Source organism: Hypanus sabinus, chromosome 23 (assembly GCF_030144855.1).
Source record: "Hypanus sabinus isolate sHypSab1 chromosome 23, sHypSab1.hap1, whole genome shotgun sequence".
Classification (NCBI taxonomy): domain Eukaryota; kingdom Metazoa; phylum Chordata; class Chondrichthyes; order Myliobatiformes; family Dasyatidae; genus Hypanus; species Hypanus sabinus.
In genome coordinates, this window is record NC_082728.1 from 35,278,220 (window position 1) to 35,422,398 (window position 144,179).

Consider the following 144,179-nt stretch of genomic DNA (forward strand, 5'->3'; position numbering starts at 1 on the left):
TGACAATTGATGGATGTGGGGAGGTGGGGGTTAAGGGGGTGAGTACAGTTATACTGTTGGAAAGTTATTCAGATTGTATAAATAATGTGGGGGGTGGGTGATAATGTTGACTGAGCTAACCTTGCTGTTGATCAGTAAATGTTAGGAAGTTAAAGGCCTCGTGCGCAGGAGAGAGAGGGACTTAAACTTTGAATAGCCAACACCAACATGAGATGCTGGAGCTTCTGGAAATCTTGAGCAACACACAAAATACTGGAGGAACTCTTCAAGTCAGGCAGCATCATTGGAGGGGAATGAACAGTCAATGCTTCAGACCAAGACTGTTCATCGGGACTGGAGAGGAAGGGAGCAGAAGGTAGAATGAAAAGGCGGGGAAGGGAAGAAGTACGAGCTGGCAGGTAATAGGTGGGCAACACACACAAAATGCTGGAGGAACTCAGCAGGCTAAGAGCATCTACGGAAAAGAGTAAAGAGTCGACTCAGTCACGATGGAGGGTCTTGGTCTGAAATGTCTACTGTTTACTCTTTTTCATGGATACCTCCAGCATTTGTGTGTGTTGCTTTGGATTTCCAGCATCGTCGGATTTTCTCGTGTTTTAGGTGAAACCAGCTGGGGTGAGACGAAGTAAAAAGTTGAGAATTGATTGGTAGCTAAAAAGATCCATGATGGGCAGAAGGCCAACACCAAAGTGTGCTCGTCCCTCAGGATAAGATTTGTCTCAGCATTCTTACAGGTTGAGAAAGTGTGGGAGAAAATCACTAGTGTTTTGTATTCTACACAATATAGCCAGCAACAATCCTTATTTGCTGCCTTCTGCCTAGTTCCGAAATTGGCCTTCCATATCTGAAATTTTGGGCATCCCAGATTAAAAGTATTAGTCACATTTATGCTTTTTTTCAGAAGATGTAAATAAAGGCAATGTATTTCTTTATGAAAGGACCCAGAAGCAATGGCAGAGTTGAATTGACTATAATTACGTTTTCAATGGGATCAAAGGGTGAAATGATTTTTGGTCTGGGTGCTTTTATCTTGGTGTGTACAGTACTGTGTACACACAGGAAGCTGCATTTTAGGGAAGTCCATTCTAAACAGCACATCAACAAAACAAAAGCAGCTCCACATCTGTAAAATGAAAAAGAAATCTGTAACAGAAGACAAAAGTCTAATTTTATGGGTCACTCTTCTTTACATGTCCACTATCCACTTATGCGTGGGTTTGTTTATTTTTAACCGGTCCTAATTGTGAATGTACGCCTACATTAAGTAATTAAAATAGTGCCAATAGAATCCAAGGGGCTTGCAAGTTTAACAAACCGGAAAACAGAAATCAAAATCAGGTTTATTATCACTGATGTACTATATGTGGTGAAATTTGTTTTGTGGCAACAGTACAGTGTAAAACATGAACATTTAAGTTACGAAAAATAAATAAATAGTGCAACAGAAGAATAGCGTGAGTGTTCGCTGGCGTGTCTATTAACATCAGAAAAGATAAATTCAAATCGTTACCCCTAATTCTCTTTCCACTTTACTAAAATTTGAAATGCTTTTAAGATATTTGTAATCGGCGAAAAAATCTTTACCAAGAAACAAAAGATCCACCATAAGAGACAATTCCTATAGAAGACACCAGGTGTCTCTGCAACTCACCTCTGTGGTAAAACCTGCGCCCACCGCCGTGGTCAATTTCAGATTTGAGACCAGGGAAGCATCCAGCTCCCACCCTAAGTGCTGCTGCTGTTGCTGCTGTCTCCTGCTAATTTACTGAATTGTTGCACGCGTTGAAATAATGATGTAAATCATGCCATGGTATCGTAGGAATCTACTTTAGAAGATCACTGAACAAAAAAAAACTGAGGCGTGGGGAGGGGTTTGGGGCACGGCGGAAAGTACATGTGTGTTTTTATCATTGAATTTAGAAATGATGGAGAATGAAAAAGCATGCGCAAAACATTATGGATCTCTTGAATCAACTACGTGGAGTGCAGACGTTGAAAAAGGTAAAAATAAAATATCAAATCCAGACATGGTAGTTTTATTATACACTGTCGTTCCAGAGGTTGGAACGATGTGAAGAACACAGCAAATCGATGTTAAAATAATTTCTTAACCACGTCACTGATACAGGGTTTAGAGTGTTTCGTTTGCTTTGATGGCAAAGTTAACATTAGATTACCGAGTTGCCTTGCACGTCATTACTACTTACTATTTATTTAAGAATTCTATTTGTTGCTGGTGGATAAATCTTTCGAACCGTATCTCTTGATTCGTGCAAAACAGATCTTAAATGCTGTTGTGCGGGTTATTTAAATACTTGAGTATGCGAAATATCAGGAATGGTCATAGTTGTGCTGGTATTAAAGCCTCTTCAAAAACCGAAGTTCGGCATGCGGGTGCGTGCTGGAAGGTTCTTCTATCCTTTCATTGCAAGGACCGAGTTGAAATGCTTGCGAGACCGAAGGACGGAACATTTCATGCTCGCACGCCGATGGAGGATCTTCGATCTTGCGGGGGGCTGAGTGGACAGACTAAACAGCACGAATCTAACTCCAGAATTTAGATTCCTGTTGCTCTACCACAGTCCAAATTAGCTGCTAGATTTCAAAGAATAAGTATGACTAATTATGTCTGTATGATGTTGCATCACGCTTTGCCGGTATCATTGTCTTTATAAATATAGCAATTTGTGATCTAGTTACAGGCAGAATGATAATTAGTTACCTGCGTTAAGAGTTTTCATCCGGAAGCATTGCTATACTTAGTACCAAACCTAACTTTTTTGTAGTCAAATATTTGTTTGGCAGGAACTAGATTAGAATCTAGTTTGGGTTTTAGAAGATCTTTTGCATGCCAATATCTGTTAGTTGGGGTCACCCATGACCCATGAATCACTTTTATAAGGATAAGACCCATTCTAAAAGCTTTATTCAATGACCAGCCACCTCTTTCTAATTTGTAGGAACTTGATATTCATTGCCCCTAAAATAAGTATGTTTCATGACCCCTCAGTACAATCCTGAATCTTGAAAATACAAGAATGATTTCTTTGTAAACTTGCTGCATCCTGGCATATGGGAAAAAACAATTTTAGAACATGTTTGTTGTATATAAATATTTGATTTGATTGTTAGTTGCTCCTGTTCTCATTTGCATAACAATCATTTGCATCTTGTCCAGTACAAGTGACAAAATTATCAATAGCAATTTACCCAGCAAGATGAACTTTTAAGAACTAATCATCAGACTTCCATTTACTGAGAAAATGTTCAAACAGCTGTTTTAATTAGCTTTTAAATTCTTTACTGAAGGAGTGAAAGTCCATTTCATCATAGCTAATGCACTGACATACATTAGAAAGCCCTTTGCACCTTTATACTGTGAATAGCTTAATGTTAATTTTCTCTTTGAATAAACCAAGCTCTCATTTGCAATATGAGTATTTATTAAAATACAAGCTTTCACAGATCGTACTTTTCAAAAATAGTAATATTTATTACTGTGATAAGTTGCTATTATTTGATAAATGTTTCACAATTTATAAGTAAATGGGAAAAATTGTTATAATTGTAATGATCCTCTGGGCAATATGAGTTACCCTTGTCAACAGTTGAGGATCCTGAAGGAAAGATCAATAGCTACCTTGGAGGGTGGCTGGGCCTCCCACATACTGTCTTTGGGAAGAGGAATAAACTGCAGCCTCCCTTCAGTAGCCAAAGAAGTTTATGGTTTTCTGTACAAGAGAATTGCTGTTGTACAGAGATTCCAGCGACAGTAGGTATTGAGGTTCAGACAAGAGGGAAGTGGAAGGCCCAGGACGCCAAGTGGAGATGGTTGAGTCATGTCTGAGGTACAGGGACCTGGCAGGAACAGTGGCATCTGGTCAGGTGGGGCCTGGCAGCTTCCCTTAAATTTGCTTCAAGAGGGCCTAGGGCAGGGAGAGACACAATCTGGTCCAGGGAGAAATATGAGCAGATTTTGAGGAAATGCGTAACAGCAGGATGGAGGGAACAGGGTAGCAGGGAGCTTGGAGAAGGTGGGAGGGTGCACAAGCAGAAGATCTCCTGGTCCAACATCAGGCAGGCAGAATCCCAGTGCATCAAGTTCATGATCTGGCTGGCAACAGAAAGTTGATCTTGGCAAGTATTTAAAGTTCCCTGACTTCACTGCATCGTCATCACTGAGGTCTGATGTGGTCATTCTGTTAGAAACTTTGAAGGAGGTAGCCATGGTAGAACTGGCAGTGCCTTAGGAAGACCAGATTGAGGAGGCATTCAAGGGTAAAAAGGCCAAATACCAGGAACTGGTAGAGCAGTGCCAAGTGGAGGGCAAGTTGAAAGCCCGTCGAGAAGGGGTGTGGAAGTTTTGCTAGCTGCACACTCTTACTGTCTCTCGGGATTTCTTGGGTGAGAGTGTCTGATGTTGAAAGATCCACAGCACTCAATGACTCCAGATTACATCGCCAACACCTCCTAGGACATATCTCGGTTTCACTTCTGGTCTTTCACAAGGAATTTATGTTCCATAAAATCATCTTATAATATGCTGTGAGTCAGTCAATAAATATTAGTGTGATCTCTATTTCAACTCAATAATATAAAATTTAATAAAACTGTACAGTTACAGTCTGAGTTATCTCCCAGGACCACATGAAGTAGCATGAGATTAGTTCCTAAATTAACCTACAGTCTATGAGAGATGGAAAGGAAGATTATAAACTAATGGATGGGTTTGACTGACTTATTTACAAGTACTTGAATTTCAGAGAGTATTGATAGACTGGATTGTTACAACTGGGTAAATAGAGTGATTATTTTTCTGTCTGTGTAAGCCAGTCATGCCACACATCTGCAGAATATACTTTTATTTCTTGTAGCCTTTTGTGGAAGTTCCTGGCCAGGCCACAGAATTTCTAACTGATCTGAGAGAATATTATCTGGCTGAAGAAAACATACAAATTACCTTTTCACTTTCTTTCTCATGAATGGTGCAGACCAGGGAAAAACTATTTAGCAGATAGTTTAAAATAAAATATTTTTCATGAACTGCTTAAAAAGAATAACAGAAATAAAAGCCATTTGGCCCCTTCATCCCGGCTTCCTTCTGAATCTTTTACCCCCAGTTCTGCATTCCTGTATTAATCTAATGGTGCATGATTGCCGGAGTATCTAGAAGTACATTTTTCTGCATTTTGTACATGTTCAGCAGCTTAGTCTTCACAGTCCTTTTGGTAGCGAATTACAAAGGTTCACCACCTACATGATGTAGAAAATTCACCTCATTGTCATGAAGGGACAGTTTCTCATTTTGAGAAAATGACAACTGGTTCTAAAAATGCCAACAGAGAGAAACATCAACTTTGCTTCAACCTTTCGAACATTTTTAATAAAGGTATTCATAGTTTTCAATGAGAGAATCTCTCATTCATCAAAAGACTAGAGAGTACATGTCGAACCTGCTTAATCTCTTTTTATACAACAAACTTGTCAACATTGGAACTAACCAATGCTGCTCTCCATCTATTGCATGTATACGTTTTCTAGGTAGGAAACTATACCTACACAGATGAAGTTTCCTGAGGAGTCCTTGTAATAGGCCCAATATATCTTACAAATCTTTGTACTTAGAAAGTTTTTGTGTTTGCTGCCTTGCTTGCTAAACCTGTTTATAAACTTTAAGTGATATACATACAGGGCACTTTAACTGCCAATGCCTTTCACTCTCTCACCATATACTCTGCCATTCTATTTTTATGCCAAAATGATTCTTACTATTTTCTGTGTTAGATTCTATCTGCCATCCTTCTCCATCAATTACCCAAACTATATTCCCTGTGGCCTCTCACAATCTACCTTGGAGCCCACACTGCCACTGAGTTTAATCTCATCAGCAATCCTGAATATGTTGCACATGATCCCATCATCCAGATTACACAACTGTGACCTTAGTGCTGATCCCTGAAACATCTTGAATCTTGTAGCCTACAGCCTCTCGGCCTTAAGATGACCTCGCCATTCCTACACAAAAGAAGTTCTGCAGATGCTGAAAATCACAACCAACGCATTCAAAATGCTGAAGGAACTTGACTAATCTGTTGGAGTTTTTTGAGGGTGTAACAGCTTGACTAATCTGTTGGAGTTTTTTGAGAGTGTAACAAGGATGTTAGACGAGGGTAAGCCAGTAGATGTTGTGTACCTAGATTTTCAGAAGGCATTCGATAAGGTGCCACATAGGAGATTGGTGAGTAAAATCAGAGCTCATGGCATTGGGGGCAGGGTTTCAACATGGATAGAAAACTGGTTGGCAGATAGAAAGCAAAGGGTAGCAGTGAATGGGTGTTTCTCAGACTGGCTGGAGGTGACTAGTGGGGTACCACAGGGCTCTGTATTGGGACCACAGCTCTTTACGATTTATGTCAACGATTTAGATGAGGGCATTGAAAACTATATCAGCAAGTTTGCTGACGATACTAAACTGGGTGGCAGTGTGACATGCGAAGAGGACGTTAGGAGAATACAGGGAGACTTGGATAGGCTGAGTGAGTGGGCAGATACTTGGCAGATGTCATTCAATGTGAATAAATGTGAAGTTATCCACTTTGGAAGCTGGAACAAGAGGGCAGAGTATTGTCTGAACGGTGTCGAGTTAGGTAAGGGAGAAATACAAAGAGACCTAGGAGTCCTAGTTCACCAGTCAATGAAGGTGAATGAGCAAGTGCAACAGGCAGTGAAGAGGGCAAATGGAATGTTGGCCTTTGTTACAAGGGGAATTGAATACAAGAGCAAGGATGTTCTTTTGCATTTGTACAGGGCCCTGGTGAGACCACACCTGGAATATTGTGTACAGTTTTGGTCTCCAGGTTTAAGGAAGGACATTCTGGCAATTGAGGAAGTGCAGCGTAGATTCACTAGGTTGATTCCTGGGATGGCAGGGCTGTCTTACGCAGAGAGATTGGAGAGATTGGGCTTGTACACGCTGGAATTGAGGAGATTGAGAGGGGATCTGATTGAAACGTTTAAGATAATTAAAGGATTTGATAGGATTGAGTCAGGAAATATGTTCCAGATGTTGGGAGAGTCCAGTACCAGAGGGCATGGATTGAGAATAAGAGGTCAGTTATTTAAAACAGAGTTGAGGAAGAGCTTCTTCTCCCAGAGAGTTGTGGAGGTGTGGAATGCACTGCCTCGGAAGACGGTGGAGGCCAATTCTCTGGATGCTTTCAAGAAGGAGCTGGATAGATATCTGATGGATAGGGGAATCAAGGGATATGGGGACAAGGCAGGGACTGGGTATTGATAGTGAATGATCAGCCATGATCTCAGAATGGCGGTGCAGACTCGAGGGGCCGAATGGTCTACTTCTGCACCTATAGTCTATTGTCTATTGTCTATTAACTCAGGAGCTCAGGCGGCATCTATAGAGAGGAATAAACAGTCGACGTTTAGAGACCCTTTATTAGTACGGCTGTAGTTATTCCTACTCTCTGGTTTCTTTCTCTGTCAAGATATTACCCCCATATTACCCAGGATATGCCCTCTTCTCATTGTTACTGCCAGGAAGGAGGTACAAAAGCCTGAAGGTGCACTCTCAGCAATTCAGGAACAGCCTCTTCCCCTCTGCCATCCAATATCTAAATGGACATTGAACCCACGAGCACTAACTCGTTTTTAAAATATTATTTCTGTTTTTGCACTATTTTTAATTTATTTAATATATGCATATATACTTACTGTAATTGATTTACTTATTTTAATTTTTTTTCTATATTATCATGTATTACATTGTACTGGTGCCGCTAAGTTAACAAATTTCCCGGCATGTGCTGATGATGATAAACCTGATTCTGTTGTGTGTTCAAATTATATTTAGTAATCTTACGTGGCACCTTAGCAAAGTCCTTCTGAAATTCTGAATCCACCACATCATCGATTCACTCTTGTCTCTCCTAACAGGTTCGACCTCCAAAGTATTCCCAAAAATTTGTCACATATGATTTTCACTTGCATTAAATCCACACCCCTCTCCCCAGTGCCACATTCATCCTCCAATTGCCATGATGCCATTTCCTTGGTCAAAGATTCAATCACTTTCTCCAGCACTGATGTCAAAAAAGTCAGATTTAATATCAATTGTTATTGCATCTATTAATTCATTGTTATTTGTTCTAAGGATGTTACTGCTGGTAGTAATTCTACATATATTGCTAGTCCTAGTTTTCCCGAGACGGTGTTAATAGTGAACATTCATAGGATATAGTCATTGCATTTGGATGAAGTGAAGACATTTAATTTTATGACTTATTTAGAACATAGAACATAAAAATAGAATGTTTTCACATAGTAACCAGTCCACTGGCCCAGAATCACAAACAAGAGAAAATCTCCAGATGCTGGAAGTCCCAAGAAACACACGCAAAATGCTGGAGGAACTGAGCTGGCCAGGCAGCATCCATGGAAAAAAAACATCCAACGTTTCAGGATAAGACCCTTCAGCAGGACTGGAGAAAAAAAGATGAGAAGATTTACAGGGAGGGGAGAGAGAAACACAAGGTAATGGGTGAAACTGGGAGGGGGAGGGGTGAAGTAAAAAGCTGGGAAGTTGATTGGTGAAAGAGATACAGGGCTGGAGAAGAGGGGAGGTCTGATAGGAGAGGGCGGAAGGCCATGCAAGAAAGAAAAGGGGAGGGAGGAGCACCAGAGGGATCTGATGGGCAGGCAAGGAGATGAGGTGAGAGAAGGAAAAGGGGATGGGAAATGATGAAGGGAGAGAGGAGAGGGCATTACCAGAAGTTCAAGAGATCAATGTTCATGCCATCAGGTTGGAGGCTACCCAGATGGAATATGTGTTGTTCCTCCAACCTGAGTGTTGCCTCAACACGACAGTAGAGGAGGCCATGGGTTCACATATCAGAATGGGAATTGGTAGTGGAATTAAAATGGGTGGCCACTGGGATTCTTCTGGCTGACGGAGTGTAGGTGCTCGGCGAAGTGGTCTCCCAATCTACATCATCTATGGTGCCATCTCCAATGGTATCCGGCCACCAAGCCTATCTCCCCACCCCCAACTTCCTGCTTTCCGCAGGGATCGCTCCCTTATCCATTCGTCCCTCCCCACTGATCTCCCTCATAGTGCTTACCCCTGCAAGCAGAACAAGTGCTACACCTCATCCCTCACTATCATTCAGGGCCCCAAACTGTCCTTCCGGGTGAGGCGACACATCACCTGAGAGTCTGTTGGGGTCATTTACTGTGTCTGGTGCTCCCGGTGTGGCCTCCTGTATATCGATGAGAACCGATGTAGATTGGGAAACTGTTTCACCGAGCACCTACACTCCACCCGCCAGAAGAAGTGAGATCCCCGGTGGCCACCCGTTTTAATTCCACTTCCCATTCCCATTCCAGTATGTCCTCTACTTCCCAGCTCTAAACTTCATCCCTCCCTCTCTTGGTTTCACCTATCACCTTGGGTTTTCTCTCACCTCCCGCCCTTTTAAATCTACATCTCATCTATTTTTCTCCAGTCCTGTGGAAGGGTCAACTGTATTCTTTTCCATAGATGCTGCCTGGCCTGGTGAGTTCCTCCAGCATTTTGCTTCTCTTTAACGATACATGCAACAAGATCCTTTGGTACAAACGGCAGAAAAAGAACAGAGTTAACCGGAAGATTTTTCATTTCCTGTGCACGTTTAGTTCATATTCCTGGTGACCATTGTTAATTGTTAAGGTCTTGTTTGTGAGTATTCAGAGAGAGAGAGAGTTTTATTATTAGTGAAAGAAAAAGTGTTGGGCAGCAGGTTTGCTATCTTTGACTTGGAGGTATTGGGGCAGAAAATTCATGACCATTTTAGTGAACTGTTGCTGTAATTCTGGTGAAAGGACTGGTACGAAACCCTGATCAGGGACTCCCTCGGGTTCTCTAATCAGCAACAACTCTTCCCACTCCAGAGAACTTTACCAATGTATTGCAAAATGGAAGGAGGAGCATATTGTGTGTGCTGCTTTGGCCCACAATGTTGTGCTGAACTAATTAAATTAGTAATCAAATGCTCAACTAATCTGAAACCTTTGGACTGTACAATGTCCATATCATTCCATTTTCTGCACGTTCATGTGCCTATCTAAGAGCTTCGTGAATGCCTCTGTTATATTTGCCACTACCACCACTTCAGGCAGTGCATTCTCAGCATCCACCATTCTCCTTGTATTTTCTTAAAAAAACAAAAACTTGTCCCACGCGTCTCTTTTGAGCTTAAGTAAATACCCTTTGGTATTAGACTTCTTAATCATGAGAGAAATATTCTTGGCTGTTTACTCTTATTAGATACTAATTGTATAAACTTCTGTATGAGATCTCCCATTTATCTCTGCCACTCTAGACAAAAAAATACAAGTTTGTCCAATCTCTCTGCTTTATAGCTCCAATCCTGGTAGACTACTTATGCATCCTCTCCAAAGCCTCAACATCCCTCATATAATGGGCAACAACTGACCACAATTTTGTTGCCTTTTCTTAAAAATTCTGTTCCTTTAGGCTGTGGTATCCTATTGACATCAAAGTAGCAAACAGTACTATTTCAGTTTTACAAACTCAGCAGCATTTTCTTTTTCCCTTCAAAGTCATTTCTTGTGGTGAAATATTCAAGTTCAGCTGTGTAATTGTACAGGCTTATTCTGTATCTCCTAATTCATTCAAGGTAATTTCTGGAGATTGAGTCAGAATGGAAAAAACCTTTGCAATGAAAGGCCAGTGGCTTTCACCACAAATTGTGTGGTGATCACCAAGTGTTGAGGTGGACCAACTGATTTTCTGATAGTAAAGAACTATGGAGGATATGCCTTTGGCATGAATGTTGACATCACTGCTCCTTCAGTGTATGCTATAGACTTGGAAATGTTTAGTATGAAGAACTTTGCAAATAGCATAATACACAGAATATAATACATGATGGGCCAATGCAAGGACATGTTTAGGTAAAAGGGGGCAGACAGATTGAAGATAAAAGAGTGAAGTGACTCTTTTAGTAGGAAGAATGAGAACAGTTATGTAAGTGAACCAGTACAATTTTAAAGACAATGCTGTAACACATGTTGTGTTCTTTAAACGTACCGTGGGTTACTAAGAACAAACCATATTCTGGAAGAATTAAAAATAGAAGTTTTATTGAACAGCAAACAGAAACTACGTCTTAACATACAAGCTTCTCAATCATTGTCAGTTCTGTACATTCTCATAGCTCCGTCCAATTGCGTTCTTACACGTGACGTGATATCACCACAACACAGGTATTCATTCATCAAAGACAGGTCTGATTGAGTCCTGCCGAAGGGTTTCGGCCCAAAACATTGACTGTACTCTTTTCCATAGATGCTGCCTGGCCTGCTGAGTCCCTGCAGCATTTTGTGTGTGTTGTTTGGATTTCTAGCATCTGCAGATTCTCTCTTGTTTCCAGTTGAGAAGGGTATTTGAAAGAAATGTAGAATTGTTAGCTTCATAAATATATGTTTAGAATACAAAAGCAAGGGAGATATATTAACTTATAAAATATTGGATACTTTGGGCAGCCAGCTTTAGGAAGGATATCAAGTTCAGGCAAGGTTGCTGGAGAGGTTTACTACAATGATACCAAGATTGATGAAGCTAGAGTTGTTCTCCTTGGGGCAGGGAAGATTCAATGGAGGTGTTCAGAATCAGCAAAGATAAATTTTTTAAAAAGACACTTTCTGGCAATTGAGGAGGAAATGCCAGAAGCTGTATAGGTGGGAGGATAATAACAGAAACTTTACACAAGTTGCATATCTGAAAAGCACTAAGTATATGAAAGTGACTTAGAAACAGATTCAATAAGTTCAGAAAGGGAACAAGATGATAATTGAAAATGATTTTTGTTCAGGATTATGGGAAGGAGCAGAGGAATGAAGTAATTAGTTGTCATGACAGCTGTCATGAGAGTGATGGACTAAGTGACTTCTGCCCATTCTCTATAACTCGGTGAAAACCCTTTTCAAAACGTTCAGTGAATTTCAACAAACTGCTGAAAGTATTTGCTTTTGCATATTTTTGTACTTGTTGATGACGATAATGTGATCAGTGTTTGTGTCATAAGTTAGTTTGTGACAGGAAAACACAATACAGAGAAAGAGAGCATTTGTTCTTCTAAAAGGGGCAGAGTCCTTTTCAGCACAATTCTCTGAAGAAGGGTCTTGGCCCGAAATGTCAACTGTTTATCCATTTGCTTAGATGCTGCCAGACTTGCTGAGTTCCTCCAAAATTTAGTGCATGCTGCCCCAAGTATAGGATTACTGCTTGTTTTCACTTGTGATACCTCCAAACTCTGGAAGAAACTGACAAAAGTGGCATAAAAAGTTAAGGAATTTTAAACAGGTGGATGCCAAACCAATTGGGATTCTGTTATAATTATCTTTTATATCCATGGTTGAAGACTTAAATCACAAAATTCCTTGTCACTAAACAGGCCGTTACACCTGTGAGATTATAGTGATTGTGAGATTCTGCTGCATTTCTCAAATATCCACATTCATCCCATCTTCCCGTTTTTCTTGTCCTTAAGCAGCACCCCATGAGCCTCTGCATCGAATGCATCATTGCCTGCAACTTCTGCCATCTCCAAAGGGATCCTACCATCATACCTTTACATCCTTCCACCCTCCCCCCAACTTAATTCCATTATTTTCTGGGATCACCTTCCCTGTGGTTCCCTTGTCTGTCCCTACGCTAATCTCCTTTGTGGCACTTATCCCTGCAAGTGGTCAAAGTGCTACACCTGTCCATTCACCTCCATTCAGTCTGTCCAGGTGAGGCAACACTTCACATGTGAAACTGCTGGGGTCATCTATTGTGTCCAGTACTCTCGATGCAGCCATCTGCCAAAAGTGGAATTTCCCAGTGGCCAAACATTTTAATTCCGAGTTCCATTCCCATTCTGACATGTCAGTTTATGGCCTCCTCTTGTGCCAAGGTGAGGCCATCCACAGGGTGGAGGAACAACACTTTATATTCTGCCAGGTTACCTCCAACCTGATGGGATGAATATTGATTTCTCCTTCCAGTAAGTATATATCTTAAATTCCCTCACCCTCTCCTCTTCTTCTATTCCCCACTCTGACCTTTTACCTCTTCTCACCTGCCCATCACATCCCCCTGGATCCCCTCCTCCTTCCCTTTCTCCTATGTCACTCTCCTCTCCTATCAGATGCCTTTCTCTCCATCCCTTTTCCTACCCAGCTGGCTTCACCTATCAGCTTCTAGCTATCCTCTTTCCCCTCCCCCACCTTTTTGATGTTGGTATCTCCGGCTTCCTTTCCAGTTCCGAAGAAGAGTCTTGGCTTGAAATGTCAACTGTTTATTCATTTCTATAGAGGCTGCCTGACCTGCTGGGTTCCTCCAGCATTTTGTGTGTGTTCCTAGTAAGCAGATTATTTTTATCTTATCAAATGATACTTCAGTTACTAAGACATCAGTGAGACTATTAAATCACTCAGTAAAGTTTAACGATCAATTTTCAGTTATGTTTAAAAATGGATAAGTCACGGCAACACTGATTTTAAAGCCCTCATCTTTTTAATGATATGTGCCAGGTTGTCATTTTAATTACATAAAGGAAAGTGATTCATTTTTGATAATGGGAGGAAAATATGTTCTATTATTCTTCACAGTTGTGCTCCTTCATGGATTTATGATCATGTATATTTATATTATCAAGAACGTGAATTGTAATATTTCCCAGCTAAATTTATTATAATTAGAAAGCTTTTTCTCATTTTTTGCTCAAAACATAAAGTGTGTCAAATTCCTTTGATTAGGTAAATTTATTCAACTGATCCAGAGGAAGGTGACGCCAGCGAACAATGTTACCATGAGCGACATCCTCCAGATGGACCACAAAATAGTTTATTTCACTTCTTTTGTGTCTTCTTATTCTTAAAATGTGTTTGTGGCACTGAGCCTGTGATTTACTGTTTGGTGGTGTGTTTTCGGGTGATGGAGTGATCCGGCAGTTTGCTGTCTCCAAGAAGATTCTTGGAGGCCAGCGGCTCCAAGCCCATGATTGACTCCCATTTCTCGCCAATCTCACTGATTAAAGCGTCAAAGAGGATTGAAAATATCAATTGTGTGCAGAAGATGAGCAAGTAGTCAGCACCGTCTACCAGCTTCTCACTCGCTGCTACTGGAGGAAGGTGTCTGCATGTGACGGTATCTCTCTCTCTTCACTTGTGGCTCCCATGGGAAGGCCCTGCATTCAAATGGTCTTTCTCTCTCTCTCTCTTCCTTGATAGTGGTAGAGCATGGTACGGAAGTACCATGCTGGCTCTGTGATTTGTGAATTTATGACCATATGACAATTACAGCACGGAACAGGCCATCTCGGCCCTTCTAGTCCGTGCCAAACGTTTACTCTCACCTAGTCCTACCGGCCCATTTAATTGTAGTTTCTGTTTGCTTCCTTTTCTGTTGCTAATTTCAACAACTTTGAGTCAGGGCACCCTGCAGATAATGAACACAGAACTGAAATGAACATGGACTCTTTTGACTTTGTGTATTTGCTCATTCTTTCTTGTTGCCGTTTGCGTGATTTGTTATTTGCACGTGGGGTGGGGGGGGGGTGGTTGATCTTTTTGCGATTTGTGTGATTTGTCTTTCATGCATGGGGAGGGTTGATGTTTTTCATTGAGTGGGTTCCATGGTTTTCTTTGTTTCGTCGCTGACTGTAAAGAAGACAAATCTCAGGGTTGTATACTGCTACATGGTTTGATAATAAATGTACCTTGAATCCCTTTGGTTATCTAAGTATTAATGCCTGACCAAGCCGATTATTTAACAACATCTAATCCATTAATTCACAACAGCCTTTGCAAACGTGTGAAAAAAGAAACATCATGCAATGTCATCACGTGTGGAATTACAAATTTAAAATAAATATTGCAGAAATTTCCAGATAGAAGTGTTTTCTATCACCTGTCTCTAAATTTCGATTCTTCTGTCTTTGTTTTTTCTGTTGCATTCCATGTGGTCCTTGCATCTAATGACTGACTGGGTGAACAACCGCTGCCAGGATTTGATGCTTTGATACCAGCACATCAGGTGCCAGTCGACTTTCCTTTTGACTTGCCCATGGGAAGCAATTTAATTATGGCGCTACATCACCCCATGCCTGATTCAAATTGACACTTACAGCTGGATATTAATATTTTAACATTTTTTATCTGTTACCATTCAGAATATATTTATTTCCTATGGTGATGTTAAGAAAACCTTATTTTCTTAAAACCTTATTTTAAGAAAATTAACATATCAAACTTAGACAATTAAATATTGAATGTTCAAAATATGCCTTTTGAAAATACATTGCAAGAGAATATTCTTTCAATATTTAGTTTTGTATTTTCTCCTTTCAAGTTTTTTAACCTCTTCCATCATCTTTTATTCTCTTCCCTATATGTCATGGAAATAAGAGTTTACTTCATTTTAGTTTAATATGTAAAATTTATTCTATTTACTATTTGAAAGCTACATTTTAGGAATGTAATTCTTTCATTGTACATTCTCTCATGGCTTCTTCTTAATGTTGAGTTTGGAATCTGACTCACTGCAATGTTAGATTATCCTTCACAGGGACTTTGTATATTCTGGTGGCATATGGACCCTCCCCAATATGTTTAATTTGACAAGAAAGGCAAATAACTATGAGTAAACCTTTCAAAACAGGAAATTTCTTTTGTGAATTTTAATATACCATTTTAATTAGCTAGCCTTGGATTACTTTGAAAGCCAATATCTGAGTGTTCTTCCAAGGGAGAAGAAATGCTGTTCATAAAGGACAAAATGTTAACGAGAATGATTTATTTTGCTATCATTGAGATTACAGTATGATTCATCTTTAACACATTCCTAGCAATGGCCAGTATTTATCCCAATACTCTAGAAGGAATTCATGAAGACTTTGTGATTGTTAAAGGAAGTTGATGAACAATGGGAAAGTGTCAACAGCTTAGAAATGGGCTAGATTGACTCATGGTTTTACAATGAATGACAGAGTAGATGTTGGCAATTAAATAACTTGTAGATCCTGTGTACCTGTTTAAAGTAATTGGTTATCAAGAATAAATCTGTGATTTCCTGTAGAAACAAGAATGTAGTAACAGTCTACGTTAGGTGAATGTGGTTCTTGAACTGGTTCCTTGACCTTTTAAGTAAGTATCATTCAGGAACTGATCAGAATGTCATATCATATAAAAAGTATTTCCTCTGTTTTATAAGTTGTATAAGTCTTAAAAAGCTGAATTAAAATGTAATTATATTGCAACTCCTTGAAGTTACTACAAATCTGTATCTTTTATTCCTGAAATATTCATGAAATATTCCTCTGGCCATATTATATCTTTATGTGGTGAAGGCCCACTTTTGAGACGCATTATTTTCCTTAAAGGTGCATTATGTTCTTGACAGCATCTGTTCTATTTCCCTTGCTTCTTCCCTGAAACCCCCCCCACATTTCCTGTCCAGAACTAAGAGAAGATTCCCTTTCTCTTCCCCTTCCACTCAATCAGCCTTCTCATTCAATGCATCATCCTCCATACTTTCCCATAATCATCAACAAGATGCTACACATCACAACTCTACGCACCATGGTCCTTTCCCAAGCAGCCACAGCTACAGTAAAGCTATTTTACTTATGCCCATTCCCTTCCCTTTGTGTGGTGTCTCTCAGTCATTCTTTCCAGGTGAAGTACTCAATACTTGAACTTATAATTTAGTAAATTGTTTCCCATGCACAGAATGTGATCTTCTCTACATTGGAGAAGCTGAATGCAGATTGGATAAGCAATTTTCAGAACATTTTTCTTTCCCCATCCTACCCACACGGTGGCCTCCATTTTGCGGTTTCGTGTGCTCTTCCAACTGAACCCGAGGTAAGTTTAGGAATATCATTTTAATTTTCAAATACAATTATTGTAGTCTTTAGGGCAGTTGTATTCAACAGTTCAAATAATCAGCCTTTCCCGTGTCTATCAGAGCTGACCTGCAGGGTCTTTCCAGCATTCACTTTTAAATCAAATTGCTAGCAACCCCCGTGTTTTTATCACATATTTCCAGCATTCTTTTCTCTTCTCTCCCCCTCCAGACAGAACAGCTGTTACTAGTGCCTTCACCATCCTCTTTCAGCAACCAGTGCCACTGTATCAATCAGTCTCACTGATCTCCACTCTATCATAGGTCTCCTTCTCTCCATCTCTTCACCTTCTCAGTTTTTAATTTTTTTTTAACTTTTCCATGTCCTAATGGAAGGTAATTGACCTAAAATGTTATTTCTATTTCTCTTTGCACAGTTGCTGGCCGAGCTGACGGAATGTTTCCAGCCATTTCTGTTATTATTGCAATTTTTTGATATCCTTCTTTCTGTTATAGAGACAGATATTATATCAATGGCCGATTCTACCATAACAGTGGATGACATTGAAGATGAGCTATTTAAAATTGAAAGGATAAGAGATATATTAGTTCGGAGAGAATCTGAACTCAGATATATGTGAGTATAAAATGCTTCCTTGATTTTAACCTGTATCATTTTTGTTATGGATTGAATATATGCTGCTGATACTCTAATAAGGATGTAAGCTTTCTTGTTTATCTGTAATTTTTCAACAGAATATGTAGCAATGAGAGATAGAAATTACTAGCTTTCTTCACATTGAACTGCTACACATTTGCTCTTTTTGAATAACCAGGCAAAAGATTGTAGCCTAGAAATTCCACCTCACAAAAGGGAGAAATGGCACTGGGTAGTAGATTTGTAGCAGTTTGCTCCAGGTCTGCTGCTGGAAGTGATTTATTGTGTAGAAACATAGAAACATGGAAAATAGGTGCAGGAGTAGGCCATTCGGCCCTTCGAGCCTGCACCGCCATTCAGTATGATCATGGCTGATCATCTAACTCATAACCCTGTACCTGCTTTCTCTCCATACCTCCTGATCCCTTTAGCCACAAGGGCCATATCTAACTTCCTCTTAAATATAGCCAATGAACCAGCCTCAACTGTTCCCTGTGGCAGAATTCCACAGATTCACCACTCTCTGCGTGAAGAAGTTTTTCCTCATCTCGGTCCTAAAAGTGTATGTATAGACTGATGGATGTTTTGTGTTCCCACTAGAATGAGTACGTAAACAGACGTGAAGTTATGACTATAATACATACTGAAGTTGTATGAAACCCCCTTTTACTAGGTGGCTCTGGTAAACTGGCTTGTTACCCACCTTGCTAATCGCCTCTGGATTCCACGGTGAGAAACCCGCCTTTCCCCAGCTACATATGTCTAGGATGTAGACAACTTTGGTCCCGCCAAATTCGTGAGGTTGTGATGTCTCGCCCACCCAAACCCTGGTTTGTGTAAATGCTGTGTGATTTACCACCCCCAGCAAGAAATAACACATTGTATATTGCATGCAATTATAAAGAAATATATTTAAGAAAGCTAATTTAAGCAAGCAGTTATTAAATGAAAGAGAGAAAAGAACAAAAACGGCCCATAACTCTTAAATAGTCAAATGTGCACTTAGTTGCAGCGTATCTTGAACCTATCTGTCACTCTCCCGTGGGAGTATTGGTCCTTCTTCCATGAAGCCATTCACTGCACAGAGTTCCTTGTGCAACAGGGACGGCCTCCTCAGCCGTCTTTCCTCCTGTCTTCTCCCAGCTCCCGCCAACAAAGATCTTCTACCCAGCGTCCTCCAGAACATTCTCCCAATTCCACCATCCTGATTGGCTGACAGCACATTCCTAAGTTGAATAACAAGCCTCGTACCTCAACTCAAACCCTGACAGGCTGAAAGCAGAACAGGTTGCTCTTACAGACCTGCTAAGATGAAACACCTTCAGCATAGCAGTAAAAATCTTAACCAGGGCGTTACATATTGACTGAATAGTAATGTGACAATATCTCAAGGTCATTCCCTGGTGTACCTATTTCAAAAGTTGCTTCCTTTTCAAAAAAGGTGTTTAAATGTTGACATTTAAACACAGTTATAAGTTTAATTGTTTTCCTGATCCTCTGAGGTTTTCTCAGTTGTATCTGTGAAGGTTGATCCTGATTCACAGATTCAGGCCTGCAGAGGAGCTGCGTGGCCTGAAACCCCAGTGTTGCTTGGTTACAGCCACCCAGAAGAGTGACATCTGGGTCGATGTGCTCCACCAGAGACGATATGGTGCAGCATCCAAACTGGAGTTGGTGCTGCTTGCCACCCCTCCCCCCGCCATTTTTCACTCAGCAGAAGACCAGATGTAATGTGTTCAATTGCAGAGTCCTGTAACATTCATGCACTCAGGGTCTTAGATGATTTTTTTGTATAAATATATTACTGATATATGTGCTCTGTGTGATTGTTGGTAGTGTGGTTTCCACCTAGGCCCCAGAGTTAATGCTGTTTCATTTGGCAGTTTTCATAGGTGTTCATGTATGGTTGAGTGACAATTAAATTCGAATTTGAATCCATTGGCATGCTGGAATGGGAGATGATCCTATATATAAGCAGAAACAAATCCGGCTAATGCTAGCAGTGCGACTCGACTCTCCTGTGCAGCCCCAATTGCTTCATTGTCTCCTTCACCTTGCAGACAGAATGTTCAGTCTGCTGGGTGAGGTGGGCATATTGAGGTGTGCCACCTTCCGCAGGAGAGCAGGCATATGACAAACTTTGCTGAATTAAATTGCCACCATTGTTGTATGGCACAGGTTCAGAGCTTCAAAGGGCTTTGCAGGAGCCAAATAGCAAAACTGTCACCTTCTTCCTAGTGCCTGTCAACCAGCAAAAAAAAAAAAAATCCATTCCAAATGAAAACAATCTCTTTGCATTCTCAGAAAGGAATGAACAGTGTTTCCTCTGGAGAAAGGAACTGCTGTATTGTGGTGTAGAGCCCAAGAGATCCATGTTTATTAAGAATTCCAGTCGTTCTTTCATCATTCCCTGAGGAACCAAACAGTATGTTTACTTCTAGTCCAAAAAGCTGCCTTTCACCAATACTGTGTTTCTCATCAGCAAGTCAACAGCTGTTTGTGTACCTGGTCATGAGGCAGAGTGAGGACTGTCATGAATTTGGTTAAAAGGACAAAAGATAATTGAAAAATATATTGTTTTTTTCTTTGTGAAGCTCTTTAATAAGTTGCCTTGGAGGATTTGGAATTTATTTTAGAAAACTGCAGGGCAATTCTGTCATCTAGTGCTTGGTCCTTATGGTTGAACTTCTATCAAAACAAGATTGACCTTTTGTGCCTGTTTTGTTACAGATTAGATTCAGATACTTTGCAGATACTTGTGGTCACTAAGATATGCAGCGATATCACTTGTGAAAGCTGTATCTCCCTTTGTGAGAACTGCCAGTTGCACAAATCACCCATAACCAAAAGGCTGAAGCCTCCATTCTTAACTAAAAGGGAGTTGAGGTGACAAAGGTTTTCACCAGTTTCCTTGATTGATTTCCTTGGTCATACTTCCATAAACCATTTTGAATATGAAAACTTCTGTCCAAAATACTCTGACTCTGCTCTTATCCCCACTCTGACCTACTAAAGTCTGGTCCTCTCCATGTCCATGATTGTGATTCCTTTTCCCTGACCATCACAATCCCCTGTCTACTTACCTTCCCCCTTCTCCTCCTCCACTTTCAACAGCCATGATCCACAGCCTGACTGATGTCCTGCACTGGCAGCACCAAATGGAGGAAAGGCCTTTGTGTGTAGAACAGTGATTCCGAACAGGGGCAGTATTGCCCCCTCGGGGGGTGGTTACGTGTCCTAAAGGGGTGTTAGGGGAAATAGAAGTCATCAGCGGGTGTAATTTGAGGCACAAGACCCGACCAGCTGTGGCAACTTGCTGGCATCATCAACATCCAATGGGCATTCCCAGTCTGTTAACTTTCAATTTTTATTTAGCCCCATTAGCAATGGATAAATATGTATGGCGTGATTTCAATGAGTCTGAAGGCGGTGAAGCCTTGAGTGCTAATCCAGCTAAGAAACAGACTACAGAAAGTGCGTCAATGCATTGTTGTATACCTGAAGTATGGTTTCATTCCATTCCCATCAGATCAGCGATTCCCCATGTGTCTTATCTGTAAAACTGTACTGTCTAATGAAGCCATAAAACCATCAAGATTGCAGGAGCACTTCTGTAACAGACACCCTGGAAAGGCTACTTATGGTATAAGTCATTTCCAGAAGGTGAAAGAAGCATTTTAAAAGCATTGCACACTCGAGTCATTTGCCAAGAAAGTTCAAAATGACATTGATAGTGATCTCATTCTTCTTACAACATTTCCAGAATAATAGCAAAGTGTGGAAAATCTCATACAATTGGTGAGATTAATAATGCCAGATGTTCTCAAAATGGATTCCAGTATTTTAAAATCAATTCCCCTGAGTAATAACTCTGTAGCTCGTCATATTGATGAAATGAGTGAAGACATTGAGTACCAACTACGCACAGAGCTATAAAAATCAATTTGGGATACAGCTGGATGAGTTAACTATGTGAGACAATGAGGCATTGCTAATGGCATATGTACAGTTTATCAAAAATGGAAAAGTTTATGAAGAGATTCTCTATTGTAAAAAGTTAAAAACAATTATCAACAGAGAATCAGTCTACAATGAGCTCAAAATGTATGTTGAGGATAAAAGTATTCTGATGAGGAACATGATTTCTTGTGCAACAGATGGAGCACCGTATATGACAGGTCACCATGCTGGTTTAGTGGCGTTTATGAGAAAATAAATTCCAAGTCTGTTTGCAATCCATCATCAACATCTCACAGCCAAAGTCCTTAGCCAGCGACTTTTTTCAAGCATGACTCTTGTAATATCTGCTATCAACAAAATTAAAGCTCATCCATTAAACAGAGGAATATTTTGCCAGTTATGCCAAGATAACGGTGAAGAGTCTGAACACTTGCTTCTTCACGTTGAAGTTCATTGGCTGTCAAAAAGCTGCTATTTCTTTGAACTTTCTGACACTGGTTGAATTTTTGCTCAAAAGTTGACAAGAGCTTGGAAAACGAGAATGAACTTCTATGTGGAGATGTGGCATACTTAGCCGATCTGTATGTCAAAATGAACATTCTAAGTATGAAACTGCAGGGTGACAGTTTCAATTTAATCCAAGCAAAAAGTGCATTGTCCACTTTTATGGGAAAATTGGAAATATATATGCGAAACATTGGGAGAAGAATGTTCTCACAGTTTCCCTGCATGGAGAGTATGAAAAGTATCACTTTCACTGACAGTGATTTTCAAAAGTACTGATTACACCTCCAGTCACTAAAGAAGGATTTTCAGAATCTATTCAAGGATTTGAACAATCTGGAAGCTCCAGACTGGGTAATTAACCAATTTCTTCACAAGGTGGAAAGACAGGAAGAGAGATTGCAAGAATAAATTATCAAAATTCAGAATGATGAAGAAACAAAATTACTTTTCAAATCACACAAACCAATCTTCCATCCTTGGACTCACTTTACACCACACGCTGTTGGAGCAGTGCTGCCACGATAATCAAGGACAAGACACACCCAGCCGACACACTTTTTGTCCCACTTCCCTCCGGGAGAAGGTTCAGGAGCATGAAGATTCGTACGGCCAGATTTGGGAACAGCTTCTTTCCAACTGTGATAAGACTGCTGAATGGATCCTGACCCGGATCTGGGCCGTACCTTCCAAATATCTGGACCTGACTTGCACAACCTTACTTTCCCTTTTCTATTTTCTAATTATGATTTATAATTTAAATTTTTATAATATTTACTTCAATTTGCACTTCAGGGAGCACGAAGCGCAGGAACAAATATCACTGTGATGATTGTATGCTCTAGTATCAATTGTTTGGTGACAATAAAGTAAATATGAAGTCTCCTGGTCTTTGGAGAAGAGTCGAACTGCTCTTCATTGTGTTTCCATCCTCCTGCCTTTTTGAAAGCAGATTTCAGTGCAGTGAACCACAAACTCATAAAAAGCAGAAACCGCTTGGACTGTGTTACGCATGCAGACTTAAGGCTTTTGCTGTCACAACTTGAACCAGATATTTCAACTCTTGCTGAAAACCCTCAAGCTCATGGACGGCATTGATATCAAAGCTGCTGTACAGAGCACAAGTACTGTGTAAGCTATGTTTCAAGAAAAATAAAAATTTTACTGGTAACAACCATTTAACCCATCTAGGTGAAACATTGCCGTAGTAAAGCAGCATCCATCATCAAAGATCTCTACCACCGAAGCAATGCTCTTTTCTCGCTGCTGCCATCAGGTAGAAGGTACGTGAGCCTCAGGACTCGCACCACCAGGTTCAAGAACTGTTACGACCCCTCAACCATCAGGCTCTTGAACAAAAGGGGATAACTACACTCATTCTATTTCTGGTGTTCCCACAACCGATAGTCTCACCGAAGGACACTTTATCTTGTTATTTCATGCCCTTGCTATTTATTGCTATTTATTTATATTTGCACAGCTGTTGTTCATTGATCCTGATTACAGTTACCGTTCTTTAGATTTTCCAAGTATGCCCGCAGGAAAAAGAATCTCAGGTTTGTATGTGGTGATATGTATGTTCACAGGTCCGATATAATATTCATGTTTTTGAACACTAAGTCTGTATTTAAGAATCCCAGAATCACTTATCAGCCACTCTATCAACATGCCCTGTCACTCCTACCCTTAAGAGCTACGTTATTTGAACTACATCGTTTCCCTTCATTCTTTCTCCCATAATTTCTTACTTCCCTGTACAGTATTAAATTCTATTTGCTAGTTGTTCACCCATTCATCCAGGCTAATTTTGTCTTTTCTGTTACTACCTGTCGCTTTATCTGTGATTCAGTTGTTGAAATCTATGAGACAACTCCCTTTCTAAGGGCTGCGATGCAATATACCCTACTGCTGTCTGTTAGGCCTTCTGTCAGTTATCATTAACTTTTTGTTCTTGCAATGCTGTAAAATCCACTCACTCTCACTGGGCCGAGTGCACCATGCTCCCAGAAACATTTTATATGTGGTGGCACCATTTCCCTCCTTTGCAAGGTATTTGATTTTTTTTTCAGTATTTGTGGGCCTCAGGCAGTGACTCATGGCTCACCCGTTCCAAGTATCTGCCCACAGCTGATATTCAGAACACAGTTCATAAACACAAGAAATTCTGCAGATGCTGGAAATCCAGAGTAACACACACTAAGTGCTGGAGGAGCTCAGCAGATCAGGCAGTATCTATGGAGAGGAATAAAGAGCCAGTGTTTTGTGCTGAGGCTCTTCATCAGGACTGGAAAGGAAGGGGGAAAGAAGCCAAAATAAGAAGGTGGGGGTGGCAGAGAAGGAGTACATGCTGGAAGCTGATGGATGAAATCATAAAACCATAGCATCAGGCCATTCACCTCATCAAGTCTGCTCTGCCATTCCATCATGGCTGATTTATTATCCCTGTTAATTCCATTCACCTGTCATCTCCCCATAATCTTTGATGCCTTTTCTCATCAAGAACCTATGCACCTCCAATTTAAATATACCCAATGTCTTAGCCTCCACAGCCAATGAATTCCATAACTTTACCACCCTCTGGCTAAAGAAATTCATCCTTAACTCTGTTCCAAAGCAGTGGCTCCTGAAGTGAGCGAGATCACTTCCCCTGGGGTCAGTTGGAGTTTCTAAAGTGGTAATAAAGGTAAAGGGGGGGTGGGGAGCACATGGTAGCAAGAGGGGTAGATGATGGATTACTGGCTTAATATAAGAAATTAATTACTTATTATAAACATTTGTTCCTCAGTACTTCATAATTGATTACAATGATTATGTAATCATTTATATCTTGCTAACTCACCATTCTCATAGACTTTGCTCAAAGCACATTGTAGTTGATTTGGCATATCATGATTTCAAGGAAATTATGTGAACCTTACCAAAGTCAAATCAGTCTTCTCCACATTTCTGCCCAAGTTAACCCTATTTAGGTACAACATTGGCCGCCGCACACTTTTCCGTTTTCTGAGGCTCTCTGAGAGGGAAGAGAAAGGAAGATTATCAGATGATAAGCTTCAAGTATACTATGCCCACCTGGGTGAGCTGCTTAATGACAAGTCAGAAGATTTCAGAATCTTCTCTTGATCCAAATTCCAGATTGGGTGATAAATCCATTCCTGAACACCTGTATTGGGGAATTAACAGGAAGGATAGGGGAAGAACTGACCTCACTACAAATTGACTTTGACCTGAGGCTGAGGTTTAAAAAATCATATCTAGTCATTTGGTTGCAGAAAGAAATCTCTGAACTCTATCCTGCGCTGTGGATATAGGTCAAGATGTTCTTTATTGCCTTTCCAACACCATATTTAGAGAAGTGCAGTTTCAGTGCAATCACCCAACTTCTTTCAAAGCAATGAAACAGACTGCAAATTACTCACTGTAGGGATCCAAGGCTCCCTCTGAGTGACATTCAACCTGGTGTTGAGAAGCTGATATCACTACACCAAGCCCACCCATCTCATTGAAAGGTGAAAAAGCAATGAAGTAGTGAATACTTGAATGATGAAAACTGTTTTTAACTGTAATTAAATAAATAATTTTATTTGAAGCTTTAAATAGGTTTGAATTTTTTTTTGCAGTTATTTGTCACTTGTGTTTGTATTCATAGTTTCTGTTTTCTTTCACTGTGCATCGTAAATCAAAATTGTTTATAGTTTTTATGTAATGGCTGGAAAGGGAGAGGGTTTGCTGAGGATATGGTCTGGGAGCTAAGGGGTGGTAACCCAAAGAAGGTTGGGAACCACTGTTCAAAAGGGATATCCTTATCTTACAAGGATCCTGGAATTCCCCACTATAGGAAACATCCTTTCAATGTCCACTCCAGCTAGGCCTTTCAGTATTTGATAGGGTTCAAAGAGATCCCCCTTCATTCTTCTGAACTCCAGCAAATTCAGGTCCAGAACCATCAACTGTTTCATATACATCAACCTTTTCATTCCGAGAATCATTTTCATGACTCTCCTCTGGACTCTCTCCAATGCCTGCACATCCTTTCTTAGATAAGGGCCCCAAAACTGCTCACAATACTTCAAGTACAGTCTGACCAATGCCTTATAGATCCTCACTATCCTTTTTTTCCCAATTCTACTCCTCTTGAAATGAATACTATAATTGCATTTGCCTTCCTTCTCAAACAGGTGAGGGTATGACACTTGGGGGGAGGGTGGGAAAGGGAGGACAATGTGAGAAGCTGGGAGGTGATAGGTGGAAAATGTTAAGGTAACGGGCTGAAGAAGAAAGAATCTGATAGGAGAGGAGAGTGGACAATGAGAGAAAGGGAAGGAGGAGGAAGAGGGAGGTTATAGGCAGGTAAGGAGAAGAGAAGAAGAAAGAGAGGAACCAGAACGGGGAATGGAAGGAAAGAGTAGGGGGTGGAAGGAAAAATTACTGAAAGATAGAAAAATCAATGTTTGTGCGATCAGGTTAGAGATGACCCAGGAAGAGTATGAGGTGTTGCTCCTCCAACCTGATGGTGGCCTTATCGTGGCAGTAGAGGAGGCCATGGTTGCTTCTAATAACCCTTTGCTAATACGCTTATTTGGATTGGATGGAAGCTTTAAATCAATGTGTTTCTATGTGGATTAGAACTAATCAATGAATTATCCTGAATTTGTTGTAAATTTGCTGATATCTTCAGGGAAGTGTTATTCCAGTGCTGCAAATTTTAGCTCATTATGTGAAATTGTTCAGATATTTTGAGTGCAGTTGTAAACTTACCTGAACTATTATAACAATAACCTTGAAGCAATACAATGCATTGTTTTTTTTAAAATATTGGTAGGAAGAGTTACTTATTTACTTAGAGGTACAGCACAGTAACAGGGCCTAGCTTATATTTATGCAACATCCTTACTTTTGCATGCAATGAGATAAAATGAAATTGAATACAAAATAGATTATTTAAGGGTAAACATTCATCTAAAACAAAGAGTTCCTGATCTGGGGTCCACAGACCCCTCAGTTAATGGTAAGAGTCCATGGCGTATAACAATTAGGAACCCCTGGTCGAAAGTCAAGAATGAGCCATTGTTCATGAATTACTCATTGCTTCCAATATAAAGACAATGGCCTAGAGACTTAACAATGTCCTGCTGCTTATTTCAGTACTACACAACTGAAAAATGCTCTTTTCACATTATAAATTGTGATAGCAGCTATTTCCATGTGGTTTTTAATCTTTCTGGAATATCATTTGAACGCTTCCTTGCATGGGGTATATTTACATATCTGACTTGATATCCACATTAGTATAGATCAGGTGATGTTATTTCCTGTATGACCCTCTTTTTGGAGTGTTTCTAGCGAAACTGAGCCATGCTATTCTGAGGAATGACCATCGCTGGTTGTCGTTAGGACGAGCATGTTCTATCAGCACTGAGGTCAGTCTTCTAGCCTTCAAGGCAACCTTCCCCACAGTATCGACCTCACTGTCACCAAGCTCATCTCCAGCCTCTCTTTTGAATATTGGCCTTATCGCTCATCTACACCACTGTCCTCAAGCTCTTCTACACCCAATCCAGTCCCCAAGCATCATGTGCCAGACCAGTCCAACCCTTTTGTTCTCTGGTTGAGACCTTTGTCCATGAACAGAAGTCATTTATTATCCTCCCTCAGCGTCTGAGCAGGTCTCTAAATTATCAAACCTGTCTCACTCAAACATCACGGGCCAGCTTCAGTTCCAAATGGCCTATTTTCCGTAATGCACGGTGCAATAAATAGAAGAAAAAGTTACGTTTGTTCGATTGCGCATTGCTGAGCACAACGACTTGTAGACTAGCATTGTGAAGATATCTGCACATTATTGGCTGCTGAAACTTTTCCTCTTAAAATTTAAAGACCCTTTTTGTGAAATAGCAATTTATCTTGCCCCATATGTTTCATATGTGGTTGAATTCAATGTGTGAACATTACTTCGTCAAGAATCCATACTGTGCTCTCTGATAGTTTTTCCTCTCAGGAAATGATCAGTCAATGTTCCTTTTCAAACTGATAGCAGATTAGAAGCAGATAGACATTACTTAACCTGTTATTTTTGTTTTTCTGTATAGCTAGATAGATACTTTATTGATCCCAAAGGGAATTACAGTATCAGAGTAGCATTACAAATGCACAGGTATATAAATATTCGAAGAAGTAGAAAGGATAATATATGTTACCTCAAACAGTCTAACAGGAGGGGGGGGGGGGTCATCACTTCTCCTGTAATTGGTTGACTTTTTATAGAGTCTAATGGCCTAGGGTGAGAATAACCTCATTTAGCACTTTTTGGAGCAGCACAGTTGTCTTAGTCTATTACTTAAAGTGTTCCTCTGATCAGCCATTGTAGCATGCAGAGGGTGAGAAACATTGTTCAGAATTGCCAGGATTTTCTGTAGGGTGCTTTGTTCTACCACAGCCTCCAGTGTGTCCAGTTTGATTCCTATAACAGAGCCATCCTTTCTAATCAGTTCATTGGGCCCGTTGGCTTCACCTCTGTTGATGCCATTCCCCAGCACACCACCACATAGAAGATTGTACTGGCAACAACAGTCTGGTAGAACACATGAAGGAGAGGCCTGCCTACTCTAAATGACTTCAGTCTCCTCAGGAAGTAAAAGTGACTTTGGCCCTTCTTGTCCACAGCTTCGTGTTGGTGCCCCACTTGAGTCTGTCATCGAGGTGCGCCACACCTCGATGACAGACTTGTAGGTCCACACCATCAGTTGTAACATGGAGCAGTGCAGGACTAGTCTTCCTAAAGTCCATCACTGTCTCCTTTGTCTTACTGATGTTGAGCTGCAGATGATTCAGCTGGGACCATTTGACAAAGTCCTCCACCAGGGTCCTGTATTCAGCCTCCCGTCCTCCCTTTATACACCCAACTATTGCTGAGTCATCAGAGAATTTCTGCAGATGCTGTATCTAGGGGTTGGACAAGAAATTCTATGGTTGCAAAAGAGACACCAGAATGGTGTGTTTCATCCCAGGCGCTAGGATCCAGGATATCTCAGAGCAACTGCAGAATATTCTCAAGGGGGTGGGTGAGCAGCCAGAGGTCGTGGTGCACATTAGCACCAAAGCCATAGATAGAAAGAGAGGAGAGGCCTTGCACAGTGATAACAGGGAGTCAGGAAAGAGGTTGAAGAGCAGGATGTTCAAGGTAGTAATCTCAAGGTGGTACAGATGAATGAGTCGCTGAGGAACTGGTGCAGAGAGCAAGGATACGTGTTCTCAGTACCTGGAGCTATGGTGTTATGGCCATTAAAAAGACTTGGTTGAGGGAGGGACAAGATTGGGTGCCTAATGTCCCAGGGTTTCAATGTTTTAGGAAAGGTAAATTAAAAGTGAAGCAGGAGAGAGTTGCGCTTGTAATCAGGAGCAATATCACAACTGCTTTCAGTGGGGACATAATGGGGGGCTTGTCCATTCATTGAGGGTATATGGGTGTAACTCAGATAATGGTGTGGCTAGGTTTTACGATGAAGCCTGCCTAGTAAAAGAAAACATAGTCATCTTCAACCCAGGCACAGCCAGAAATAACCAGCTTGTTTTAAAATCCAAGGAAATATAAGGATTAGGGTTTGTCATTCACCACATTCACGGAAAGCATGCGTTCTTTAAAATGGCTTTGTTCATCCTCATTGAGGTTCTCAACTTCCTCCACTGATTGCTGCGTACGACTCAGGCATTTTGCTGTTATGCCTTTTGAATATGTGGATTACTTCCCTCTCGCAAACAATTAATCTACCTGCGAAAGCACATCATTCTAATCTGTTTTCTTTGTGTACAGCACAGATAAGAGAGCAAGTCTTCTGATTCTAACCCGTGCTGCCTTGATGAGACAGATATAATCTTGCTCATTGGTAATCTGTATTTCTTTTCCATTGTAATGATACTATATAAAGTTTCACTATACAAAAGGGGTGGGTAGAGGAAAAAATTAGACTCGATAAGATTTAGAGCTCCGAGATCAACTGAAATTCATAAAAATACCAAACAAAGGACAAATGTATTCAGATTTAACTTAAGAGTAATTTAATATTACTGTCTTGACCCTGAAAATATATTTTGCAGATTGAATTGATATGGAACTAAAAATTCCATTCTATGTTAATAGTCAGACTCTGAAGAGCTACAGGTAGCAGGGAATATCATTATATGATGCACACAAATGCTCTAAGACTCCGATACCAAAGCAAAGCCAAAACCAGATCAAATCTTTGAAAACAGTGAAGAAAACCAAAGCTATTTATATTCTTTGCTTGCTGCTGGGAAATCAAACCATTGATCACTCCTTGACGTTATTCTCAAGAAAAGAGGTGTGTTGTAAATTCCTTTTTTAAAAGGCTCTACTCCATAGTTAGCTGTCCTTGGTAACTACAGTGAACAAGGTTTCGACAAATCATAAAAAATCCTATGTGTTTTTACATTTCCTAAACAACTATTTTGTTATTTGGCATTGTGTTTTGTTCAATTTTAGTTCAAGTTACATTCAGTTTAAGAATTTCCTTTAGCTGACTGCCACGGAATAGACTTACTCCTCTGGACCTGTGCACTCAGATCTTGAGAACATTTTCAATAGGAAGCAGCTGACCTAAATGAGTTTTCATTATTGCTTTCATTGTCCCTGTTAGAAAGCTGTTTAAAAATATGAGATAAATTCAATAACATATCTGAGATACTGATGTTCACCTTGAACTGACAAGCATCATCTATCTTATTAGTGAATCAATAAGGAAAGTTATTGGAAAAGCACCATTTAACATACTTTAGTGAGATCCAATGTGGATTTGGGGACCACTTCATCAAACACCTTTGCTCCGTTCACCACAAAAAAAAAATGGATTTCCAGGTGGCCACCCATTTTAATTTGACTTTCCATTTCCATTCCGACATGTCAGTCCATTGTTCCTCTTCTGTCACAATGAGGCCGCACTCGGGTTAGAAGAGCAACATCTTCTGTCTGAGTAGTTTACCACCTGATAGCATGAATATTCATTTATCTAACTTCCTATAATTTCTTCCCCGTCCCACTCTCTCGTTTAAAGGTTAGCTTTATCTGTGACATGTACATTAACACACAGTGAACTGCATTTCTTGTGTCAAATCAAACCAGCAAAAATTGCACTGGGTAGCCTGCGAGTTACCACGCTTCCTGCACCAATTCAGTATGACACTTTTTCCATTATTTTTCCATTCTCCATTCTGATTTCCCTCTTACCCCTTCTCATCTGCACATTGCCTCCCTCTGGTGGCCCTCCTCCTTCCTTTCCTTCTACGGACCACCAGATTCCTTCTTCTTCATCTCTCTACCTCTTCCACCTATCACCTCCCGGCTTCTTCCTTCATCTCCTCCCCCACCCACCCACCTTCCCTCTCACCTGGTTTCACTATCAACTGCCACCTTGTACCTCTCCCCCGAGCCGTCTTATTTTAGCTTCTGACCCCTTCCCTTCCAGCCCTGATGAAGGGTCTACATCTGAAACATCGGCTATTTATTCCCTTCCATACTTGCTGCCGGACGGCTGGGGTCCTCCAGAAGTTTTGTGTGTTGCTCAAGATTTCCAGCATCTGCAGAATCTCTTGTGTTTATGATAAACATTATCCACAGTGTTGTTTTATAAAGTAATATTTCATTAGGGCTATAGGAAGAATGACAGGAATGAACGATCAGCATTTTTCTTCACAAGATATCAAAATTTCAGATGGTAGTCTAATAAAGTAATTGTGTTGTCTGTATTTTTAAGCACTATGTGATTGATTTTGCAAGTGAAATACAATTTGAAACTTAACTATGTAGCAGATAATGCAAACTTAATTTACCAGGTTCCATGTCCATGATACATCAATGTGCTGAACACGTAGAGCGTGGGTGATGTCAGTCCAGAAGCAATACTCAGTTGACAGACCTCCTGTCAAAATGAATTATGAAAGTATAATTAAGGCTTAGTGTGGACCATGCACAGGGAAGCAAGTAATGGCAGCAGGGACATGATCTGTGTTGGTACTATTTAAAGACAGGATCAGTTACCTGTGGGGTTGCTGTGGAGTCATTTGGATTTGAGTACATTATTTTGTGAGCTCTAAGACTTCAGATGCAAGTTATGGACAAGGGCCTTTACTGCAGTGGTCTCTCGACTCTCAGGATGTCCAGGAATAGTAGAGGGGTCAAAGGCAAGGGCTATTTGACAGAGAGTCTGAAAGTGGAAGTGAACAGCTCTGGCTAAGATGCCTCATCACTTAAGAACTTCTCAGAAGTTCTCCAGCTACCTCCAGCTGTCCAGGAAGTGATGACTACAGAATCTAAACTCCAAGGCTGGGTTGCTGCTGCTCTACCAGGCCCTGCAGCTTCACTGAAGTTAACTCATGCATCTGTGGAGCAGGGTGCCCATCCTGTGGCAGTGCTGCTCTCCTTTAACATCAGCTGCATAAAGAGTCGCAGCGGTGGTTGGAATCCTCGCTGACCTCCCCTTTTAAATCAGGCTGTGACTGATAGACCGAATCAGTTTATGTCCGTACAAAGTTATTTATGCTCTGTCAATTCCATTATTATTCATGCATGAAATGCATACGCAAGAGACTTCAGAAAAAAAAATGGTAAGGGCACCACATTGGCAGCATTTTAGAACATTTTTTAAATGATAAAGTACTTTTTTGCTCATTGTGTTTATAGCATGGAAATGGCAGTAATAACAATGCATGGCATAAATCATAGCAGTGGCTGAACAGTTTTACAAGAAAACAAGAGAGTAGGAATGAGCTGGTCACTTTTGGGATTTGTGATCAGAAGGAGGTCGTTGGGTTGAGAGTTGGTGCTTGGCTGCTCCCAATCTTTATTGATGGTGTGGACGAGGCATCAATGTAATCTGTCTAAGCGTGCTGATGATATGAAGCTACATAGCAAAATGGGTTGTAAGGAAAGTCCAGCAAGGGTTAAAAGAGGTGGGTGTTCAGCAGGGACCAGGAGTCCTTGTATACAAATCATTGAAAGTTAATTCAGATGTGTGGAATGCAACTTGAAAGATAAAGGGCATTTTGAGCTTTGTGGAAGCAGAAATGAAAACTGGAGTATAGATAGCTTGTTCTAGTTGGAGAGAGACTGCATCAGAACATTTTGTCCAAGTAGGAAAGGTATGCAGTACATATGATAAAGGGAATGCTATGATTCATTAGATTAAGACCATAAGATATAGGAGCAGAATTCGGCCATTTGGCCCATTGAATCTGCTCCACCATTTTATCCTGGCTGATCTGTTATTCCACTCAGCTCCAATCTCCTGCCTTCTACCGTAATCCCTTCATGTCTTGATTACTCAAGAATCTATCAACCCTTGCCTTAAGTATTCATAAAGACTTGGTCTCCACAGCTTCCTGTGGCGACTTATTCAACAGTTTCACCACTCTCTGGCTGAAGAAAGTCCTCCTCATCTGCATTTTAAAAGTACACTCCTCTATTCTGAGGCTGTGTCCTCAGACACTAGTCTTTCCCACTATAGGAATCATCCTCTGCACATCCACTCTATCAAGAGCTTTCTCCATTCGATAGGTTTCAATGAAGGCACCCCTTATTCTTCTGAATTCTGGTGAATACAGGCCCAGAGCTATCAAACACTCTTTTTATGACAAGCCATTCAATCCTGGAATCATTTTCGTGAATTTCTTTTGAAGTCTGTCCAGTGTCAGCATATCCTTCCTAAGAAAAGGGGCCCAAAACTGCTCATGACTCCAAGTGATGCCTCACCAGTGCTTTGTAAAACCTCAGCATTACATCCTTTTATATCCTAGTCCTCTCAAAATGAATGCTAATGTTGTATTTGCTTTCCTCACCATAGATTCAACCTGCAAGTTAACCTTTAGGGGATCCTGCACAAGGACTTCCAATTCCCTTTGTGCCTCGGATTTTTGGATTTTCGCTCCATTTAGAAAATAGTCTACTCTTTTATTTCTTCTACCAAGTGCATGACCATACACTTCCCAACACTATTCCATCTGCCAATTCTTTGCCCATTCTCTTAATTTGTCTAAGCCTTTCACAAAACTACCCGCCCCTCCACGTGTCTTGGTATCGTCCCCAAACTTTGCAACAAAGCCATTAATTCCGTCATCTAAAACATTGACATGTAACGTAAAAAGGAGTGGTCCCAAAACAGATGCATGTGAAACACTGATAGTCTCCGGCAGCCAACCGGAAAATTCTTTTTTCCCTGCTAGTCAGCTGCAAGTACACAACATCAAGCAATTATCCTTTGTCTATCCTTCTTGTTATTTCTTCAAAGAATTCCAACAGGTTTGTCAGACAAGATTTTCCCTTGAGGAAACCATGCTGACTACAGTCTGTTTTATCATGTGCCTCCAAGTACCCCAAAACCATATCCTTAAGTATCGATTCCAATATCTTCCAACCACTGAAGTCCAACTAACTAGCCTATAAGTTCCTTTCTTCTGCCTCTCACCCTTCTCGAAGAGTAGAGTAATATTTGCAGTTTTCTGGTCTTCTAGAACCATTCCAGATTCTATTCATTCTTGAAAGATTATTAGTGATGTCTCCATAATCTCTTCAGTCATCTCTTTCAGAACCCTGGGGTGTACACCATCTGGTCCTTGTGATTTATCTACCTTCAGACCTTTCATTTTTCTAAGAATTTTCTCTCTAGTAATGGCAGCTTCACACAATTCTCTGACACTCTGGAATTAAAACCATACTGCTAGTGTCATTTCACCGATCAAAACTGGAGGGCAGCACCTATGGGAAGGGCCAGCCTGACCAATCATGGATACCATGCTAAACCAGCTCTAGCGTCTCCTCTCCCGGATGCTGCAACAGCTAAGCCTGAAGCTTGTGGCCTAGTCCTCACTAAAACCAAGGCCACACAGCTCCCTCACTGTCTGTCTCACCAATAAACAAAGGAAACAGACTTGCAGCATTGTACATTTTTGATATCCAATGGGGTCTTGCAATTGCAAGAGAAGTCTCCGAGACAATCACTTGCAGTTGGTCTACACATAGTCTTTGTGCTCCTATGCCTATGCCTTCCTGTAGCAGGTAGTAACATGATCTGCCCGAAGTCCGGCTCCTCCACCAACTCACTGGTGGGGTAGACCTGCAGTACCTTAAGTTCTTAATATCCAGCATTGTCCTGTGATCATAAACAAAAACATTTTAAAAAGACAAAAACTCCTTTGGTTGGCCCCCGAGATGCATCTGCATCCGAATACACTTCCATCTTGCCAGAAGACCAATGAAGTTGGTATCCATCATTAAGTACCTCAGCATCTGGGACATACCTTCTTCACGTTACTATCAGCAGGGAGGAGTGTGAAGATGCACTATCAACATTTTAGGACCAGCTTCTTCCCCTCAGCCATCAGATTTCTGAATAGTCCACAAACATTACCTCACCCTTTCATTGATAGGCACAAAACTCTCACAATACACCAAGTGTGATTAATGTAGGTGATTCCTGTGATAAGGAGATTTTGGGCCTACATTAATGGGACTGAGAAGTGATTTTATTGAAATGTATAAAGAAAAGATTCTGCACATGCTGCAAATCTAGAGCAACACACACAAACTGCTGGAGGAAGTAGGCAAATCATGCAACATTTATGGAGAGGAATAAACAGTCAATGATGGATCTCAGCCCAAAAGGTCGACTGTTTATTCCCCTCCATAGGTGCTGTCCGGCTTGCTGACTTCCTCCGGCATTTTGTGTTTGTTGATGTTGAAATGTATAATGTTCTGAAGGGGACCAAAAGAGTGGTTGCTGAGAAAATGTTTCTCTTGTGAGGTATATGGAAGCAATAGGTATGGTTTTAGAATAAGGGATTCCCCATTTCAGATTGAAATGAGGAGGATTTTCTTCTTGGCAAAACTCAACAGATGTGTAGTGGAAAGTGTGCTGACTGGCTGCATTATAGTCTGGTATAGGAACACCAACACCGTTGAGCAGGAAACCCTACAAAAGGTAGTGGATTCAGCCCAGTGCTTCACAGGTAAAACCTTTCCAACCATTGAGCAAGTCAACATGAACCATCGCTGTAGGAAAGCAGCATCCATTATCAGAGATGCTCACCACCCAGGCCCAGATCTTTTCTCACTGCTGCCATCAGGTAGAAGGTACAAGGGCTTCAGGACTCGCACCACCAGGTTCAACCATCAGGCTCTTGAACAAAAGGTGATAGCTATACTCATTTAAGGACTCTTTTATCTTGTCACTTCATGCTCATATTTTTTGCCATTTAGTTATTATCTGCATTTGCACAATTTCTTTACAGTTCCTGATGTTTATAGTTTACAGATCCTGTTTACAGTTACTGTTCTATTGATTTGCTGAGTGCGCCCCTGGAAAAAGAATTTCCGAATTGTATGTGGTGACCTGTACGTACTCTGATAATAAGTTTTACTTTGAACTTTGAACACTTTTTTCAGAGAATAGTGAAGTTTTGAAATTCTCTATCCCCAAGAGCAGTAGAGATGGAGCTAGGGAATATATTCAAGGTGGAGATTGACAGGTAGTTAAGCACAAAGGTGACACAGTGAATAGAAATAGAGCGTGGGAAGAATAGCAGACTAGGCATGAAGGGCCAACTGAGCCATTCCTGTTTTCGGTTTAAGATGGCGCTACTGAAGGTGTGCGACATGAGGCAAGCGGATCAACTAAAAGCGTTATTCACTCTCCCGTGAATGTTCATTCATTTCCCTGTGGTCTGAGGCTATGAACTGATCCAACTGCTGTGCGTTTCTGCCCTGCTTGGGTGAAGACTGGGGCCCAAAGCTTGGCTTGGGCCTACTCTAGCTGCTTTGGGAGTGGAACTGGGACTCATTCTGGTTTGCGAAGCTGTCAGCTTGCTTGTATTATTTGCTCAATCTGTGTGTATATTTGTTTTTCTCTCTTTCTCTACAGAGCTGTTATGGACTTTTTTTTTATTCAAGTTTCTTGCTTTGTGGCTGCCTATTAGCAAACAAATTTCAAGGTGTATAATTCATACATTCATTGATAATAACTGTGCTTATATTATTGAATCTTAGAATTGGGGGGGACACATATATTTTTATAAAACTGATTAATTTTCCAATTTAAGGACATTGTGCAAGCATTACTTAAAGAGATGAGAAATGAATGTACAATTGTCAATGCACATCCTATCCTTGAAATCAGCCTGGAAAAGATGATCAATAATGATATTTCTTGAAGCTCTTGTTAAAAATTGCATCATATCTATGCTCAGAATGTAATAAAATTGTCATTATTGTGGTGAAAGGTCATTATTTTGGAATGTTAATGAGATATAAAGCATTACATTAATTTACAAAACTTTAATATCTTTAATCGGAGAAAACCAAACATGAAAGGTTTTTTGCGTCTGTATTTACTAAGGAAACTGGCATGGAGTCAATGGAAATAAGGCAAACAAGTAGTGAGATCATGAAGCCTATACAGATTGAAGACGAGGAGGTGCTTGTTATCTTGAAGCAAATCAGAGTAGATAAATCCCCAGGACCTGACAGGGTATTCCCTTGGACCTTGAGGGAGACTAGTGTTGAAATTGCAGGGGCCCTGGCAGATATATTTAAAATGTCGGTATCTACGGGTGAGGTGCCCGAGGATTGGAGGATAGCTCATGTTGTTCCACTGTTTAAAAAAGGCTCTAAAAGTAATCTGGGAAATTATAGGCTGGTAAGTTTGACGTCAGTAGTAGGTAAATTATTGGAAGGAGTACTAAGAGATAGGATCTACAAGTATTTGGATAGACAGGGACTTATTAAGGAAAGTCAACATGGCTTTGTGCATGGTAGGTCATGTTTAACAAATCTATTAGAGTTTTTTGAGGAGGTTACCAGGAAAGTGGATGAAGGGAAGGCAGTGGATGTTGTCTACATGGACTTCAGTAAGGCTTTTGACAAGGTCACGCATGGCAGGTTAGTTAGGAACATTGAGTCGCTAGGTATACATGGTGAGGTAGTAAATTGGATTAGACATTGGCTCAATGGGAGAAGCCAGAGAGTGGTAGTGGAGGATTGCTTCTCTGAGTGGAGGCCTGTGACTAGTGGTGTGCCACAGGGATCAGTGGACTCTGGATGATAATGTGGTAAATTGGATCAGCAAATTTGCTGATGATACAAAGATTGGAGGTGTAGTGGATAGCGAGGAAGGTTTTCAAAGCTTTCAGAGGGATTTGGACCAGCTGGAAAAATGAGCTGAAAAATTACAGATGGAGTTTAATGCAGATAAGTGTGAGGTATTGCACTTCGGAAGGACAGACCAAGGTAGAACATACAAGGTAAATGGTAGGACACTGAGGAGTGCAGTAGAACAGAGGGATCTGGGAATACAGATACAAAATTCTCTAAAAGTGGTATCACAGGTAGATAGGGTCGTAAAGACAGCTTTTGGTACATTGGCCTTTATAAATCAAAATATTGAGTGTAAGAGTTGGAATGTTATGGTGAGGTTGTATAAGACATTGGTGAGGCCAAATTTGGAGTATTGTGTGCAGTTTTGGTCACCAAATTACAGGAAGGATATTAATAAGGTTGAAAGAGTGCAGAGAAGGTTTACAAGGATGTTGCTGGGACTTGAGAAACTGAGTTTCAGAGAAAGGTTGAATAGGTTAGGACTTTATTCCCTGGAGCGTAGGAGAAAGAGGGGAGATTTGATAGAGGTATATAAAATTATGATGGGTGTAGATAGAGTGAATGCAAGCAGGCTTTTTCCACTGAGGCTAGGGGAGAAAAAAAAACCAGAGGACATGGGTTAAGGGTGAGGGGGGGAAAGTTTAAGGCAAACATGGGGGGGGGGCTTCTTCACACACAGAGTGGTGTGAATGTGGAATGAGCTGCCAGATGAAATGGTAAATGTGGGCTCTCTTTTAACATTTAAGAAAAACTTGGACAGGTACATGGATGAGAGGGCTATGGAGGGATATGGTCCAGTTGCAGGTCAGTGGGAATAGGCTGAAAAATGGTTCGGCACAGCCAAGCAGGGCCAAAAGGCCTGTTTCTGTGCTGTATTGTTCTATGGTTCTATGGAAAAACATGAACACATATCTTTTTGCACATCATCTGTAAAGTCAAGAGTGAGTTGCATGATTAGGCAATTTAAAAACTGAATAAGCTCAATGCTTTCATTATCTGTTCTGTCTTCAATGTAAGAGCAATTGTATTCAATAATGATGAATATGTTCATTTATGAAGGTAGAGAAGTTGAAACTGTTTTCAATAAGAGAAAATTAGCGGTCTTGTGAATTATGAGGGATTTTGAACAAAGTAAATGTTAACAATAGAATCATTATTAGATAACTAATTGGTGAGACAGAAGGGAATTTTTGTTATGTTGGAGTTGTTATGATCTCAAAAGCACGGTCTAAAAAAGCATTGGAGTTAGATGCAGTATGCCATATACCTGAGAACTATTTATTCCAAGGGAAAGAATGAGGGTTTGCAAGTAACTGGAAAGCCTTTTTAAAGAACTAACACAAACACAGAGAGCAGAAGTGCTTCATTTTACAGTAATATTAATGTGCCTCTAGTTGTGAAGAAAAGCAAGCGACTTCCATTTTTCTGTTTGAACACGGATTTCATCCCTAATTAGTGAAAGGATGAAGCTCGAAAACTGAGTGCAGAGAAAAAGGCAGCCCGTCTGGTGGTGATAAAGAACCCAGATGAAATGTATTTTCATTTTTCTCCCTACCCTGGTCAGAATTTGAGGGCGGATTTTCTGCTTTGTTGCACATGAGCAGCTCTTATTGAGTATTTGCACATCTGCAATATCCTATCCATTAATTCCAAAAGGAAACTTAACCCCCTCCCCTCTTTATCTTTGTTGTGCACTGGTTTGAGGTCCTTTTATGTCTTGCATGCATAATAAGCTTCTAAGCAATGCTGGTTTTGACTGTGAAAATAAATGATAGAGCTGCAATGCCTTATGACCATTTTTATAAAATCACTCAGTGTTTAACCATTTCTGTAGCTGTCATTTTCTATAAGATTAGATTGTCAGTCCATTTATTTTAAATATTAATTTATACATCATTGGTTTCTTAGTTTAAGTATTGTCATAACTGCTGCTTCACACATACACTCTATTTGCTATGGAAATAGTGTTGTTGATCTAATTAACATTGCATTGGCAGATACATTTCATTAAATAATATCAACATTAAAATAATTAAAATGAATAGTATATTAAAATTTTATATTAAAACATTTTATATTAAAACATTAAAATGAATAGTATATACTCATCTGTAGTGAAAATGCTATAAATTTACTATTATAATGCTTTTTAATGAGGATTGCTATATATAATTGAAAGATATTATGGAACTGGAGGTTTTCAATGACAATAAAGCTCAAGGCATGAAATAAAGTAAATCAGATATTGTAACCGAGCTAGATTGAAACAAGTAATGCTTTCTACAATTTAGAATTGAGCATCTTTGAGGGAGACCATCTGCAACATTTTTCATCTGTTTCCATTCACTGTGTTTCTTTGTTGAAACTCAGACTCTGAGCTGGAATTCAGAAATGAATTTTAGAGCTCTGCAACTTTTTAGTTACTGGTTTTCATTGCTCAAGAGAGAAACAGGCTGAAGACTGTTTACACTGAGTCTCCTCCTCCCAGGGAAGAGCGAGCATCAGGATTATGGAGTCAATGAACGATATAATGTTTTTTGGTTGTGTCAGCTGAGACTTTCTGAGGGAGTAGGGCTCCTACCATGGTGGGGGGGGGGGGCGTAGGTTGAAAATGAAAATACATGTGTTCTAGGTTTCCAGTCATTTTTCCATTGTACTACTTGAAAGTATTCCGGACTTGGTTTAGATAAGGATATAATTTCCAGTGGGAAGGCTGCAACATAAGGAGAAAACTATGTAAATCATTATGTTATAAATCATTTATGGTTAGAAGTTGCTGCTCTTATATTGAAAGACATACAACTCTAAGGTTACCATTGGAATAGAGGTATATATACATAAAGTACAACCTTATTGCACTCATAATTGATTATTAAATTAAGTATTGAAGTGAAGTATTTTAATTTTGTGCATAACTTTTAACAGTGATTAATTTATTACTTAGTTAGTACTTTGTATTGTCTGTTCCAAATAGTTGACAATCCATTGTTAGAGAATTAAAGCTGTTTACAGTGAACATTCACTTAGAATGTACAATCGGAATCAGGTTTATTATCACTGGCATACAATATAGAATGAAATTTGTTATTTGCCGCAGGATTACAGTGCAATACTTTAAAAAGTTACAATAATTTACTGTACTAAATATATAAAAATAAATAAGTAGTGCAACCAGAGACTAAGTAGTTCATAGTTTCATGGACCATTCAGAAATCTGTTGGCAGAGAGGAAGATGCTATTCCAAAAAAGGTGATTGCGTGGCAAGTAAATTTTACATTTTTAACATTGCTGCATAGTATTTACAGCAAGATGCTTCAAAAAGTTAATAAAATCTGAAGCTATAACAATAGTTATTTGATTATTTGATTTTGAACAAACCACAAGAAATGACAAGTTATCATTACAGAAACAAAATGATTCATTGGAGCACAGAAAGGGTGTGATTGCAGTGGAGAGGGTGCAGAGGAGATTCACCAGGATGTTGCCTAGATTGGAATGTCGCAGTTATAAGGAAGGGTTGGATAAGCTGTGGTTGTTTTCCCTAGAAATCAGGAGTCTGAGGGGGTGATCTGATACACATACACAAAAGAAGGATTGATAGAGTAGATAGTAATAATCTTAATATTCTGGAACTCTCGAGAGTAACATAATAAAGTAAGAGATAGAGGGTCTATCTGAGGGGGAATTTCTTCACATAGAGTCATTGTAATCTGGAATACACTGCTTGAGGAGGATTGGATTTCACTATTCTGTTCACTGAAATTGCCCAGTATCAACCTGTTAACTTTATCAATGTACTATTTTGACATTTTCTAGGATGGATGACATACAACTATGTAAAGAAATAACCCGACTTAAGAAAGAGCTGCAGAAACTGGTCTCAATACCAGGTGAGCATTTGAATCTCTCTGAATCTTAAGGAAGTAGAGTAATGAGTATCACAATGAGTAATGAGTATCACAAATCAAGAACCAGCATCTTCTACAAATAGTTAAAACAGTGATTGAATTCCCTGCTAATCACAGGTATAAAGACTGCTTCTACTATATATGAAAGATGGATTGATTATATCACTATTATTTTAGTTTCTGTGTTCCTGAAATGGATATAATGAACAATAATGTATATTAATCCAGTCAGTTTCATTATGGAATTATGGTTAACAAGAAAAGTGATCTACAGAGAGAAATAACATTTTGGATCAAGGCAGCTTTTTCCAAGCATCTGCAGTCCCTTGTGTTTCAATTTTGCAGCTCACTAATGCTGTGTTCACTTTCCTGACAGAAACAATATTTTAGATAGTGCAATACACCATACATTAGAGTGAAAGAAGCCTGTGGTGTCTCAGAATTGTGCTTCAGTAACTGAAGTAAATCACCTTTTACAAATAACCTATCAGTGTAGCTCTGCAGGGTAAATAAGACAAGAAAACCAGTTCCTTTCAAGAGCCATAAGTCAACTCCATATTTTGCAGCTTGCATTCTTTTATCAAAAGAACCCTTTTAGGCCCTTCTGATGGATTAAATAAAAATATTTTTTTCACCATTCTGGAGGTTTTCATGTTTTTAATTGTTTTGGATTAAAATTGTGTTTTTTTTTGCATTTTGAGCCTAGAGAATCAACATTGGGTCCTTATGGATCAGTTTACCAAACTCACTTTGCAGGATAACCAATTATGATGGACCAAAATTGGAGTTGAAATTTATCCCTTTTAATATTTATGTAACAAGCTTATGTAAAATTCCTATTGGAATGTCGACAAGCAGATTAAAGCAATTTAAATTAGATGGGTTAGTAATTGGTAAAAGAGCACACGTAAGACTTTGGTTTTTCATCTTAGTAGTTAAATTATATTCAGGATATTTCCAAACATTGTGTCTTAACTACTGGGTTACCTGTTTTTCACATATCACTCCAACCATTTTGTGAGATTGCTTTGCCTCAGCTTAGTGAGTAATTTTCTGAAGTTGCAGGAACTGAACTTCACCAAGAGCCCGCATACATTTCCAAGGCTCCTACCCAAAAAGATTGTGTTGAATTTTATTCCATGTACTTCTCAATCTTCTCACATGATTATTAAATTAAAATGTTAACAATTCCACAACTAACGTTAATGAGAAAATGGGTTAGAGAGCAAATACTGTGTTCCTGTTAAACTGTCAAATGGATATGGGCAGAATATTAATATATTACTCTTTATGTTGGACTAGTGAGTGTAGTTTTCACTACCACTCCCAACCCCTACCTCATTTGAGGATTCCCAAGGATAGTATCATTCATCATTCCTCACATGGTCTCTACTGGTTCATAAGTGAACTATCTCTTGCATTCACTACAGCCAACAGATAGCACCGTGATCGGAATTGGAATCCTGGATGATTTCTCACTTCAAGTGTTTCATTTTGTTTGCACAAAATATATCAAGACTGTTCATATTTTTTTATTAAAATACAGTATGGAGTTGGCCTTTCCTGCCCTTTGAGCCAGGTTGCCCAGCAATCCCTCAATTTAATCCTCACGGGATAATTTACAATGACTAATTATCCTACTAACCAGTATGACTTTGGACTGTGGGAGGAAATCACAGCACTCAGAGGATACCCACGCGGTCACGGGAGAACTTGCAAGCTCCTTACCGGCAGTGGCGGGGAATTGAACCCCGGTCGCCTATGCTGTAAAGCATAGTGTTAATCACTTGTGCACAAATTGAAACCACGATGATTTGTATAAAGTGGGTGCACCAGAAAGAACACATACTTGGATCTGTAGTAAATGGAAATAACATTTGTGTACCACTACTCCTGATGCAGGTTCTTGACCCAAAACATCAACATACAACTTTTGACTGTACACGTTATACAGAATTTTACTATCTTCAGTCTCTTTTGTGTTCGTTTATTTGAACTCCCCTTCTGCAGTTCTGTCCCAGAGACTAATTTTGTTCTCTCTCCATCTGCTGTTTCTGGGATGCTGACCTTCACAGAAGTAGAAAGTAGCCATTCAAGTTGCCACTTCTTATAACTAGTATTCTTGGAAGTCTGCTACATAATCTAACTACCTTGCCTGTCAGACTGTCTTTTCTTTCCCACCCCCTAAACCTTCTCATTCTTGTTTCATCCTCCCCCAGGTAACAACAGGATTCCTGAGTGGCAAGTTCACCAGTCAGTTAAATATCTGACTCAGTCATTGTTAGTGTCGGACGCCATCAAGTCATTACCATCTCCTGATGATACAATATACAAACTCTCTCGAATGGCGGCCATTACCAAATTAACTTCAGATTCTAGTAATTTTCTAGGCTAACCAATCTATGGTTCTTTGGATTTTGTGGTTGTTTTAAAACCAGGAAGTGAAATTATCCCTGAGATTTTGTTACTCTTAACTGGCATTACCATGTAGGACCATAAAAACTAGAACCAAGATCAATCCATTTAGACTTTGCCATTCAATGAGAACATGGCTGATCTACTTCACTGTCACTCTCCTTGCCACTTGTTTTCCATTAATTTATTCAATAGTATTTAGTTTCTTGTTTACTGTTACATTAATTTTTGTAAGTCTCCATCCCCATATGATTATTGCTCTTTTTTAGATGCCTGATATATTATCTTCTTCCAATGCTGAAAATTACGTGCCCACGGTTTCCATAATTGTAGCAGCCAGCTTGTGCACAGCAAGCTCCCACAAGCAGCAATGTGAATCATCTGCCTCACGTAGGATGACCATTGACCTGGATTCCAAGGATTATTGGCCTGCTGGTCTTTAATATAATTTGCATCTACCTTCAAGGACAAACATCAGTTAAGCTTTACGTCCAAGACCCATTCAGTACTGCACTATCTAAACTGACTTTTGTACAAATCTATCAAGTGGGACACATAGTCAGAAGTGAGAGTGCTACCCACTAAGTCATCAGGTTTTTTTTATCCTTTGTTAATCCATGTCCTACCTCCACTGACACCACACGTGAGGTAATTGTAGTCAGACTTTGGGTCACAAATGAGTAAGTTTGATTCATGTGACTCAGATACTGATTGAAAATCATCTTCATTAAAGAATGTGTCAATACATTTTAGTACAATTACTACTAAAATAACATTTGTTATCATTTAAAATGCAGATAAGGACAAATCAAATGAGGATAAGCAAAAGGAAGAAGAATTACTGCAGCAGATCCATAAATTGGTGGAGACAAGAGACTTCCTTGTGGATGATGTTGAATTTGAACGACTGAGGTACAGTGACTTCATTTAAACAAGAAATATGTAAGATTTATTTCAAGGGGAATAGAATATAAAAACAAGGAGATAATGCTGAGGCTTTAATAGACATTAGTCAGGCTGCACTTGGAGCATTGTCAACAGTTTTAGAACCTATATCTCAGAGAGGATGTGTTGTCATTGGAGAGAGTTCAGGGGAGGGTTACATGATGATTCTGGGACTGAAGGGGTTGACATATGAGGAGGATTTGGCAACTTTGGGCCTGTACTCACCGGAATTTAGGAGAATGCAGGGAGATCTCTTTGAAACCCACCAAATGTTGAAAGTAGATAAGGTGGATGTAGAAAGGATGTTTCCTGTGGTGGAGGTATCCAGAACTAGAAGGCACAGCCTCAAAATTTAGGGGGAAGCTTATAGAACAAAGGTAAGGAGGGTGTTTTTTAGCCAGAGAGTGGTGGTGAGTCTGTGGAATGCTCTGCCCCAGACTGCAATGGAGATAAAGTCTGTGGGTATATTTAAAGCGGAAGCTGTGAATTTCCTGATTGGTCAGGGCATCAAAGGATATGGTTAAGTGGGACCCAGGATCAGCCATGATGGAATGGCAGAGCAGACTTGATGGGTTGAATAGCTTAATTCTGCTCCTGAGTCTTATGGTCTAAATATGAGGTGTGAATTATCAACAATGTTGAATAAATCTGTATGTTGTTTTAGTCTGATGATTATTTTGAAACTTAATTGCTTTTTATCATAGAGAAAGAGAAGAAGACAAAGAAATGGCAGATTTCTTGCAGACAAAATTATCAAAGGCCTGTTCTAAAAAATCAAGTAGGTACCTGTTTGTTAACTTGCTGATGATCCCGCCTCTCCATTTTACTTTGCTGAGGCAAATGTAAATAAAGGGATGGACTCTGAGTAATGAAGCAAAAAAAAATCAAGAGTTTGGGGAGACGGGATAAGTAAGTGTATTTTCAACTCATTGAAAATACTGCTTAGATTGAAAATATTAAATATACAAGACAAACTTCCTGAATCAATACACTGATCTCTATCTAAGAATGCATGACAGTTCATCATAATGCCGCTGCCCAGGAAGGAATTTTGGATTGCAGCAATATTCAAATTATTGCCCTGACATTTTGTGACTTTTTTGTATTTAAATATGCATTTTAAAATATACAATAGGGTCTTTTAAGAGACTCCTGGATAGGTACACGGAGCTTAGAAAAATAGAGGGCTATGGGTAACTCTAGGTAATTTCTAAGGTGAGAACATGTTCAGCACAGCTTTGTGGGCCGAAGGGCCTGAATTGTGCTGTAGGTTTTCTATATTTCTATGTTTCTATATGTTTATCCTTCACTGGGCCTTGCATTGAAATTTCTGATTCTTCAAATCTAACATTATAGCATCTATGTGAATCATCTTAAGTGGAAACTCTTCAATAATGAAATGTTCTGATGCGCCAGAGCAATATCCCAAGCCAAGCAAGGCTGCTGGATGAGGTGGGAGGGTGCTGAGAGGAGGAAAATCACATGGAGTGAGCTGTGGAGCATAGAGTCAAATAGATTGAGCTTCATCATCAGAGCAACATGTGATGTCTTAACCTCTCCTACAAACCTGATTCTTTGGCTGGGAGAGGACCCAGCCTGTTCTCTGTGCACAGTTCCGGCATCCCTCAAGCACATCTTGGTTAGTTGCAAGACTAGTCTGATACAAGGCAGATACACCTGGCAACACAACCAAGTGCTGAGGTGTTTGGCAGCTGAGCTTGAGTGTAAGAGAGTAACTGCCAACGCCAGGCCTCTCAATATCCAAGACAACGGTCCCACAATTACCATCCTTCATCTGGGAAGGAGAGAAACCAGGGGCTAACCCCTTGCCTCATGACTCATGCCCACTGAGTGCAGCCAGGGACTGGGAAATGCGTGTTGATTTAGGCCAGAAGCTTGACTTCCCATCTGAAATTGCGGCCAGACCTGGTCCTTTGGTCCAACTCCTGTTGGCGCACCTTTATCATTGAGCTGATGGTCCCCTGGGATGGGGCTTACGAACGGAAAAGGCTGCGATATGCCACCCTTGCAGCTGAAGCAGAGGAGCGAGGCTGGAACGTAAAAGTGCGCCCAGTTGAGGTGGGGTGCAGGGACTTTGCAGCCAGTTCCACCGCAAGGCTGCTGAGGGAAGGAGGAGTCAGAGGGCAGGCCCATAGGAAGGCAATCAAAGCATTTGCTAATGCCGCCGAGATGAGCCGTCACTGGCTGTGGCTGAAAAGAAGGGATTCTGTCTGGGCTGCCAAGTGTCCATCCAGAGACTAACCATGTGACACACACCCAGGTCTGATCAGCCTGTGGTGGGCCTGCCTCATCTGAGGGTGCCTTGTGATAAAAGGATGAAACACCCAGTGGTGTTGAGGTACACAACTGAAGATGTGTCGTAATGGGAGTAACATCACCTAGCGGTCATCTTTAAGAACTACTTCCAATCAAGTCAAGTGCAGTGCAGAAACTTTAGAGATTGTAACATCCAGTCCTATTTATCAAACTGAAGCAGGGTATATTTAATCTACTCAAAATATAGGAAATAGGTTGAATTTTAAATACACATATTTCACAAAATATACATGCTGTGAATTCTACATTTCCTTCTGATTCTTGTGCAGATTTCCACATGTTCCTGCTGGTTTTCTTTTGTTTCCTGATATGTTACTAAGATTGTCAGGAAACAGGTGTAAATCTTGCACTTATTAGTAAATTTTAACAGTAACTGAGCAATCAATCCCACACAGGAATCTCCATGTCTAGTTTTGAGTCTGTTCTAAAAGATAAGTTTTGACTTTGAAAGCATAAGAGTGTGCACAGACAGAATTCTAGAGATTAGACATGGATAAAAATTCTTCACAAAGGTTGGGTGACGGAAACTGAGGATTCACAATGACCAGAGCAGGATGAGTAAAGGAAGCAATATGAGATATAGGGATGGAGGAGGTAGCAGAAGTAGCATATGGAAAGACTATGCAGAACTGCCTTTGAAATGTGCTCCCTGGAAGGAAGTCAGTCAGATGATGTCAAATATTTAAACAGCGGGGAACGATAGAGATTGATATGGAAGGCAACCCTTTGCTCTCTGGATGGAAATATTGAATGTCCAAAGAGTATTTATTTCACTCTTCCAGCAGAGCATGAGTTTGTGGCAATTCCCCAGCAGTTATGCGAGGGAACAGCTGCAATGGAAAAAGGTAAGTGCAGCAAAATTTGCATTTTAAAAAATAGTTATGTTTTCTTCAATTTTTAAAAAATTTGTTAAATAATATCTAAGTAACTTATAGTAATATTTTAAATGTCTAATTATTTAATTAATTTTTAATTGTCATTGAATTTTTTTTGAATGGGCAGTGGTATTTTGAAATATTTAAAACTTTTGAGTGCTTTGACAACCAGTAAAGCTTTGGAGAGGCTAATATGGCTTTGCTACTTATCAGTGTTTTTCTGCCAATTCAGTGTTTGGAGTTTTCTCTGTCATGCCCACGCAATAGTACTTAATCACACAAGGCCTGAGACCTTGGAAGGTCTAACCAATTTGAACCAGGGCCATACTTAACCAAGAAGTCAATGTTTCTGGATCTAGAAAAGGCAACTCTGTGGTTAGCGTGGATTCCAGCAGTGAATGTAAGAGAGTTAAGCTGGCAGCAAGTTACGGCCCAATGTTTTCACACAGCTAATACCTTGTTAAACATTCATATTGCCCTTAAAAGTGTGGAAGTTTTTTCAAAATTGCTTCAAGTAATAAAATGAGAATCAGAATCAGAATTGATTTTAATATCATCAGCATATGTCGTGAACTTTATTGTATGCGGCAGCAGTACATTGCAATACATTATTAAAAATGAATTATATTAAGATGTATGTATAGTAAGATAAATAAATTAAATAAGTAGTGCAAAAAAGTAGTGAGATTGTGTTCATGGGTTCATCGTCCATTCAAAAATCAGATGGCAGAGGGGAAGAAGGAGATATTCATGAGTTCATGAACCATTCAGAAATCTGACGGTGGAGGGGAAGAAGCTGTTCCAAAAACATTGAAAATGGGTCTTCAGGCTCCTGTACCTCCCCCCAGTGGTAGCAATGAGAAGAGCACATATTCTGGATGGTGAGGGTCCTTAATGATGGATTCTTGAGGCACCACCTTCTAAAAATATACTAAATGTGAGAAGTTGTGCCATGATGCAGCTGGCTGAATCTACAACCCTCTGCAGCCTCTTTCTATCCTGTGTGTTGAAGCCCTCATACCAGCCAGTGATTCAACCAGTCCCAATGGTACATCTGTAGAAATTTACTTAGAGTCTTTGGTGACGTATCAAATCTCCTCGAAATCCTAGTAGTTGCTACTGTGCCTTCTTCGCGATTGCATCATTAGAACATAAGAACTAGGAGAAGGAGTAGGCCATCTGGCCCATTGAGCCTGCTCCGCCATTCAATATCATGGCTGATCTGGCCATGGACTCATCTCTACCTGCCTGCCTTTTCCCCAAAACCTTTAATTCCCCTACTGTGCAAAAATCTACCCAACCTTGTCTTAAATATATTTACTGAGGTAGCTTCCACTGCTTCATTGGGCAGAAAATGTGAAATCTAGATGCCCAGTGATATATTTGAATAAAAACAAAGGTCAACCAAGGGCTCTGCGTAGTTAAGTTCAAGTTCAAAGTAAAAGTAAATTTATTATCAAAGTACATATGTGTCATTTTCTTGCAGGCATGCTCAACAAATCCATAATAGGGTAACAATCATAATAGAATCAGTGAAAGTCTGCACCAACTTGGGCAATCGACTAGTTTGAAAAAGACAACAAATTGTGCAAGTACAAAAAGAAAGAGACAATAATAATAAATATATATTGATAACAAGAGATGAGGAGTCCTTGAATGTGAGTCCATAGGTTGTGGGAACTTTCCAGTGATGGAGCAAGTGAAGTCATCCACTTGGGTTCAAGAGCCTGATGTTTGAGTAACTGTTCCTGAATCTGGTGTTGTGAGTCCTGAGGCTCATAACACCTTCTTCCTGATGGCAACAGTGAGAAGAGAGCATGCTAAGTGGTGGGGGTCCCTGATGAATGCTGCTTTCCTGCGACAGTGCTCAATGTAGATGTGCTCACTAGTTGGCAGTGCTTTACCCATGATTGACTGGGCTTTATCCATTTTCTTTTGGTAGGGTTCAAAGGTTATTGGTGTTTCCATATCAGACTGTGATGCAGCCAGTCAATATACCTTCTACCACCAATCTATAGAAGTTTATCAAAGTTTTAGATGCCGTGCTAAATCTTCGCAAACTCTTAAGGAGGTGGAGTTGCTGTTGTGCTTTCTCCATGATTGCACTTACATGCTGGGCCCAGGAGAGGTCCTCCGAAATGATAACACTAAGGAATTTAAAGTTGCTGACCCTCTCCACTCTTGATCCTCTGATGAGGACTGGCCCATGGACCTCCAGTTTCCTCCTCCTGAAGTCAATAATCAGCTCCTTGGTCTTGCTGATATTGAGTAAGAGGGTATTGTGGCACCATTCAACCAGATTTTCAGTCTCCCTCCTATATGCTAATTCGTCACCACCTTTGATTCAACATGTGACAATGGTGTCATCAGCAAACTTAAATATGGTGCTGGTGCTGTTCCTGGCATGCAGTCATAATAGTTCAGTGATTGGAGCAGGGGGCTAAGCACACAACCTTGTGCTGCACCTGTGCTAATGGAAATCGTGGAGGAGACATTGTTTTCAATCTGAACTGACTGTGGTCTGCAGTGGGGAATTTGAGGATCTAATTGTACCAAGAGGCTTTGAGGCCAAGGTCTTGGAGCTTTATGATTAGTTTAGAGGCAACAATGGTATTGAATGCTGAGCTGTAGTCGATAAAGAGCATCCTGATGTAGCCCCCTGGCTCGGTTCAGGCTCGCTCAGCTCACTTCCGTCGGGGGAGCAGCCTACGGCCCCGCCAAACTGGATAATCAGCTTGTGTAAATGCTGTGTGATATCCCCAACCCCGCCAATTAACAGACAGTACACCATATGTGATTAAATGATTACAGTTTATAGAGATTACTAAAATTAAGTGATTAATAACGATAGTATATCTGAAGGAAAAGAAAATAAAGAAAAGGTGCCAAATTTACCAAAGTCCAAACCACTTCGTGCATGACTGTTGGAGCTCAATTAACAAAGTCTTCTGGCCACCATTCGATCCCTTCAGTCCTTCTCGACTCGCAGCTCAGGACCACCCGAAGTGATTAACCAAGCACCCTGGCACGTCTGTCTTCGTCTCCTCTCCTCGCCGAACCTGCTGACCTTGGACCCGCGCTTGGGGTCCGTTCCGTTGCCCAGCTTACAGAATTGCGTCCTCTCTCTCTCAACCCCTCGCGTTGACTCCCCAAATGCCCGCCAACAATAGCTTACAGACACAGAAGAGAGAGAATAACATTAATCCCACTTGATTAACTGATGCACCATCAATAACTCACTCTAAGACGTAAAGGCGAAATATCGGCTTTTATTGACTGGAAGAAGGAACAAGCAGTGAGTGACCACCATACTACATCCTGGAGACTGAGAGGCCGGGCTCCGGCCTCAATCACCTTTATACAGGGGTCTGTGGGAGGAGCCACATGAACAATCAGCAGGGGGCGTGTCCAGACAGGTATATGTAGTTCACCACATTAACAAATGAATACAATTCTCGTTATCAGTAAATTTTAACCCAAACAAGCTTCCAGCACTCTCTCATAACAAAGAAGCATTCCTACTTTTAACAAAACAAAGAAGCCATTTTGATTAACATATGCAGTAACAAAGAAAAAGAAGAAACCCCCTTTACACTCTACCCCACCCCACCAAATAAAAATCCCCCTTTACACTGATATATACATTTTTGCTGTCCAGATGTTCCAAGGTTGAGTGAAGAGCCAATGAGATGACATCTGCTGTGGACCTATTACTGCGGTAGGCAAACTGGAGCGGATCCAAGTCATTTCTCAGGCAGAACCTGATATGTTTCATCACCAACCTCTCAAAACGCTTCATCACTGTGGGTATAAGTGCTGGTCGATCGTCTTTAAGGCAGGTTAACAACTGTTTCTTTGGCACTGGCATATCTGAAGCCTGCTTGAAGCAGGTGGGTACGTCAGACTGCCAAAGCGAGAGGTGAAAGAACACTTCAGATGATTAGCACAGATCTTTAATATTCGGCCGGGTACCCCCATCTGGGCCGGATGCTTTCCATGGGTCGACTGTCCTGAAGGATGCTCTTATGTTGGCCTCAGTGACTGAAATCACAAGATCATTGAGGGCTGTGGGATTTCCTTTTAAGGGCAGAAAAGCTTTGGGAAAGCAGATAAATCACATAATTTGTACTTTATAATTCCCAGGTGTTAGTGCAAGGACAACAAAATTGATTGCTCCGTTCCTTTCACCAAAAATCTAAAATACTTAACTTGTTGTAACCAGTTTCTTGGAGCTTACAAACTAGGAATTAATAAGAAAAGCATAATGTGAAATATAGTATACACTCTGGTTAGATTAGGCAGTTAATACTTATGGACTAATAAGTTGGGTTGTTTGATTTGTGTTGCAGCTGTCTGATTAATCTGTCCATTTGTGAAAACTGCTGTGCCTTGGATATTATACTTCAGTTGCAATTGCTCCTAATCACCATTCCTAGTCAAACTGTCAGATGTATAGAAATGTTCCTACAAGAATCTGCTTGGCCATCTGAAACATCCTCCACATTTTAAAGATAATCAAGTTTAATTTGTCTGTCACACCCCCACAAAGCAACTGCCAATAAGTTAATGGTTGGGAATTATTCTCAAGCTAAAGAAAAATCATTTAATTTACTGTTGCGGTTAAGTCATCAAGAATATCATATGCAAAAATTCTCATACCCTTTAACAGTGCTATCTTTTATTTGCATTCCTCTTGCCTTGTGATGAGCTCTGCTTCAGTAGGGTTGTGATATGGGTGAATTAGCACTTGCTTTTGCCATGTCTATTGTTTGGCCAGCGTGCATTGCCACCTTACTGTGCGTCCAACTCTTACATAGTCCAGGCTGCAGTTGTATGTACTGAGGGGCACACTGTAGCTCAGTGTGGCCTGCACTAAGGCTCTGTGGGGAAGGGGCAGAGTATAGGATCCTTCCTTGACCACACATGGAAGTGTGATGTTGGGTGGGAAAGCCACTGAAACAATGATAAGGATATATCACTTCATGTTGGCAATAGGCCTATTTTTTGTATTTTTCTTCTTTCTTTGCAATTTAGACTGTGTATTGTACTGACCAGGAATGTAAAGTTCTTTTGCACTATTTCTTCTGTTTATACCATGTATATCTATCATGAATAAAGGTTATTTTTCAATATAGGTAAGTTAATGGTCTTTGGCACTTCTGTTAGTATTATGTCTTCATTAAATCCTTCTAGTTGTCTTGCTACATCATTTTGAACTTCTGTGAGTAGCAGCTTTTTATTAAGAATGGCAGTCTAGTTTTCTTCACAAGACTGCTCATTATCCTTGTATTGGGGTTTTGCTGGTCCAGGATACACAAATAGAGTCCGACTAGGATGAAGTCATTTTTAAGCAGTGCTCTTTGCCTCTTAGTCTATGACATCTCAGGCTATATTGAATAGAATCTACCTGGTGTCAGTCGAATGTATCCACTCCACAACTAGTGGCATGTAAAACTGACTTAGGAGCAACTCCTAATTCAAGGATTCAAAGTACATTTATTATCAAATATGTATACAGAATACGAGTCTGAGATCCGTCATCCTGCAGGCGGGCACGAAACAAATAGACACAATGGAACTTGTTCAAGAGAACACCAAGCACCCAGTGTGTGAGAAAATGACAAATTGCACAAACAGCAAAAAAGCAAATGAACGACACATAAAATATCAAACATCAGTCCAGGAGTCCAGTGGTCCAGTTCACTTCACTGCTGGCCCACTGCATGCTTTATGCAGAGCCATTCTTCACTGAAGTGTCACTGTCTTTATCGATCGCTCCAATCAAACCACTTAAAACAAGCGAAAATAAAGAGTAACTGGAATCCAGAAATACATGCATCATGAATGTCAAATGAGTCTACAGCCCTGCCAATCAATCCTTGCAGCATGAAACCCCAGGGGTCCTGCATTTACCTCAGACAGCAGCTAGCGAGGAGGTGAGAAAAACTGGTCAAATGCAGCCAGACAGCACCAAATACGCACCCATCTTCTGCTCTTGTCCTTGTTGACTGAAACCTAGCTCCTAGTGCCTCAAACAGAAGCAATGGAGATGATGTTGGGCTCATGCACTCGACAACACAATCGGAGAGAGGCAGTGGAGTCGATCATGGGCTCATGCACTCGACTCGATCAGAGAGAGGCAATGAGGTTGAACAATGGGTTCATGCACTTGACTTGATCAGAGAGAGGCAATGGAGTCAACCATGGGTTCACGCACTCGATGACTCAATCAGAGAGAGGGAATGGAGTCAACCATGGGTTCACGCACTCGATGACTCAATCAGAGAGAGGCAATGGAGTCAACCATGGGTTCATGCACTCGATGACTCAATCAGAGAGAGGCAATGGAGTCAATCATGGGCTCCTGCCCCGTCTGTAGACTTCCAGGATGCACATTTCACTCAGTATCTTACCAAACTCCCTCGGAGACAGCAAAGTGCCAGATCACCCAACTGGCACAAAAAAACACACCATCAACTTGTAAATCACAGGTTCCAATCACATGCAGCTTAGTCGTAGAATCATTCTTGAAAGAAGAGGAAGTAAAAGAAGTAGTTTTGTGAACTATATTGAAGATGCTACTGTTGTTCACTGGCACCATCTTGCTACTTCCTGTGCCATCAGTATCAAGGTTGCACCATTGAACCCAATGCATCAAGGAAGTAAAAAACTGATAATTTTATCTATTCGTTCTGATGTACATGTATCAATCTGTAGCCATTTCTGATTTGTACATTTCATGCTGGTCGTTCCATGGAATTCATTGTGCATTATTTGTAGAAATGTTTTACCAATGTACAGCATGCATACTTTGCCCCAGGTATGGGACATTTCTCCCAAGCCGCTCATATTCCTATCTTGGAACAACTTTGCAGGGTTTTCCTCTTCCTGCGTTTTGTTTTATGTTTCACCCTAAGTCTATTCTTCTGTCTATTTACCATTCAGCGTTTCTCAGCCTGTCTTTGTGTGGTCCTGCTATCTCATTTGGGAAGGATCATGTCTGCTGTTCAGTATTGTGAACCAGGCATGGCCCAAAATGTTTCATCATCCAACATTTCTGATCTCATGTTTCAATGCTTGTCTTCAATCCATCTACTAGATCTCATGGATATCCAACAAATTAAATTATGAAACCAAGTGATTTATTCATTAAAAGAACTAAAAAGTTAAAACATTTTTACTTGCTTTTTTCTAGGGAGGCAGACAGATTACAGGCATGTTCTGCCAGTAACCTTTGAAAGTGTCACTAACCACATTTATGTAGCAGTGCACGCACCCATAAAGTGAAACTTCAGAGCTGGACATTTCAATTTTCTTCAAAGATCCTGGTCGACAAATGGATGTCTTGGTTGCTAGTCAATTTTGTTAGACAGTAAAGATGAGCTTAATTTTAAAGATTAAATTTATTTGTCAAGTGTACAAGGGGTGATTGGTAAGTTTGTGGCCTAAGGTAGAAGGAGTCAATTTTAGAAAACCTAGCACATTTAGTTTTCAACACAGTCCCCTCCTACATGTACACATTTAGTCCAGCGGTCGTGGAGCATACGGGTCCCTTCTTTGTAGAAGTGGTCCACAGCAGGGCTGATTGGTAAGTTTGTGGCCTAAGATAGAAGGGCATGAGTAATACAGCTCTCGTTACATGCACGTAACTCAACTCTTTGAGTGAAAATGCAGAAAGTTTGAAATTAATAACTCATCTCCTTCTACCTTGGGCCATGGACTTATCAATCACCCCATGCTGGAGGTCCAAGACGCCGACTTCTACAAAGACGGGATCCGTGTGCTCCACGACCGCTGGACTAAGTGTGTAAATGCAAGAAAAATAAATGTGCTAAGTTTTCTAAAATTGACTCCTCCTACCTTAGGCCACGAATTACCGCTCACATATCAGAACATTGAAACATACGGTGAAATGTGTCTTTTACGCCATTGGCCAACATTGTGCTGATGTAGCCGGCAAGTCATGACATGTCCCAGTGCTAACGTAGCATGCCCACAGCTTTACTAACACTAACTGTAGGTCTCTGCAATGCGTGAGGGAACCAGAGCATCCAGGGGAAACCCACGTGGTTGGAGGAAAAGCGCACAAACTCCTTACAGGCAACGGTGGGAATTGAAGTCCGATTGTTGATTGCACTAGCCGCTACACAGCTACACTTACGTGCTGCCTGCTAGCTGCATGGTTAGCTGATGCAGTGTTAGCACTTCCTTTCCTTTCCTCTCCACTATTCCGGCAGCTGAGACATTTGAAGTCTCATGTCTCCTTGGACGTACGCTAATCTTCCAGTATGTCATCTCGACCCACTGCAACTTCTCAAATGTCTCTTCATGCCTGCACTCTTGATAATGTTCTAGTGAGCCCAGGATCACATTTCCAAATGTTATACTCTCTTTATAATGAAGATACTAAAACTATATATTCTCTGAAAAGCACGACCTTTTGAAGTACAAAGGGCCTTCTCTTGATTGAGTAGAATTCATATGCTGCTTCACAATTGGATCACAGTGAAGCTTTACACAGTTACAGAAAAGCATCTGTTTTGCAAAGCCAATGTTCTGGTTGGCTCTCCACAAGCTGCATATACGGTGTGATCCTTGCAGCTTGTCAGGAATTGCACTGCCAAGCCTACTGTTCGGGAGCTGACAGAGAGGGTGGCGGCTGCTGCAAAGATAAAGATGGATGCAGACAGGGATGAGGAGGCTGAAGTTAATTCGCTCCTGCTGTGTGTTCTTTGCCTGCCTCTGTAGAGTGGGTTATATGGTTTTGTATGCACAGAGAAAAGCTTTGCAAAAGAGAATTTCCTAATAAAAACTACTAAATAGAAATTGCTAACAATCTGGCTGGCATTTTAAAACACCAGCTTCACTGAATTGTTCATTTTACCTGCATTTCTTAAATGATCACAGTGCTTTGGATTTCCTTTGGGTTTTAAAGTTTTCATGTTAACAAATTTGTTATTTCTACACATGAAACTTAATTCTCAGCTTGGACAGCCATCTCTTTAGAATAAATATATTCTATTGACACTGGCAATAATTGATTTTCCTCTTCAATTATTTCTCTCCTGTAGTACAATGCTGCAAATTTGACAGTAATTTGCCTGTAGTTAGCACCTTGTATCCAAAGTGCAGTTTATAGGAGAGAAGATTTGCCAAAAAATAGATTAAAGTCCTAAAGAGCCCTTTGAACGTGGGAGTGATGGCAATGTTGTTAAGCAGGACTAACAAGAAATTGAAAATTATTTCAAACCTCTGTTTATAGCACTTCTGTATGCTTTCAGATTTATTCAAGATAGTGAGGAGAATAATTTTCTTTCAGATTTTACACCCGATCTGAGAGACTTTTTTCCTCCACTTGGCATGAGCCTCCCATAGGCCATCTTACGGGCAAATCAACAAAGGACGCTTGACAGCTGTGGCAGGGCTTGAATGCTATCACCTCCCACAATGTGAAATCAAGCAATATGGGAGACAGCAGGGCTTCACTTCCAGATGAGCTCAGTGCCTTGCTTTGGCCACCAGAACATGGAGGTCTCATCGTGAATCCCCCACATCCCCTGTTGATCCTATGGTCTTGTTCTCTGAAGCTAACGCGCGGGCTGCCTTCAGGTGGGTCAATTCATGGGAAGCATCTGGACAGGGTACCTGGTCACATACTAAAAATCTGTGCTGACCAACTGGCTGGTTTGTTCAGAGAAATCTTTAACCTCTCGCTTCAGCAGTGTGTGCTACCCACCTGCTCCAAGCAGGTTTCAATCATACCGGTGCCCAAGAAGACTGCGGTGACCTACCTCAACGACTGTCACCCAGTTGCACTTACATCCACAGAAATAAAGTATTTTGAGAGGCTGGTGATGAAACATATCAGCTCCTGCCTGAGAGGCAACTTGGATCCACTCCAATTTGCCTTCTGGAGCAACAGAGCCTCAGCAGATGCCATCTCAATCTTGGAACATTTTGACAGCAAAGGTGCGTACATCAGGATGCATTTTATTGACTACAAATCAGCATTCAGTACCATCATGCCCTCAAAACTAATCAATAAGCTCCAAGACCTTGGCCTGAATACCACTTAGTGAAATTTGATCCCAGATTTCCTTACTTGTAGACCCATGACTTCATGAGAGGGAAACCAGAAGTCCATGAGCCAGAACTCATCTGAGGATCAGAGGTGGACAGTTTTAGCAGCTTTAAATTTCTGGGTATTACTATTTCAGAGGACCTGTCCTGGACCTAGCACGTAAGTGCAATTGTGAAGAAAGCGCGGTAGTGCCTTTACTTCCTTTGGAGTCTGCAGAGAATCATCATGACATTAAAATTTTGACGAACTTTGATAGATGTATAGTGGGGATGTATATTGACTGGTTGCATTATGGCCTGGTATGGAAACACCAAAGCCTTTGAACTGAAAATCCTGCAAAAAGTAATGGTTACAGCCATGTATGTGAGAAAGAGAATGCTGGATCTTCAGTTCCCAAGACTCAAGGCTTTAGAAAGTTCACTATAATTCTTCCACTTTCTGTTTTAAACAACTAATTAAAACCTGTCACTTTAAACTTTTGCTTTTTTTCCCCCAACATCTCCTTATGTGAAAGCACTCTGTTCTTCACAGGATTAAATAGGAACTGTTTTAGAGCAAGTTATTTTTTTTTGTCTTAAGATCCAGTGCTTTGGAATTACACAGGTAACCACAATATTTTACTCCAGTATTTTCATCCATACTCTCCACTGGCATTTACAGAGATGGCTAGTTATTACAATTATAAGCATTTTGCTAATGAACCTGCATAGAAACTAAAACTTGAATCTTAAGATAGAAATCTACTGAGGATGCTTAAGTACATATTTTTGTAAATAACTGTTTCATAACATTATCTTCAAGCATATGTTAATACAGCAAAAATGCACGTTAAAAATGGTGAAAAAAATGCATTACTAACCCTCAATGAGCAAACCGTGTTAGAATTAACCTATAGGTTATAACGTTCCAGTTGACAAAATAGAACAGGCAAGGAAAATTATTTTGCCATGGGTTATTTGAAACTGAAGGAGATTTACTTTCAGAACTCCTGCAAAAGATTTTAATTTTTTTCCTATCAGTCTGGTGCATCAGCCAGACACCTGGAACCTGATATGCATGGACAATAAACATAAAATGCTGGAGGAACTCAGGAGGTCACACAGTATCTATGGAGAGGAATAAACAATCGACAGATGAAGGGTTCTGGCTTGAAACACTGAATAGATATTCCTCTTTGTAGATGCTGCCTGACCTGTGTTTCTCCAGTGTTTTACGTATGTTGCCGTGGATTTCCGGTACCTGCAGAATCTCAGGTGTTTCTGATGTGCAAGAATTTTCATAATATTTTGCGACCCATCTAATCTGGCTTTATCGCCTTCAAAGGGTTAGCAGTGCAGGGTGGATGAGGAATGAGGAAAATCTTCGAACCAGTGAACATTGGTTTAATTGGCATCTTCTCCAGTTATTCTGAATGTAATTCATTGACGCCTGCACGGCGGAGGAAATGTAAAATCAAATCAATATAAATATTGCAGATAATCCAAAATCTTGCTGTCTCATCACAGGTATTGCAAAAGAAAGAAAAATGACATCCAGAGCACAGCAAACAACTAAGCCGTTCATGGCGAAGACTGGACTGACTCTGCTCAAGGAATGCTGTGGATTCACCTGCTCCATCATGTAAAAGTCGAAGATTTTAAAAGCTGAATGTTTTGCAGGAATCACCACAGAAGTATGCATGGGATTATAAATATTTCACTGTTGCATCATCCCAAATTGATAATTGTGTAAAACCAGTTCATATTCATATATGGCAGAGTGATGTATTTATTGGACTGGCAGCCACTAACCAAGATACTGCCGGAGTCCATTCAGCCCTTAGAGCTAATTCGACTATTCAGTAAGATAATGGCTGATCTAAATTTTATCTTCGGTAATCTTCCCTTCAGTTGTTTCTTTTGAAACTCTTTTGAAAGAGCAGTCTGCGAATCTTAGTTGTGACACTAACTGAACCAATATCCACCACACTTTAGATTTCCACTGCAAACTGCATGAAAAGTGCTTTCTGATCTCACTCCTGAATGTAATGACTCTAAATTCCTCACTGGGAGAAACTGAAGCCTTTTTATCATGTCAAACACCTTGGTTAGATTACCCTCTGTCTTCTGAGTGCAAGACTGGCCACACTTAGGCATCTATCCTCAGATTTTAACTCTTTAAACTCTGGTGTCATGCTGGAAAATCCCTTTTATGGATTCTGCTCAAACAGACCATCGTATCCTGATGCGGTCTGACCATTGCAATAAAGATCAGTGTTCCATATGTCTTGTAATTTCTTAGTTGTTTTGCACTAGCCTTCAATGACTTGTCTGAACAGAGACCCAAATCCCTTTGTTCTTCAACAGTTACAAGTTTGTCTTTATTGCAAAATTATTATTTTACCTGGGAAAATGACCTCAAATTTCCTCTCCTCCCTGCTCCTACTGGTCCCCATCATTCTGTGTCTCTCTCCTTCACCACCATCTCTCACTGGTTCCCCTCCCTACCTCTCATCCTTTATCCCATACTCTACCATCCTCTCTTCCCACATTCGATCACTTGCAGCCCTTTGTCATGTCTGCCTATCCCCTCCCAGCTTCCAATGTCAGTCCCACTATCCTCCTTCCCTCATTTGCCTATCATTCCCTTACCTGGATCCACCTATCACCTGCTAGCATTTGTTCCACCCCTTCCCTCCAGTTTTTATACTGGTTATGTAACTTCTATCCTTCCAGTCCAGTTGAAGGGTCTTGACCTGAAACATTCACTGTCCATTTCCCTCCATAGATCTTGCCTGTCCCATTGAGTTCCTCCAATGTCTATCTGTTATATCAGCTCTCCTTGCATTGATCCATCTTCTGTAGAAGTCATATAATCTGTTAGTGTCCTTTTACAACACTTTTCTTGCACGTAAACCCCATTGTGCCTCCTACCTTTGGGTATTCAGCAAACTTGGATGTAATGCCTTTGACAAATATGATAAAGTTGAGCACCTGGTACACATGCCAGATTTATCAATTGTCACAGCAGATTAGATGCCAGTTATGCTTTATTTGTTACATACCACAAACTCTGCCAGAAGAAGAGAGGGCTGGCGGTCCTGGACAGCAGCAAATGTAAGCTGTAGGAAATTGGTATAAAGCCTCTCTCCTTTCAGATTACAATGTCACTTTTCAATCCTAAAGCTGATCAAAGAGTATAATTTCTTCATTGGTGTCTCGCTGGCAAAGCCTCAAAGTGAACACCACCAGCAGATTACAACTGGATTAAAGTGATGAAAGTTCCAGTAAAATAATAATTTTCTTTAATTTATTCCATTCAGCCTGCATTGCTGAGGTTTATATTCCAGTACTAAATGAGATTTTGTGTCGTTTGCTCTTTCTTCTGAATGGACTTCTTTGCGCCTGATTGAGTACCTTTATTCATTCATGAATTGCATATGGAGGAAATTTTATTTTTCCGTATACTTGTAGAGCCCCTTTGTGACTTCATGTGATTTTGACCCAACATTTATTCAAATGTCACATCACCCATGGTAAAATAATATATCATCTCTCCTATTGATGTGCCCAATATCATTAATTCAGAAAATCAGAATCAGGTTTATTTTCACTGACATAAGTTGTGAAATGTTTTGCTCTGTGGCAGCAGTATGGTGCAAGTATAAATAGTCAAGCACTTTCATTTCTTTTAAAGTAAGATGTACTCCAAAGATAAAGAAACTCTATAGTCATTTTTCTTGTAAGGTTTACATTTTTCTGAATATTACCAGATTCCTGTATTTTCTTCATACAGCAAAACAGACAAAGAACTATAAGGGACAGGCTAGATGCAGGAAGATTGTTTCCGATATTGGGGAAGTCCAGAACGAGGAGTCACAGTTTAAGGATAAAAGGGAAGCCTTTTAGGACCGAGATGAGGGAAAATTTCTTCACACAGAGAGTGGTGAATCTGTGGAATTCTCTGCCACAGGAAACAGTTGAGGCCGGTTCATTGGCTATATTTAAGAGGAAGTTAGATATGGCCCTTGTGGCTAAAGGGATCAGGGGGTATGGAGAGAAAGCAGGTAAAGGGTTCTGAGTTGGATGATTAGCCATGATCATACTGAATGGCTGTGCAGGATCAAAGGGCCAAATGGCCTACTCCTGCACCTATTTTCTATGTTTCTATTATTCCAGTCAGTGTTCCTACTTTTTCATCTTGATGCAGTATTTGTTAGATTTAACCTATCCACTTTGGTTGTTCCATCTAATGAGAAAATAAAATCTTTTCTTAATATACAATTGTAAAAAACTATAGTTTGTTCCACAGGTGATGACTGATGATGGCAGTTATCTGTTAGGATGTCTTATTTATCTAATGCATACAGTGGATTCCGGTCAATTGGGACACATTGGGACCAGTACATTTTGGCCCAATTAAGTGGCTGCCCCAATTAGCTCAAGTTTCATGGAAGTAGTTAAAAAGGTATTAAAAAAAGGCAAATTGATTTACAATAAATTAGATGGAGAACAAATTAGAACACTACCAATAGTACAACAGTACTATCAAACTGTGTATTAGTTCTGAATAGTTATCAACAGAGGAATTAATCCAATATGCACATTGAACAAATCAAAACAGACACCTAGTGCAGATAATGAACTGCCTTTGTGCAATGCTATTGATGACTGCATCCTCCAAATCTTCATTTTCATTGTAACATTCACAATGATTGTTGATATGTTCAAAATGTTCATAGTTCTTAACTTGTTGAAGTAGTAAAATCATTGCATTTTTATTCTGGCCATTTCTGGCATCTCCAAACCTGAATGCTTAAAGCCGCAATGAGCAGAACAGTTCTGAATTGTCTTACTGCTTATTTTTCGCTAACAGTGACAAAAATCACTGCTTTTTGAACACAAGTACACTCAACTGATGCTATTTAAAAATTTCACTCAGTTTAGTAACTACAGGCCACACAAGAGTACACAACAACAATCTCCTGCCCCAATTAAGCAACATAGTGTCCCAAGTAAAGGAAGGGCATTCTGACTAAACACTGCTTGTTTATTCATTTCTATAGATGTTGCCTGACCTGCTAAGTTTCTCTAGCATTTTGTGTGTGTTGCTTTGGAATTAGAAAACTTTCTTGTGTTCATTATTTTCTCACTTAGTTTTTGTTCTTGAAGAGTTGTCCTAAATAACTGGCTGCCTGATTAACTGATGGAGCAGTTAACTGGAATCTACTATTTTGGTATTGCTTATTATCATCACATGTACCAAGATACCGTGAAAAGCTTGTTTTGTGATCTATCATTAAGATCGAATCATTACACAGTGCATTGAGCTAGAGTAAAGTAAAACAATAACAATACAGAATAAAGTGTAAGAAGCTACCAAAAGAAGTGTAGTGCAGGAGATGATAAAGTGCAAGATGATAATGACGTAGATTGTGAGACCAAGAGTCCATCTTGTTCTACAGGAAGTCCATTCAAGAGACTGATAGCATGATGCAATCTACCTCATTTGTTTCTTACATACATGTGGTTTTGAGAGACTAAAGTGCATGCTGTGCGCCATGATGTATCAGTGACAATACTGACTCATTGTTTTATAGGATGGAGTGATAGGATAGTGTGCCGTCCATTGAGTCTGTCTGTAATAACCAAATAATCTACTGATGAGCACATTCTTTGGGATGTTGGAAGAAACGAGGGCAGCTGCGGAAATCCAAGCAATCACTTGGTGAGAATTTAACCCAGATTGATGAAAAAATATATTCCTTAATTTGGTCCAGAAATACATTTTATTTATGTAGTAACCAATTACAAAAAGAAAAATTCCAGTTGTCAAACATCAGAAAATCTACAGAATCTGGAAATGCAAGCAAGACACACAAAATGCTGGAGGAACTCGGCAGGCCAGGCCAGGAAAAGAGTAAACAGCCGGTGTTTCGGCCGACACCCTTCAGCAGGACTGAGGGGGGAAACGATGAGTCAAAGTGAGAAGTTGGGGGGATGGGAGGAAGAAACGCAGGGTGGTGTCCATTCTTATTATTATCAACCAGCAATGAACTGTTAATATTAAAAGGTATTGAACAAAAATTGTGAGCACAGTTTGAATGTAGGCAACAATTTCAAAGGAAAATTTGGAGCTTGTGTTACCAAAATGGTTCAAGGTTATCTCCTATAAAAAAAATATATACTGAAGTTAATAACAAAGGCAAAATAGAGTTCATTATCATATGCACAGGTACAATGATAAATTTACTTACAACATCATCACTGACACATAGCATCATGTAATTAGCACTCTCAATATTGATGGCCTGTGAGCAATACTCGGAAACTTCATGTCTAACCAAGAGATCCATGTTGGTTAACTATTTTTATTGGTAAATTATTTTTTGCAAACAATAATTTTACCAGCATAGGTGATCACTGAGTGATTCAGTCAATAGTAATATATTGGTAAATTGTTGAACTTATTAATCCACATGCTTGTGCAATCACATGAATCTCAAATAGTATTAACTATCTGATCATATGACTCAGCCTAAATATAATCCCACCTCCTCCTCACCTCAAACCCCAGCGTCAAACTCACCATCATCCTTTTCGATTCATTTTGGATTGTTTTCAGTGTTAACTAGTTGAGAGAGAGGTGGAATAAGTTCACATTATATAAAGATATGCAACATCCAGACTCGAGCAATGAAACAACTAATTGCTATAAAGCCACTTGTTCTGAAAAAGATACGTATAATTTCTGTTTAATAAGTGGAATGGAAAGTGCACAAAAGATGAGCCATTTATTACTAATGGCTATTATAAGGGAGAGTTGTTCATTGAAGAAGCAGTCACTTTTGAAATTCTTGGTTAATTACTGAGGAACAGCATGTATCAGTTTAAAGAGGTTGCCTGTTGATTGATTGCCTTTTTAATACAAGTATTGTGACTATTACCATAACATTTTTAAGAACTGTTTCATGCATTTTGTTGTCCAGATGTAAATATTAAGTAAAAGTTGTTCTCTTTCCTGTGTGTTTTGATTATGAGCACTTGATGAAAACAGTACCTCAGGCAGTTTTGCATCATTATTCATGCACAATTGCTGTAACATCTTTAGTTATCGTATTTAGTAGCACTCTGAAACTATATAAAAAGTGTTTATTTTGCATATCCCTTTAGAATATTCATTTTACATTTGTAGCTAATATGAACTTCATGAGCTGCTAGAAATATATTCTGGATTCATGCTAGCTAAATGATATATATTAGGTGTGGTTCAATGTTATATAACTAGCTCAAGAGCAGATGGATATTTACTTATATATGTGCTTTATATTGTAAAATGCTTTAAATGTTCAGAACCTTGTAAGACGTTACAGAGTTAAGCTGGCCCCACTGCTTTACCTTGTTCAAAAGAAGCATGCTTCTCATGGCCAGGAAGTCATAGCCAGAGAAATCCAGTAGTGTTTTGTATAGATCAATTGTTAAATGTGTGAAATAATGTATATTGTTGAAATTAACCTGTAGAGCGTAATAAAGTGATAGTGCCTTGATATTGCAGTGAGGTCATACAAAATACATGAGCTGCTTTTCTATAAGAATGGATTGTTATATTTGCAGGAACTGTTAAATAGGTGTGAGTTGAATAAATCATAATGATATGAATGAATTGCAGTGGTTGTACTATTTCCTTACACCATTTTACTCCCTCACTCATTTTCCTACCATCTATTCTCTCTCACGTGGCCATAATCTCCAGATTGATTCTTTTGCCACCCAACTATACCAGAGGAAATTAATCTTCCTGCACATTCCTGACATTCCAGAGCGCTTGAGAAAAGCCCAGGTTGTCACAGGAAGAGCATGCAAACCCCACATAGACAGCACAGGATGTCAGATCCAAATCTGGGCCACTGGAGCCAAGTCAAGGCATGACTTTGTAAGTACCAAATCCCAAGATAGTTTCTCTGTTTGTAATTTCTGCCGTGCAATCTGTAAATTCATCATGATCAGATGTTTTGCTTTGCTGTCCCATAACCATTACTGTGTCACAAAATTAGGCAAAAGGTTCAGAATCTCGGAGTGTCAGAGTTTATGAAGAATTTCAAGACCTGATAGAGTTTCTGATCAATAATAAAGAATGCATTTCTAATTGTTCTTTTTAAACACATGTACATCAAGTTTCCAATGAGAGGCAAAGAGAGAAAGTAAGTGGAATAAATTCACTGTATCAACTGGTATCAGGTATCTGGTACTCAATGTACCTGGCAGCAGCAGTCCCTGCCCTTATTTCCTTCACTTTCTTCTGAGAAATTAATTCACTCAAATCAAGGAGATTCCTCTGATGTTATTATTATTATTAATAATGTAATAAATAGATTTCAATATTTGATTCCTTTTTAATTATCATGCCCCATCACATGTGAGACTGTGTTAACTCACTTCAAAAAGATGGAATGAAAATTTCTACTTTTGCCAAATACATGGACCTTGAGAAAAGTGATGACAGGTTCAGGTTTACTGAGGGCAGAGCATAGCTGTAACTCTGCAAATAAAAAAAAATTGAAAAGGAAACTGGTTATAATCTACATGACCAGGGTAAATGGAATGGGAATCTTCTAGTTTTTCACTCTCCAGGAGCAAGATTCTGACTTTTGCTGGGAATGAGCAGTCTAAAGGGGCAGTATGGTAGCGTAGTGGTTAGCACAATGCTTTACAGTACAGGCAGCCTGGGTTCGATACCCACTGCTGTCTGCAAGGAGTTTGTACGTTCTCTCTGTGATCGCGTGTGTTTCCTCCAGGTGCTCTGGTTTCCTCCCACAGTTCAAAGATGTACCTGTTGACAGGTTAATTGGTCATTGTTAATTGTCCTGGGGTTAGGCTAGAGTTAAATTAGAGTTGCTGGGCAGTGCACCTAGAAGGGTTTATTCCATGCTGGGTCTCAATAAAAAAAGAAATTTCATTTTGCCATTTTATCAAGAGTAAGACATTTATTATTTTTTTTATCAATTTTATGCAGTTTGTAGACAGGTGAATGTGGTCCCAATAGAAATGGAGTTAAGACTGAATAGGTTTGTAATATCTTTTTGGTGTTCACTCCGTATCGAGGAAGTCTGAACTTAGTGATATATTTGTCACTCACAATAACTTGTCCATGTTTAATCTGTGTCTGCCTAACATCAATTAAAATGCCGGCACTTATTGCCTTCCTTAATTCCCTTTGTACTTCAATGGTTATAAGACACTTAGGGATTTTCTAAAAAGTTTGTGAAAAATGCCGTATAGATACAATTATATCTATATTTATCTTTGAAATGAGCGGGTTGTAGGCCATGTTCAAGGACTACTAAATGTGCAATAAATTTCTATGAAACTGGACTCGAGCAGCAAAGAGCATATTGCTTTTGGTAAAGATTGTGTTTTTAAAACTATGTAGTCATTGTATGTCTATCATTATGACATTAGCTTCTCAGAGTGGCAAGCAATGATCACTTCCACAATGGGAGAGTCTCACCCCTGAATCTCCCAGCCTCTTCATCGTTACCTATAGACTCAGCTTGATCAACAGCAGGTTGGGTGTCTGGCTTTCTGATACCAGGTAGCCTTCCACAATCCAGAAGACACAAGTTAGGAAGGTAAGGGAATCCTCACTACTTGCAGATGAATACACCTATAACAACTTTCGAGGAGACCAATACCATCCAGGACAAAACAACCTTTCTAATCAATACTCCATTCATTACCCTAAACATTATTCATACATATTGGCTCCATCGTTATTCACAAAACTGCTCTGACAACACTTCCAAATGGATAGTCATGGGAGATTTTAACATGCAGTTGGATTGGGAAAATCAGGTTGGTAATGAATCTCAAGAGAGTGAGTTTATTGAATGCCTAAGAAATAGCTTTTTAGAGCAGTTTGTCATTGAACCTACTTGGGGATCAGCTATACTAGATTAGGTGTTATGTAATGAACCAGAGGTGATTAGGTAAAAGAACCCTTAGGAACCAGTGATCGCAATATGATTGAGTTCAACTTGAAATTCGATAGGGAGAATGTAAAGTCTGATGAAGCAGTATTTCAGTGGAGTAAAGGGAATTACAGTGGTATGAGAGAGGAGCTGGCCAGGGTGGTTTGGAGTGAGCTGCTGTCATGGATGTCAGCAGAGCAACAATGGTATGCACTTCTGGGAAAAATGAGGAAGGTGCAGGACACATGTATTCCAAAAATGAAGAAATACTCAAATGGTAAAATAGTATAACCATGGCTGACAAGGGAAGTCAAAGCCATTGTAGAAGCAAAATAAAGGGCTTAAAACAAAGCAAAAATTAGTGGGAAAGTAGAGTATTGGGAGGTTTTTAAAAACCTACAGAGAGCACTAAAAAAAATATTAGAAGGAAAAGGTGAAAAATGAAAGCAAGCCAGCAAATAATGTCAAAGTGGATAGTAAAAGTTTTTTCAAGTACGTTAAAAATAAAAAAGAAATGAGAGTGGATATAGGACCACTAGAAAATGAGGCAGGAGAAATAATAACGGGGGACAAGGAGATGGCTGATGAACTAAATGAGTGTTTTGCATCAGTCTTCACTGTGGAGGACACTAGCAGTATGCCCAATGTTGTAGCGTGTGAAGGAAGAGAAATGCATGCAGTTACTATTACAAGAGAGAAGGTGCTCAAATGGCTGGAAGACCTAAAAGTATATAAGTCACCCAGACCAGATGAACTGCACCCTAGGGATCTGAAAGAGGTAATGTTAGAGATTGTGGTGGCATTAGAAATGATCTTTCAGAAACCATTGGCATCTGGCATGGTGCCAGAGGACTGTAAGATTGCAAATGTCACTCAACTCTTTAATAAAGGAGGAAGGCAGCAGAAAGGATATTATAGACCAGTTAGCGTGACCTCAGTGGTTGGGAAGATGTTGGAGTCAATTGTTAAGAATGAGGTGATGGAGTACTCGGTGGCACAGGACAAGATAGTACAAAGTCAGCATGATTCCCCTTCAGGGAAAATCCTGCCTGACAAACCTGTTGGAATTCTTTGGGGAGATTATAAGTAGGATAGATAAAGGGGATGCAGTGGATGTTGTATATTTGGACTGTCAGAAGGCTTTTGACAAGCTGCCACACATGAGGCTGCTTATCAAGTTAAGGGCCCAAGGTATTACCGGAAAGTTACTAACATGGTTAGAGCTTTGGCTGATTGGTAGGAAGCAGTGAGTGGGAATAAAAGGATCCTTTTCTAGTTGGCTGCCAGTGACTAGTGGTGTTCCGCAAGGGTCAGTGTTGGGACTGCTTCTTTTTATGCTGTACATAAATGATTTAGATAATGGAATAGATGGCTTTGTTGCCAAGTTTGCAGATGATACAAAGACTGGTGGACGGGCTGGTAGTGTTGAGGAAGCAGGTAGGGTGCAGAAGACAGATTAGGAGAATGGGCAAGAAAGTGGCAAATGAAATACAATGTTGGAAAATGGATGGTCATGCACTTTGGTAGTAGAAATAAATGTGCGGATTATTTTCTAAATGGGGAGAAAATCCAGGAACCTGAGATGTAAAGGGGCTTGGGAGTCCTTGGGCAGAACACCCTGAAGGTTAACTAGCAGGTTCAGTTGGTGGTGAGGAAGGTAAATGCCATGTTAGCATTCATTTTAAGAGGTCTAGAATACAAGAGTACAGATGTGATACTGAGGCTTTATAAGGGACGGGTGAGGCCTCAGCTTGAGGTTTGTGAACAGTTCCTTATCTAAGCAAAGATGATCTGACATTGGAGCGTGTTCAGAGGAGGCTCACAAGGATGATTCTGAGAGTGAAAGGGTTATCATTTGAGGAATGTTTCATGACAGTGGGCCTGTACTCACTGGCTGCATTCAGAAGGATGAGAGGGAATCTCATTGAAACCTTTCAAATGTTGAAAGGCTTAGACAGAGTAGGTGTGGAAAGGAGCATCTAGGACAAGAGGGCACAGCTTCAGGATAGAGAGGCACCCTTTCAAAACAGAGATGCAGAGAAATTTCTGTAGCCAAAGGGTGATGAATTTGTGGAATTTGTTGCCACGTGCAGCTGTGGAGGCCAGGTCATTGGGTGTATTTATGGCAGAGATTGCTGGGTTCTTGATTGGACATGGCATCAAAGGTTATGGGGAGAAGGCCAGGAACTGGGGTTGAGGAAAAGGAAAAAAAGGATCAGCCATGATTGAATAGCAGAGCAGACTTGATGGGCCAAATGTCCTAATTCTGCTCCTATGTCTAATGGTCTAATAGAAGTGAGGTTCATGGGAAACAAGAGAAAATCTGCAGATGCTGGAACTGCAAGCAACACACACAAAATACTGGAGGGATTCAGCGGGCCAGGCAGCATCGATGGTAAAAAGTACAGTCGATGTTTCAGGCCGGGAACACGACCTGCAGATTCACTACCACATCACTCACCATCCAGGCTTTAAAGTCTATTACTGGCCCTTCACAGCCGTGGTCAGATTCCTGCCCAACAGAACTGTGGAAGTACCCACACCAGAGGGACAGCAGCAGTTCAAGAAAACAGCTCGTCACCATCTTCTCAAGGGCAGTTCAGGGTAGGCAATAAATGACGCCTTTGACAACAATGCCCAAAAAACTGAATAAAGACATTAAAAACTGCTGGTTTATTAGAAAATTTATATTCTTCTGTTGCCATTGCAGAATTTGGATTTAGCATTTCTCAGTTCATTATTATTGCAGTAGTACAAACTCCCTGCTGTTCTACCCTCAGTGAACAAGAGGATTGTATGATAAATATCTGCAGCTATTAGTTGGTGGATATAATAGAATCATTGATGTTTACAAATAGGTGATCATTTGCCTCTTCATAGTCATGTTGACTCCCGCATATTTCTAAATAATTGATCCTGCCTTCTTGCAAAAGATGTGATAAGATATGGTTGGCATATTCTGTGTCTACGACTCTCTGCTTTTACTTCATTTAAATGCTTGAAAGCTGATGTCTGGGAGTGTACCGGAATCAAATTAAATTCAGCCTGTGATAATATATTGTATGCGATATGGCTACTGTCTGTGACAAGATCATAATAATAAAAATGCTTATGTGAGGGAAATGTCAAAATACAAAATAGTTTTCAGCTTTGGTGTTATGTATGAAAATCATTGGATCTTTCCTTTCAATGGGTGATTCCAGAACAATTATCTGATCTGGAATATTGGATTACAGTTCTAAAATCTCATGAGGTTTAAAAGTGAATCCTTATTGGGTACTCAGATAAGGGTGTTTGACCCTGATGTAAAAATGGCAGCACATAATATGCACCACACCAAGTACTTGCTGTGAGCATTATTTTCAGATCTGTAATTAACTGAACTTGAAGTTATTATCAACTACAGAAGGAGTAATAAGTATATTGTGCGATTGGTGCATAGTCATAATTTGTGTGAATATAATCATAGAAAGAAGCAGTCTTCTCGGAAAAACACAATTGTTTTGATTGGAAGCAAATGGGATGATACATTGTGCCAAGGAAGTACAGTATTTGTGTGGGAGGCGAACTCCAGCACTATCAATTGATTGTACAGGTCTGTATGCTAATAACAAACAGATGTGGAAACATTTTTATTCAAGAACTAATAATAATAAATACTTTATGTATCTTGAGTGGGGAATTCTTTCATTACAGCATTTAAAAACATTTAAAAACTGACTTAGCAATGTGCAGATTTAATTATCATTATAAAGTACAAAATAATAATATAAACAATAATAATTTACCAATCTACATCAATAATGTATGGAATAATAAAACAGAGACTATTGTACTATGATGTGTGTTCTCCTGTCACACAGAGATGAACTGTTGTGTATGCTTATTGCATTTGATAGGGAAGATTTTCTGTAATGATCCTTGTGACAGCGGAGCTCAGTGAGTCTGTTTGAAAAGCTGCTCTGCTGCTTATGCAGTAGGTCATGGAGAGGATGTCCATAATGGATAACAGTTTGTTTAGTGACCTCCTCTCTTCCACTAACTCAGATGAGTCTGTGTTGTAGCCAAGGACAGATGCAGCCTGTTTGATGAGTTCATTTAGTCTTTTTACATCACCAACATAAAGCAGCAAAGAAAGCTGTACTCGACTCAATAGACTGGTAGAAGATCTCCAACATCCTACTGCACACATTGAAGGATCTCAGCTTCTCTGCTCATCCCCTTCTTGTAAACAACCATGGTTTTGGTTTTCCAGTCAAGTCTGTTGTCAAGGTGAGCACCCAACTACTTGCACTCCTCCACCACTGCAACTTCTTCTCCAAGAATGTATACTGGACTCGTCACAGTCCTAAAATCAATCACCATCTCTCTGATTTTGACCACATTCCCACACCACTCCACAAACTTGTCCACCAGTCCTCTGTACCCTGACTCCTGCCCATCTCCAATACACCCAACTACCGCAAAGTCGCCAGAGAACTTCTGCAAGTGCCAAGACTCAGACTTATACTGAAAGTCTGAGGTGTACTGTGTGAACAGAAACAGAGACAGGACCGTCCCTTGTGGTGCCCCAGTGTCACTCACCACCATCTCAGACAGAGAACTACCCAGCCGTACAAACTATGGTCTATCTGTCCAGGAGGTAACGGATTTGTCTACACCCATCTTTTTGCAACTCCTCGTTCAGAACAAGTGGCTGGATTGTATTGAAGGTACTACAGAAATCAAAAAATGTGATTCTCACTCCAGTTGGGAGTGGGCTCTCTGCAACAGGTAGATGATGGCATCACCCACTCCCAAATGAGGTTGGTAAGCAAACTGTAGAGGGTCCATTGAAGATCTCATCTGTGGTCCAAGGTAAGTCAGGACCAGCCACTCCAGCACCTTCATCACATGAGATGTGAGGACAATTGGTCTGTAGTCATTAAGTTCAAATGGAGTCACCTTCTTGGATACAGGAACCAAGCAGGAATTCTTCCATAGCACCGGCATCTTCTCCTGACTCAGACTCAGATTGTAAAGATGCTGCAAAATACCAGACAGCTGGCTCGCACAGGCCTTCAGTGCCCTGAGGCTGATACCACCTGGTCCAGCTGCCTTGCCTTGACGTAGTCTCTCCAGCTGTCTCTTAACCTCACCTGCAGTCGCAGTCAGGCGTGGGAGGGTGGTCATCCCCATGGAGGCAGGACACTCCAAAGTTGGATGGTTTGGAACACAAGCACTCACCAGAGGGGAGGGAGGGGTAGAGGGAGAAGGCTTCAGGGGCAGGGAGGGGGTGTGGGTGTGGGACGGGACAGCAGTAGATCCCATTCTGAACCTGTTGAAAAACAGGTTCAATTCATTGGCCCAATTCAGGCAGCCCTCGATCTTCCTTTCCTTAACCTTGAAGCCAGGAACTATTATATTCCCAACAGGATCCCACTACCAAGCACATCTTTCCCTCCCCCCCGCCCCTTTCTGTGCTATACCTATGCTGTACCGGGCAAGTAGACCTCAGACAGCCTCGCACTGCTGAGGGACACCATCGCCTACGTGCAGGACAGGGGGGTGAATGCCTGCCTGGTCAGCTTGGACCAGGAGAAAGCCTTCGACAGGATATCGCACACGTACATGGCGGATGTACTCTCCAAAATGGGAACTGGGAGGCAATCCGGAATTGGATCAAACTGCTCAACACAGACATCTGTAGCGCAGTCCAGGTCAACGGGTGGGAAACAGACAGCTTCCCCATCAGGCCTGGAGTCAGGCAGGGCTGCCCTCTCTCCCCTGTCTTGTTCGTTTGCTGCATAGAACCCTTTGCCGAAGCCATCAGGAGGGATGAGGGCATAGGAGGGACCCAAGTCAAAACCTCCCTGTACATGGACGATGTCACCGTCTTCTGTTCCGATCTGAGGTCAGTTCGCAGGCTGATCAGCATCTGCGAACAGTTCAAGCAGGCGTCGGGGGCCAGGGTCAACCACACGAAGAGCGAAGCCCTGCTCTTTGGCAACTGGCCCGACCGATCCAGCGTCTCCTTCACCATCAGGGCTGATCACGTGAAGGTGTTGGGGATCTGGTTCGGAGGGGCCGAGGCGTGCAACAAGAACTGGCAGGAGTGGACTGCCAAGGTGAAACAGAAACTGGGGCTGTGGGGAGGGCGCTCCCTATTGATAGCGGGCAAGAACCTGGTCATCAGGTGTGAGGTGCTCTCAGGGCTGCTGTACTTGGTGCAGGTGTGGCCAGTCCCACGCTCCTTCAGCTCAGAAATCACCTATGCCGTCTTCAGATTCATCTGGAGATCCAAGATGGAGCAGGTCAGACGGACCACAAGTTCCTGGACAATGGGGGAGAAAACATCCCCAATGTCACCCTCACACTGATGGCCAGCTTCGTGTGTGGCTGCATCAGGTTGTGTGTGGATCCCAGTACGTGGGCACCAAGTACCACTATGTGCCCAGGTTCTACCTGTCGCCCTGGCTACAAAGGGTGGGTCTGGCCCCTTTCCCGCACAACACCCCTGTCAGCTGGTCGTTGCCGCCATACCTGTCCTTCGTAGAGAAGTTCTTTCAGGTCAACGCCATCAGGCAGTGGTCAGCACGTAAGGTCCTGCAGGCACTGCAGGAGAAGGATGAGATGGACACAGTGATGTGGTTCCCTGAGCAGACCGTCCAGTTCACCTGGCAAAATGCCTCATCGCCAGACCTCACCAACAGGCACCAAGACCTTGCCTGGCTGGCAGTGAGAGGGGCCCTCCCAGTCTGATCCCTCCTGGACGCCCAGAACGTCGCCTCCACACCCCTCTGCCCACTGGAGGACTGCAGTGAGGAGGAGTCGGTGACCCACCTCTTTGCACACTGTGGGTTCGCAGAGGAAGTGTGGAGGAGGATGGAAGGGACAGTGTCATAGTTCATCCCCAGCAGCTGCGTAACAGAGGACTCTCTGATCTACGGGTTGTTCCTGGAGACGCACACCGAGACCAACATCCGGTGCTGCTGGCAGATCACCAACTCGGTGACAGACGCTCTTTGGTCGGCCCGAAACTTGATGGTCTACCAGCACACGGAGATGTCCGTGGGGGAATGCTGCCGACTGGCACGTTCTCGGCTGCAGGAGTACGTGCTGAGAGACGCACTCAAACTTGGTGAAGCCACCGCAAGGGCCTGATGGGGAAGGACCACAGTCTAGGGTTCTTCTCCCGCGGGAGTTGAGGGGTGGGGGGGCGGGGTGTATACCCCTATACAAGTGTATGTAAATATGGAATAACAGAGTGCCACCAAAGTGGCAAAAGTGTGGGAATGTAAAGACTGTAATGGAAACACTTGTGAAGGACTGAGGGTCATTGAATGGTTTATTGTACATAATTTTATTTTTGAATAAAGTATATTTTGTTTAATAAAAAAAAAGGTACTCAGTGAAGTGGTCTCACAATCCATATCAGGTCTCTCCATATACAGGAGGCCACACCAGAGCAAAGGATACAATAGGTGGCCCCGACAGACTCACAGGTGAAGATTCACCTCACCTGGAAGGAATGTTTGGGGCCCTGTATGGTAGTGAGGGAGGAGGTGTAGGGGCAGGTGTAGCATTTGTTCCACTTGCAAGGATAAACACTGGGAAAGAGATCAGTGGAGCGGGACAAAGCAACAAAAGAGTCATGAGCGAGCAACCCCTGTGGAAAGTGGAAGGTGCAATGAAAAACTTACTTGCCGTAGAATCATAGGCACATAGCATATAACCACATCCATGTCCACATCTCAGTCAATGTTTTACACAGAACTGGAATCTGTGTTCTGCGCACAACATCTAAATCCAGGCTGCAAAATGCTAGATGACTTTGTTTGCATAACTTTCTGGGATTCTGGGCTTAATGTATGCATTGGCTACAAACAGAGGAACCAACACCCACTGAAATCTTACTTGATGCCAGTTGTATACGGGATTCGCTTCTGTTTTTCAAGGTTCACAATCAAATGAACTTATATCTTGAAGCAAATGGCTTCAAATGTAAGCTGGATAACTTTGAAGATGAATAAGTGACAGCAATGATGTCAGCCTGGGTAGATTAAAGTGCAATAAACAGAGCTAAAGAGTACATGGGCTGCCATATCAGAATATCACAGTTAATGAAGCCTGTGTTTCATTGTCATTGGAAAGAGTTATAGCAGAAAGTCTTATCTGAGATAAGCATCTTTGGAAATAACCACAAACATTTATGTGAATCCACTTTCTTCTAAGAATTTAAGATCAGGTACGTTATGAACCCAAAATGCATCAATTTGAAATACACTTAAGCTCATTACTGTGCTTCTTTTCATGGTTGTTTATTCCATGTACTACATTATCTACAGCCTGGTACTTTTTAGAAAATTTTACTTTAAACCTAAGAAGAAACACATTAGCCCTTCTTAAGGCCGCAATGTTCATGATGACAGGCAATCTGGAGAGAGCATGGTGCTATTTGAGGAGCTGCATTCTATTTTTATTTCATAGCCAACGCGAGCACCACCCCATTCACTTTATTATTGAATCCTCTGTACATTTTAAATTGGAAGTCCATAGGTACAGTATGTGCACTATTCTGTTTGAACCCCATTTGTGCTCTCTACAATGCTGGACTGATTGGGATTACTTGCCTTTGAACACATCATGGATCCGTACACAGACACATGTACTGAATAATGCTAATAATTGAACATAAGCTGCTTATTGGCTTCCCAGTCTCTTTAACAATATCCTGAACACAAACTCTATTCCCTGCTTGACACCGTTTCATAAGCCAGCTGTTCACTGCTTGAGGTGATAGAGCTGCAAACCAGAATTCATGATATTCCTCAGAAGATGGAAGATGTTCAGCACTGTTCTGACAAGAATTACTGACCATGCTAACTACTTCCCATCAGGAGTATAGTCTGCTAATCACAAACAAGAGGAGACCTGCAGATGCTGGAAATCCAGAGCAACACACACAAAATGCTGGAGGAACACAGCAGGCCAGGCAGCATCTATGGAAAAGAGTACTGTCAACGTTTCGGGCTGAGACCCTTCAGCAGGACTGGAGACCTTTTCCCTCCAGTCCTGATGAAGGGTCTCAGCCGGAAATGTTGACTCTGCTCTTTTCCATGGATGCTGCCTGGCCTGCTGTGTTCCTCCAGCATTTTGTGTGAGGAACATAGTATGTGTGGTTTCTGTGTCTCTTTAACTATACATGCAGCAAGATCCATTGGTACAAACAGCAGAAAAAGAACAGAGTTTAACTGAAGATTTTTCATTTCCTGTGCACATTTAGTTCATATTCCTGGTGACCATTGTTAATTGTTAAGGTCTTGTTTGTGAGTATGCAGAGAGAGAGAGTTTTATTATTGGTGAAAGAAAAAGTGTTGGACAGCAGGGTTCCTATCCTTGACTCGGAGGTATTGGGGCAAAAAATTTCATGACCATTTTAGTGAACTGTTGTTGTAAAACCTTGATCATATCATCAGGGACTCTATAGGCAGCAACACCTCTGCCCACTCCAAACAACTTTACCAAAGCATGGCAAAATGGAAGGAGGAGCAGGCCCAAGAGTTTCTCAAGAAGGTCTCTCTGAAAATGAACAAAATGGAAGTAGCAAGCCAAACTGCTAAATAATAGATCTGTAATCCATCCAAGTTTCTAGAGATGGCACCTACTGCACTGGCTAGTCCAGCGCGAGCCTCTGTAGTTCCTGTGCTGCTGCTGTAATCGGTTTTAATTGGATCCCATCCTATAACCCCATCCTGGATTGCCACAAGAGGTTGCAAAGAGGCTTGACTCAGCACCTCTGCTGGGATTCATCCCCACATTTATAAATGTTTGGCCTCACTCCTCCAGCTACCAGTAAGTCTTATTCTCTCTTATTAATATCTTAAAAACAATTTAACTGCAAATTCTTAAACACTTCTGTTAGGAAAACCACAGACTTACAAGCAAAAAAATGAATAAAGTGAGTGACTCAGTGCCAAGTTACCTTAAAGTCTAGCACTATATACAATATCTTATCCATCTACAGTACTTCCAACAACTCATCCAAACCCAACATTTGCAGTGGCCTTTTACAGCTTTGATGCTCGTTATGACACAAGTAATGACTTTCGGAAGCAAACATTGCCATCCCTAGGACATCAATACAATCTCAGGTTTGCTGTGGGTGTGAGGGTCCGAAATGCAGGAGGTTTTGTGTTGTGGTCTCTGTTCCAGACCAGAGGTTCCAAAACAATGACATCTCAATGGGATAAATTGTGTAACGGCAAATATGGAAAGCCACGAGGATTTTCTATGATGACGGGCCAGGTTGTTGTAGAAAGAGTGAAGGAGCGGATAGGTAATATGATTATCAGGGAAATTGGCAGATATTTACAACTGGTGATCAGAGGAGTCCACCAGATGTTCCATCATCTTGGACAATTAATAATAATTGGATTAAAGGACTGAAAGTGTAAAATATACGCTGGGAGGGGTTGTGCTGGAAGAGACAGCTTTGGTAGTATCCAGCATGATACTAAAGACTTTGATGAACTCCTATAGAAGTGTAGCAGAGAGTGCTTTGACTGACTGTATCACGGCTTGGTGTGGAAACGCCAATGTCTTTGAATGGAAAATCCTGCAGAAGGTGTTGGATTTGGCTCAGTAGATCATGGGTAAAGCCCTCCCGCCACGGAGCACATCCACATGAAACACACTCATAGGAAAGCAGCATCTATCATCAAAGATCCTCACAACCCAGGCTATGCTCTGTTCTCACTGCTGCAATCAGGTAGAAGGTACTAGAGCCTCAAGACTCACAGCACCAGGTTCAAGAACGGTTACTACCCCTCAGGCATCGTACTCTTGACCAAAAGAGGATAACTACACTCATCTATTGAGAAGTTCTCACAAACAATGATCTCACTTTAAGGACTTTTTATCTTGTTATTTCATGTTCTCATTATTTATTACTATTCATTTATATTTCCATTTACACATTTATTGTCTTCTATGCTCTACTTGGTATCCTTAATTGATCCTCTTATAGTTACTATTCTCTAGATTTCCTGAGTATACCCGCAGGATAAAGAACCTCAGAGTTTATGTGGTGATAGATATATACCCCAAAAATAACCTTTTCTTTGAGCTTCTTGAACTTTGAACTTTATTATACAAATGAGAAACTGTATTGAGAATACTCACAGCAAATTTAAACTGGAGGAGAGAAGAAACTTTTATGCTCAAACTGCATATTACAAATCCCATAGATGTAAAAGAAATGAGCTATAATTATTCATTTATATTTTAAACGTGACATTAACAAAGTGTAATGAAATTTATTTGCATATCCACTTCATAAAGGTGATCAGTTTGTGCTTTGAGCAGTCATGGTTTGTACATTACCAGCATCACTCTGCACCATTAACAAGCATTAAGGAAGGAACAATTTCCAATGTGTCATCCATTTAGTAGCACATTTAAATGTTTACACATTCTTCAAAAGAGTCTGCTTTCAATTTATTCAATTTTAGCAGTTGGAGGGTGACTCAATGTGCTGGTGCTGGCCAGGAAGAAACAGCTTGCATGTCACTGTTCATAAGTTTACTAATTTTGGGAAATGAAATTGACATCTTTAAGCTATTGCAAGTCCATGGGTTAGCATGTTACTTTTCAGAAGATTCATAAGCTTAAAGCTATTGCATTATAATAATCTACTTATCTTTTTAAAACCCAAATTACACCTTTTACATACCCCCAGAAGATACAAATTAGATGAGGCCTGTTAAAGGAAGCTATAAAGTTTCAAACTTTGAGTTTACTCTAATACATATAGGAAGAAAGAAAATAAAATGTTATTTTTTATTCATAAACTACTTTGTTAACACCTGTTGATCTCACGTGAACTGGAGACTGAGCTGAATGGTATTGCCATGAGTTAGGCTGCCATTACCATTGTGTGTATTCAAGGGCTGTGGGGTTTGCAAACTCAGCCAGCATTAAATTGCCTATCCTTAAATGTGGTTGAAACTGCTGTTGTCCTTCAGGTGTGGGTATGCCCATCATGCTGACCCACTGACAATGAAGGGATGGCTATATGTTTCCAAGTCAGGGCAGTGTCTGGCCTGGAGGGCAGCTTCCAGGTGGTGACGTTGCCCTGTTTTGGCTGCCTATGCCCTTCTAGCCGATAACATGCCAGTCATGATTCTCCTGGTATTTCATTAAACCATGCTGCCAAGGTAGAAGCTCAGTTTTTTTTCTCTGAAACCAAGCTAACACCGAATGAAAAAAAAAATGGAAATTTTTACTGGGAAAAACACCCAAATCCCACTAAAGAAAGGTGAGATCAGAAATCCAGGTTGATGTGGGGATGCTGAAGTTGACGGCTTTTGGGTGAAACGCAGGAGATATTCTGCCTCGTCTCTTGATGATTATTAAAGGTCACACAACAGCATTCTGAAGAATAACTGGATGTTAACCTCAGCATTCTGGCTGATCAACATTCCAGAAACAGGTAATATCATTTGTACCAATTGCCCTTTACTCCTGCTTACTGAATTCTGCCTATAAAGCCCTGAGGTATGCAGAAAGGAATGTGTAAGTTAACTTATAGATGCAAGTCCTTTTCCTAATCCATGTCTATAGCTGCAGTTAGAAATCCTTTTGCTCTTGAACAAGTGCAGTCATCAGTTGTTTTTCATTTGAGGAGCTTTTCCTTAAGCATGACTCATACGTTGAACTAAAATTGGATACTAACCACAAGCTCTCACTGGGGCTGTCCGTCATCTGTTGTCACTGCTTGACATCTTCTCTGGTCTGTCTGCAGAGGACTAATTGAGGTGACCTTTTACAGGCAGAGGTTAGACAGAGGGTTGCCTTAAGTCCTTTGGGCTGATGAGGCTCGGAAACGGACCACAGAACCTCATGCCACTCTTTGACACAAGATAATGCTGAAGACAGAAACACAGCCACTGTGGAAGCTGGGACTGTGTTTTACTATTTTTAATGTGTCTAATGTCAGATACATTTAGCAATTATTCCTCAAGATGAAAACAAGATTTACAAGAAGATGTTGTTTCCTGCTTTTCATTGCTGCCTTCTGCACCTCCAACAGTGTCCTTAGGTCAGCTGCATGATCTTCAGCCAGGGGTCACCACTCATTGATGTTTCGCTCCCTCAGCCCTGGTCGATCTCCCGACGGTGGAGCAGGGTGGGGACATTGCAGCTTCCAATGGGGTTAGTCGGATTAAAAACAATAAATATTATTGAAAAGATTGAAGAATTTAAGAGTAAAATATCTCCAGGAGTAGCCTGGAAGGCAGTCCCCTTGGGAGTGCTACCCTGGAGATGAACTTATTCCACGGCAATGTTGCCCACTGAAGTGTTGGGAGAGAATAAAACATCAAATTAGCAGTGTACACTGCTGTCAAAATAAGCAACACTGCAGACTGTTACATCGAAACAGGGAGGTGTGCTTAGCCCCCTGCTCAACTCACTTTACATGTATGACTGCGCAGCTAAGTACAGATCCAACACCATATACAAGTTTGTTGATGACATCACTGTTGTGGGCCGTATCGAAGGTGGTGATGAATCAGCATACAGGAGTGAGAATGAAAATATGGGTGAGTGGTGTCATATGGCCTGGTTTGGAGAACAAATCATATGAAGCAAGATTAGCAGAGCTGGGACTTTTCTCTTTGGAGCATGGAAGAATGAGAGAGGACTTGATAGAGGTCTACAAGATTATGAGAGGCCTAGATAGGGTGGATAGTCAGTACCTGTTTCCCAGGGCACCAATATCAAACACCAGAGGGCATATGTACAAAATTAAAGGAGGGAAGTTTAGGGGAGACATCAGGGGTCAGTTTTTTACACAGAGAGTTGTGAGTGCCTGGAATGACTTGCCACGGATGATGGTGCAGGCTAAAACATTAGGGGTGTTTAAGAGCCTCTTGGGCAGGCACATGGATGAAAGAAAAATAGAGGGTTATGGGGTAGTGTGGGTTTAGTACTTTTTTTAAGGGTTATTTGGGTTGGCACAACATGGAGAACTGAAAGGCCTGTACTGTGCTGTAATGTTCTACGGTTCTATGGTTCTATAACAACAATTTCTCGTTCAATGTCAGCAAGACCAAGGAACTGATTGTAGACTTCATGAGAGAGAAACTAGAGGTCCATAAGCCTCTGATCATTGGAGGATCAGAGATGGAGAGGGTCAGAAACCTTAAATTCCTGGGTGTCTCTATCTCAGGGGATCTGAGACTGCAAAGAAAGCATGACAGTACCACCACTTCCTGAGAGTCTGCAGAGATTCGGCATGTCATCAAAAACCTTGGCAAACTTCTCTAGATGGGTGGTGGAAAGTGTCCTGACTGGCTGCATTACAACCTGGTGTGGGAACACCAATGCCTTTGTGCGGAAAATCCTACAAAAGGTAGTGGATTCAGCCCAGTACATCATATATCATCAATACATACCTTCCAACTACCGAGCATAGAAAAGCAACATCCATCATCAAAGATCCTCACCAACAAAGCCAAGCTTTTTTCTCGGGGCTGCCATCAGGTAGAAGGTACAAGTGCCTTAGGACTTGCACCATCACTTTCAAGAACAGTTACTACCCCTCAACCATCAGGTTCTTGAACAAAAGGGGTAACTGCACTCATTCTGCTTCTAGTGTTACCACAACTGATGATCTCACTTTAAGGACACTTTATCTTCTTATTTCATGCTTGTTATTTATCACTATGTATTTATATTTGCATTTGCACAATCTGTTGTCCATTGATCCTGCAAAGTATGCCTGCAAAACAATGAATCAGCTATGTACTCTGATAATAAATTTTACTTTGAACTTTGAATTTTGAGTTGTTGGTCTCCCTCTCATTGAGACGGGAGCGATTCCTCTCTCTTCCTTGTTAGTGAATGAGAGAGTGCCTGTGGCATGTCCAACGGTTAGGGTAAACATTGGTTTTTGATGGATTCTAGATCATGGTCGCTTTGGGGGTTTCCTATTCCTTGCATGGCAGGTAATTGGTGGAGGTGGGGGTGTGGTGGTTGATGCTGTTTGCTGAGGCAGGTGGGGGAGGAGGGAAGGAGGTACAGAAGCCTGAAGGCACAAATTCAGTGAACAAAACACACAAAATGCTGGTGGAACACAGCAGGCCAGGCAGCATCTATAAGGAGAAGCACTGTCGATGTTTCTGGCCGAGACCCTTCGTCTGGACTCAGTGATTCAGGAACGGATTCTTCCCTCTGCCATCCAATTTCTAAATGGACATTGAACCCATGAACTTTATCTCACTACTTTTTGTATTTCTATTATTTTGCATTACTTATTTTAACTTAACAATTTCATAATCATACATATTCTTAATGTAACTCAGTTTTTTTCTCTATATTTGTTTATCATGTATTTCATTGTACTGCTGCCGTAAAGTTTCCTGACATATGTCGGTGATATTAAATCGGATTCTGATTGATTGTGTGTGGGGGGGGGGGGGCTTTGTGTTTCTAATATTTTCCTGTCATTCATTCTGTTTTGTGGATGTCAGTGGAGAATAAGAATTTTAGGTTGTATACCGTATACATTCTCATATTAAATTGAAACATTGAAAGAAACAATCAATGGTAATAGATCAGAACTATAAAGCAATTAATAATATTAAAACAAAGTGATACAACAAAAAATAATAAATAATTTATCCTTGGCCTCTCAGTAAGAGAGAGCTCTTCCAATTGACTTTACATAGCGTAGTGACAAATACACTCAGCAGGTCTTGGAGTCCACCTTCAGTCACAGATGGACATGATTCTGAGACTTACTGACATTTAAAAAGCTGTAAATCTGAAACTCCAATCAGTAACATCAGTCTCATTGTCATTCTATGCAGGGTGGTTGGTCATTAACTCATTAAATGTTCTTCCTCTTATGAACAGCATGTACCGGCACCACCCAGCAAAGCAAGCAGCACCCACAAAAAGAGAAACAAATGCTAACATCTAGAATCACAACCCTTCATCAAAACTCAATCTGTTCAGGTACGTCATTGAATTAAACTGCAGGCGTCTGTCTCAATCAGATTTAGTTGATGATCAATCTCCCTAGTGAACTTCAAGCAGTGGAAGCACTGTTTTTCCTATGCTTTTGAGCAATTGAATTGTTGATCATAGATCATTACATGGGGAGGTGATTGTTTTTGACTTTTCTCTTCCCTTTGCTCATCACATTTTCCAACAATCTCCTGGTAGCAGTTGCACTCCTGTGATGCAGAATGTCTCATCATTTACTTTGTGCTATGGTTCTTGATTCCTTCTGTGATACTCCTAAACTATCCTCAGAATGTGACTCACTGTCAATGGATCATTGCATCTACGTATTAATACTCTATTAGGAGTTTTATCATGAGAAAATGTGTTCTGGCACATAAACATTTTTATGTCTTCTATTTTCCACCTGGCATTCAATTAAAGTTAAAACTGCTGGTACACAAATTGATCTCTGAATCCAACTTAATGATAGAATATATTTAGACACTTTGCTATGCTCAAAAACATTTCACGTCCTTTGTAAATTGCAAAGGACTACTTGGTAGTGCCAGTTTATCTCAATCCTGTGTGATTACTACTCATCACGCATTATGGACAAGAACATCAACTATTTTGATATTGCTGTTTTGACATTGCTAAACCAGAAATTAATTACTGGAGATATCAAATGAGACAAGAAACTGAAACTCCATCTATATTCTCAGATGGATGTAAAAGTTACCTTGATGTTACTCATGAAGAGTAGGATCCCAGAAATAGCTGTGCACCTTAACAGATTTGATAACATTCAAAGTTCAAAGTAAAATTTATTATCAGAGTGTATACATGCAACCCTGAGATTGTTTTTCCTATCTATAGAACAGTAACTGTAAACAGGATCAATGAACAACAAACTGCGCACATGCAAACATAAATAAATAGCAATAAACAATGACAGCATGAAATAACAAGATAAAGAGTGCTTGAAGTGATATAAGTGGTTGTGGGATCACACTCCAATGCCCTGGCATGAAAATGTGTTTGACTCAAAGATAAGCTCTTCCTGGAAAATATGGAATAATTTCTCTTCAGAATATTCAGTTGGAGATCTGCTTGATGAAAACTTGCTTGAATGCACATATGTAATCCTTTTCAGGAGATGCCTGATTGAATTTTAAGGGAGATACAAAATGAAGCAGAAGTGGCCAATATCCAAATGGAACAATTGGATATTGTTCCATCCAATTCTCAGTCACATGGTGCTGAAACAAACAGAGCTATGTATCTGTTTTCTAGGTTAGGAAGTATTTCCAATGTCCCTGGAATTAACATGGCCATTTGATTCTATGTCTGGTGATTAATTTTGGAGTTTGTAAGGCCTTTCTGTTTACAATTTGATTGCTAAGATGGCCAACCTGACAATGGTTCTTGTCTTTCCAAACTAACTTAACAATTGTTGATGACCATTTTGCCATACCTAACTATTATTCTTTAGGCCCCCCATCTACTGTGACCAATTGGGAATATTATGCCAAGGTGAAAATAAAAGTGGAAAAATATTTCCTTTCCTTCTCACATCCAGGTCCATTTTGAGATTGTTGAAGATTTATGGACATCTTCTACCTTTCACTTAGGCAATCTGAGATACCCACCTCCTTCAAAGAGGCTTTAATCATACCAGTACTCAAGAATAATATGATAATCTGCCTCAATGGCTATCATTCACTGCGATGAAGTGCTTTAAGAGATTGGTCATATCATTTCCTGCCTGAGAAATGACTTGGATCCACTCCAATGTGTCTATCATCACAATAGGTCAACAGCAGATATCATTTCATTGGCCCTTCACTCAGCTCTGGAACACCTTACATCACAATGCCCTTCCTTGACTTCAGCTCATCATTCAACACCATCATCCCCTCGCAGCTCATCACTAAGCTCCACGACCCAGACTTCAATACCTCCCTGTGCAACAGGGTCCTCAATTTCCTCACATTCAGGCCCCAGTCGGTTTGGACTGGCACCAACATCTCCTCCACAATCACTATCAGCACAGGTGCTCCACATGGCTATGTGCTTAGTCCCCTGCTTTACTCACGTTATGCCTATGATTTTGTGGCTAACTACAGCTTCAATGTCAAACTTTATATTTGCTGATGAAACCACTGTTGCTGGCTGAATCGAAGGTATTGATGAATCAGTATGGAGGAGGGAGACTGAAAATCTGGTTGAACGGTACCACAATGACAAACTCTCACTCTTTGCAAGCAAAACCAAAAAGCTAATTAATAACTACAGGAGGAAGAAAGTGAAGATCCATGAGCCAGTCCACACCTGGAGTGGAGAGGCTCTGTAACTTTAAATTATCTTATCAGAGAATCTTTCCTTGGACCAGCACGAGAGAGCTTTTGCAAAGAAGGCATGACAGCGCCTCTACTTTCGTAGAGGTTTGTGCTGATTCAGCATGTCACCAAAAAATCTGACAATCTTCTGTAGATGCACAGTGTAAACTGTCCTAACAGTTTACATCTCAGCCTAATGTGGGGAAAAAACAATGCCCAATAATGGAAAAGTCTAGAGAAAGTCATGATACACCAGTCCATCACAGAAAAGGGCTTCCCCACCATTGAGCACATTTACATGGAGAGCTGCCAAAAGAAAGCATCCATCATCAAGGACCCAACCATCCAGGCCACACTTTCCTCTCACTATTATCATTGAACTGGAGGTAAAGGAGCCTTAGCTCCCACACCAACAGGTTCAAATACAGCTATTACTTTACAACTGTCAGACTCCTGAACCAGCATGAATAACTTCACTCACCACAACTCTGACCTGATTGCACAACCTGCAGACTTATTTTAAGGACTCTACCTTTATTTTTTTTATTATTTTCACAGTTTGTCTTCTTATGCATATTTGTTGTTGGGCAGTCTTGAACGTACAACATAGAACAGGTATATAAACCTACGCCTATCACAATGTTTTGCCTGTCCAATTTAATTAGTAATCATATGCCCAACCTAGCTAAATCACTCTGCCATTTTCTTCACATTCATTTGCTCATCTAAATGTCTCTTGAAAGCCTCTAATGTATCTGCCTCTACCATCATTCCAGGGTGGCACATTCAGCACCCACCACTCTCTGTGTAAACTTGCTCTTCGCATCTCCTTTGAAACTACCCCTTCTCACCTCAAATGCAAGTCCTCTGGCATTCAACATTTCAACCTTTGGAAAAAGGTATTACCTGTCTACTCTATCTATGCCTCTCATAATCATATAAACCTTTATCAGCTCTCCTCTCAGCCTCAGCCGCTCCAGAGGAACAAATCAAGTTTGTCCGACCTCTTGTTACAGCACATGCCCACCAAACCAGGCAGCATCCAGGAAGAGCTCTTCTGTACCCTCTCCAAAGCCACAACATCCTTCCCATAATAGTGCAACTAGAACTGTATGCAATATTCCAGATGTGGCATAACTAGAGTTATATAAAGCTGAAACATAAATGTGTTTTGAACTCAATGCCTCTACTAATGAAGATGAACATTCTATATGCCTTCTTAAGCAAGCTACCATCCTATGTAGTCACTTTCAAAGAGCTATGAACTCGGACACCAAGATCACCTGGTCATCAACACGGTTAAGGGTCTTGACTTTACCAAGGTGTAAAACTGCACATTTTTTTGAGTTAAACTCCATCTGCCATTTCTCTGCCCATACCTGCAAATGATTTATATCCTGTTGTATTCTTTGCCAGTCTTCTATGCTATCCACACCACCACCAATCTTCACTCAACTTCACTTACCTCATGTATTGAGGTACTTACCTTGTATTTCTTTTTGTCATGGAAATGACTGCAAGAAAATGAAATTCAAAGTAGTATATTGTAAAATATATGTACTTGGAAAATAAATTTTGCTTTGACTATGAACTTGATAGCTGGGCCCACAGAACTGCATTACTCCCACAGGAATGATTTCATCAGTTACAATCCACTACATAGAGATTTAAACTTTTTAACATTTCATTTTGATACCTATGTGCAAGGTCATATAGATATTTATACAGGAACATTTCCTTCTCCCGAGGGAAAACATGATGTGTTTTGACTACTGCATGGTTCTTGAATGTCAGAAGCTTTAAGCTGTTGTAAAGGTATAGGACCTGTGGTGAAATGCTAAAGTAAGAAATATATGTTTCTGAATCAAATAGCAATCTGTACCGAGGCAGTAAAACATTGCATTGTGCTTTCAGGGATGTGCTTAGAACTCAATGGACCTTATACAGTTCATTTTAACTTCAATATGATAACCACTTATAATTTGCATGCACATACAAGCAAATTAGAAAAGGAAACACTTTCAGAGTGATGATATTGAGTTGTATTTACAGTATAAATATTCATCTGGTATACTGCATATTTTAAATAATTACTCCAGTTATTTGCTGTTATTATATAGACTTACACATGATTTTACTTTCTCATTAACAAACACACTGCAATAAAATAAATTTAAACCATTTTTTTCTTGTAGATTGTTTTAATATTGTGACTAATATTTTGACAGAAGTAGAAACAGAAGAGTGAGTTATTTGTCAAACTTTATACGACTGCTGTTTAACCTTAACAAGAATGGCAATGAACTGGTGATTTACCATGCCAGATGTGTGGACAACTCATCAGTAATGACAGGGGGTGAAATTGCAGTTAAACCCAAGATGATTCACCAAGTTATTGATTGCCAATGTAGGCCTGATGCAGAGCAACACTGTGGAGACTGATGTGCATGGGAAGTGTAAGCATTAGTGGTGGGAGAGGGCAAAGAAGAATGCAGGTCAACATATTTGAGGTGAGGAAGTGAGTGGAAAACATAAAAGTTAATATTGGAGAAGAAAATGCTTACATTAGACCTAAAAATAACTCATTTGCACTTGGGTTATTCCTTGCTGGCAAGTATCCAGAATCAGCCAATCTTTGTACACTTCTTTCATCCCTTTCCCCCCTCCCTTCCCCATTGCCAAGGCTTATTGCCCTCCCATGCAGCTGACCCAAGGGCACTGGTGGAAGTGTGGCGGGCAGCAATGCCAAGCAAGAAACATCCTCCTGTAAATGTCATTAATACAACTACTACATAGACATCCACAGCACAATAAATTTTAAATTGTCCCATTCAGGTCAAGACATTTAACCTCTGTGGGGGATTTCTTGCTCTTGTGATATAACATCTATCCTGACAAGGAGAATCACTCCACTTGGCAGGTGAGACTTGTGGCTGCGAAACAATCTCAGGTTTGGAGGCGGTTGTAGGAGTTGACTCTGGCACTGCAGGAAGTGGTTCTGGCAGTTTTGGGCAACTTTCTTCTCAAACAATTGACTCAACTGTCCTCAGCATATTGATATGTCACCTCCAGATGCCATCTTCACTGTGTAGGAGAGTGGACTTTGAATTTTGAATGGTGCTTTGCAAGTCATGATTGTAGTTGCTGTGATTGATTGATTGAATGAATTCTACAGCATAACAACTCTCACTCCATTAGACACCAAGGCTATTAATTATAAGAAATAAAATTTAGTTTTGTTTTCCTAACTCTGATAGACATTTCCTAAAACCATAGCCAAAAACTACAAACAATTTCAAGTGTTATTTATTCTTTATCAAGAATTTTTACCGCAGGAATAATTGGTATGCATAGTACAGCTACAAGACACAGCAAAAGTGAAATTCCTTTAGAACTCAGGCTTTTTAATATTATCAAATTAATCTATGTTTAATAAAGCAGTAAACAAAAGTATTCCAGTTTTATGTGATCTAATAAAAATTAGTTAAACTATTTGTAATTTTAAAAAGCCTCTGAATACATTCCTGTTTAATAATTCTCAAATAATAGTTAGTCCACACATATATCTTGCAAATAAATAAAGCATATTTAAATTTATAATTTAAAATGAATGATATTAGTATTAACAGTAACAGATTTAGATTACCAATTAACTCTCAAAGTAAATTGAACTGAAGTTTGAGTGTTTCATTATAAAGGAATATGAACGTTCCATGGCAAGGGCCAAGAATATTGAAATGCATTTGTAATCAGGTTATATTTACCCTCAGTTAATTAACATGTAATTAGATAATAATGAATGACATCTCACGTAACTCAATATATATTCCAAATTAATAATCATCCTTCCTTTATTCTTGTATCTTTATGCCTAAAATGCTAAATTACTTCATAGTTTATGATCAGTTTATATTCATGTTCCTAATTATGAAGTGATATATTAATGTTAATAATGCCCTACCAGAACTCTCTCATCAATGTACCTTGCTAACTGCAATATAAAGTGGCTGTATGCCCAGCAGTACTACGCTGTGAATTATATCATTTGACTGAAAGTACTGGTTTAGAAGATTAATAGTATTGTGTCAGCTTAAAAGACAATTTACACAGACAAGTTCCCCAGCAAAAACTAATTAGACAATCAGCTTACAGTGAATCTATTTTTGTGGCGTTACAGAGTACTTGCAGCACCAGATCAGGTCATTTGACCCAACAGGTCTATGATGGTATTTTTGCTTCACATGATTATTCTTCTAAACCCTTGGGCATATTCTTTTTATTTATTTTTCCCACATGTATTTAAGTAGTTTCCCTTTAAACATATACATGCTAATTAACTCATATTTAGGGTGATATATACGGACCATGGTCTGGACAAAGTGCTTATACCTGAATTATCCAATGCACTAATTAGAGACTTCCAGTTGCAAGTAGAAACACAGATAGAAACTTGCCCTCAGATGAGAAACGTACATCTCTGAATTCCTCTTTGCTTCCCAAACTGACTCCAGTAAAATTTTCAGTGGCTTGACAAAGTACATGTAGGATTATATCTTCCCTGGCTGGGGATGCTGGAACTATGGGGCAGAGTTTCAAACTAAAGGTTAGCCATTCAGTGCGAAATTTCAGTAGCCAGAGTGCAGTGAATCTTTCAGAGCTGTCTGAGAAGACTGGGGTGCTATAGTCACTCAGTATGTGTAAGACAGGGATGAGTACAATTTTGGAGATTAAGGGAATCAAGGAATATGAACTTTATAGAGGAATGTTTGGCTGATGAAATATGTCATAAATGATCCTAATGAATGGCGAACAGGTGCAAAAATGCCAACAACCTGCTCCTGCTTCAGCTTCTTCACACGTCTTATTTGTTTTAGACGCTGAAATACAGAAATCATGTGAAGTGTCCAGCCATCCTCTCATGCCTTTCCCTTTTCTAATAAGTTTTTATGCAGTAGAAAACAAATTCTATAATGATCATCATATTGAACTTTAAGCACCACTTTATTTCATTAAGAGCTGGAACGGTCATTACTTGAAAGCTGAAATCATTAGGTTTGTATCTGACTCCTGGAAAATATCAAGCACTCCAACATAAATAATTCACAGAATTTACCAGTCCAATTTCAAGTTTGGTCAAAAAACTTCAGCTATGTAATCTAATTTACAATCTGCTGTTCTCATTGGCCAAAGTTGATGTCAGCATGAGTTCTCTTTTCCCCCTTGACTCAACTTACACAGTTCTGATTGACATTCACACTCTGCTCGTCCTTTTCTTCTTATTCCCGTTTCATCCCTCTTCCTTTCCAGTCCTGATGCAGGGACTCGCCCAAAATGGTGACGGTTTATTCCTCTCCACAGATGCTGCCTGACCTACTGAGTTCCTCCAGCATTATGTGTGTGTTATCCTTTTACTGCATTCTTTCATCTGAGGTGTGATTCTTTGGTGGAACCTATGCAAGTGTGTTTTCTCTTCCCCTCTCCCTTTGTTTGTAACGTAATCCGCAGCTCAGAGACTATTCCAAGTGGCGTCCAAGACAGCTTCAATGTCTATAATATTACAATACCAAATCATTACTATAACAACTGTTTTTATATTGCTTTCAAACTAGCAAAATATGCCAAGGTGCTATACAGAATGCTATAAAATTGATGGATCATAAAACATGTATTAGATCATGCAATCAAAATGTCTTAAAGAGGTGAGTATTAAGGGATTTCCTAAGGGAGCAGGAGGGAGAAGGGCAGATGACAGAGCCTAGGGCCAAAAGACTGGCCATGAGAACAGTATAATTTGGAGAAATGGAAGAACAGTTAGCTCATAAGTTAATAATGGTAAAGGTGATTAATGAATCGGGGAGGCTGAAGTCACAGAGTGATTGAAATCAAGAACTGGAATTTTAAATCAATACAGTTTTTTACAGGGAGCCAAAGTGAGTAAAGAAGCACAGTGGCACAATGGGTAAATGGGACTTCACATGAGTTAAAGGACAGGTAGTGTTTTAGATGTCTTCGAAGTTACTGAGGATGGAATGAGGTTAGGAATGGAAAAAGCAAATGCAATAGGCAACAAAGAACATGGGAGAGGTCTTCAGCAGCCAAAGAGCAGAGGCGGGGGATGATTTTCCAATTATGCTGTATCAGAGGCAGATCTCAACTGCTCGCTGTATTGAGACTTAGTTATCTGCGAATATGCCATATGTAGTATTCAGACCAGAATACTTACAGTTTTCAGAATGGACTGAACTGCGGACTCTGGTGAGGCCAAGGAAGGTGGCGTATATTTTATGGTCAATTCTCGTTAGTGTTCCGACATGGCAGTAACGTTGAACTCGAGTTCCCCTGACCTAATGATCAAAAGCAGGTCATTCTAGAGTTCCCATCTGTGATCCTGACCTTTGCTTATATACCACCACCAGCCAACTATAAGCAAGCACTCGTGATACTGCACAATGCCATCTGCAGGCCAGGAACAGCCCATCCTGACACATTTCAAGTTATGGTGAAGACTTCAACCAGGCCTGTTTGAAGAAGACCTTGCCCAGTTATCACCAGCATCCAGCCTGTAGCACCAGAGCTCCCAGCATACTAGCCCACTGCTACACTAAGATAAGGAATGCCCATCGTTCCTTCCCCAGACTGTATTTTGGTAAATCAGATCACTTGGCTGTCTTTTTTCATGCATAGAGGCAGAACCTAAAAAGCCAGGCTCCAGAGATTAGGGCAACTAAGAGGCGGTCATGGAAGGCAGAGGAATGATCACAGGATGACTTTGAGTCAGCGGTCTAGGCCACGTTCAAGCACTCATCCAGAGATCTGAATGAACACACCAGGGTTGTAACAGGTTATTAGAACAGCTGTTGATGAGTGTGTCCCCAGAATCTTCCCCAGTCAGAATCCCTGGAAGAACCATGAGATCCAAAATATACTGAGAGCCAGATCAGAGGTCTGGAGACCAAGAACACTATAAGAGGTCCAGGTACGATCTCTGGAAAGCCATCTCATGGACCAAACTGGAATGAACAAGGGATGCTCGACAGATGTGGCAGACTTTGAATGACATAACCTCCCATAAAGATAAATCAAGCAACGTGGGGACAGCAGGGGTTTACTTCCAGATGAGCTCAATACTTTCTGTGCTCATCTTGACTGTCTGAAAATGGAGGAACCATCAAGAACCCCCACATCTCCTGATGATCGTTTGATCTCAGTCTCTGAAGCTGTAGTGTGGGCTGCCTCCAGGATGGTGAATCCAAGGAAAGTATCTGGACTAGACAGTGTACCTGACCATGTACTAAAGACCTGCGCTGACCAACTGGCTGGCATGTTCACTGATATCTTTAACCCCTCGCCTCCCAGAGTGTGCTACCCAACTGCTTCAAGCAGGCTTCAGTTATAGCAGCGGCAGGAAGAGTGTGGTGACCTGCCTCAATGACTAACGTTCAGTAGCATCTACATCCGGAGAGATGAAGTGCTTTGAGAGCCTGATGCCTCAACCTATCAGCTCCTGCCTGAAAAGCAACTTGGATCCACTCCAGTTTACTTATTGGAGCAATAGGTCCACTGCAGATGCTATCTCATTGGCTCTTCACACAACGCTGGAACATCTAGACAGCAAAGATGCATGCTCTATATCAATTAAAGTCTAGATAGACAACATCCATTGCCTTGCCTTCATCAACTTTCCTGGTAACTTCCCCAAAAACTTTATAAGGTTGGTTAGATATGACATACCATGCACCAAGCCATGTTGACTATCCTTAATCAGTCCCAGTTTATCCAAATACTTATATATCCAATCACTTGGAATACCTTCCAATAACTTATGCCAGGCTCACCAGCCTATAATTTCTTGGCTTATTTGTAGAGTCTTCTTTTAAAACAATGGGACTACTTTGGCTATACCCCAATCCTTCCGTATCTCTTCCATAGCTAAGGATTTTTAAATATCTCTGTTAGGGCCCCTGCTCGCTCTCTCTCTCTCCCCCTTGTAGAGTGCCCTCCTTCTTCAAACATCCACCATTGTTCCTGTACCCAAAAAGATCAAGGCAACATGTCTGAATGTCACACTCACTTCAAAAGTAAGCAACTGCTTTGAGAGGCTGGTCAAAGACTACATCTGCAGCTTGCTACCACCCAAACTGGACCCCCTACAATTTGCCTACTGACACAACTGATCAACAGATGACACAGTAGCCACAGCTCTACACACTGTCCTTACACATCTGGAGAAGAAGGGTGCTTATGTGAGAATGCTGTTCTTGGATTACAGTTCAGCATTCAACTCCAGGCTTGACAAGAAGCTCAGAGACCTCAGCCTTCACCCTGCCTTGTGTAGCTGGATTTTGGACTTCCTGTCAGATCACAGGCAGGTGGTAAGAGTGGGCTCCCTCATCTGTGCCCCTCTGAACCACAACACTGGTGCCCCTCAAAACTGTATCCTAAGCCCCCTCCTTTGCTCTCTGTATAACCATAACTGTGTCACTACCCACAGCTCCAATCTGCTAATTAAATTTGCTGATGACACTACACTGATTGGCCTAATCTCAAATAATAGTGAGGCAGCCTCCTCAAGATGTCATCACCCTGACACAGTCGTGTCAAGAAAACAAACTCTCACTCAGTGTTGCAAAAACAAAGTAGCTGGTTGTGGACTACAGGAGGAATGGAGACAGGCTAAACCCTATTGACATCAATGGATCTGGGGTTGAGAGGATGAGCACAACAGCACCTCTTTCACCTCAGACGGTTGAAGAAGTTTGGTGTGGGCCCCCAAATCCTAAGAACTTTCTACAGGAGCACAATTGAGAGCATCCTGACTGGCTGCATCACTGCCTGGTATGGGAACTGTACTTCCCTCAATCGCAGGACTCTGCAGAGAGTGGTGTGGACAGCCCAGCGCATATGTAGATCTGAACTTCCCACTCTTCAGGACATTTACAAAGACAGGTGTGTGAAAAGAGCCTGAAGGATCATTGGAGATCCGAGTCACCCCAACCACAAACTGTTCCAGCTGCTACCATCTGGGAAATGATACCGCAGCATAAAAGCCAGAACCAACAGGCTCCAGGACAGCTTCTTCCACCAGGCCATCAGACTGATTAATTCATGCTGACACAACTGTACTTCTATGTTATATTGACTGTCCTGCTGTACATAATATTTATTATAAATTACTATAAATTGCACATTGAACATTTAGACGGAATGTAACCTAAAGTTTTTACTCCTCATGTACAGTATATGGAGGATGGAAGTACTAAAGTAAATTCAATTCAATTTCTGCACTTGCCTCCCACATGGTCTGAAGGAACACCTTGTCAGGCCCTGGGGATTTATCCAGACTAATTATCCAAAGGCAGAAAGCACCTCGTCCTCTGTAATCTGTATAGGGTCCATGCCCTTGCTGTTGCTTTGCATCACTTCTATCTACTGGTTGTTGTCTCCCAAGCAAGTACAGATGCAAACGATCTTTATCTTTTATTCTGACAGGTGCATGCAAAATTTGTATTCTCAAAATGTCACTTTTGAAGGCCTCCCACTTACCAAGTACACTTTTGCCAGAAAACTGCTGTCCCAGTCCATACTTGCCAAAGCTTTGCTGATACCATCAAAATTTGCCTTTTTCCAATTTAGAATCTCAACCTGTGGATCGGACTTATTTTTTTGCATATTTTCTTTGAAACTAATGGCATTATGATCACTAGATCACAAAGTATTCCCCTAAACTTCTGTCACCTGCCATGTCTCATTCCCTAATAGGAGATCAAGTATTGCACACTCGTTTGTTGGGATTTCTATGTACTGATTAAGAAAACTTCCCTGAATGCATTTGACAAACTCTATCTCATCTAGTCCTTTTACAATATGGGAGTTCCAGTCAATATGTGAAAAATTAAAATCATCTACAATCACAATCTTGTGTTTCTTGCAACAGTCTTCAATCTCCCTACACATTTGCTCCTCTAAATCCCTAGGACTGTTGGGTGGCTCATAATATAATCCCATTAATACGGTCATACCTTTCTTATTCCGCAATTCTGCCCATTAAACCTCACAAGATGAGCTCTCCAGTCTGTCTTGTCTGAGCACTGCCGTGACATTTTCTCTGATTTATAATGCCACCCCTCCTCCTTTAATCCCTCCTGCTCTAGCTCATCTAAAACAATGGAGCCCTGAACAATGAGCTGCCCGTCCTGCCCCTCATCCAGCCAAGTCTCAGTAACGACTACAGGGTCATAATTCCACGAGCTGATCAATGCCCAATTCTCATCACTTTTCCTACAATACTCCTTGCACTGAAATATATGCAGCCCAGAACATTAGTCCCACCATGTCCAACCTTCGGTTTCCTTACTCTGAATGTAAGCTTAACAATCTACATGTCATTTTACTAACTGCTCTAGTGCACTGGTTCCCACCCCCTTACAACTCTAATTTCACACTCCCCATCCATGCAGCACCAGCAAACCTTTTGCTAGGATATTAGTGTGCCTTCGTTTAGGTGTAAACTCTTCCTTCTGTATTGATCCCACCTTTCCTGGAAGAGAGCCCAATGATGCAAAAATCTGAAGCTCTGTCAGATCTTCCTATTTCCGGCCTCACTAGCACTTGGTGCATGTAGCGATTCTGAGATCATAACCGTGGAGGTCCTGCCCTTTAATTTAGCACCTAACTCCCTGAACTACCTTTGCAGAAACTTGTCACCCTTCCTATCCATGTAATTGGTACTGACATAGACCAAGACTTCTGAATTCTCATCCTCCCACTTAAGATTGCTGTCGTCTCGATCCAAGATGCCCCTGACTATAGCACCCAGGAGGCAACATATCATCGGGGAATCTCATTCTCACCCACAGAATCTCCTTTCTGTTCCCCTAACCAACGAATCCCCAATCAGTGTAGCTTGCCTCTTCCCCACTCCCCTGCTGTGCCACACAGCCAGACTCCATGCCAGAGACCTGACTGTGTAGCTTTCCTATCCCCTTTTGCCCTCACTGCCTTTCCCCTTCCACCCTCCTGATGGTCACCCAGTTACCTATGTCTTGCACCTTGGATGTAACTACCTCCCTGTCTGACATGACTATCAACTCCTCAACCTCCTGAATGACCTAGAGTCATCAGGTTCCAGCTCCAGCTCCTTAATACGGTCTGTTGGAAGCTGCAGCTGAATGCACTTCTTGAAGGTGGCGTCACGGATTCTGAATGTTTTCCTGCCTTCTCACATCCCGAAAGATGAGCATTCGTCTATCCTACCCAGCAGCCCCACTAATCCAACTGTACAATAAGAAAGAAAGAAAGAAAGAAAGAAAGAAAGAAAGAAAGAAAGAAAGAAAGAAAGAAAGAAAGAAAGAAAGAAAGAAAGAAAGAATAAATTTAAAAAAAACATCTACTTACAGTCTTTGCCTCTCCTTGCTGAAGCCTCAACTCCCTTCCTGAGAATTTCTATCATATTCTGTTTTCTTTCAATAGTATTTGCTTTGAGAGATTTTTTATGATCTACTTCTCCCTATACCCAAATCTTCATGCCTTTTCTCCTGCCATTTGTTGCCTTCCTTCCATTCTGTTTTTCACCCTGAGGAAGACGCTTTGATGAAACTGCTCCTGAACTGGACATCGAGTTCACAATAAAAAGTGTTGCACATTTCCATTCTTTTTGTGTGTTATTTGTATGGTGCTCCACAGCACAGAATTAATTATAATGTATTTTATTATACAGCCTTAAGGTGTGTATTTCTGTACATTTGAACCCAGACCAGTGGAAGTGGGCTTAGAAGGCAGAGCATAATTACATCAACTTCACAGACGTGATTCAATTCCCATTTTAAATTTATGCCTTCTATTCATATTTCCTTTGCAGGATAATTTCCACTGACTACAATGTGTTAGTATAATATGACAAGTTTACATTAATAACTATTATAGATAGGCACATGGTTGATATTGAGTACATAGATGCAGAAAACTTAGAATATTATAAGAAATGTTTTATTACTGAGGATTATAGATTCAGTACTCTGCCTGAAGGGAACCTCTCTCAGCACACACACCCTGTAATCTGTCTGATTTTGAAATAAAATATATTAATTTTCTCTTCGCCTGAAGATAAAATACAATCTCTTCTATTCACACTTTAATTATTTTATATAACCGAATTTACTAATATTACCATTACCTTTGCTCCACAAAAAGCTTTTTATTTGGTTTATTTGGAGATCAGAGTAACAGTTCTGGTACGAAATCTCTTGTGAACATTTGAACATTTCACAGCAATGCTAAATCAAATGCCTCTTCATTCATTGAGCAACAAATTTTAATTTTATTTAAACTGCGCTATTTATGTCATCTTTAGTTTTGACTTGGAAGGAATCTTTAAAGAAGGTCAGCAGAAAATCCGTTCCAATTTCACTCGCTAGAACTTATTGCATGCCAAATAAACATCTCCGACTTGGCAGATTCATACATTATTCATCATATCTACTGTGTTTTCAGAGGAAATGTCTAAATGACTGTTCTTAGCGAAATTCAACCCCTTTGATTTATACATAGAAGGGAACCTTGATCACAACTAAACACATTGCTGCGTGTGTAAGTTATATTTTCCAAGGTAACCTGCACAGTTTTAAAGCCACTTGTTGCTTTATTGGATATGGCATTAAAAGAAAACATATGTGTAACTGGAAATAATAATTAGAATAGATCATATTTCATTAGCTATTGCTTTCTATGGATAAGAATCTTAGATTTATTTGAAAATGGAAGTCAAACTAACTCTTCCTGGATTATTCAATAAAACAAACAATATTTTTGAACATGCTTTGATATTGTTTTAAGTTTTGTGTGCAGCTCTGCATATTAGCCAAGCATTCTGTAATTGAATTGCTTTGTTATTGCAGTTATTGTTATAGTTTGAAAATAATGAAAATCAGATGGAAATCTGAGATAATAACAGAAAATGGAGGAGATACTCACCACATCAGGGAATGTCTGTGGAAAGGGTTCTAATGATAGGTCATTGAACTGAAAAGTTAACTTTTTGCAGTCCATAAATATGGCCAAACCTGCTACATTTCTCCAGCAGTGGGAGAGCATTTTGGAGATAGTGATCATAATTCTATCTCCTTTACCATAGCTTTGGAGAGGGATAGGAACAGATAAGTTAGGGCAGTATTTAATTGGAGTAAGGGGAAAATGAGGCTACCTGGCAGCGACTTGGAAGCATAAATTGGAAAAAGATGTTCTCAAGGAAACGTACAGAAGAAATGTGGCAAATGTTCAGGGGATATTTGTGTGGAGTTCTGCATAGGTATGTTCCAATGAGACAGGGTGAAAGATGGTAGCGTACAGGAACTGTGGTGTACAAACGCTGTTGCAAATCTAGCAAAGAAGAAAAGAAGAGCTTACAAAAAGTACAAAAAACCAGGTAATGATAGAGATCTAGAAGATTATAAGGCCAGCAGGAAGGAGCTTAACAATGAAATTAGGAGAGCTAGAAGGGTAGAAGGGGCCATGAGAAGGCCTTGGTGGACAGTACTAAAGAAAACCCCAAGGCATTCTACAAGTACGTGAAGAGCAAGAGGATAAGACGTGAGAATATAGGACCAATCAAGAGTGACAGTGGGAAAGTGTGTATGGAACCAGAGCAGATAGCAAAGGTACTTAATGAATACTTTGCTTCAGTATTCAATATGGAAAAGGATCTTGGTGATTGTAGAGATGACTTACAGTGGAGCTTTTGGAAAGCGTCAAGTTGGCTAAGTCACTGGGACCAGACAAGATGTACTCCAGGTTATTGTGGGAGGTGAGGGAGTAGATTGCTAAGCCTCTGGCAATGAACTTTGCATCATTAATGGGGATGGGATAGGTTCCAGAGGATTGTGGGGTTGCGGATGTTGTTCCCTTATTTAAGAAAGGGAGTAGAGATAGCCCAGGAAATTATAGACCAATGAGTCTTACTTCAGTGGTTGGTAAGTTGATGGAAAAGATTTTGAGAGTCAGAACTTATGAACATTTGGAAAGGCATAATATGATTAGGAATAGTCAGCATGGCTTTGTCAAAGGCAGCTTGTGCCTTACAAGCCTGATTAAATTTTTTGAGGATGTGACTAAACACTTCATGAAGGTAGAGCAGTAGATGTAGTATATATGGATTCAGCAAGGAATTTGATAAGGTACCCAATGCAAGGCTTATGGAGAAAGTAAGCAGGCATGGGATCCAAAGGGGCATTGCTTTGTGGATCCAGAACTGGTTTGCCCACAGAAGGCAAAGAGTGGTTGCAGATGGGTCATATTCTGCATGGAGTTTGGTGACCAGTGATTTGCCTGAAGGATCTGTTCTGGGACCCCTACTCTTCATAATTTTTATAAATGACCTGGATGAGGAAGTGGAGGGATGGGTTAGTAAATTTACTGATGTCACAAAGGTTAGGGGTGTTGTGGATAGTGTGGAGGGCTGTCAGAGTTTACAGCGGGCATTGATAGGATGTAAAACTGGGCTGAGAAGTGCCAGATGGAGTTCAACCCAGATAAGTGTGAGGTGGTTTATTTTGGTAGGTCAAACATGGTGGCAGAATATAGTATTAATGGTAAAACTCTTGGCAGTGTGGAGGATCAGAGGGATCTTGGGGTCCAAGTCCATAGGACACTCAAAGCTGTTGCGCAGGTTGACTCTGTGGTTAAGAAGACATATGGTGCATTGACCTTCATCAATCATGGGATTGAGTTTGGGAGCCAAGAGGTAATGTTGCAGCTATATAGGACCCTGATCAGACCCCACATGGAGTACTGTGCTCAACTCTGGTCGCCTCACTACAGGAGGGATGTGGAAACCATAGAAAGTATGCAGAGGAGATTTACGAAGATGTTGCCTGGATTAGGGAGTATGCCTTATGAGAGTAGGTTGAGCGAACTTTGCCTTTTCTCCTTGGAGCGACGAAGGATGAGAGGTGTATAAGATGATGAGAGGCATTGATCATGTGGATAGTCAGAGGCTTTATCCCCAGGGCTGAAATGGCTAGCACGAGAGGGCACAGCTTTAAGGTGCTTGGAAGTAGGTACAGAGGAGATATCAGGGGTAAGTTTTTTACACAGCGAGTGGTAAGTGCATCGAATGGGCTGCCGGCAATGGTGTTGGAGGTGGATATGATAGGGTCTTTTAAGAGACTCCTGGATAGGTACATGGAGCTTAGAAAAATAGAGGGCTATGGGTAACCCAAGGTAGTTTCTGAGGTAAGGACATGTTTGGCACAGCTTTGTGGGCCGAAGGACCTGTATTGTGCTGTAGATTTTCTATGCTTCTATGTTTCTATTTATTGTTTTCATGAAAATACTGGATTCCTGTTTAGTTATCTTCCAACCAGTTATTCGCTTGTCTTCAACTGACAAGAAAGTGTCAGTAACTTCCACACCGCGTTGTAGGTTAACATGAAACTTTCTAGGAGAAATCAGATGAGAGGCCATCTGTCATTTTAATACATTCCCAATTTGCATAAATTTATGAGGTTTCCATCCACCTGTGCAAACACCTCAGCCACTCAGTGGTGAACAGTTCAAATGGATGCCAGAGGGATGGAATCAGAAAGAAGCCATTTTACTGTATTCACAATCCTGCCAAGTGAAAGTCCCTTCCCAAATCTGCACATATAATAAATATCACTATCTTCCTTAACCTAGATACACAATTATGTTTTTTTACTATTAAGAGAAATATTCATGCATGGATCATAGCATTCATTAGAAAGACTGGGATTTTTTTTTACTATCTTTTATGTAGCCACTTCTATTTTCCAGGTGAAATACTCCTTATCAGCTACCTATGGGAAGAGGTTTACCTAAAGTTATTGGAGACACAAATATAATCTGGAGCAAAACAAAAATTGCTCAAGGGACTCAGCAGGTCAGGCAGTACCTTTGGAGGCAGAGAAATGGTCAATGTTTTGGACTGAAATCTATATCAGAACTAAGAGTGTAGAGGGAGATATGGAGTATAAGCAAGAGGGAACGGTAAAACTATTTCCCTTTCATTGTTATATTACAAACAATACAGTGATTTTTTTTTTCTGTTCTCTTAGTGATTCTGTCTCACCCTGGGTTCGGCTGTTTTTTTTTCCATTTCCAGATTAAACAATGATTCTCTCAACTAATTTGTTAGAGTTTAATTATGTTGCAAGTAAGTTTAAGTTACAAAGTGTAGAGATCCTCTTGGGCCCAGGTTAATTATGCTAGTGGTGTGCCAGCTTTGTACAGTTAGTGGCAGTCTTGCCTTCAGTTTTCACTTCAGGCTCTGTGTTTGTAACCTAGGCTGGCATCAGTGCCGAGTTGAACATTGACCCACCATGACCCTATTGCAAGGGAAGGGAATTCTCTGATGGTCCTGGGTAGCTTTCCAATTTCCTTTCATCATTCAACCCTGCTAAATACAGGTTAAAAGTCATTTACTGTGTGTAATTTTCTTGCTAGATTTAGCTGTCCAATAGTATTTAAAATTCAGGAGTGTTTTGTTGTATGCAAATTACTTGGGACAATTCAAAATCATGAATCTAGAAATTATCCTCTGTTGGGAGATGTGTTAAATGGGTACTGAGTGTGTGAGGAGCAGTGGTGCGCAGTTCTCACTCCATGTGCCCAAATTGGCTTGGGTAAACCGTCAGTTGTTAGCCTTCAATTGTAAGGGATGTTACGGGGAGACATGCCCGGAGCTTTTTTTGGGATGGGGTGAGGGGAGGAGGGTAATGGCTTGCCACATCTGTTAGATGGTAGGAGGGAGTGTAGAGACATGTGGAATTGGGACCTGGACAGCTGAGTGAGCTGGGATCAGGATTGTGATCAGCTTGGAGGGAATGTGGTTCAAGGTTGCAGTGCAGTGCTGTTTAGAGGTGGAGCTCCCTTAGACAAGATACATTGGTGAAGAGTCCAAGTGTGATCTATACTAATGTGTGAATATCTAACTCAAAGTGGTTCTAGATCAAGATGCTGGACTCCACAAACTGCTTGGTCCCCTTTACATATCATTGAAGTAAGCTCCATCTTCCTTATCGGAGTTCTACTTCTATTAAGTGGTCCACAGTTTCTGTATTTCTTGTTTACAGAATTGTGGTAACTAAAATCTTTGTGCAAGTCCAGGCAGCTCTGTATGTTTCTTGGTCAAACAGATGGAGCACTTAGAATCAATTAAGTCAACTGTGTTAAATTAGCATAAAAATGGAGGTGTAATTCTAGAATCCTATGCACATAAACATGAAGTGTTGGCCTTTTTAATTTATGTATTTACTTAGAAATACAGCATGGACAGGCTCTTCCAGCCCAATGAGCCACACTGCCCAGAAAGCTACCTATTTAACCTTAGCATAATCGCAGGACAATTTACAATGACTAGCTACCCAAATGATGGCATGTCTTTGGACTGTGGGAGGAAACCAGAGCACCCAGAGGAAACCCACGCACACACAGGAAGAACATACAGACTTTCTTACAAAGGACCCCAAATTGAATTCCAAACTCTGATGCTCTGTGTGCCTATAAGCCTTCATAAGAGCCTAACATCGTTTTGCTCCACCTCGACAAAAATGGTTAAGGTATCCAAAGACTTTCACAGCTATCTAAACTACTCATTTTCCCACTTGTCCCTTATAAAAATGCCATTCCTTTTTCTCAGTTCCTCTGTCTCTGCTGCATCTGTTCTCAGGATGAGGATTTTCATTTCAGAATAACTGAGATATCCTCCTTCTTCAAAGAAAGGAGCTTCCCTTCCTCCACCATCAATGCTCCCTTCACCTGCATCTCTTCCATTTTGTGCATCTCTGGCCTCACCCCATCTTCCTGTTGCCACAGCAGGGATAGGGTTCCTCTTGTCCTCAGTTATCTCTCCACAAGCCTCCACATCCAGCACATAATTCTCCATGACTTCTGCCATCTCCAATGGGATCCCACCACTAAGCATGTCTTTCCTTGCCCCCTGTTTTCCACTTTCTGTAGGGATCACCCCCATGTGTCTCTCTTGTCCATTCATCCTTCCCCACTGATCTCTCTCCTGGCACTTACCCTTGCAAGCAGAGCAAGTGCCACACCTCCACCCTCACTACCATTCAGGGCCCCAAAGAGTCCATCCAAGTGAGGCAACACTTCATCTGCGAGTCTGTTGGGGTCATCTATTGAGTCTCCCGGTGTTGGCCTATTGCATATCAGTAAGACCCAACGTAGATTGTGAAACCACTTCATCAAACACCTTTGCTCTAACTGCAACAAGAAGTGACATTTCACAGTGACCACCCATTTCAATTTTACATCCCATTCCTATTCCAACATGTCAATCCATAGCCTCCTGTACTGCCATGGTAAGGCCACACTCAGGTTGGAGGAGCAACACAAACAAGAGTCTTGATGGAGGGTCTCAGCCCGAAACATTGTCTTTTTACTCTTTTCCATAGATGCAGCCTAGCCTGCTGAGTTCCCCTGGCATTTTGTGTGTGTTGCTTGGAGGAACAACATCTTATCATCTATCTGAGTAGCCTCCAAGCTGATGGCATGAACATCAATATCTTGAACTTCTAGTAATTGCCTCCCTCCTCTCCTTCACTATTCCCCATTCTTGGTTTGCTCTCACACCTTCTCTTCTTACCGGCTCATCAACTCCCTCTGGTGATCCTCCCCCTTCCCTTTCTTCCATGGTTTCTGTTTTCTCCTATCAGATTCCCCCTTCTCCTATCCTTCATCTCTTCCACCAGTCAACTTTCCAGCTCTTTTCTTCAACCCTCCCCCTCTCCCGGTTTCACCAATCATCTGCCACCTTGTACTTCCTCCCCTCCCCTCAAATTCTTATTCTGAATTCTTCCCCCTTCCTTTCCAGTCCCAATGAGGGGTCTCGGCCTGAAACATCAACTGTTTATTCCCATCCATAAATTCTGCTTGATCTGCTGAGCTCCTCTAGCAAATTGTGTACATTGCTGTAGATTTCCAGCATCTTGTGTCTATGGTTAATATACCTCATTATGGCAAAAAACAGATCATCACCGTGGAATCAATTGCTTCTTTGATCAACAAAGTGGCCTGAAATGTACTTTCCTTGTCAAACTCCTGTTTCCAACTCCATGTTGTCATTTTCACTGTATATATGCTCCCTCTTATGGAACTATTCATAGCTTTGTTCCCTTGCCTCCAGGCCATAAAGGAGCTTTACGGGTACTTACTTTAACCAGGGCTTGCATCCTTGTACAATATGCCCTGTCATAAGGCTTGGTGACTCCCGTAGCATCCAGACAAGGATTTTAAAACCACATAGGATCTTGTGATTTGCTGGCAAAGAAGACAGTAACTCACGATGAAACTGCGCTGTCTGGTGCAATAATGAATCGAACTGATAAAGTGTGGTATAGTTAGTACTTTAAAGTACTCTTAAAGATTTGCATCACATTAATGATTCTCACAAACCTTTACAAAAATCATGTCGACATGTCTTAATAAGAATGCCAAGTAATTGTAAGAAAGATATTATAACAAGCAGAAAAAAATCAAAGCTGTATGCACCAAATGCTTCCTAGCAGAGAGATTTCTGTGCTTGTCTGTTAGAGGTCAAAATTATCCTTGGTTTCCTCCTCATATTTGAATGTAGATGGGCTCCAGTACCAGCAATGACAAAATAACTAACCACCCAAGACCTTTCACCTCTCTGTGCTTTCTCTCTGACAACCAATAATTTACTGCAATTTTCACAAATGTCATTCTCCTGATTCATGCTACAGGGTACAAACAGCTCCAGGCAATATCTCGCAAAATAAAATTTAATCAGTAGAATCATAATAGATACAGTAAAGTATAATTGAATAGATAATTAGATATGTTACATCAATAGTACATAATCCTTAAAATCAAATAAGTGAGCTTGATTATTTTGATTAAAAATAGCACTGTTGTTCAACCTAATGATACTGGAACTCAGCGCCAATGTTCTGATACAAAGCCCCTAATATGCTGCCAATATACTGTCTTCACGGCAAATGGTGTATATGAAATTCAATTTAAAAATGCAAATGGTACTCTCCAGCTCTGCTGTTAATTTTGTGGAAGCAGCATTCAACCAGGATTGAATTGAATTGACGCTGTTGTACTTGCACATTAAGTACGAACTGGTCTTGCCATGAAAGTCTGAAGAGAAACAAGGAGCCTGACTTGGAGGTTTTTCATGTCTGTGCATGTTTAAATTATGCTAGATTGATGGTCAGAATCTATTAACAATGTGCCATTTGCTAGTCGCTCCAACTGAGTCCCTCTGCAACAGAAAATTAACTACAACAAGTTTGGAGCTCTGTTCCTGAAGCATTTGAACTTGGATCTGAATACAGTGCCAATTGGACATGCTAAATGAAGTTCAAGATCAGTTTATTGTCGTTTAACCATACACTTGTAAACTGCCAACTGAAAGAAGCTGGCCGAAGTTGATTGGAAGGGAACACTAGAAGAGATGATGGCAGAACAGCAATAGCTGGAGTATTTGGGAGCAGGGATTATTAAAAACACTAACAACAAATTCAGAGAAGCTTAATTCTCTACTTCTTGTCATATATGTGGGACGGTGGGCTGTGTTGGTGCACAGAGATATATGGAGGGGGAACTGGACATTCCCATTTCCCCCTTCAGACTGGATAAGAAACCAACCTGGACTCAGGGGAACTGCTTCCACAGGAACAGGATACATATTGAATATCGAAAAGCCTAGATACTGTGGATGCTGAGTGGATGTTTTCTATAGTAGAATAGTCTAGGACCAGAGGACACAGCTTCATAATAGAGGGATGTCCATTTAAAACCAAGATGAAGAGGAATTTCTTGAGCCAGAGGGTGATAAATCTTAAGAATTCTTTGTCACAGACAGCTGTGGAAGCCAAGTCATGGGGTATATTTAAAGTGGAGGTTTATAGGTCCTTGTTTAGTCAGGACCTCAAAAGTTATGAGGAAAAAGCAGGAGAATAGGGTTGCGAGAGATAATAAATCAGCTATGGGTAGACTCGACTAGCTGAATGGCCTAATCCTGCTCCTGTATCGTATGGTCCTAGCTTCTGTGCCACATGATTATGCAGACAGAGAGGACATTTTCGATGGTGCTCCTGTAGAAAGTTGTTAGAATGGGGGCAGGGAATCTTGCACACCTCATTCTCCACAGAAAGTGTAGACACTGGTGTGCCTTCTTGACTAATAAGGAGGTTTTGTAGATCCAGGTTAGACCTTGCATTATGTGCACAGGAAGGAGCTCTGTGCTCTTCATTTCCTCCGCAGCATGTGTAATGAAGAGTGGTCGATCCGCACCTTCCTGAAGTGCACAATCATTCTTTTATCTTGTCCATGTTGGGACTCACGTTGTTGTTGTCACACCACTTGTCAAGCCTCTCTACTGTCCGCGGTGTGCAGACTCATCATCGTTGCTGATGAGCCCAACCACTGTTGTGTCATCAGTGAACTTGATGATGTGGTTTGAGCTGGATCTGGCAGTGCAGTCATGAGTCAACAGTGCCATCAATGTTGGGCAGCTGCTGATGATGTTCTGTTGCAGGATTATTAACAAATAATGCATACATTTATCTAGAAATCTTTCCATAATAAATGTACATTCAAATGGTCATTCATGCACACCAAAATAAAAATGATAATTCAGTTTCAGCATAAAAATTGATGGTCCTTAAGATATCAATATTTCAATTAGATCCCAATGAGACAGATACAAACTAGACAAAATTTAGTCCAGAGGCTATTGATTAGATTTAAGACTTGTTACTATAACTATGAGTGGCAGGATGGAGATATGTCTCTACCAAAAGAGGTGTAAGGTTCCCCTTTGCTCTGCTTGCCTGCAGGTCACCCTTAGACAAACTGTTGCACCTGCTTAACCTTCCCCCACCCCAATTAGATCACGTGAAGTATGATGAGAGGTTGTGCTAGACGGTTGCTTGAGTAGCTGGTGCTTGTCACATGAACTGGTTATGTGACCACTAATGCAAGGCTGACAATTTCAGGGAGTATTAATAATGGCTGGGTTCACCCATTTTGTAAAGACACTGCCCAGAAGAAGGCAAAGGCAAACCACGTCTGTAAAAGAAATTGCCAAAAACATCATGACTATAACTATGTGGTTACTGAGCATAATACTTCAAATGAAAGGGTACTACAATTAGTCGCCTTATGCAAAGATGTATATTTGAACCATAGAGTGCAGAGAGCCACTTTGTCTTTCAAGTTTTGTAAATTGGCAGGATCTGTCATCACTAAAATTAAATTCTTGCTAACTATTGGGTTATTAAATTAAAAGGAGCATATTTCTCAGTCTTGTGTCATACATAGGGGAGGGTGGGCTGTCGGGGGCATGGAGATATGTGGAGGCGTACTGGAATTTCAATGCCAGGGAACCTGCTTCCCCAGGAGCCAGGATTGTCGCAAAGGGCTGAATGGCCTCCTTCTGTGCCTTCCATGTAGAAGCTTGTCATAAATAACTACAGAGATGAAAACTGCTTTCAATCATCATATGAATGATGAGAATCTAATTAGAAGATGTTAAAGGGAATTGAAACAATAAGATATATAATGTTGGCTGTAATTCCTCTTTATCAATTTCAAGTAACTATTTTAGATCTATTCTCTACCACAATTACTTTGACTCTTAATGATTGATGCCTCATGTATTTCAAATGATCTGTTACATCTCACTTTTACCTCTAACCTCATTATTATTTGTGTAGCACCATTAGCCTTGCTGTTTATGTGTAATTAAATCAATCAAAGAAGGCGTCTCAAAACAAATGAACTCGGAAACAAGGATCGCAAAAGATGGTGTGGTTCATTCTTTGTCATTCTCCAGAGTCCAGACTACTGGTGTCAAAGCTACCCTTCTGTCCCACTGCACGATGCCACTAATGTTATAGCTTTCCTTCTATGAAACTCATATATCAAATTGTACTCATTTTCTCTACTTGGTTAAATTCAATTATTTGAGTTATTAAACTATTTGTGACAGACACAAAATGCTGGAAAGATCTCAGCAGGCACACGGCATCTTTGGAAAACAATACAGTCAACATTTCAGGCCAAGACCCTTCAGCTGGACTGAAGAAAGAAATTCTGTCCTTTTCTCTCCTGTCCTGCCGAAGGGCCTCAGCCTGAGTTGTGGACTGTACTTTTTTCCATAGATGTTGCCTGGCCTGCTGAGATCCTCCAGCATTTTGTGTGTGTTGCTTGGATTTCCACCATCTGCAGGTTTTCTCTTGCTTGTAATTATTTGTGACATCTTTGAAGGTTGATAAAAAGGAGCAATTTCATCTTCAGTGCCTCTTTATTGAGTGTCTGTGGAGCTGGTAGCCATGCAACAAACAACATCAAAAAGAAGATATAAGAATTATCATTTTGCTGCACTTCTGATGTTAGTGGACCTTGGCTGTAAATCCAAGGTCCAGTGACATGGCTATTTTTTCCTTAAAACCCTGGACTTGACTCCATGTGTCCAATTTCTCAGTTTTGATCTGAACAGCTCTGCAGTAATTTAGTATTTGTACCCTACTGGAGTACGTTGAATCACTGGACTAAGTGGTTTGCAGCCTGTGCTTCTGAGTCGCAATATTTTATAACTGATGCACCATCAATAACTCTCCGAGACGTGAGGCGAGATATTGGCTTTTATTGACTGGAAGAAAGAACAAGCAGTGAGTGACCACCATACTACATCCTGGAGACTGAGGGCCGGGCTCAGGCCTCAATCGCCTTTATACCGGGATCTGTAGAGGAGCCACGGTCAGTGGGAAGAGCCACAGTAGCAGTCAGCAGGGGGGGCATGTCCAGACAGGTATATGTAGTTCACCACAATAACTCAATGTAATTCTTACAATATGGTACTTCCCTTGCAATGTTCTTGCATTTGGCTTTAATAAGAAAATTAACAAATAAACTATTTGTGAGTGGATGCAAAGCTCCTTGCCCTGAAATACATGGTGAAGTTTTTGCTGCAGAAATGAGTTCATCTATCTCATTCATGGTTATAAATGTTGTGCATAAAAGATAATTTTGAAATGAATATGAGGCAGTTTCTAAATTAATAATTTATTCCTCCTCAATGCTTCTATCTTCAAATCTTTTGTTTCAAGATTCCCTCATTTCATGGCTGACATAATAGTTAAAATTGAGTCCCAAGAGGTTCTGCTGGAAGTCTTGAGCAATGCACGCAAAATGCTGGAGGAGCTCAGAGGGTCCGGCAGCAACTGTGCAAGGAAATAAAGAGTAAATGTGTCAAGCAGACACTCTTCATCAAGACAGGAAAGAAAGGGGGCTTTGCAGTCCTGATGAAGTGTCTCAGCCTCAAATATTTACTGTTTGTCCCCCGCTCCCAGATGCTCCCTGACCTGCTAAGTTCCTTGAGCATTCTGTACATGTTACTGTTACAATAAGTAACCTAACACCTTCAAACCACTCTCTGGAGGCCGTTGATTGGCTTTATGGCTTATGACTTATGCAGTTACTGAGTTTAACACTTTAAATAAAAGGACACTACAATTATCTGCTTCATGCAAAGATGAATATTTGAATGATAGACTGTAGAAGATTTTCAAGATTGAGTCAGCACTTTGAACAATCTGTTCAGTAAGTCTTCCTTCCATGCTCCGTTCCCGTGACCCTGCTTTGATTTCACACCAACTATTTATATGAGTCAAATTCGATATACTGTGTTTCTGTAACTGCTTCCATCACACATAAGGATTCTAAGGAAATTTACAGAAAATTTTGATGTATCATGAGAGAGTTACTCAATATCCTTTGAAATACATTTTTGAAATATTTAAATCCGATTTTCACAGTAATGCAGAAATTGGCTTCCTCTTGATTTGACTGCAGGCTTCCAAAAAGTAATTATTTACTCAGAGTAAGGTGTAACAGAAAGAAATCCAAGGCTGATCTTCAAAACGCAACCTTCCTTTGGTAATGACAAAGGATAATTAATATGCTGAATGTCTTCTACTTGGGAATGAGGAGGATGATAGTGTGGAGTCTCTTTTCAGGACATAGCTGAATGGGAAAGCAATATCATAAACTGGGTGACAGACTGAAATCAAGGAGTTCTTCAAGAGGGAACCAAAAAATGTTGTCGTATAATAAATAATCAATGGTCACAGAGGCCCACTATTGTCCTTCTGATGTGTCATTCTATCCTTTTTAATGAGGCAATTTAAATGCTGTAGAGATATAAATCTTCACAATCTGGACTAAAGGTGGTATAATGACACAATGCAGGTTCTCAGTCTTGTGCATCAGTATAGTAAAGTCAGTGATTTTTTAATGTCATTATAATTCCAATCTCAGGCAGCGTAAGGCAAAAAGAATCATTAAAGTTCCTGGATCTCCTTGTGGTTCTGGGCAGCAGTTAAAGTTCCATTAGATGCAGGATGTACGTAGCGTGTTCACGAATACAAGGGGAGATGTATAATGTTCAGAATTTCTTTGAGGAAATGAAAGTAAAATTTGCTCAGCCCTTTATCTCCTCTACCTATCACCTCCCAGTATTTAATATCATGCCAGTATCATCTGCTTATCATTCCCTCACCTGGATCCATCTATCTCCTGCTAGCTCTTGCTTCCCCTTTTCCTACATTCTCTTATAGAGGCTATCTCTCCCTTTCTTTCCAATTCCGATCAGGTCCATTTCCCCTCCTTACAAGCTGCCTGACCCACTCAGTTCTTTCAATGGCTTTTATGTTGTTTAAAATTTTCTGTGGTTCCGAATGAAGGAATATGGACATCTTGGAAGTAGGAGATATGCCACACCAGAATCCATGGAATTATTCTTGACATTCCCTACCTCTGAGTGAAACCTCAGCAATGGAACACTACAGATCACCTCTTTTTCCTTCACTGTCTTGTATACTTTATATTCGATGTGTTGTCTGAATGTACATACCTGTGATGCTGCTGCAAGCCAGGTTTTCATGGCACCATAGTTGTGCTCTTGATAATAACCTTGACTTGTCTCGGTCAGAGTAATGACAGTATATGTGTTTGCAAATAAAGGGAAAGTCATTGGAATATTTTGCAAGATTTTGCATTTTGGAAAGTCAAATTAAGGTAGGACTTTCACAGTGAATGGTAAGGTCCTGGAGAGTGAAAAAGAACAGACAGAATTTGGAGTTCAAATATATCATTCTCTGAAACCAGAGTCACAGGTATACATGGTGGTGAAGAATACTTTTGGCATGCTGGCATTCATTAATCAGGACAATGAGTACAAAAGGTGGGAGGTCACCGGGTGGTCACACAATATGCCTGTGAAGCCATATTTGGAGTATTGTGTTCAGCATTGATCAGTCAGCCTGCTATCGGAAAGATGTTATTATACTGGAACGAGTGCAGAAAAGATTTACAAGGATGTTACCAGGTCTTGAAGGATTGAGCCAGAGGGAGAGGTTGGACAGATTAGGTCTTTATTCCTTGGACTGTAGGAATCTGCAAGGTGATCTTATAGAGGAGTACAAAATCATGAACAGGTTGAATGCAATCAAGCTTTTTTCCATGATTCTGGAATCAAGAACTAGAGGGCTTAGGTTTTAGATGAAAAGGGAAAGGTTTACTAGGAATTCGAGGGGCAAATTTTTACACGAAGGGTGGTATCTATGTGGAATGAACTGTCCAAAGAAATGGTTGAGGCAGCTGCAATAACAGCTTTTAAAAGGCAATTGAATAGGGTGCATGGATAGGAAAGATTTAGATCCAGATTTGAACACAGGCAACTGTGACTCACTTGGATGAGCATTTCGGTCAGCCTGGACCAGGTGAGACAAAGGGGTTGTTTTCATGCAGTATGACTATATTACTTTGGCTCTATAACATGAATGTGGTGGTTCAGTCTGAAATCCGTGGTCCAGTCCGTGAACTCCGGGTTTTCCGGCCGTCCCTTGCTGCAGTTGGACTTAACCAGAAACACCAGAGGCTCACATTGGAACTGGGAATATAAGTAGCCCTGGTAGTGAGTGTGGCTGGAGGTTGTCGTCTTGTCAAGATACTCATGGTAGGTGGAAGGCTAGAATGGGCTCTTGCCATCTTTGGGGCTGTGTTGGAGAACCATGGCTTCTGGGAGTCTTGCTGGTAGTAGTTGGAGTGGTCATTGTGGTACAGATTCAGCTGTTTCCTGGGCCAGCTGGGTGGCCGTCAGCCACTCCGAGCTAGGTAGGATCTGGTTGCTTCTGTAGCCAGCCAAGGCTGCTGGCTGTAATGGCTACTTGGAGCTACCCTGATGCAGAGGTGGAACTGTTTGTTGTTCTTTGGTGTTTGTCTCTTCCTGTCCTTGCCTCTGTGGGTTAAGTCAGGCTGTTCTGCTGTTGCCTGATGAATGGTCCTGCCCCACCTTAGTGCGGAGTTATAGATGAGTCCTGGCTTGTTGGAGGGTAAGTCCTGGCTCCATGTTGATGTATAGTTCCTAGTCTGCCCCTAGCTCCAGCATTGAGTTGTCTATGCTCCAAGACCCCAGCCTCTAGCCTCAAGCCTTGACCCAAGCCTCAAGACCCCAAGTCCCTAGCCAAACCTCATCACATCCTTGCTGGGTTTTGGGGGTCTGAGCCTGAGTCAAGACCCAGGTTCTGGGTCCTTGTCCAGTCTCTGGCTCGGAGTTCACCCCAAGCTCCTTGTTCCCAGTCCCTTGTCCTGGTCCTGTTTCCCCAGCCTAGACTACATCCTGTCATGTCCTTGGGTTCTGTCTCGTCCTGTTTCCTGGACTCCAGTGTCTGTGTCCTGCATTTGGGTCCTGATTCAACACCTGACTTGTGACAATGAAGAAAAGTTCACATTATTCAACAGACCAGGCTGAAAATTCTGGAGTGCCTCAAGGAGAGTAACATACCTGAAAAGAGATTCTGGAGTGAGATTTTGACATCTTAATCAAAACAGGTGTTCTGTTTAAATTCTTTGTTTTGGAAAGATTTTGTTATGGAATGAGAACAATGAGGTGAGGTATTGATTTAAAATCCACTTTCTGAGATACGGATGAAGCCTCCCCCACCCCCCAACCCCTGACTGGGCCTGTATGGAAACCTGCCTCAGTGTCGGCTCCGCCAACAGCCTCAGGACTCAGCAGTGAGAAGGTCACCTTTCATAATCATCTGTGGTTGATATGATTTGGGGTTCAACCAGACAGGAATGCTGTGATGTTCTGATTTAAGGGACCTCTATTTGATCTAATACTGTGTAAATACTGCCCATATACAATTGCTGGTCAGCATGAAATAATAATTTAATTACCATAAAATAAAGTACATGTACAAATTTCAGCCTCATGGGACAGTTAGTAGGAAAAAGAAAAGGAAAACAAATATAGTGCCCATTTCATTTAACCCAGTCTGAATGTGCAGCATCAATGGAAAAGTTTAACAGTAAATGTTTCAGGCTGAGATGCTTCTTCAGGACTGAGAAGGGGGTGGGGGGGTGGGGTAGATACCAGAATCATTATACCAGAAGTCATTAGAACTTTTACTTTCCAATTTCTAACCTGAAACTGAAGTAGCATATTTCTGTTTTAGCCCTTTGAATTCACGCTGGCTCACTGACCAATTCCATGCCCACTCTAATTTTCTTCCAGTCTATTCTCCCTGCATTCCCATGAAATCCACCTGATTATAACAGTCACTGGCAAACTGAGATCTACTTACAGAGGATAATTAAATTCCAGTGCACAGTATTGGAGGAATGGTGCCAGGGAGAAAGTGTAAGCTCCACACAGATGGTCGCAGAGGTCGGGGTTGATCCTTGGTCAGTAGATCTGTGAAGGGGCAGGTCAATTACCTGCATTCTTGTGGCCTGCATAAACCATGTTAATTCCCTCCTAATAGCTTAATCTGGCTGCACGAGGTGGTGTGCAGCCCTGTTGCTACTTCCCCCTTGAAATTTAAACCTCGTGTCCAATCACTCATCTAAACTATTTATTACCACCACTGAAATGCTTCCAGCCCACACCTTCCCCTGCTTTGCTCATTTGAGGCCTACAGCAGGATCAGAGTCGGTGTGGGATGTGGGGAGTAGGCCATGTCCAGAGTTTGAGCTGGATGTGGATACAGAAAATTTCACTCGCAGAGTGGAAGGTCTGATTGTCGATCTCCTTTGCAAAGATAAATGAAAATTAATTAGCCATCTAGTTAGTGCATTGTGGTGAACTACATATACCTGTCTGGACATGCCCCCTGCTGACTGCTCCTGTGGCTCCTCCCACAGACCGCTGTATAAAGGTGATTGAGGCCTGAGCCTGGCCTCTCAGTCTCCAGGATGTAGTATGGTGGTCACTCACTGCTTGTTCCTTCTTCCAGTCAATAAAAGCCGATATCTCGCCTTTACGTCTCAGAGTGAGTTATTGATGGTGCATCATGCATTACTCATGGAGCGTGAATTTCCCACTAAATGATTAACAACTCTGAAGAAGCTGCTGAAAATTAATGAGGAACTTGTCAAAATTAAATGGGAAATTCTAGGTACTGAGAAATTATTTTTTTAAAGTGTGACAACCAAACTCCTATTTATTGAGATAGAGCACAGAATAGGCCCTTCAGGCCCTTTGAGCCATGCCACCCAGCAACCCCCAATTAAATCCTAGCCTAATCACAATGACCAATTAACCTACCGATGCATCTTTGGACTGTGGTAGGAAACCAGAGGAACTGGAGGAAACCCATGCGATCGCGGGGAGAACATACAAACTCCTTACGGACGGTGGCGGGAATTGAACCCGGGTTGATGCTACCGTAAAGCATTAGGATAACCACTATGCTACTGTACCATTGCATGAACAAATCTTGATATAAAATATTGTTAATTTTTCCTAAATCCAAATGTTTCTTTTCCAGTTCGAATGATATTGTTTCCAACTATCAGTTTCTGTATGTATCATTTTTAAACCTCATAATCTGTCAGCTGATCTTGAAGTATGAATGTATGTTAATGAGCACAAATAGTAGTTTCTATCAAGGATATTTAACAACATTCTTATAATTCAATATTTAAGTAATAGATGGCATTGTTTAGTAGTCAGAGATAGGAAAAGCATCACTGCATTTGCCTCACTCTTTGCAGGCAAGTACAACAAAGAGAAGACACTGGGTGCGGGTGGAGGTGAAAGCTGCAGAAAGGTTAAAGAAGATGAAATGGAATAATCCAGTATAATGTGGTCATTGATTCTTGGACTGATTCTGATGATGTTGCTCTTTATCTTGTTTCTTGTCTCTCTCAGGAGAATACAGATTATTGTTAACAGACACATACTGTCGATGATATGTATGATCCCTTACTGAAGGGGGAGAAAGACAATCTCACTACTATTTTTCTACAATCCATTACAGAACAATCGAGCATTATTAATACTGGGTTACTTCCATTGTAACTTATTTGATCTCAATTTCTTTGGAGAAAAATCACACTTTGAACATCCCAGAGTGGGGAAATCATAAATTAGTGACTTATTTAACTAATTGAGCTCATTCTTGCATCCTTCCAGACCATGGCTCAGAATATTGATTGGCTAGGAAGCTGCAGAACAAAGCCACCATTCAAAAGCTATTTTGTAAATTTGTGAATCACCTCAGGATCTTGCTGCTGCAGAAGTTGCTTCATTTGTTTGTAAGTACGTGATTGGTTTTGAGCGTTAATTTGCAATTGTTTTCTGACTGCCCTACTTCGATCAATGTCTGTTGAATTTCTCTGTAACCAGATAAAGATTAGCTTTATTTGCCAATGTACATCAAAACACGTAGTGAAATGCGTTTTTGTGTTGTGAATGTGCAGCCCATAAATGTTCCCATGCTTCCGGCACCAACATTGTGTGCCCACAATTTACTAACCCTAACACGCAAGGATGTAAATGTGAGGATATAATGTTGAGGCTTTATAAAGCACTGGTGAGGACTCACTTGGAGTATTGTGAGCAGGTTTGGGCCTCTTGTCTAAGAAAGGATGAGCTGACGTTGGAGATGGTTCAAAGGAGGTTCATGAAAATTATTCCAGGATCGACAGGCTTATCATATGAAGAGCATTTGATGGCTCTGGGCCTGTACTCACTGGAATTGAGAAGAATGAGGGTTAAATTGGTTGAAATCTATTGAATGTTGAAAGGCCTTGATAGACTGGATGTGGAGAGGATGTTTCCTATAGTGGGGGGTGGGAGGGTCTAAGACCAGAGGACGCAGCCTCAGAATGGAAGGATGAACTTTTTAGAATGGAGATGAGGAGGAATTTCTTTAGCCAGAGATGATGAATCTGCGAAATTCATTGCCACCGGTTGCTGTGGAGGCCAAGTCATTGGGTATGTTTAAGGCAGAAGTTGATGGATTCTTGATTTGTCAGGTCATGAAGAGATATGGAGGGAAGGCAGGAAATTTCAGCTGAGAAGGAAAATGGATCGACCATGACAGAGCAGACTTGATTGGCCAAATGGCCTAATTCTGCTCCTATATCTTATGGAATTATGGTCTTGTGTTATGTCTTTGGAATGTGGGAGGAAACTGGAACACCTGGCAGAAGCCCACACATTCAGGAGGGGAATGTTCGGCAGTGGTAATTGAACCCCAATCTTCGAGCTGGTGCAGTGAAGTGTTACACTAATCACTACGCCACCATACTGCCCTCACCACAACTCTGCAAGTGGTATAGACTGATGAGGGTTACTTGGAATATATGTTCATTACCTTCACTGCAACACCTCTGTCCTTAAGAACCCTGGCTACATTTTTACACAGCCATTGGAGCTGGAACTGATACCAATACCAAACAGAGAAAAGGGTGTATTTTGTTCTTACTATAGAACCATGCTCATTTACCTACACCATATTGTCCTTGGGAATGTGACAGTACTGTGTCTTTATAAACTGTTGCTTATATACAAGCAGGAAGTTATACTGTAAACACGAGGAAATCTGTAGATGCTGGAAATTCAAACAACACCACACACAAAATGCTGGTACTATCTTTCCTTTTGGTTAGTCCTGACAAAGGGTCTCGGCCCGAAACGTCGACAGCGTTTCTCCCTATTGATGCTGCCTGGCCTGCTGTGTTCCACCAGCATTTTGTGTGTGAAGTTATACTGTAGTTATATATATTTATGTTAAATCTGAGAAAGTCTGCAGATGCTTGGTATCCAAAACAACATACAAAAAATGCTGGAGAAACTCAGCAGGACAGGCAGCATCTACAGAAATGAATAAAGTATTGACGTTTTGGGCCTAAGTCCTTCTTCAGGATGTTCATGTGTTGCTGCCTTCTATAGCTTCACTTGTTTACCATTTTCAAGTCAAGTGACTTATTGCCATTTCGACCATAACTGCTGGTACAGTACATAGTAAAAATGAGACAACTTTTTTCAGGACCATGGTGTTACATGGCACAGTACAAAAACTAGACTGAACTATGTTTAAAAAAAAAACAGAAAAAAACTACATTAGATTACAGGACTGCATAAAGTGCACAAAACAGTGCAGGCATTACAATAAAAATAAACAAGACAAAAGGCACAACAGAGGACAGTAAGTTGGTCTCAGTCCAGGCTCTGGGTATTGAGGAGTCTGATAGCTTGGGGGAAGAAACTGTTACATAGTCTGGTCTTGAGAGCCTGAATGCTTCGGTGCCTTTTCCCAGACAGCAGGAGGGAGAAGAGATTGTATGAGGGGTACGTGGGGGTCCTTCATAATGCTGTTTGCTTTGTGGATGCAGCGTGTAGTGTAAATGTCCATGATGGTGGGAATAGAGACCCCCGATGATCTTCTCAGCTGACCTCACTATCCGCTGCAGGGTCTTGCGATCCGAGATGGTGCAATTTCCGAACCAGACTGTGATGCAGCTGCTCAGGATGCTCTCAATACAACCCCTGTAGAATGTGATGAGGATGAGGGGGAGGTGGGAGATGGACTTTCCTCAGACTTTGCAGAAAGTAAAGAGGCTGCTTTGCTTTCTTTGCTATGGAGCTGGTGTTGAGGAACCAGGTGAGATTCTCCGCTAGGTGAACTTGACGATCTCTACCAAGGAGCCATCGATATTCAGCTCCATGGCCTCCTGAAGTCAACAACCATCTCTTTTGTTTGTTTACATTCAGAGACAGGTTGTTGGCTCCTGTTGTTTTCCTCCGGCTTTGGAACCTACAAAAAATGAGATGCTCGTTCATATTCCTGTGGTGAACTACATATACCTGTCTGGACATGCCCCCCTGCTGACTGCTCCTGTGGCTCCTCCCACAGACCCCGGTATAAAGGCGATTGGGGCCTGAGCCCTGCCCTCAGTTTCCAGGATGTAGCGTGGTGGTCAATTGCTGCTTGTTCTTTCTTCCATTCAATAAAAGCCGATATCTCGCCTCACGTCTCAGAGTTATTGATGGTGCATCAATTCCGAACAAGGGAAAATCTGCAGGTGCTGGGAATCAAAGCAATACCCTAAAACACCGGAGGAACTCAGCAGGCCAGGCAGCATCTATAGGGAAAAAAGTAAACAGTCGCTGTTTTGAGCCAAGTCCCTTCATCAGATCTAATGAAGGGTCTTGGTCTGAAATATTGACTGTTTACTCTTTTCCATATTGGTTGTCTAGCCTGCTCAGTTCCTCCAGCATTGTGTGTGTGTGATGCTTGCTACAACAGATGAAACTGTGAGGCATGAAACACTGATACCAGATGACACTGATTTTGCTATGCGTTCAGCATAAGTTACTTCAAGGCACATTTTTCTGCAACAGATTTATAGGGAGAAATGTCACACAGTTAATGGTTTGCAGGTAAAAGTGTTCTCCAAGGTAAATCATATGTGACAAGTTTCCATTAACATGTTGGTACCTGACTATTAAACAGTATGTACTTGAGAGGTTTGAAACAGTTCAGAAATACAGGTTATTAACATGCAAATGACCAAGACTTGGAGTTGTTACAATATCCTCAAATTATTTTCCCTGAGATTTCTGGTTCTGATAAAAAGGTTTGGATCTTGTTGACGGGGTCTATGTATAAGAACAGCATGTGCATGTAATTTTTCCGTCACTCAATCTGCCATCAACTATAGCCAACAATGAATCACATGATATGTTTACTTTGACACAAACAATCTTAGGTCAAGTGTAGATGCCCATAAATTTTGAGAACTGAAGGGCTACTTTCAACTTGCACTGTAAGTTTTAGTTTGTTTTTCTTTGAATTCCCTTAATACATTTTGTAACAGAGACCACATTTCAATCCCAGTCGGCAATGTTTTAGATTTAATGCCTCCTTGTTATGTCCAGCTTTCCTGATAAATACTTCCTCAGAAACATCCTGTCACTCACTGCCTTTCAAAGCCCAGTGTCATTATCACTTACCAGTAGAGTAAAGAAATGCTTTATTACATCATAGAATAATATGTGAGGTATCGCATTGAAACCTACTGAATGTTGAAATGCCTCAATAGAGTGGATGTGAAGAGGATGTTTCCTTTGGTGTGGGAGTCTAGGAACAGATGGATGTCCATTTAGAACAGATGAGAAGGAATTTCTTTAAACAAAGGGTGGTGAATCTGTGGAATTTGTTGCTACAGGCGGCTGTGGAAGCCGGGTCACTGGGTCCGAGGAGGCTGATAGGTTCTTTAGCCAGGATATGGAAGGATATGGGGAGAAGGCAAGGAGAAGGGGTTGAGAGGGAAACAGATCAGCCATGATGAAATGGGGAGTGGATGATGGGCTGAATGGCCTAATTATAGCCTTGCATGTTGTTTGAACGATAGTTTATATAGGAGCTATTCTTGTGTATTAAAATGATTTCCTCATGTTTTTGAGTAAATTGAGTTTTAATGAGCTCTTGTACAAAGTGGTAGACTTTATCCAGTTGAAGTAACAGTAGCAAAACTCCATTACTCTGGCACTTTTAGGACTGTGATGGTACCAAAATAACAGGCTTTCCAGGTTGTTGGATTTTTAAATGCTCCAGCACACATTTAATACATTCATCTCAGAAATTTAACGTAGTCACATTCCAGTAAACCTAGTAATTTTAATGTGAATGCAGGAAACAAAACCAGGTGAGTTTGAACAGCGTGACGGAGTCGGAACCCATTGAGTGGATATGAACTGCAGGAATTGGGGGGGGGGGAGGGCACTGAGTGAATGGGGCTCCACAAAGTAGAAATGAATGTGGGAATCAGGCCCGAAATAGTAAATAGGAAGGCAGCGCTGAATGAGTAGATGGGGGAACCAGACAGGAATTGGGCCTCAGCAGGTGACGGGAGCGCATGGACTGTGCCTCCAGTGAGAGGAAAGGGTGTGGAAACCTGGACCTCAGTGTGTGAAGGGAGATCTTGGGAAATGGGATTTCTAAGTGGTCAAATAGTAAATTATTGTGGCTTTATTATACTTCATGTTGAAATGTTTCCTTTCATCAACCCCTCGCCAATCTCCTCCATTTTGATGCACTCCAGGTACTGATGGTTGATACTGGGTTCCAGGGTTTGCTGAAATGGATACTATAGAAATTCCTTGATCAAATTACACTCAGTAGTAAAGCCAATTGAAGAAGAGGACCTTGGGGTGAAGTGTGGGACTAATTCTTTCAGCTAAGTTTTATTGTAGGAAAAATGTTACAGATTGATATATAAGTATGCATAACATATTAGATTTTAAAAAGAAAATAATTAGGAAGGTGACTGTCTGAAAGAGTTGCTGGTGAATCCTGTTGATGGCTTTATAATAAAGAACGCCTAAATTTGCCCATAGTGCTCTAACTGATCAATATCTCACTCTATAATGGCAAACAAGAGAAAATCTGCAGATGCTGGAAATCCATGCAACACACACAAAATGCTGGAGGAACTCAGCAGGCTAGGCAGCATCAATGAAAAAAGGTACAGTCGACTTTTCGGGCCGAGACCCTTTAGTGTGTGTTACTCTATAACAGGATGGGCATGGCATGATACTCATGGTTAGCTCACCATTCAGTCAATATACCCTCTCCTCCAGGACCAAAGTCAGTTCTGACCTGACTCTGCCACAGTGTAAAACCATGTGCTTTGACAGCGGAGTTGAGCCATCTGTCAGATACACAAACGATCCTGCAGATGCTGGAAATCCAGAGTAAGGCACACAAAATGCTGGAGGAAGTCCGGCAGCATCCACGGAGAGGAATAAAGTGTTGGTATTTTGGGCTGAGACCCATAATCAGTCTGTTAATAACTTGAACACTTGTGATGATCTCTGACTTCCAGTAATATAAAAAAAACATAAACTACAACAAATTAAATGTAACATTGCAACATTAATTTGTTAAAATTCAAACAAAAAAACAACTTGAAAACATTTTAAAGAGCTCGAGGCCCGGTTTCAGGCAAATAACTTCTGCCTCAATGTCAACAAGACAGAAAAAAGATGATTCTTAAGTTCAGGAGATCTCCCATCACTCACACCCCTCTTTCCATTGGCAGCAATGGAGAATGCGAGCAGTTTCAAACTCCTGCGAGGGCACATCTCTGGCAACTCCTCACAGTCCCAGAACAAACCATACAAAATCAGGAAAGCTCAGCGATGCCATTACTTTTTGAGGAGGCTGAAGAGAGCTGGACTATGACAATCTATACTCACATCTTTCTACAGATGCACAGTAGAGAGTATACTTGCATGCTGCATCATTGCATTGTATGGAAACTGCACTGCGGCGGCAGGCAAGAAGTAATCAAACTGCCCAATGCATTACTGCCACCCACCAGCCTACCTGCTATCAAAGACGTACATAGTGAAAGGTCTGGAAAAAGGCAAGCAACATCATAAAAGATCACAGTCACCCTGCTCATGGACTTTTTTTTCCCACTTACATCAGGGAGCAGGCTATGTACCGTCCACACCCAGATCACCAAACTCTAAAGCAGATGTTTACCCCAAGCAGTATGACTGATCCCCCACCCAGTAACCTAACACCATTACTTTATCACCTCCTATCAGTCACCTTATGTAGAGACACTCCTGTGCCTAGCATAACTTTATGTTGGATCTCTGTTTAATTTATGACCCTTTGGGCTCTTCTGGGAGTCAAAAGTGACGAGCAGTCTTAATTTCAAGATTTCAGTTTGTTTTAGAGTACAAACAAACTTTGAAATGCTAAACAAACTAAATAAAGGGCTGGGAAACAATGCTATGGGGGGGGAATTAATTCTATAGGTTGTAAGACAAAGGAATAAAAGCTGGCACTTCTGAAAATTCTTTTGGTTTTATAGATGAATTAGAGGAAATTTCTTAGATAGTGATGAATTAATTAGTCGGCTACATGATTAAAACAATTACGTCATGTGGGTAATGTGCTAATAATTAGCCAATGAAAATGAGAAAGGTGATAAACCGTTAGTTTAGCTGCTATAACGCTTTCTGCCAGTCAGTGTGGAAAAATACAGGAGTTTGTTCAAAAATACAAATCTTATAAAATTATTATTTTTTAAAAAAACAGTGGTTTCCAACACAAGCGGTTTATGTATATAAGCTATCTTATGTAATTATATTCAACGTTTTTTATATTACTGCGTTCTTTATCTTGTTTGTTTTTAAGCTGCATTGGAAGTGGAGTAACAATTATTTCATTCTCCTTTACACTTGTGTACTGGAAATGATATTAAACAATCTTGAGTCTTGAATCACATTTAGATTACGTGTTAATTTGAAGGAAATGTGAGATTTATCACATCTCTTTCAGTAATTCAGTGTAGTGAATAGATTTACTGAAATAAAGTGAAGCTTGGGAAATTTGAGCTAATGTTTTATATATAAAAATGTATTTTCTCTTTGTACATAGAACATAGTAATCTACAGCACATTACAGGCCCTTCGGCCTGCAATGTTGTGCCGGCCATGTAACCTTTTCTGGAAACTGTCTAGAATTTCCCCAGTGCATAGCCTTCTATTTTCCTAAGCTCCATGTACCTATTGAAGAGGCTCTTAAAAGACCCTATTGTATTGGCTTCCACCACTGCCACCGGCAGTGCATTCCATGCACCCACCACCCTCTGTGTGAAAAATTTACCCCTGACACTCCCTCGGTACCTATTTCCAAGCACCTTAAAACTATGCCCCTTCGCATTAGCCATTTCAGCCCTGGGAAGAAGCCTTTGGCTACCCACACAATCAATGCCTCTCATAATCTTATACACCTCTATCACATCACCTCTCATCCTCCATCGCTCCAAGGAGAAAAGGCCAAGTTCGCTCAATCTGTTCTCATAAGGTACGCCCTCCAATCAGGCAACATCCTTGTAAATGTCCCCTGCACTCTCTCTATAATATCCACATCCTTCCTGTAGTAAGGTGCAGGCCCAGTGAGTACAGACCCAGAGCCATCAAATGCTCCTCATATGTTAGCCTTTTCCCTTTCATTCCCAGAGTAATTCTCATGAACCTCCTCTGGACCCTCTCCACTGCCAGCACACTTTTCTTAAACCTCCACACTATAGTCTGAGTGTGGTCTGACAAATGCCTTATAAAGCCTTAGCATCACATCCTTGCTCTTATATATTTTTGTCCCCTCAAAATGAATGCTAACATTGTACTTGCCTCCACTACCACCAACTCAACCTGTAACTTAACCTTTAGGGAATCCTGCACAAGGACTCCTGAATCCTTTTGCTCCTCTGATTTTTGAATTCACTACCCGTATAGAGAGTAGTCCATGCCTCTATTCCTGCTACCAAAGTGTATGACCATGCACTTCCTTGCGCTATATCCCATCTGCCACTTCTTTGCCCATTCTCCCAATCTGTCTAAATCCTTCTGCAGACTCCCTGCTTCCTCAACACTACCTGCCCATCCACCTATCTTTGGATTATCTGCAAACTCGGCCACAGAGCCATCAGTTCTGTCATCCAAATCATTGGCATATAAAGTGAAAAGAAGTGCTCCCGATACTGAACCTGGGGAGCACCACTAATCACTGACAGTCGAATAGAAAACACCCCCTTTATTTCCATCCTTTGTCTCCTGCCAGCCATCCAATCTTCTATTCGTGCCAGTATCCATCTTGTAATTCCAGGAGCTCCTACGTTGTTTAGCAGCCACGTGCAGCAGCTTGTCAATGATCTTCTGAAAATCCAGGTAAACAACATCCAATGACTCTCCTTTGACCATAAATGTACCTTGAAACTTTAAATCTTTGTCTGTCGTGCCTGTTATTTTCTCAAAATTCCAACAGATCGGTCAGGCAAGATTTTCCCTTTAGGAAAGCATGCCAACTTCGGCACATTTTATCATGTGCTTCCAAGTACCTTGAAACCTTACTAGCTCTAACATCTTGCCAGGCGCTGACTGAATTCAGGATACCTGACCTATTGTTACCTGTATTTTGCCTCCCTTCTGAAAGAGTGGAGTGACATTTGTGATTTCCCAGTCCTCCAGAACCATTCCAGAATCTGGACACAATTCTTGAAAGGTTCTACAAATGCCTACAAAACTTCTTCAGCTACCTCTTTCAGATCTCTGGGCTGGGGTGCATCCAGTCCCGGTGACTTATCTGCCTTCAGACCTTTCAGCTTCCCAGGCACCTTCTCCTTAGTAACAGCAACTACGCTCACTTCCGGCCTCTGACACTCTTGAATTTCTGGCACGCTGCTGATGTCTTCCACTGAGAACATTGACGCAAAATACTTATTCATTTCACCTGCAGCTTTTTTTCCCCTTCCATTCGTACCTCCAGTGTCATTTTCCAGTGGTCCAATGTCCACTCTTGCCTCTCTTTTACTCTTTATATATGTCCTCTTTTATATTATTAGCTAGCTTACCTTCATATTTCATCCTTTCTCAAATGGCTGCTTTATTAGTGGCCTTCTGTTGGTTTTTAAAAACTTTCCAATCCTCTAGTTTCCCTTTCATTTTTTTCTATATTATACACTTTTTTTATACTGTCTTTGATTTCCCACTCATGGGGAAGGCTTAGGGAGTAAAACCAGAGGAAATACCTGGAGCTGGAGTCCCTAAGGCAGTCCAACATTGAGTTTAACACTGACTGGTAACTCCTGCAATATCACTGCTGCCAAACTGCATCAGTCTCTGCCATTCCCTTGGATTTATCAGCTGCGTGGAAAGTGGGAGCTTGTTACATGGGCATTTCATACTACTCTGGCTTGCATATCACACAGACACCTCGGATGCAAGATCCATGGACACCCCTGACCAAAGGAGAGCCTCAGGTACCATTTAAACCAGCTCTACCACAACTGCTAATCTGGCTCAAGGCTGCAGCTTGCCATCCTGTTTGAAGCATGTGTAAAGGGGGTTTCTTTTTTTTTCTTTGTTACTGTTGGGAAAGGGTTTCCTTTTGTGAACTCACAGGAATGCTAATTTACTGATAACGAGAATGGTATTCCTTTGTAAACCAAATGGGGATTAATGTTCTTTCTTCTGAGTCTGTAAGCTTTTGTTGACGGGCTTTTGGGCAGATCGGCGCGAGGGGGTCGAGAGAGAGGACGCAATGCTGTAAGCTGGGCGAGGATCGGACCCCAAAGGGGGGTCCGAGGCCGGGAGATTCTCCGAGGAGGGTGGGGGGGATGAAGCTATATGTGCTTGGTTGACCACTCGGAGGGTCCTGAGCTGTTTGGAGAGTCGAGGAGTTCGGAGGGTCCTGAGCTGCGAGTCGAGGAGTTCGGAGGGGATCGAATGGTGGCCAGAAGACTTCAGTAATTGAGCTCCAACGGTTGTGCACGAAGTGGTTTGGACTTTGATAAGTTTGGCGCCTTTTCTTTAATTTTCTCTTCATATATACTGTATTGTTATTAATCACTTAGTTATAGTAACCTTTATAAATTGTACTCATTTAATCGCATATGGTGTACTGTCTGTTTTTGGGCGAGGCGGGGACATCACACAGCATCCACACCAGCTGATTACCCAGTTTGGCGGGGCCGAAGGCTGCTCCCCCTAGACAAGAACGAGCTGAGCGAGCCTGAGGTGACCCAGGGAGTTACACATGTAAATGATTATGTATATTTTATTATTGCAACACTGCTGCCCTCACATCTAAGTCAGAATTCACAGATGCGTGTGATTTTTTTTCCAATTTTATTCTCCATGGATATGATTGCTAAGAGTCTCAATACGCAAAAACATAACCCTGCTTGCAAATTGCTGAATTTAATACAGACATGTAGTGTTCAACTGTATGAAAGGATGTGGAGCTTAATAAATAAGTGGTAGTTAATAAATAATCCTCGACTGTGTTCTGAGCAAGCACATGATATTAATTTCTAGATACTGTGTATCAGGCTTAGAATAAATTAAGCATACTAAATGAATGCAATCCAACTGAAAAAACAGATATGATGAGACAGTAATGAAAGTTTATCATTAAAATAGTCTTTAACTAAAGTCTTTATTATCCTATTAATCATTTGCCAAAGAGTTTCTTCTCTGCTAAGTGTTCATTCTTGTACCTAATAAAATGGCCATTGAGTATACTTACTGTTGTAGCCCATCCATTTCAAGGTTCAACATGCCGTGCATTCAGAGATTCCCTTCTGCACACCACTGTTGTAAGGCATGGTTAGTTGAGTTGCTGTTGCCTTTCTGTCAGTTTGAACCAGTCTAACCATTTATCTCTGACCTCTCACATTAACAAGGCATTTTCATCCACAGAACTGCTGTTCCCTGAACGTTTCTTGTTCCTTGCACCATTCTCTGTAAACTCTAAGACTGTTGGACATGAAAATCCCAGGAGATCAGAAGTTTCTGAGATTCTCAACCAACCCTGTCTGGCATCAACATTCATTCCAAGGTCAAAGTCACTTAGATCACATTTCTTCCCCATTCTGATGTTTGGTCTGAACAATGTCTGCATGTATTTATGCATTGATTGGCAATTTAGATATTTTCATTAATGAACAAGTGTACAGGAGGTACCTAATAAAATGAACACTGAGTGTATGTCACCCTATAATATCCTGAGATGTGTTTTCTTGGTGGCCTTCATAGTAGATACTAAGACTCTAAAGCAGGGGTTCTCAACCTGTTTTATGCCATGGACCAATATCATTAAGCAAGGGCTCTGAAGACCCCAGGATGGGAACCCCTGCTCTAAAGCATATCTTAAGCAGCACCCTTCAGTGAATCAGGTGCAATGGTGCCTACGCCTGCCAAACATTGATTTCACATGAGGTCCACTTTCCATAACTTGGAGATAATAATGTACTCATACATTCTTTCCTGCACCGTTTGATGAAAGATGAAAAGGGAAAAAGCGTCATCTAAGCATCAACTAAAAAATAATTAAAACATCAAATATTGCAAAACAAGAATAGCACAATGCCAAAAAGCTGCTGTGCATGTTACAGCTGGAAACTTATTCCGAAAAATAAGCTTCACTGTGCCTCAGGTTGTCAATGCAGATTGGACTTTGGAGTAAAAGAAATAGACTTTGTGAAAAATTCTTTTTAGTAATTGTGCATAGGTTATAGAGAACTTATGAAATAATGGCCTAAAATCTGCAGTCATCTAGTTGGTATATTAACAGACTGTTTATCATTTATGGCATCATATATTCTTAGCTGGATAGCCTGAAATAAATGTAGGGAGAAAGGGAAATGATGTAATCATCTACAAATATTATTCAATGATCTATCCTTGCTCTTTCTTCACATTCTTAAGTTCATTCTACAAGTGAGAGTAAATGAAAATATATATGAATTTCTAGGGCTACACAATGGTGCTGCAGTCTCATGCCTTTAGGAATCTGGGTTTATCCAGACCTCACATGCTTTATTTTTGTGTGGAGATTGCACATTCTCTGCCTGTGACCGTGTCTGTTTCCGCCAGGTATTCTGCTTCCCTCAAACTTTCCAGAGATATGTTGGCAGGTTAAATTGGCTCCTGTGAGTTACCAGTCAGCATAGTAAGTGGCAGAACCTGAAACAAATGGGAGCTGACAGGCAAGTGTGTGAGAGAATAAGATGCAGGACTACAGAGAAACCATGAGAGTCGATGACACAAGGGATTGCTCCTCAGGAACTTGCACAAACCTAATAGGCTGAGTGGCCTCTATCTGTGTCATTTTAAGATTCGGAGGTCAAATCCTCCAAGCATATTATTGAAAAATACAACTATTATTTGTGACAAATAATTTACTGTTTTGAATACGGGGAACATGTCTGTAAAGAGTTAATGTTATTTACCATAAACAATCATTTTAATTTTGATGGTTTCTAGTAAAGTAGCAGGAGTATTTGTAGCTGAAGGGGGCAGAGATACAACAAAGTTGAATAACCTTAAATTCCAATCAAGAATTATAATTCCTCAATTGCACAAAAAAACTAGACAGCTGAACAGGATAATGACCTTTTAGAAAGACTTTCCCTTTGCAAAAGGATTTACAGTAGCATAAGAACTCTCCAAAAGTATTAGCACTTAATTATTTCATGATTTGTATTACCATTGACTTAAGAGAACCTGTAAGATTTTGGAGTCAGAAAGCGCAGAAGTAAACCCTTTGACCCAATTGGTCCATGCCAACCTCAGCAATCTCCCTGCTAGTCTGAGTTGCCCATGTTTGGATCATAACCCTTCAAGCCCACAGTCTCCATTAACCAATCCAAATGCCTCTTAAATGTTACAATTCTGTCCGCCTCGATCACATCGTCTGGTAGCTCATTCCAGGTTCTCATTACCTGATACACGAAGAAATTACATCTCAGGTGCCTCACCTCTTGTCTTGTATCTATGCCCTCTAGCTTTGGAGTCTCCAACACTGAGGAAAAGACTACGACCATCCACCTTATCCATATCCCTCATGACTTTATGAACTTCTATCAAGTCACCACTATGAATTCCATGGAATAAAAATCCAGGGTGGCCAACCACTCCTTGTTACTCCGACCCTTTAGTCCAGGCAGAATCCTTGTCAAACTCTTCTGCATCCTCTCCATTTGACTATTTCTTTCCTTTAACAAGGTGACTAAAACTGCACTTAATACTCCAATTGCGGTCACACCAACAACTTGCATAACATGTTGCCTTGACTGATGAAGACTAAGATGCTAAACATCTCCTTCATCACCATGTCTACCCACTTGTCTGCTTTCACTAAACTCTGCACTTGTCCTCCTAAGCCCCTCTTTTCCACATTTGTCAATCCCCTGCCATTCACAAAGTAGGTTCTACTCGATGGATCCTCTCACGCTTATCTATGTTAAATCCATTTGTCATTCCTCAGCCCATCTCGCTATCTGATCAAAATCTCTTTGAAATTCATTGTAACCTGCTTCACTATCAAGACGTACCCCCCCCCCACCATTTTAGTATCTTAGCACCTTTAGTATTTTAGTTACTTCTGAAATTAGAAGGACTGTGCTTTTTAATAACTACCTTTGCTAAAGGGATTATCTTTAATTTTCTTCCATTTTCTGGTATTCAGTTACTCTTAGGCCATAAAATATTCCATAAAATTTGTTTTAATTTTATAGCTAAACATGTGATCTCCTTAATACTTGGAACAGATTTTTCTCAGGCCTACAAAGTAATTGAATCAAAGTGGATTACTGTAGTTGCAGAATTTAAATTAGTGGTTGCCACGGCATCCCACAGGGTACTGCAAAGATAATTTTAGGAACTAAAAGGGAGCTGCAACCTTTAAAGTGCTCTGCCACTTGGGAGGTCATGATACCATGGCCTCACTGAGCTTGTCAAACAAATAATGAACCATGAAGCAATGTGAAAATTTTCAGGTGAACTACATTTGAGCACATAATTTTAAAGGCACATTTTCAAAGCCTTACTTATTTGCCTCAGCAGGTAATCTTGGAATTGACACTAACACTGATGAAATTTCTGTGGCATTAATAGTATTGACTCATTCAGAATGTCAACAGTGAAAACAGGCTGCAAAAAGGCTTGTATTTTTAAGTCATTTTGAGAACCAGCAGCAAGTTGGTGCTAATAAAGATTCCTCAATATAGTTCTTCAAGGGAGTAATTATTAAACATTTAGAATATTTGTATGAAATCCTCGGTCAGGAGAAATTTTGCTCCAACTGATGATTTCTAAATCTGAATTCTAGTTCCAATTTTTAAATGAACATTAAAACCATGAATACTACGCACTACTTTAAAAAAAATTCTTCTGCTTGCACTTAATTTAATTATTTATTAATTACCATCTTAATTTAACTATTTAATATACATATATATATTTACTGTAATTCAGTTTTTTTGTTTATTTATCATGTATTGCATTGTACTGCTGCCACAATGTTAAAAAAATATTTCTGACATTTGCTGGTGATATTAAACCTGATTCAGATTCGGAGGAGGTAAATTGAAGGGTTGAGAGTCAAAGCAACTGATGGTGCAGCTGGCCACATAGTGAGGATGCACAAGAGGCAACAAATGGACGGAGCTCAGAGATACGTTCATCTTTAAGTATTCCAAGGAATATTCACTAGTGTATTGTCAAAAGACATTTGACTTCAGGCCTAATAAAGAATAATATGGGCCAATGAACAAAGATTTGGTCAGTGACGCAGATTTTTAAAAATCTCAGAAAATAAAAGAAGACGGAAGTTCAGAGTTTATGATCTTGGCAGCTAAGATCTTGACAGTCAATGGTCTACAATTAAACTTGCAATGAGTAAGAAGCAAGAATTAGAGATCTTGGTAGATTGTAGAACTGGAGGAAGTTACAGGAAGAGGAATGAGTAAGATAAGGCATTAAGGAGTCATTTAAGAGGAAGTCAGAGTGGATCAATAACATTAGACCATAAGTCCATAAAACATAGGAACAGAAATGGGCCATTTAGCCCATCAAGTCTGCTCTGCCATTCTATCATGGCAGATCCCAGATCCCACTCAACCCTATACACCTGCCTTCTTGCAATATCCTTTGATGCTATGACCAATCAGGAAATGATCAGCTTCTGCTTTAAATATACCTACAGACTTGACCTCCACCACAGTCTGCATTCCACAGATTCACTACCCTCTGGCTAAAATATTAGCCAGATGACAGTGAGCAAGAATTAATGGAAGTTTTAAAACCAGTAGTTTATAGAGCATGGTAGGAGAGAGGGGGCAGTCAGGCATGTGATAGACTAAAAGATCTAGAGTTAATAAGTCTATATATAAAGTTTTCAGCTGTAGATGAGCCAAGAGATGGACAGTAGAAGGGGCATGGATATGTGATTCACATCTCATTTCAGCTCAAGTATTTCATGAGAAGTGTTCTGGTTTGACTCAAACCATTACCCAGGCTGTTGATCGCTAAAGAATTTCTGCGGTGACTGAAATCAATCAAAAGGTCTTTCCAACATCTAACTGAAAGAAATATCTGTTCATTGCTGTATAAGACAGAATTTGTCAGTTTACATACAGAGATTCAGATTCAGATTTATTTATCACCTGTATATAAACATACAGTGAAAAGTGTCAATTGTGTTAGCAACCAACGACTCCAAGGATGTCTGCAAGTGTTGCAACACATTCTGGCACTAACATACAGTAGCTCACCCACAACGTTTGGCAGAACAACAAAAGCAACAGCAACAAAACAAAACAAGTAAACAATAGCAAACCAAGCCCATTTCTCAGTATCCCCCATCCCAACACACATGTAACCTACTCACACATACAGACAGGCCTCCTGTTATGTTTTGTGACTCCAGAAACTATTCAAAATAAAAACAAAATAAACTTGTCTAATCTCTTATTGATTTTCTTTGGTAAGGCACTCAAATATGATGCGGTAGCATAGTGAAGTATTCCAATCACCTTCTTCTTACATGTTGTTAGGGTGCTTTGGGGGTTAGGACAGACAGCGAATAACTTCAGCAACTAACTTCAGATCTGAATATGGACTGTAGATTAACTTTAAAATGCCGCTCTGGACAATGGGAAGCTAGAGCTGTGATTAACATTGTCTGGAATGTGGGTGCACAGGTGGGGGGGGGGGAATGAGAGTTATTTGTGGTTTAGAGGAAGCATTCTAGATACATTATAAATATAGAATTGACCTTTGATATTTAGCATATGAAATGCCATGTAACGTTGGGTCAAGCAGGCATCTTCCTCCGAAAGGGTCACAATATGATGCCTGCTGTGTCTCATTTTGTCAAATAAAAGACCATTCCATATCTACCAGCTACATCTCTCCTGTGACTTTGTTCACATGACAACATTTTGGGGGCTCATCTAGGATACCTACTTGAGACCCATTGTGTGGCCAGCAATCTCAGCAGCAGTCCAAGTGGGTGAGTATTTTTTAAATTACTACTTACACTTGGACCTGTTCAGTGGGATATGGGATCGCTCAGTAACACAGACATGGTGGAGAGCTGAACTGGTAGATATAAAAGGAGTGTATGTGTGCTTATGTAAGAGATTAAACTTTGTGTATTAATTTGGTGCAAAGGGTGGTTATTGAAGGTTCAGAACACCAGTGGGGGTGTGTATACTCATTCCGGGTACTGTATTTGTGAGTGTGAATGCGTTTTAACAATACTTCTGTAACCACAGTGTAACACTTAAGTGCAAAGGAATACAACAGGAATTATGAGTTCAGTTGCCCATAAGTGGCAGAGTGCAGTGTACATACTCTGTGGTTTTAAGGGTGTACTGTATAACTTGTATCCATCATTTATGTTTTGTATAGTGTGGGAATTAGTGAGGAGATATTTCAGGGAGAGATTTGACCCAGATATTTCTGCCAGGATGGCACCTATTGAAATCAGACAACATTAGGCTGAGAACACTGATAACCTGAACCATCCCTTGACTCTGATTATGACCATTGATAAGTCCTTCACCGCCGGGAAGAAACAGAGCATTTTGTCAGAGTAGCCCTCACTTAAAGTCACATGTGGGAATTCAGAACTCCAGCGCAAGCTTGAGGAAATGGTTGAAATTCACCAGACACTCCCTAAAGATATCCATACATTGGTAAAAGCAAAGTGCTGAAGGTATAGGTGGACAGTATGCCCCAGGGAGTGGAGGATGGTACATGGACAACTACCAGGAATACCAGCAATGAAGAGAGATTTTGTTTCTTTAAAGAGGAAGTGCGGCAGCAACTGGGAGAAGGTGATAGTCACTGGGGAACAATAATGTCAGTGATTCAGAGAACTGATGAGCCAGCCATAGAATTTACAGAACATAAATATTGAGCATATGAGGAGTATTTAGTGTTGGATAATCCAGGGAGGGACTACCTGAAAATGCTGAAGGAAGACCTGAGCTCAGCTGTCTAGGAAGTTTTAGATTTGGGCATAGTGGAGGGATCAACCTACTCTGCGATAGTATCATGGGCTAGTGAGATATACCAGAGGAGGGGGAAGAGAAGTTTTAATGTGGCTGTAAGTGAATGTAGCTGCTGTGATATCACAGAGAACTTGTTTTGTGTGCCAGCAGCCAGGACACACAGCAAGGAACTGCTGGAATAGATGTGGGAGGGTAAAGGAGATGATTTGCCACTGCTGTGCTTCTCAGACCATGGTTAGGCATAGTGCACTGAAAAACAAAGAAATGTAACTGTCACTCAGGCAAAATCCCCAGCAGCAACTCTCTTTCTGATTTTACTGCTGACCAGATTACGGAGCTGGTGAGGTAAGACAAGCGACTAATGGCTGCTTCTGTTGTCAGTATTGGTCATCCAGGGATGTATACAAGAGGTTTATTAGAGTCTAGCAATGTGAAATGTTGGCGGACACCAGGTCATCAGTATCAATGACTGAAGAGGTGATTTACATTACCAGTACAGGAGGTAAAACAATGAGGGCGGAGAGAAGTCAGCCCCAGGTACTTGAGCTTGAGCGAGTGCGGCTTCCTGTAGATCTCTGGGTCTGTCCAAATAATGAGGGTACTGTCCTCAGAAAAGACATCCTAAGGGAGGCAGAGGCCATTATCAATTCTGGAAAGGGAGAAATAATATTGACAAGTCAAGGGCAGTGAACATGTACACCTAATAGAGTAAATAACCTAGCCAGCATAGCCACAGCTGCTCTGAGCATCAGAGACTGGAACCAGGGTAGTGTCTATCAGTTACTTTGTCAGCAGTTCCCAGCGGTGTGGGCTAGACACAATCAAGTTTGCAGTCAAGTGAAGATAAATTCAGTTAAGATATTGGAGGACCTGCGTAAACCCCATAAGTAGAATCCTATAAAAGATGATGCCCTGACAGTGGTTCAGAGTATAGTGAAGGAACTGAAATACCAGGGGATACTAAGAGAGACTGCATCAACCACTAACTCGCCTATATGGCCAGTAAGAAAACCAGATGGATCATATTGGTTAACAATAGACTATACTGCCCTATTACAATTCTGAATGCCCTGTTTCTAGAACATAAATCTTTTTCAGTCTTGGATATCATTAATGGATTTTAAGGGCATTCATTAGCATCTTAGCACCAAGACCAATTTGCCTTCACCCTGGGTAGACAGATGTATACGTGGACCAGGATACCCAGGGATTCCACAATGGCCCAGCCATTTTTCATATGGTCATGGCGCAGACTTTGGATAAGCTCAATCTAGCACCCTACCGGCCGACCAGCTTGCAATATGTAGATGATCTACGAATCGCTTAGAAAGATGAAGCAGGTCACTTAGGGGTGATGCCCAGTGCTTTAGAGATGCTGCGAGTTTAGAGGTATAAAACCAGTTGACACAAGTTTCAGAGAGGAAAGCCAACCATACAGTACCTAGACTATATGATTTCCCAGGGGAGGAAGGACCTGCCAGATGATAGACGTTCTGCAGTCAGCTCCATGCCCTGCCCAGCAAACGTAAAGGGAGTACAAAGGTAATGGGTCTATTCATTTACTGCTGTATTTGCACACCAGGGTTCTCAGCACTAGTGGCTCTGATACAGGCCTTAATTAAAGAAGGGAAGCCCCTTTTGGAGGAAGTAAGATGGGGGAAAGGGAGGGTTTGCTCTCAATTGGATTGTAGCACATGACGCCTGCATTAGTGTACTGTCCCGGCAGGGCAGCCAGTGGAAATACTGGACGGGTTAAACTGTACAACTCAGTTTTATGTTGCCATGTCAGACAGAGCAGGAGATCCAGCGTTCCTGGGAGCAGTGTAATTACAGGGAACCTAAGAGATGAACACCAGACAGATGCTTCAGACCTGATCATTGCAGATGGAAGCAGACATGAAGGCAGAGCACAAAGAGAGTGTGACAGAAAGCCATGAAGAGCTTGTTAGAGTCTAATAGTAATGGTACACAATATAGGCTGTTTGCTGAAAATAGATGACTAGTTGTGCAGCATAGAATAGAAAAGATGTTAAGGGAATTTGATGGGAAGGGATCCAAATTACAGCAGAGCCATCAGGTTCCACAACTTCAATGGTGTGGCAGACTGAGGAAGAGAAGAATTTGCACTTGGCATTTGAAGGCAGTCACTCCAGCATGACTGGGGAGTGAATACAAATGAGCTGGGCCCTTTCAGTGGTTGGGCCAGCAATCGAAGAGACAGTCTGGAAGGGCCTGCCACTGTGGACAGGATTTTGCAATCATTCAAATAGAGACCTCTCCAACATTGATGAGAGGGCCTGTGAGCCTGATACATTTATGTTGCTGGTGCCTCTGGAAAGAGAGCATTCTAGCTATCAGAGAATGAAGGGGTAAAGTTAAAGAATGTGATTAAACTGCAATTGGCCAGCAGAGAAGGAGGCAACAGACATGCTAATGGAAAAGCTGCATTTTAAAGACTGTTGCCTAAATTTCTGGAGCAATCTCTCTGCTCAGCATATTGTGGGTAGCTATTAGGGATGATATAGATGCATACAGATTAACTCAGGAGAATCCTGAAGCAGGGTATTTACACTGCCCGACTTGAATAGATCCTCCTTAAGGCTGGTCCTTTCTGGTACAAATGTGGTTTTGTCTATAAGAGCCAAGAGGAGGGATGGTTAGGGCATTTTTGGAGTTAGGACATAGAGCAAATAACTTTAGCAACTAGCTTCAGACACCAATCTTCAGATCTGAATATGGACAGTAGATTAAATTCAAAATGCAACTCTGGACAATGGAATCCTAGAGCTGTGAAAACAACAGTTGATTGAAGGGACAGACAACGCTGTTTAACATTGTCTGGAGTGTGGGTGCAATGGGGGGTGGGGGTGTGAGAATTAGGTGTATTTCAAAGGAAGCATTGCAGATACGTTGTAAATATAGAATTGTCCTTTCATCTTTTGCATATAAAATGTCATGTGGTGTTGGGTCGAGCAGGACTCTTCCTCTGCAAGCATCTCAATATGATACCTGCTGTATCTCGAATAAGAGACTACTTCAAATCTACCAGCTACGTCTCTCCGGTGATATTGTTCACATGACAGCACATATAAATCACAATTAATTATGTAAGCAACAAAAGAATGCTTAATCAATATTTACAATATTACCCAAATATTACTGAAATATTAAATACACTATACTCCTTCCTGCTTAAGCTATATACTTCAACTCAAATCTGAAACATATTTCTCTCTAGTCATCTAATATACACAATATATCATATAATGCAGCCACTATATAGATAGGCACAGCAGAGTAAATTTTAAATTGTCCCATTCAAGCCAAAAGATTTGATTATTGTGGAGGATTCCTTACCCTTGTGGGATAGCGTTTTTCCTGACAAGGTGGGTGGAGCGTGGGGTCACTTCGCTTGGCAGCTATGAAGCAATCTCAGGTTCTGGGGCCTCCTCCGTTGTGGTTGTAGAAACTGCCTCTGGTACTGCAGGAAGTGGTTCTGACAGCTCTGAACTCCTTTCTTCTCTAACAATTGCCTCTGCTCTCCTCAACTGATCGATGTGTCATCTCTAGATGACATCAGACACAATCTCCACTGTGCAGGCAAGTAGTCTAGTTCTGTCCTTAATTTTATCACATCTGCAGTTCCTCGTGAGGACTCTTGCCCAGCAGTGAAACATCAAACCTCCTTGTTTGAGGAGCCCCCAGTTTGTCTCCGCTGTCTGTCCTACATGTTCCTTCTGACACACTTCGGACTCTTCTTCCTTCTCCACCTTGGCTACTTTGTTTCCCTCCAGAAAGGTTTGCAAAAATATCCTCTATCCTGGGAAGAGGATATTGATCTACTTTCAATACTGGATTTATGGTGAACTTAAAACCACTTCAGATCATACCTATTCTTCTTGGCTACTGGGACCACTAGCATTGCCTATGGACTCCACTCAACCTTGGAAAGAATTCCATCAGCCTCCAAACGATCTATCACACTGGCTACTTTATCACAGATGGCATAAAGAACTGAACAGACTTTTTAAAACTTGGGTGTGGCATTTCTATTTAACACTATTTTACCCCTGATATGTTTGAGTTTTCCAAGGACATCCATGAACACTGCTGTGGCATCATCCAGTACCCTTCTTAATTCGCTTTCAGTTGACTCTTTTGCGGGGGACGTGACATGCAAATGGTGGATGGAACTCCAATCAAGTTGTATTTGTCCCAGTCTATCATAACTCCACAATGCTGGGCCTCCTGTTTTGATCACATGCAAGGCCAAGGTGAGTTGCTAGCTGTTGCATTTCACTGCTATGAATATTATTCCCACAGACGTATTCACTTCTCCAGTACAAGGACTGTGTTAGATATCTGCCAGCTTCAGTTCAGTATCTTTGAAATGCATTTCAAACTAATTTTATGAATGGCTGAAACAGCTAAGCCAGTATCCAATTCCATTTTTAATTAATTTGGCATTCACTTCTGTTGTAAGCCATGTTGCTTGTCTCTTGTTAGTTTTCACGTTGTAAATCTCAATTCTGACAAGAGACCTAGGCGAGGATGGTCTGACTGAAGTGTTGGAGTATTTGAAACTAGAATCAAGACACAATACGAGACTGAAACAAGGATAGGGTTCTAAACTAAATGCAAGACCAGAATCCAACATAGAGTTGATGATTGAGCATTGAACCTCAATTCAGGTGTTCTTTAAATATTAATACCCTGGCACCAAAATATGTCGGCTAATTAGTGGGACAGGGAGGCCTGAGTCCTTAAAGAGGCTGTCCCAGAGATCCATATTCTGGAGACATGGAGCATCTAAACCCCAGAAGTTGGTGCAGGTAGGGCTAACACTCAAGGCTACCCAGTCCTGTGTCACTCTCATCATTATCAGATTTTTCCATTATCGGCATTTAGATTCATGATTCATGCTCTTTTTGAATTGCAATTTGACTGCAAATTCTCTGCCCTGAGCAGTTCAGTTACTTTTGTCTGCCCGACCTGCTGTTTGTATGTATCCTACTTCGCTGCATTTTCTGTAAGTTCCATCTTCAAACCTGCATTGGTCTGTTGTATATGAGATTTTTGGTTTAGACATTGCAATTTTGTTCACACTCACTTTCATTCCTGACTGCAACTCAATTGCATCTCTGGCTGTTGTTTCCATTGACAGAGCGATTTCAACTACTGTTTTAAAAGTGAGTTGTGCTTCAATTAGGAGCTGTTTTTGAATGTTTTCTTATAAGATTCCACAAACTTAACCACCTCTCAGTGCATCATTAAGCACATCATTGAACTGACAATACTCAGACAATTTCTTCAATTCAGCTATATTAGCTAAAATAGACTTTCCGTCTTTCTGATTCTGCTTATGAAACCTAAAGCATTCTGCAATCAACAATGGTTTAGGTTCTAAATGCTGTTACTTCTGCATTATATTCATAATATCAGCAAAGCTCATTTCAGCTGGTTTGGTTGGAACAGTTAAAATGTTAAGCAAACAGTATGCTTTCCCATCTATTGCACTCAGCACAACTGGCACTCATTTCTTATTGGCTATTCCATTTTGCTTTAAAATACTGCTCAATCTGGTCAGTTTACATCATCCTGTTATCTCTTGTGCAATGGAATGCATCTATCTTTCTGATATAACCTGCCATTTCTACTATTTGTATATTTATTATTATTATCACCCTGCACTTGCTGTTTATGAACCCATGGTCATACCCATTGCTTGTTAGTTTTGTTTGTTTTCTGTCCTTTTTTTACTTAAATGTCTCTCTCCCCTTCTGAAGATAAACATGCTGTGCTTTTTTTTTAAACTTGGAAGTCTCACTCCACTTCTAATGAAAAACATCATGTGCTTTTTTAACACAAATATCTCACTGTACTTCAGGTAGTCATCTCGAGGTTTGTTTAAAAATATCTCATCGCCACTATTATGTTTTGTAACTCCAGAAACTGATTAAAAACAAAAAAGATGAGAGCCGGGATAAAATTGTGTACTTAGTTTTTCTATAGTGAGGTGCTTAAATATGACATGGTGACATAATGACGTATGATATTCACATACTTTTACATATAACCCATAATGAATTATGTAAACAAAGAATGTTTAACTAATCAATTTATTTACAATATTACTCACCAGTGTCATAAGCAATCTTGGTTTATTAGCTGACTCTGCTAACAGCTTTGTGACTCAGTGGTGAGAACACCACTTCTCATAAACAATATACACCTAGGGTTGGTATGATTTGGGGCTAAACCAAACAGGAACATCATGATGTTCCAATTAAAGGAACCTCGACTGGAGCAAACGCTGTGTAAATACTGACCATACACAATTATTGGTCGGCAAGAAATAACAGATCGTACACTGCATAAGATTATAAAGAAAGCAGATTTACTAATTTCAGCTTTATCAAACAGTTACTAAAAGATGAAAAAGAAAGAGAGAAAATAAAAGGGCCGTTAGAGTTAAACCAGTCTAAGTGAGCACACAACTCTGGAGCTCATGCCTTCAAAAACTGGGTATTCGGGAGTATATTTCCTACTCATGCACTGGGTCCACGATCTGCTTGAAAACTCTTGCCACCTTTCTGAACTCACCTCAAAATCCACCTTGAGCAAATGGGCTCTCTCTCTTAGGGGTATTGCCCTTCCTCCTTGGAGCCATTCACCTGCGCAAAGCACTTCTTGCAATGAGGGCTCTCCTTCCCACGGCATTCTGAGGCTTCTTCCCTCCTGTCCTCTCCACAGCCAAAAAGACCCCGAATCTGATTACTGTTCGTCACAAATCTCTCTCCGCCTCCCTCTCTCCAGAACTTTCTCACAATTCCACCATCCAGATTGGCTGACACAACAATCCCAAATTGAACAGCAGGTCTTCTTATCTTTAGCCGAAACCAAAACATTCTCCCAGCAGGACACACAGCTTTTGCAGAAAACTGCTTAAAAGAAATCCCTACAGCATAGCAGTAGAAGTTTTAACGAGGGCATTACAATCTTCCTCCCCCCACCACCAAAAATATATATGTCCTCATGACTTTGGAACTTATTAAACTATTATTAATAATGCAGTGTTCAAATTAATTTTGTGATTTCAGGACCCCCAATCCATTTGTAAATGGAAGAAGCATATCTCACCATGGAAATGGATATGACACTCTGTTTCTCAAGTGCATCCTCTGCCAGCCTAGCTAGGGATTTCCTGACCCCCTGAGATCTCATTATCTCATCTTCTTCTTCTCCAGCTTCAACCACTTCTTGTGACTCATCTTGTCTCACTTATACCTTCCAGCAGCTTGGGTCTCCTTGCTCCATGACTGAACTTAGCTTCCTTCAGTTTAAGCAGGTGCTGCTAAACATCTTCAACCTCCACTGGTGCTAATTGGTGAGACTTCTCTCAGAAAGGGATGTCCTCAGTCACTCTAATAGGGTGGCAAGTATTTTATAGCAGACAACATCATACTCAGTAGAAAAGGCATTTCCACTTTCCAACATCTTCTCGATTAAACTCCTTTTCCATTCCCTAGGCATTGGTGAGTCACCAAAGTTGCATGACTTCGATGTTAATTTCCTCAAACCAGGAGACAGTTACTCTTCCATATCCCCTGGAAAAATAGACAGCATGCCCTTCACAATTTGCTCCATCCTCAACCAATTTGTCTCAGACAGTTGAATGCCCCCTTTGCAGCAGTTTCTCCCACATGAAAATGTGGGCAGACCACTCCTCTCCTTCCTCCTGGAATGTTTGCTTAAACTTCATCCGAAGATCGACTGCACTTTCCGCAGTGCCAAAAGCATCTTCCAGAGCTTGCAGGTTGCAGTTGACGTGGCTAATGGATTTTCTGCCTTGAGGAACCTCTCTATATCAGCCACCAGACCCTTTAAACTCTCTACTAGGCTCTGTTTTTTTAATATATCTGGGCTCTGCCACTCATCCAGTAACTAAGATGTTTGCTCAACCCAAGCCTTATATTCTTCTTTGCCATCGGGTGTGGGCTTGACTCCAGAGAACACTCTCAGCCTACAATAACTTCAGCTCTCCGCAGGCACACTTTGGCATTTATCAACCAGTGATGTAATAGCCAAAACCAGCTCAAATCTAAATCAACTGCTGGAGGACCAACTAGACCTTTCACATCAGACAATTCATTTCCCTCACTTCGCAGAAGCAATAAAAACTTGTCTGTGAAGTGTTTGCCCTCAGCTACATGCCACCCTTCTCTAAAAATATGGACAGCCTATGGCCCCGCCTCTCCGGGGTCTCCCAGCCTATGAGGCAGCATGACTTCAGCCATGTCACTGCTAGTCTGGACTAACACAACATCCTTACCAGCCACTTGGTCAAAATGCCACTCAATCAGCATAACTTTCCCCAACACTTTTACAGAAATCTGCACTCTGAGTAACTGTTCATCAGGAATTCAGACATCCACCCCACTCAAAACACATGCATTATTTGTGGATAATCTCTTTGAATCACACCAAACGTTAATCCCTGCAGTGTCCATAATAAAGTACCTTAGTCACTTTCCCCCACACTAGTTTAATCACAGGCTTAAATGCATAAACCGCTTAATCAGTTCTAAAATAGCAGTCACAGAGTATTTGTGGACAAGCCCCTACAAATGGAGGCACCTGATCAAATTCATTAGTAAACTTGGCCCATTAGCCAGCTCTGCTAGCAGCTATGTAACTCAGCAGTGAGAAGCCACCCTTCACAAACGGTGTAAGTATGATTTGGGGTTCAACCAAACAGGAACATCGTGATGGTCTGATTAAAGAAACTTGATTGGAGTGAATGCTGTGTAAATACTGCCCAAACATAATCATCAGTCAGCAAGAAATAGCAGATTGTACACGGTATAAGATTATAAAGTAAGTATATTTACTAATTTCAGCTTTATCAAACAGTTTTTAAAAGAAAGAAAAGAACAAGAGAAAATAAAAGGGTCCATTACAGCTAAACTA

The 144,179-nt window shown here is 40.8% G+C and overlaps 1 protein-coding gene across 1 annotated transcript; it reads left to right on the top strand.

Moving 5' to 3' along the window:
* Positions 1-1,870: 1,870 nt before the first annotated feature.
* Positions 1,871-66,376, top strand: zgc:171844 (uncharacterized protein LOC100151763 homolog). Its single transcript, XM_059948717.1, has 6 exons — positions 1,871-2,001; positions 17,423-17,543; positions 42,001-42,074; positions 45,305-45,419; positions 46,157-46,230; positions 60,251-66,376. The coding sequence occupies exons 1-6, from the start codon at positions 1,923-1,925 to the stop codon at positions 60,367-60,369; spliced, it is 582 nt and encodes a 193-aa protein (XP_059804700.1). The 5' UTR covers positions 1,871-1,922; the 3' UTR covers positions 60,370-66,376.
* Positions 66,377-144,179: the final 77,803 nt, after the last annotated feature.

Coding starts and splice junctions, on each gene's coding strand:
- zgc:171844 (XM_059948717.1), top strand. CDS start 1,923: ATGATGGAGAATGAAAAAGCATGCGCAAAACATTATGGATCTCTTGAA. Junction 2,002..17,422: donor GAGTGCAGACGTTGAAAAAG/GTAAAAATAAAA, acceptor TTTCTGTTATAG/AGACAGATATTATATCAATG. Junction 17,544..42,000: donor GAATCTGAACTCAGATATAT/GTGAGTATAAAA, acceptor GACATTTTCTAG/GATGGATGACATACAACTAT.